We start from the raw sequence: 144,179 nt of genomic DNA on the forward strand, positions 1-144,179 counted from the left end.
AACGGACGTCCACGCACGCAGGTCGCCGCTTTTTGTTGATACTGCCTCACGCAAGACTTTAAATAACTGTACCATGAAAAATTAGTATGATAAGCATTAGTGTATTGTTTATGTAAATTTAGTCACATTTAAGATAGTTTGATAGAGCGCTATTCTAGACTTGTGTTTTTTTTAGAAAAAAACACGGAGGGAGTACTAATAGTGATTGATGGATTCATAATTATAACTTTTACATTTTCAGTTTTGTGCTTGAGTCCTTGAACCTAGTGTTTAGTATTAAGGATATGTTTGATACCGATGGCTAATTGTTTGTCGCTAAAAAATAGCTATAGATGAGATTAAAAAAATAGCTATAGATGGTCCACTATATGACATTGACCTTTTTTGTTCCCCGACTCCACACTTTGTCCAATTTCTTTTTTTTAAAATGAGTTTTAACTCAGCTTTTAAGAAAGCAGGTGATACAACCATCCGCTGGGGTTACCAGCACCAATACAAACCAAAGCACCATAGAAGGCACTGACCAGAGTACAAACGATACTGAATTGAAAGATGGAAGCTAAACAATTAAAGTTCAAATACATCAGTAGGCATCTCCGCATTAGGCTTGAAAGACTTCCAGTTCATAACAGCGTCCTTCACTTATACAAAGCGCTTCCTGTCTCCTTCCTTAAGCATGATGCTCCATTTCTATATCAGGGAGAGTGCGACATATATGACATCAGTAAGCATTTCACTTTGTCCAATTTCATAATATAAGGACGAAAAAAGCCATTGGGAGAGAAGCATAGCACGAGGCGCCAGAATAGCCGCTTGGGAGGTTCTAGCATGGGCAAAAATTGCCATAAGATATTTAGAATACAACAAATCCACCATGCCCTGCTGCTGCAAAAAAAGCTTAAGGTGCTGCACAAGACCTTAGGAGCAAAATAATAATTTTAGTTGGCTGTTAACGGGCCTGATTGAAAGTCAACTTTTTCCAAACTAAAATAGGTTCTCTAGCATTAAAAGATGGCAAGAATCGGAAAATACCATCAAAAGAGCTCTGTTACCTAAAATATCATCGAAAGATGGAAACGTTATCTGAGATTAGCATTCCGTCACGTTATGTCGAGGTAACGGCGTCCATCTCCACCACCCGTTGGGAGCCTGGGACGCTCCTTCTTCCTCCTCCATCCATCTACTGCTCACCGTCCGGACTGCTTGCAGATAACCAACATGTGAGAGACTGCATGGCGCTTGCTTACCATCACCATTAGCTAGCTAGCTACGAGCAGAGCAGAGTAGCGGCGATGCTGCTAGTGGTGCTGTGCGCGACCATGCTGTCGCGGTCCAGGAGCGGTGCCGCCGCCGTGCAGCCATGCGGCGCCGGCGACCTCGCCGCGCTGCACGGGTTCTGCGTCAGACAATGGGTGCTGTGTCTGGAACGGAGTGATGTTCGGCAAGGCCGAGGCGGCGGTCGCCATCGTCGGGCTGGCGCTGCCCAACTGGACGCTGCGGGGGCAAGTGGCCATGTCGCTCGCCAGCCTCGCCGCGCTCCGGGTGCTCAACCTCTCCGGCAACACGATCCGTGGCGCGCTCGAGGTGCTCGACGTCAGCGCCAACGTGCTCGCCGACGGGCTGGCTAGAGTCCCGGAACGGCGGTGATCGACCTCCTGGGCCTTCTGGTGCTCCGCGTGTTCAACTTCTTGTCTCCGGCGGTGCGCGTCCTGTGGCTCTCGATGAACAGGCTCTCCGGCGTGTTCCCTCTCGGGTTCGAGCAACATCGGTCGCTCGCCGATCTCTCCCTCAATCCAGTCCCTGTCGGCCGCCACCGCCGCGAGCATGAGCAACAGCCGCTCACACGACGACGGCGACTTCGACGAGCTATTTTCCCTGCGAATCACCGGCCTCGGCACGAACTCTGACGAGCTGAGGCAAACCGAGGTGTGGGCGCGTGGCTGGCGCGGTTCGCGAGCAGGTGCCCCAACCTAAGATTCAAGTTCGAAGGCATCGTGGATGGTCTAGACTCCAGACAGTGGCTGCCATGAACGCATCAAGGTCGACAGCGACACGACCGTGGTCGTCAACCTGGTGTTCTCGGCAGCACAGAGATCGATGACGAGCACAAGAGAAAAAGCGTCCAGCGCGTTGGCTCGCATCCACTCCAATCAGCAAGCTCTTGGTAGAAAGACGGCGCCGGCGCCGGCGGCAATGCCACGTCGAGAGGACGCTCAAGCTTGCTTCCACGGTTCCGCCGTTCAAGGCCAGCCTCCGGTACTTCACCGCGGTGTTCAACTCGCTGCGAGTGCCTCCCCGCCGACAGCGCCTAGAGGCTTGCCATCCAGAGGAACCACCTAGGCTTGGAGATCAGTGACGCCATGGCTTCTTTTTTGTTTTTATCTTTTCAAGTTGCGCGGATGCGGATGGACCTAACGACGTTACTTCCGAACGTGACGGAATGCTATTGCCAGGTAACGTTCCCATCTTCTGATGGTATTTTATGTAACGGAGCTTTTTCGATGGTATTTTTTTATTCTTGTAATTTTTTAATGCTATAGAACCAATTTTCTCAACTAAAATATGAGCAAGTTCAAGATATTTGGCATATAATTGGTCTGGTGTCAAAATTTTGACAATACCTTCCAAAAATATGGCAAGACATGCTTCTCTCGTTGGCAGCAAACCAAGTACGAACATTGCTTATCTTACTAAAATATTGATTTGCCCTAATTTGTATATAGGAAGGGCTAGCGCCCGGCCGTCCGGCCACAGGACATGTCTGGACGCTGCTCCAGAACCCGCGCCGCGCTCATCCGTAGCCTCGTGCCTCTTTCCCTAAAAAAAGCATCGTGCCTCGCTAGCCGATGTGGCCTATCCGCATCCGCAGACCAACACTGGCCCCTGCCCCTCAACCGCCGCCCTACGCCCAACTTGAGCACCTGGGAAGGGAAGGACCCACGTGCCGGTGCCGAAGGCGGAGGAGACACCAAGACGAGGCAACATGAGGCGAGAAGGAAGATGCAACACCCGACCTACTTTTGAAATATTCAGGTACAACACTTGCAACATATGTCTTAAGACTGATAAAACACTTGAAACATGCGTCTGAAACACTTGCAAAAACACCGAAAAACACTTGAAACCATTGTAAACATACGCAACATCCAGATAAAACACTTACAACATATGCACGAAATATATGCAATATCTAGATAAGCACACTTGCAACATATATCTGAAAAAACATATAAAATATTGGGAACAAAAGCTTACAACATATGTGTACAACCATTGCAACATACGCAACATCCCGATTTACTTTTGCAATATCCATATAAAACACTCGCAACATACCTATAAAATATCTGAAACACTTGAAAACATATGTTTTGCAACATAGGGGAGGCTAGGGCTGGTCGAATCCAGCCGTTGGGGTCGGAGCCGACGACGAGCGGCAACGCGAGCACCACCAGCACCAGCGTCACGCGAGCACCACCACTACCAGTACCACCAGCACCGGCCTTGGCTCGCCCGTGCGAGTAGCGCGCGCGACGGATGGAGCGAGCACCACCAGCATCAGCGTCAGCTGACCGGTAGAGAGGAAGGATGGTGGCAGGCGGGTGGCCACCGCGACGGAGCAGTCAAGGCACGAGGTGGCGGTGCTCGGAGTCTGGGCCCCCATCAGTGGAGGGTGGGGTTTTCGTTCCCAAGAGTAGACTGAACGATTTTTTCCAATAAAAAACACGAGCATAATAGAACACACTTGTTGGGCTGTTTAGGCCAGCATCACGGCCCAGGGCAACATCAACGTCCGGAAGATCGGATGTCCGCCCTTGAGCATTTCCGTATGCGTATACTCACATTTTGGTTTGTCCTAGAATTGGTATGGTAAATATTTGGTCTTCAACCAAACAGACTCTAGTAAAACGAATGGTAGTGTCAACTGTCAAATTGGACATAAAAAATAAAACCAGTATGTTTATCTTTCATGGTCATATAAAGAATCGAGTTATCTTTAGACTTTATGTGTCAAATAAGAAACCTTCTAATTATCGACGGAGGAAACAGACGGGTGCCTTCAAAGTCCAACCCATGCGTAATACATGGCAATAGACGGAGGGAGGAACTTTACTGTCAATATACTGTATAGATCAACTGCAATACACGGACAAACGGCATGCTCGCGTGCCCGGCAAACCGGAGGAGACCGAGCCCATACGTGTGCATGATGACCCCGCGACACCTCTCCACTGGCTTCGCGTCGCGACTCACGAGCCACGACACACGGGTGGCGAGACGAACGCATGCAGTGACGACGCAGCCTTTTTCGGCTCGTCGCTGTGCGCCGGCTGACCAAACGCTGAAACCTGAAATGCATTGGCAGGGCAGGGCAGCTCGCGCGAACCGTCCGCCGCCGTCGTTTTTGCCCGCTCTGTCCACCCGCGCCAGCGCCTGTCCAAGCGCATCTCTGATCTCCCCGATCGCTTGCATTGCTGGCTTGTGGCCTTGTACAGTCGTACACTTGTACTAGTAGTATCTTATACGACTGAAAAAATGCATGCTGATTGGATGCTCGCTAGTCCAATACGCTGGCTGGATCATTTCCGTATTTGTTTTTTGCAAAGCATGCACCGGCTACGTATATACGACTGCTACATCACATAGAGCCAAACATTGGGGGCACATGCATGATGCCATTGTCCCGCTGCTTGACTTGTTGACAGGCCTGCACTGCAGCTGCGAGAACGCTTTCGCATCCTGGACGCCGGCGACGTCAGCGCGTGCATCAACATCACCACCGCCCGGCCGGCTGCAGGAGCAGGTCGGGGACTCGTATAATTAAACAGAACGGCACCATCGATCGGCTCCCCAGACCCAGAGGTGCTGTGCTGTGCTGTGCAGGATCGGAGGAGATGGGGAAGGAGGCAGCAGCGGCGGAGTCGTCGTCGACGGTGGTGCTGGCCGTCAACGGCAAGCGGTACGAGGCGGCCGGCGTGGCCCCGTCGACGTCGCTGCTGGAGTTCCTCCGCACCCAGACGCCCGTCACAGGCCCCAAGCTCGGCTGCGGCGAAGGTACGTTACGTCAGATCAGAGCGCCATTGTTGAGCTCTCGGCTCTACTCTCTACACTACTAGGTAGCTCTATGTTTCGTTTTGTCAAAAAAAAAAAAAAAAGTAGCTCTATGTTTCGTTCTTGGATTTTTGCCAACTTCCAAGCACACATGGTAGCTAGTTTTCCTTGGAGTCTCCTATTATGTATTTGCATGCATGTGTATTCTCTTCGCCAACTTTAGATTGCAGATCGAGAGGATGCCAATGCCTTTTCGTTCCCTGATGGCTGATGCATGGGCGCTGGCGCTATCTTTCGTCCATTCCATCCATTGGATATATAGCACTTCGATTTTCTTGTGTACCTCCGCCTTTTTTTTTGGCTTACCATCTCACGGATCGGACATCCCAAGAAGCTAAGGCCTTATTTAGTTTCCCCCTAAAGTTTAGTCTCTATCCCATTGGATGTTGGACACATGCATAGAGTATTAAATATAGACTAAAAAATAACTAATTGCACATATTACAACTAATTTGCAAGACGAATTTTTTAAACCTAATTAGTCTACGATACAATGCGGTGCTACAGCAAAGCTACAGTGAATTCTGTCAATAGAAAATCTGCGGCCACCAATTCTGACAATAGAAGATGCCATCCAAAGAAACTTGAATCCCAGGTATTTTTGTGCCCACAGGTAAAACTTGAATCCCAGTACTACTTCTACATGGAAACTCAAGCAGCACTAGCAATTCCTGATGAAGATAACTGCATAACAATCTATTCCTCGACACAAATGCCCGAGCTCACACAAAGTTTGATAGCAAGGTGCCTTGGCATTCCATTTCACAATGTCCGAGTCATCAGCAGAAGTGTAGGAGGCGGCTTTGGTGAAAAGGCAACGAAAGCAACGCGTGTAAGTCCTGCCTATAACTAGAGCTTTGATTCACTCAATATTTTGTATTTTCAGCTGCCACTGTATTGCCAATTGAACTTCATGATTTGACCAAAAAACAGTTGAGATGCAAATGTGTTAGAGATGACCATGAATTTTTTCCTCTTTGTCAGACAGCATGTGCATGTGCCCTTGCTGCCTTCAAGCTGCGGCGTCCAGTTAGGATGTACCTCGATCGCAAGACCGACATGATAATGGCTGGAGGGAGACATCCAACGAAGGCGAAGTACTCTGTTGGGTTCAAGTCAGATGGCAAGATCACAGCCTTGCACCTTGATCTTGGAATCAATGCTGGAATATCAGCAGATTTTAGTCCAATAATGCCACGTGCTATCATAGGAGCTCTCAAAAAGTACAACTAGGGCACTCTTGAATTTGACACCTGGTTTAGATTGAGGTTAGGAATCAGTATTTGGCACTGTAGCATTTTCGTTTGTATTTGATAATTATTGTCCAATCATGGCATAACTAGGCCCTCAAAAGATTCGTCTCGTAATTTACAATCGAACTGTGTAATTAGTTATTTTTTTATCTACATTTAATACTCCATGCATGTGTCCAAAGATTTAATGTGATGGAGAGAGTGAAAAAACTTACAATCTAAACAAGGCCGTCTACGAGACAAATGTCTCATCAAAGTCAGCAATGCGAGCTCCTGGAGATGTGCAGGGCTCTTTCATCGCTGAAGCCATCATCGAGAATGTTGCCTCGGTGCTCGCACTAGACACTAACACTCGGCCTGTTCACTGGTTAGTTTCTGAGCTGGTTTGGGCTGGCTGGTGCTGGTTTTATGTGAGAGAAAAACACTATTGGTTGGCTGGTTTGGGCTGGTTAAAACCAACAAACGAACATGGTGACTGTCAGGAGGAAGAACCTTCATGATTTTGAAAGCCTTCAAGTTTTCTTTGGAGAAAGTGCCGGTGAAGCTTCTACATACAGCCTGGTTTCCATGTTTGATAAGCTGGCCTTGGCCTTGTTTAGATCAATTCCAAATTCCAAGTTTTTTCACTCTCTCTCCATCACATCAATTTTTAGCCGCTTGCATGGAGCATTAAATATAAGTAAAAAAAATAACTAATTACACAGTTTAGTTAGAAATCACGAGATGAATCTTTTGAGCTTAGTTGGTCCACGATTGGACAATATTTACCAAATAAGACGAAAGCGCTACTATTCATCGGGTTGCAATTTTTTGCAATCTAAACATGGCCCTTGTCTCCTGTGCTGCAATGATTGAGCACTTTAATAGCAGCAATAAATGGAAGAAACGCGGCATTTCTTGTGTGCCAGCCACTTATGAGGTTAATCTTCGACCAACTCCAGGCAAGGTATCGATCATGAATGATGGTTCCATCGCCGTTGAGGTTGGAGGAATTGAGATAGGCCAAGGATTGTGGACTAAGGTCAAGCAGATGACAGCGTTCGGATTGGGACAGCTGTGCCCTGATGGTGGCGAATGCCTTCTGGACAAGGTTCGGGTTATCCAGGAAGACACATTAAGCCTGATCCAAGGAGGTTGGACTGCTGGGAGCACCACTTCTGAAACTAGCTGTGAAGCGGTTCGACAATCATGTGCTGTACTCGTTGAGAGGCTGAAGCCTATCAAGGAGAGTCTCGAAGCTAAGTCCAACACCGTGGAATGGAGTGCCTTGATTGCTCGGGTGAGGATAACACTTAATTCTAACTTTGTTGCTAACATGTCCCTTAATTTGATTGAAAGAGGTACCAAGAATTACAGTTACTCAAATCCTTTGCCTCCCTTCATTCCATCATTAATCAATCAGTAGCAATGCCAAATAAGTCTAAGGGACTGGAACTCAATATCAAGCAGTTTAAATTGTAATGACATTTGTTCCTCATCTACAGGCAAGCATGGCGAGTGTGAACTTATCAGCACAGGCATACTGGACTCCTGATCCATCTTTCACAAACTACATGAACTATGGGGCTGGCACCAGCGAGGTATCCTGACAATGCAACTGCAATTACCAAAGCCAATTGTTGGAGGTTGCAGCTCCAGTTCTTCGAAAGCTGACATTTCATTGGAAATTTGCAAATGAACATCGCAGGTGGAAGTTCTAAACTCTAAGTGTACATCTAGCGGGTAAAGAACATCTGTTGGTGTACCTTGGTAGCTAGTTTGCCCGCAGCGACCGGAGATGAAGTGCAGTCGCAGTCCCTACGGCGACGCGAGGTACAGCGTCCCGGGGGTGGCACTGCAAAGGCAACGGCGGAGTCGGTGGGACTTCTCGTTGCTGGCAGCACCCTTCTTTAGATCGGATTAGTGTTTCTCTGTAGGTGGTTACGGCGGCTTAGGCGAACCTCGTCATTCGAGCCATGGTCCCCACACCTCTCTTTATAGAGTTGTGCAACAGGGGCCCATCAACCATATTAGGGTTGGACGCCCCCAATCAGAGCGCAGATCCAAGGACCCAATAGGTCGTTGGGCCTATTGGTGGAGATCAACTAGCATTCTCTCCATTGATCTCACTACCATCTTTCAATTTCATATCATTTGCTTTTGTTCATTCCATTACAGATTAGCGCATAGATCATGTTTTATCGTCACGGTCAATTGCCGATAGATTTAACAACTACAACACACCACTCTGTTCTGAAATAGATACTTAACTTTGGGCCTTCTTTTGTCCAGAAATTATAGGCTTTTCCTTAAACCCATACTAGCTACATGTTCTCTGAACACGTTGGGTGGTAAGCCTTTTGTAAGCGGATCCGCGAGCATCTTTTCGGTACTTATATGCTCAAGACTTATGACATGATCCCGAACTTTATCTTTCACAACATAATACTTTATGTCAATGTGTTTGGCAGCACCACTTGACTTATTGTTGTGAGCATACTGTACTGTCGGATTATTATCGCAGTGTAACTTAAGTGGTCTATAGATGTCGTCAACCACCTTCAAACCGGGTATGAACTTCTTTAGCCAGTTCACCTGCGTCGTTGCCTCATAACACGCTACAAACTTGGCATATATTGTGGATGATGTAGTGACGGTTTGCTTTGAGCTTTTCCATGAAATAGCTCCCCCTGTGAGAGTGAATACATATCCAGACATAGATTTTCTATCATCTCTCGCATAATCAGAATCTGAATATCCCACTATATAGAGTGAAACGGATCTTCTATACGTCATCATGAGGCTTTTTGTTCCTTGTAAATAACGCAAAACTTTCTTTACTAATTTCTAGTGTTCTGTTCCAGGATTGCTCTAGAATCTGTCAAGTAACCTAGTAACAAATGCCAAGTCAGGGCGCGTACATACTTGAGCATATTGCAAGCTTCCGACAGCTAAAGCATATGGAACCGCTTTCATTTGATCGATCTCATATTGGTTCCTGGGGCATTGAAAATCCCCATATCTGTCCCCTTAACTATAGGAGCAGGTGAGGGACTATATTTGTGCATACTGAATTTCTTTAAGATCTTTTTCTATATATGCCTTTTGTGACAGTACTAATACCCCTTTACTTCTATCTCAGTGAATCTCGATCCCTAAAACGAACGAAGCTTCACCAAGATCTTTCATATCAAATTTTGATGACAAAAACTTCTTTGTCTCCAGTAGTAGACTGACATCACTACTAGCAAGTAAGATATCATCCACATACAGGATAAGAAAGATAAACTTCCCATTCTTAAACTTTGCATAGATACAATTGTCCTCTATATTCTCTTTAAACCTAAAATTCCTTATTGTCTGATCAAACTTCAAGTACCACTGTCTTGAAGCTTGTTTTAATCCATAAAAGGATTTCTTTAGGCGGTATCCTATTTGTTCTTTTCCTTACATGACAAAACCTTTCGGTTGTGCCATGTAAACATTTTCCTCTAAGTCCCTATTGAGAAATGCCGTCTTTACATCCATCTGATGTAATTCTAAATCGTAATGTGCCACTAATGCCATTATGATTCTGAAGGAATCTTTACATGAGACTGGAGAAAAGGTCTCATTGTAATCAATCACTTGTCTTTACGTAAAGCCTTTTGCCACAAGTCGCGCTTTATATCTCTCTATATTCCCTTGAGAGTCAAGTTTTGTTTTGTAGATCCATTTACAACCTACTGTTTTGGCTCCTTTAGGAATTATTTCTAAGTCCCAAACTTTATTGGCATTCATAGATTTCATTTCATCTTCTATGGCCTCAAGCCACTTTGATAAATAATCACTTCTCATGGCTTCTTCAAATAAGGTGGGATCATCCTCCATTTGAAATTCATCAGTGTTGCATACTTCATAGTCAGCAGGAATAGCTGATTTTCTAACTCTTTGAGACCTTTTAGGGGCCTCAACATTTGGCACATCTTCTATTTGAGGCTGTTGTTGCTCCCCCTTATGTGTGGCAATAGGTTCTACAGGATCCTGAAGAACAGGTTCCTCATCGTCATTCATTGTTGCTACAGACAGAATAACAACAGGTGCTTGCATCATAGTATCTTGCACTATTGGTGCAGCGACAGCAGGTAGTGAGAAAAATGGCTCATGAATCATCGGAGTGGGCGCATACACCCGCTTCTCTTCAAGGTTAATTTCTCGAGCTACCATGCTTCCCCTCATTATTTCATCCTCTAGAAAGACAGCGTGTCTTATTTTCACAAACTTTGTATGTCTATCCGGACAGTAGAAACAAAAATCTTTTGACTTTTCTGGGTAGCCAATGAAATGGCAACTTACTGTTTTGGGATCTAGCTTTCCAATGTTTAGGTTAAATACTTTAGCCTCAACAGGACTCCCCCACACACGTAAGTGGTTTAGTTAGGGTACTCTTCTTGTACACAACTCATACGGTGTTTTGGGCACCGACTTACTTGGTACTCTATTGAGAATATGAATGACGGTTTTTAATACCTTCATCCACAGGCTCAACGGTAAGGTGGAGTAACTTATCATACTATGCACCATGTCCATCAGGATACGATTGCGTCTTTTAGCTACTTCATTCTACTGAGGTTCGCCCGGTGTAGAATACTAAGCTATTATGCCATTCTCCTGTAAGAACCTTCCAAAAGGTCTAGGAACTTGGCCATATGGGGTATGCCGACCGTAGTACTCCCCATGGTCGGACCTGACTATCTTAATCTTAAAATTGTGTTGGTTTTCAACTTCTGCCTTAAATATTTTAAATTTATCCAATGCTTCTGTTATTTCTTTGATTGGATAAATGTAGCCATAATGGAAATAATCATCTATGAATGTTATGAACGAATCATAACCTCCACACTCTTTACAGGAAACGGATCATAGATGTCTATGTGAATAATCTATAAAATTCCTACGCTTTGTTTGACATCTTTCTTAATTTTTTTACATATTTTTCTTTTATGCATTCTCTGCATTGTTCTAAATCTAAAAACTCTAATGGAGAAAGAATATCATTCTTAACTAGTCTTTCTATTTTTCTCCTTGAAATATGGCATAAACGATAGTGCCATAATTTCGACGACGCATCGTGAGCTCTCTTTCATTTTCTATTTACATCCACAGACGAGGATACATTCTCATTGTCGTACGCAACGTTCCCATCATCGTATATATAATTCACATCATCACGTAGTGATAACAAATAATATATGCTCTCTTATGCCACTATTTTCAGAGTACCTCTCTATCACTAGCTGCTTTATCAGCTAGGTAGCATATATCTTTGAAGAGTCAATGAACTGACTCTTTATTCTATTGAGGTACTCAGTGACCATGTCACGCTCTGGGATTAAGCCCACAATTGTAGGCTCAATCATGTTCTTTATCATAGCCAAATATTTTTTATTGGCAGTGATCCACTTCCTATGCTCAAAGTCATAGGACATCTTTTGCGATTCAAAATTCCTCTCTTTAGTTGCCCAAGCGGTATCAGCCTCGTTTGTCTCCCTCACCGGTGCCACAGGCTCAGTGAGACACGGTGAAGTGACTATCCAGTCCACCTCAGTCAAGATGAAGGCCAGGTCAATCTTTTTCTTCCACTCCTTATAGTTGTCACCTTTGAGAGTGGGAATCTCTAACAATTGAATGTCTTGATTCCAACGTTGGTCAAAATTAAAACATACAACTATTCTTATATGCTAATTCTACATCACCGTCAGACAGAAATAGAATTAATGCATAAAATCATTAAAATTACGATATTGTTATTAACAACGTTGGTCAGAAAATAACAACATCATAATTATGTCAAAATCACTAAGTCTACATCACCGTTGGGCAGAAATAGAATTAATGCATAAAATCATTAAAATTACGATATTGTTATTAACAACGTTGGTCAGAAAATAACAACATCATAATCACGTCAAAATCACTAATTCTACATCACCATTGGGCAGAAATAGAATTAATGCATAAAATCATTAAAATTACGATATTGTTATTAACAACGTTGGTTAGAAAATAACAACATCATAATCATGTCAAAATCTCCTTTTCTCCAATTAAATATCACGTTGGTTCAAAATAACTAGAGAATAAACAATTTCTTTAGCAGCGAAAAAACTAATTCAATTTAATGAATTTTGCCCACAGGAAAAATCTCTTTTCTATTTTCTTTAAGCCATTAATCAATTTCCAGGAAATAAACATTTACTGGAAAAAGAAAAAAGGAAAACTGATTCATTTCTTTCACTGTTTTCGGCTCAACAGGCAAAACGGCCCATGACCCATGGCCACGCGCGCGCTCTCCCTCACGCTCCCCCGCGCCCAGGCCGCAACCTGGGCCTGGGCCGCGAAAGTGGCCCAGCGCTCGCGCCCGCCTGAGCCGAAAGCCGGCCCGGCCGTTCGCAGCCGCTCGATCAAGATCGATGGTCGTCCGCGCATCTCGGGAGATCAAAAGCGCGCTGCGGCCGGTGCCCCGAAACCCTAATTCCATTTTGCATTCTCTGCTTCTCTCTTTTCGCTCTCTCTTCGCCGCTCTCATCTTCCCTCTCAGCATAGCCACAGCGAGCGACCGAGAGCGAGACACGACGCGGGGATGGCGGCTCTGCCGTGGCACCCCTCGCCGGCGCACGCGTGCGACTAGAGCCGCACGCGGCACCATCGTGCGGCGGCGCTTCTCCCACCCCAGCGGCTGAGGTTGTCTTCCCGCGCGATGTCCACGCGACTGCCGACGGTGGAGACGAAGCGGGAGGACCCCAGGTAGGAGCCCCTACCCCTTTGTCCGTTCACTCTCTTCCCCTTTCTCGTCGTGAGTTAGGGTTTCATTAGGTAAGCTGCCTTGCTAGCTCTTCCCATTTCCCCTTCTTTTCTTTTGGATCTTCTTTTTTTTCTTCTCGGAGCTTTGCCGATTGGGGATTAGGGTTAGGGTTGCGTACTGTTCTTCTTCCCCAAGCTTTTTGCGCGGGTTAGGGTTAGTGTTTGACTCACTGGAGTCACTATTCATCTTCCCCAGTGAGTTCTTCGTGGGTTTGAGCTCGGATTCGAGTTCTTCTTGAAGCCGAGTCCTTCTTCTTCTTACTCCTTTCCTTCAACCCTATTAGGGTTGGGGTTCGGCGACCCTCTTTTAGATCCGAAAACCGAATCTCTCACCTTGGCTCTGTTCTTTTCTTGTCGCACGCCGACGAAGACGGTGGTGCGACATCTTTCCCCGCTCGGTGGTGGTGGTGACCGGGAGTTGAGTGACGTCCGCCATCCCCCGGTCTCTTTTCATTTTCTTTTACCCGGTTAGGGTTAGGGTTTCAATCCGAACCGGATCGAACCCACTGTTACTCTTCGATTTCTTTTCAATTCTCTACCCCATACTAGATCTACACACTGGCAACCTTGGCTCTGATACAATTGTTAGAAAGTTCTAAACTCTAGGTGTAGATCTAGCGGGTAAAGAACATCTGTTGGTGTACCTTGGTAGCTAGTTTGCCCGCAGCGACCAGAGATGAAGTGCAGTCGCAGTCCCTACGGCGACGCGAGGTATAGCGTCCCGGTGGTGGCACTGCAGAGGCAACGGCGGAGTCGGTGGGGCTTCCTGTGGCTAGCAGCACCCTTCTTTAGATCGAATTAATGTTTCTCTGTAGGTGGTTACGGCGGCTCAGGTCAACCTCGTCATTCGAGCCCTGGTCCCCACACCTCTCTTTATAGTATTGTGCGACAAGACCCACCAACCATATTAAGGTTGGACGCCCCCGATCAGGACACAGATCTAGGGTCTATTGGTGGAAATCAACTGACAGACAGGAGCGACCACAATTCTGCGAAGTGACCTTGTGTACGACCTCGGGCAAAGCCTAAACCCTGCTGTGGACTTGGGCCAGGTTAGCTACAAAATTATTACAGCTCACGCAGACCATTGTATCAACGAAAATGTGCTCCTCCTCTAAACACTGCTCATCATTCAATCAGATCGAAGGCTGCTTTTTCTAAGGAATAGGGTTCTTCACGAACGAGGACTACAAGACGAACTCCGACGGCTTGGTCATCCACGACGGCACATTGACGTACAAGATCCCCACGGTGGATAATATCCCAAAGAGTTCAATGTTCAGATGTTTAATAGCGCCCGTGTCCGTATCCTGTCTTCAAAAGGCAAGCATCTCTTTTTTTTTTTTTTTTAGCCCCGTTCGTTTGTCTTAAAAATAGCTTGTTCGGCTTCTTTTTTTCAGCCGGAACAGTGTTTTTCTCTCACAACAATTCAGCCGGAACAGTGTTTTCAGCCAGTTTCAGCCAAGTTTCAGACCAGTGAACGGGGCCAGGCAATCATCCAGACCTTCTCAGTTTATGATAACCGCTTATGAAAAGAAAAAGAAAAAAACTTGACATACCGCGGACTTGTTTGCAGCTTCGGGCGAGCCGCCGCTTCTTCTCGCGGCCTCGGTGCACTGCGCGATGAGGGAGGCCATCAGGGCGGCGAGGAAGGAGTTCTCGGTCAGCACCGGCCCCGCGAACTCCGCCGTCACGTTCCAGATGGACGTGCCGGCGACGATGCCCGTCGTCAAGGAGCTCTGCGGCCTGGACGTCGTGGAGAGGTACCTCGAGAGCGTGTCTGCCGCCGGTGCCGGCCCAAACGCGACGAAAGCATAGATCCAGCAGGCCTCAGGCTGCAGTCGGCGCACTGCCAGTGCCAGGGATGATGAGTAGTGCTCTGAGGTACAGTACAGAAGAGATCGAATTGGGGAGCTCAGGAGCTGCGAGGAGCGATGAACAGTATATAGAGTGAACAATAAACTATGCCGTTCTAATAAACATGTGTTGGACGCGCGTGTGTGGATTGTGGATGAAATCGTGTGCTTCGACAGGATTTTGAAGAAATTTTGCAACGCATGGTTCGTGGGTGCATACCTTCCTCCTGGCCCCTGGGTAAGTGGGCATCAGATCAGACCATCTAGGCTAGGCCTCGCCGATCGCCGCTGCGCTTGCGGCAGGCTACCGCATCGGCCTGACGCCATCGCCGGTCACTCCTTGCTGGACTATCGGGTGGCAGGCGACTGTGACAACCGCGAGCCTAATCGGCGCGGCGGCGCGGCGGCGGGAGGGAAATGCTCTGTTCCTGATTTTGCGAGACCGCTGAGCGTGCCCGTCACGGACGGGACGGGACGGGCCCTGAGCCGTTGGGCTGCTGCCGCCGGCCCACCGGGCTGCTTTGCAGTAAGATTTGGTCTCTCTCTTGCTTAAAGCATTGACAAATTCTTTTATTATGGAAAAAAAGTCAACTATACTCTTGCCACTTGTTTTTATCGAACCACACTACGGATGCGGAGTTGCGGACGTTCGGTTGTGAGAGTTTTTTTTTTTTTTACTGGAGAGAGTCAATCAAGAACATAAAACGACGATCGGTGATTCACCTGTTTGGACTAGCCTTCTGTACCTGATTGCGTCGTGGCTAATGACATGCATCTTAGTTCTAGAAGATGGCTCGAAGACAATTTTGAGAGGTCTTTGGGGAAAAATGTACAAAAACAAAAAATATTTCAATTCCAAATTCTAATAAATCTAGAAACGGGAGAAAGTGCTAAGTTATCAGTTAAGTTTGTTTATAACACTAGCAACCATTGATGTCGATTATTTTTAACCGCGGGTATCACAATCGTTGTTAATTAATATACAAATGTCCTAGTATTTTATACCCCTATATGCGTCTACATTTCATCTTTGGACTTCGAGAGTCGCGCCATAATCTACGGCGTTGAGATAACACGTCCCGACACCATAGCATATAGTGCCGAGCTTTAAGACCGTGATGGCGTGACTAAACTATGTGGCGGTGACGTGGCCGAGCTCGGCGCCACCGCGCCATACATCTCGGAGCCGCGTATCTAACGCCGGGGAGCAGGAGGAGGGCCACGTCAACCCGTGAGGTGAGGCAGAGTGCGATGGCGAAACGAGGGCAAAAACTAGGACCAGCCTCGTCACTCCACCCCCACCCTCCGCACCAGGGCGCTGGCCACGTGACGGTGGTCCGCAGAGAGCTACAAGCCCTACGCTCGCTGTAAGCGGGTGGCTAGCAAGTAATAATTACATGTTCCCTTATGCTAAAATTTAATTTATACTGATACGAATACGCTAAAATATTATGAGAGAAAAATAATATTCTATAATTAAAAAGTAGCTCGAGTGAACAGGGCTCGCTGCACTGCGGTGCCCGAAAACAACTGCTTTCCCATCCCCAATTAATCATTGAGGCTGCAAATGTGTCTCTGACGCGCGCGCAGCGACAAAACGTGAAGGTCAGCATCTCATTTCTCACAAGAGAAAATGAGGGTCAAGAAGGTCCGTCCGTTGTATAAATCCTACTCGTACGCAGCAGTATACGGGATATCTGTTGCCTGCCTGAGCCCCGTAGCTGTGTGTGAGTGCCGCTCGGCGCATGCATTGCAATGCATGATGGCTGGCGCGCGCTAGCTGCCGATGCACGTCGACGTCGGCAGGGCGGAGGTATGGAGTGGAGCGCTGCCCGGCCGCCAACCGACACGTGGCAGAGTACGGCAGGGGCCCCGCGAAAGCAACCGCCACGTGATGCCCAGCAGGCCGGTGTCCGAGGAGACGCTCTCGCTCTCGCGTCGCTTCCCCATCCCTCATAAATGCCTATGCTGCTGCTGCAGCAGCGACGCACGCTACCTCGCCGCCCGCCCGCCTCCCTTGCGAAGTTTCCAACCGACACATCGCTTCGCATGCGGTTGGCACCGCGGAGGACCCGACCCCGGGTCGGAGCCCCGATGAAGCAACAGCGCCATGCATCACGGCCGTGGGCCGGCAACACCCACACCGTCTGCATGCGGCTCCTCTCTCCCTGCGCGCGGCGCCGTGTCAGTGTCAGTTTCCCGTGCAGCGCAGTGCAGTGGTTCAGCCTTGTTTAGTTTTCTCCTCTAAATATTTAGACACATACATACAACATTAAACATAGACTAAAAAATAACTAATTGCACAGTTTAAGACTAATTTACGAGACGAATCTTTTAAACCTAATTAGTTTATGATTTGATATTGTGGTGTTACAGTAACATATGTGCTAATACCGGATTAATTCAGCTTAATAAATTTGTCTCGCGAATTACTGACGGATTCTGTAATTTGTTTTTTTATTAGTATCCGAACACCTCATATAATACCTTCATATGACATATGATATGACAGCCTAAAATTTTACACTCTAGATTAATCTAAAGCAGGGAACGAAGGATCAGGGCGCGCCAGCCGCCAGCGATTACTTAACCTGACCATGCCGAGCTGGCGCCGGGGAGCTGCTTGCCGGGGGATCAGTTAACTAATCGGGCTCGTGGATTTTGATGGGGGCGTCACGTGGGCGGGGGGCGGAACTGCGTAAGCAAGCACGAGTGGGCACGTGCCGCGGGGATTCCGTGGACCCACCCCACCCGTCCGCGCCTCGGGATCCTCGTCGCCCTCACGTGATTCGATGCCGCTGCCGTGCCGCACCACGGGCACGCACTCGCAGCATGCTCCCCCACAAACAGAGACGCTGTTTGGCTCTTGCTGCGGCGTCGCTCCGTGCTTCCATGCCACTGTGGCTCTTGTATATATTCAGTATGTTCGGGGGTTAGTTTCAGTCAGAGCTTATTAGTTATGGTATAATTTTTTTTCTCACAACAAACCAGCATCAGACAGGATTATCAGTCCAGAAACCAACCAGCGAATTCAGACGGCTACTCGGCGCCCAGCCAGTCACAAAATGCACCAGATGCCTCCTAAAGAGATTGCAGCATGGTTGTTTTTCTTTCTTTACAACGAAATTGTGTGATTAATGAAGTTTATGTTGCGAAAATAGTGGACTTCATTCCTTTAGGGCACAAATTGTAAGGGCATGTACAACGGGTCTTTTCACCCCGTCTCTGTGACGGAGATTTTGCAAGAAACACCCTAGCGAAGCCTGGAGACGAAGGCCGCGTCGCCTCGCGAGACGACGGGGGACGCTCGTGCTCGGAGGTCTAGTCGACGGCTTCAGCACCGTTGTACGCCTCGCCTCCGCCACTCGACGACGCGCGGATCGATGCTGTGCACGCGAGGATCTGGTGACTCGCACGAGATGGATTTGTGGCACCAAATCGCGCGAGGTAATGGTTGTGTTAGCTATCTTCCTCCTGTACTTGTGTATCAAATGATTGTAAATAGTACTGACAAATGTTTTCAGTGTCTTTGTGTTAGCTATCTTGTTGTACTATGTGTTTCTTAGCTATTTTGGTTATTTGCTGCAAGGATAAAGATTGGAGCTTATGATGTATCAGTATGGACTCTTAGCTTACCTGCCATTTGAATGAATGTGGGTGTATGTGAATTTGTAAGCTTCAGTTCTAAAATTGTTGCCCCCTTCTTTAGAATGAACTCAATTGTTATCAACATAATGCAAACATGTGTTATCCATCGCAGAGGTGCTCCCACCTGAAGTGCGTACAAGCGACAACCCTAATTATAATCATGTTGCTCTTATTTATCCTTGATACGTAATCTAACAAATAGCCATGCAGTGGTATACAAAAATTTATTTATAGTTGATCCTAGCTAAATGCAATGCATTAAACAGCTTAGAGACGAACCCCTGTCTGTGGCTTGTATGATCTGTCTTTATACCTGTCTGTATGATAGATTCGAGGCGCTTAGAGATGAACTATCGTCTGTGGGTTGTACATGCCCTAATAAGGCCAGTCTCAACGAGAGTTTTATGAGAGTTTCATGTATATTAAATAAGCTGATGTGGCATAATTTAAATAAAAAGAGTGGGATGAAATGAGTTTCATAGGGATAAAACTTGTTTACACCATTTCCAATACCAAAGAGTCTTAGAAATAGAGCCATAAAACTCTCATTGAGACTCGCCTAATAGAGCTGATCATCACATCGATGCACTTTCAGCACTTGCAAAGGTAGCATCAGACATAGCAGTTGTTTCTTGAAGTACTGCCTGCACAGTGTACTCCATACAGCTTTCTTCCTATTTTGTTATGTACATGTAGGTGAAACTTTGTTCATCTCCGGAAGTCAGTACCATATATATACAAATATACCATGCATGCATGTGTTGTACCATGAATCCATGATAGGTGTCAACTTTGTACAATGGGATGTCGCATAAGCAACATTAACGAGACAAATGCCCATGCACAAGCTGTCCCCACATGTCAGCTGTTTATACTACTAGAAACACAACCTATGTCGACAGGGAAGTATAATAGCTGACGGGCAGTTGGGGAAACCGTGAATGGCCAATAGTTAACCTGTTATCGACGGTTACAAGCTTTCCCGTCGGTCTTTGTATTGAATAGCCGACGGTACAAACTATTCTCGAGCGTTAGATGTCGGCCAGTCGGGCACTGCACTAGAAGGTCGAGAGGACAAATTAATTGCCAACGGTGTTAGTAACACCGTCGGTCTTTGTATTGAATAGCCAACGGTATAAACTATTCCCGAGCGTTAGATGTCGACTAGTCGGACACTGCACTAGAAGACCGAGAGGGAAAATTAATTGCCAACGGTCTTAGTGAAACCGTCGGTCTTTGTATTGAATAGCCAACGGTACAAACTATTTCCGAGTGTTAGATGTCAACCAGTCGGGCACTGAACTAGAAAAGGTCGATAGGACAAATTAATTGTCAACGGTCTTAGTGAAACCGTCGGTCTTTGTATTGAATAGCCAAAGGTACAAACTATTCCCGAGCGTTAGATATTGACCAGTCAGGCCCTGCACTAGTAGACCGAGAGGACAAATTAATTGCCAATTGTCTTAGTGAAACCGGCGGCAAATTGTTGTAATCCCCAACAGTCAGGTAAGGACGCTTGGCTATTGGGTGAACTATTACCGTTTTTTGACTGCTGGCCTATGTATAGAATGACTAATAATTTAATTATTTCCCAGTATAAGCACACGGTAATTACTTGGAGGGGCTAATGTAACGCTCAAGTATTATAGGAACCGATTTGGATTCTTGTAACATGTTTTTTTTAATGAGTAAAATGCACCCTGCGTCCTCAAACTTTTGGGGCATTCCCATCTCGGTCCTCCAACTAAAAAGCGACCATCTAGGTTTTTAATCAACTACCTTCGCACACCAACAATCCAAAGCCTGTCACGCTAGCACCAGCATTTGACGTGGCCATGCCACAGTGGCACCTGGATGCTATGGCCGTGCCACAGTGGCAGGTGGTGGGCCTGCAGCGCATTTGTCGCGGTCCAGGCACGGGACGACCATCGCCGACGCGCCCGCCGCGGTCGCGGCGCTCCTTCACGGGCTCTCCGTGAACCACAGTCGCGTCGTCGTCATGTACGACATCATCAATGCCCTCGCCACCGAGGAGGGAGACGTGGTCGCCGCCGAGAGCAAGGAGATAGACGGCGTCACGGAGAAACCGCAGGAGAAGCCGGAGAGGAGGAGGACGTGGCCACCGCCAACTACTGTATTTGTTTCGTTCCTTATTTGCATGTGCAGGAGTGGCTACTCCATCTCAAGGACGGGATCCATGGCATCGCGTCGCTGATGGCGCCCATGGTCGGCGCCTTCTTCCTGCTGCTCAACTCGAGCGACTTCTTCCTGTACCCGAGCACGGCCGTGATCCGCACGTGCACATGCGCCATACGTCGGTGGCCGTCTCCACGATGAGCGAGCTGTTCGGGACCAAGAACTTCGACGTCCTATTGCCAACCGCTTCCATGCCTGCGACAAACTCAGCATTCAAGATCGACGGAGCACCATTGCCACTACTGCTTCTGCTGCTGCTCTGCGCCGCCTCGCTCCGTTGCTCGCCGGCCTTCGGATGCGCGCTGTCCGCTAGGACGCTTTGGGCTGGCGGGGTCTCTGTCGCGGCCGAGGCAGACGTGGTGGCGTCGGTGGGAAAGAACGACAACAACGATGACCTGTTGAATGGGGAGTGGACGCGGGCCGAAGGCGTTGGCGGCGGCTACTCGCTCTACAGCTCCGCGGAGATCTGGCGCCGGGGACGGAGGCGCACCCTGCGATCATGAAGTAGTTCTCGAACAGGAGCTGCATCACCGCGCCGCACTTGAAGTATAGCGACAGCTCCGGCACCGCCGCCACCACTGCGTCCGCCACGGGCGGGAACAACGTTGGGTCGAGGTACGTGAACGTGGTGCCGGAGTAGGACAACTTGGGGAGGCGGAGCTGCGTGGGCACGGACGGCGTGCCGCGGCCGAAGCCCGTGGGGCCCGACGGCAGCTGGTGCACGAACATGAGGCTGCACCCGAGGACGAAGCCGGGGATGGCCCGGCCTAGGCATTATGTCTGGCGACAGCGCCAGCGCCGCCTGGAGCGCGAGGCCGGCGTCGCGGCCGTGGTGCTGGTTCGGGAGCCACGGAGATGGACGACGCCCGGGGCCTGGTTCGACGTGGAGGGCCGCCGTGGCGAGGAACACGAACGCCTGGAGGAGGATGAGGAGACGCCCCGCTGTAGGCCCACCACCTGCCTCTGTGGCGTGGCCACATCATCCAAGTGCCACCGTGGCATGGCCACATCAGATGCTGGTGTTGACATGGCGGGTTTTGGACGGTTGGTGTGCGACGGCAGTAGATTAGGGACCTAGGTGGCCGCTTTTTTTAGTTCGAGGACCTAGATGGGAACGCCCCAAAAGTTTAAAGACCCGACGTGTATTTTACTCTTTTTTAATCTACTACTTCCTAAAAAAAAATCGTCCACAGTGGCATAGCCAATCTTCTCCGGTAAAAAAAATCATACACCGCACGCACAACTGTACAATTGGACTGGACTCCACCGCAAAAACAGGAAAGTACCCGACCGCAGAAAACTCCGGCTAAAAAACTGCGTCTCGAGGAATCCAAGCCGGACTATCCAAGGCCAAAACAAATCCTGGTAAAAAAAAGGAAAAAAACGCAGAGATCAAATACGCTATTTCTGGAAATTACTCGATGAACAAAATCAAGTATGCTCCTATTAGTTAAGATTAGATATTTCGGACTATTAAAAAATAATAGAGATAAATTAGGAGTCTGCTATGATTCTGTATTCGGCTTATGTATATAGGCCTTATATATATGTTGGTTCAATTAAAAAGTGAATTGTAAATCCAATTTCCCTTACCCCATCTACCGTTTGCCTCGCTGGCTCCGCCGGCCACGACGTCAAAGCGCTTCTGAAATAAAATGGAGGCATCTATGTAAATCTTTTTGTAGCAGTCGTTATCAGTGATGGAAGCCTGCGGCGTGCATGTGCCATGCGTCAGCATTACCGCCGAGATGAAGCGGGTGGCTAAGGTAACTCCAAGGAGTATTTAACTACTGGTGCTTGTCGTGATAGAATCTATCATGGTAGATATTTGTAAAAAAAAAAAAAATAGGACCCTAGTGTAACGCACGGGCATTTTTCTAGTATTTCACATATGACTCATTGCCTATGTTAACTATATATTTCAAAAATTTCACGGTTGAGATTTAGGAGCCCATGTTCTTTTTTTATTATAGTTTTCTTCAAAGTAAACTAGTTTGAAATTTCAAGCAATATTTGGTATATTGAAGTTTATATAGGGATAGGTTATTATACTCCCTCCGTTATTTTTTTAAATGTCACATTAGGTTTGTCCGAAGTCAAACATTGCTGAAAGCATCTAGGCCCCTAGTTAGATTTCGGTGATTAATGGCAATATAAGATTACTATGACTAACGTGTGTTTTGCAGAAGCAATTAAGTTAGATCATGGTAATAGAGATCGATTGGGCAATCGAGATGGTCATGCCCCTACGATGGAAATCGTTTCGGTTTTCAAAGGATGGACGACAAGGTTAAGGATGACTAGTTCTAAGTGTCGATTGGAGTTGGAGTGACACTTAGAGTAGTTTAGGACTTTGTTTTTTCTTTGGCCGTACTATTAAGGGGGGTATGGACGGGTAGCTTGACCTAGATGAGTCTAGTGAGTTAGGTGTGGTGCACACTTGTTTAAACTAGCTCTAGGTAGCTCCTACGAATGCCTAAGATCCATTGGAGCAAACTTCATTCACATATGATCGAGAGTTGGAAGTGAATGGAAGGTCAAATGCTGACCGGACGCTGGCTCCGGTGCGACCGGACGCTGGCCGCAGGGTCTGGTCAGTTCATTTGATCAAGAGACTGTGTTCGGTGCGACCGGACGCTGAAGAGGTCAGCTGACCGAACGCTGAAGTCCAGCGTCCGGTCGACTCCAGTAAGGTTCCAGAGAAGGGAATCTATGACCGGACCCTGGGGGTTCAGCGTCCGGTCGAGTACAGTAAGGTTCCAGTAAGGGTTTAATGCGACCAGACATGTCTAGTCAGTGGTGACCGGACCCTGCCAGCGTCCGGTCAACACATTTTCACTGGTTCACGGTTTGAACTGACCGGAGCGTCCGGTTAACCCGCAGAAGCTCATAACGGTTCGTTTTTCAAGCTGTCTTATAAATAGAAGCTCCACTCGTGTGTGGAGTTACTTTTGCTCATTCCAACAGCTAAGAAACACGTTTGTGAGTGCCAAGAAGAGCAAGGTCCTAGTGAGGTGATTGAGATTTGAGAATCCAAGAGAGTAGCCTCATTAGTGAATCAAGAGTAGCAAAGTGTGCATCCATCTTCTCATTAGGCTTCGTGTGGTCAAGTGAGAGTTCATGCTTGTTACTCTTGGTGATCGCCATCACCTAGACGGTTTGGTGGTGATTGGGAGCTTGGTGATCACCCGGTGGAGCTTGTGGGTGACCCAACTCAAGTTGTGAGCGGCTTTGGGTGATTCGCTGCGACGGAGTGTCGAAGAATCAACCCATAGAGAGCACTTGATCCTTGCACAGATCAAGGAGGAGCTACACCCTTGCGCGGGTGCTCCAACGAGGACTAGTGGGGAGTGGCGACTCTCTGATACCTCGGCAAAACATCGCCGCGTTTCTCTCTCTCTATTTACTTTGAGCATTTACTTTGAGTATTTACTTTGAGCAATTCAACACTTGTCTTTATATTCATAGAATTGCCATGCTAGAGTAAGTTTAGAACATAGGTTGCAAGTCCGTTGTGCGTTAGTTTGATAGAAACAATTTTCTAGGCACAAGGGGTTAATTGGGCTATCCGTAGGATTTGATTATTGTAAGAAAATTTAGAATTAGCCCAATTCACCACCCTCTTGGGCGTCTTGATCCTTTCAATTGGTATCAAAGCCTCATGCTCACGTTTTTAAGCTTAACCGCTTAGAGCAAGATGTCTCACGGGGATGGACCTCCTCCTATCTTTGAGGGAGATGACTTTCCATATTAGAAAATCCGCATGGAGGCGTACTTAGAAGCTCTAGATGTTGGTATTCTTAGAGCCGCCTCTCAAGGCTTCCCAAAATCTCGGGATGCTACTAACCTACAAGGCGATGAGGTTAACTATGAAAAATGGAATGCAAAGGCTCGAAATACCATCTTTAGAGGTCTTTGCAAAGATGTGTTCAATCGTGTAAGGAACCACAAAGACGCCCATGCACTATGGTCGAACGTTTGTGCGCTCCATGAGGGAACCAAGAGTGAGTATGAGGAACGCTATCATCTTGTGATTAAAAAGCTAAATTCTTTTGAGATGCTTACCAAAGAAAGTGATAATAAGATATATTCTCGTTTAAATGTTCTTGTAGAGGAAGTAAATGGGCTTGGACTTACTCAAATGTCACCATCCGACGTTATGAGAAAGATCTTGAGTGTCCTCCCCATTGACAAATATGGGCACATTGTGACCATGCTACATCAAGGTGATCTTTCCGCCGCTACACCGACACAAATCTTGGGAAAGATCAATGCTCATAAGATGTACATACACATCACGCCACAAGATGGCTCATCCTCTACAAAGAAGAAAGAGAAGGACTTAGCATTCAAAGCTAGTCAAGATAAGGGCAAAGCAAGACTTAAGTATGAGAGCTCAAGTGATGAAGAAGATGATGAAGAAAGTCTTGCTCTCATGGTGAAGAAGACCGCCAAGATGCTAAAGAAGCTAAACAAGAGTGACATCAAATTTGACGGCAAGAAGAAGAAGTTCTTCACTAGCTCAAGAAGAAAGCCAATCTCCAAGATAGATTGCTACAATTGTGGCGAACTTGGCCATCTAGCTCATCAATGCACAAAGCCCAAGAAAGACAAGTTCAAGAACAAGAACAAAGGCAAGAAAGATGACTCAAGCAATGAAGATGAAGATGAGAAGAAAAAGAATAAGCCATACAAGAAGAGAGATGGCAAAAAGAGAGACTTCTACAAGAAGAAGAAGAGTGGAAAGGTCTACATTGTTGGTGATTGGCTCACGGACATTGATTCATCAAGTGGATCATCCGATGATGATAGTGACAATGAGAAGGTGGCCGCCATTGCTATTGATCTTGCATCTTCACCGCCACCATCGCCATCATCCTCTACACACCTATGCCTTATGGCCAAGGGTGAACGCAAGGTAACTAAGAGTGATGATAGTTGTGATGATGAGCAAGCTAGTGATGATGATAGCGATAGCGATGATGATGATTCACCTACATATGATGTTCTTGTCAAAATACTAAGAAAATACACTAAGATCATTAGAAAGAGTAGAGCTACAAATGAAAAGCTTGATGCTAAAAATGATTCACTCTTAGCTAAGTGTGATACATTAGAAAAGGCTAATGATGAGCTTAGAGAAACTAATGATGCTATATCATCCAAACTCAAGGAGCTCAAATCTTCTAAGAAAAAGCTTAAGGATAAACATGATAAACTTGAGTGGGTGCATAATGAGCTCATCACTAGTCACAACAAGCTAAAAGATGAGTATACAACTCTTAAGATCAATCATGATACTCTTGTTATTGCTCAAGAATTCTTACCAAATAAGCCACATGATGCTACTAACCATGTTGTCAAGATTGATATAGCTACTTCATGTGATGATTTAATTGATGAGAGCATTAAGCATGGATCTAGTAGTAAAGGCAAGCAAGTGGTTGAGTGCAATGACTATGATGAGTATGTCAAGCTCATGAATGATAATGAGAAGCTCATGAAAGATCTTGAAGAGATGAAAAGCCACAACATCATTATGCTAGAAACTCTTGATCATGACAAAGAGTTGATCTTTGAGAATGAGAAGCTCAAAGAAGAAAACAAGAAGCTTAAGGAAGAGAAGAAAGATGATGCTCTAAAGGAAGAAAATAAGAAGCTCAAGTTGGAGAAAGAGCATCTCAAGATTGGGTTGAGCAAGTTTGCTAGAGGCAAGCACCTCCAAAGTGAGCTACTTATGAACACCATCATAAAGATGGATAGAAGTGGCATTGGATATGTGGCAAGTATAGAGAAGAAGAAGGCTCAAGTTCAACAACAACAATCAAAGCCAAAGCCAAAGCTAAAGAGATGTTTTGAGTGTGGACAAGAAGGCCACTTTGCTCATGAGTGTCAAACTCCACCGCCACAACCCTTGCCCAAGCATGATAGACCCTTTGCTTTCAATGCTCACTATATGCTTAGAAAAGATTCTAGTGGAAAGATAAAAGTCATGTTCTTAGGACCCCCTAACAAGAGTAGGCCTAAAAAGATTTGGGTGGCTAAGTCACTTGTTGAGAAGGTGAAGGGACCTCAACAAGTTTGGATTCCTAAAGCTTGAATCTCTTATGTGTAGGTGAACTACAAGACCGGTGGAAGTCATTGGGTTATTGACAGTGGTTGCACTCAACATATGACCGGTGATCCTCGTATGTTCACCTCACTAGATGAAGAGGTAGATGGACAAGAGAAAATAACATTTGGAGATAATTCAAAGGGTAAGGTTAAAGGATTGGGCAAAGTGGCAATATCAAATGATTATTCCATCTCCAATGTGCTCTATGTTGCTTCATTGAGCTTCAACTTGCTATCCGTTGGACAGTAGCGTGATCTTGGCTTCCAATGCTTGTTCACTGAGAAAAAGGTTGTTGTATCCAAGGTAGATGACAATCAAGTGATATTCAATGGATTTAGATACAACTTATATCTAGTGGACTTTACCTCTAAAGATACAAATTTGAAGACTTGCCTATTCATCAAAACAACACTTGGGTGGCTATGGCATAGAAGACTTGCTCATGTTGGGATGAGCTCACTCAAGAAGCTTATGAAGAATGATTTGGTGAGAGGGTTGAAGGATGTGAAGTTTGAGAAGGACAAGCTTTGTAGTGCATGTCAAGCCGGCAAGCAAGTTACAAATACTCATCCAACCAAAGCTTTCATGTCAACCACAAGAGTGCTAGAACTCCTACACATGGATTTATTTGGACCAACAACATACAAGAGTTTGGGAGGAAATCTCTATTGTCTTGTGATTGTGGATGACTATTCAAGGTATACATGGGTATTCTTCCTTCATGACAAATCCGAAGTTGCATCTTGCTTCAAGAAGTTTGCCAAGAGAGCTCAAAATAAATTTGAAGTGGAGCTCAAAAAGATTAGAAGTGACAATGGGAAAGAATTTGACAACACAAACATTGAAGCCTATTGTGATGAAGTTGGGATCAAGCATGAAGTCTCCGCAACTTATACTCCTCAACAAAATAGTGTAGTTGAGAGGAAGAACCGGACTTTGATCATTCTTGCAAGGACAATGCTAGATGAGTACAACACCCCCGAAGCTCTATGGGTGGAAGCAATCAACACCGCATGCTATGCATCAAACCGCCTATTCCTTCAAAAGTTCCTTAGCAAGACACCTTATGAGTTGCTCAATGGAAAGAAGCCGGATATCTCCTTCTTTAGGGTGTTTGGTTGCAAATGCTATATCTACAAGAAGCGGCAACACCTAGGGAAGTTCCAAAGACATTGTGATATTGGTTTTCTTGTTGGCTACTCATCAAAGTCCAAAGCATATAGAGTATTTAATCATGCCACTGGCTTGGTTGAAGGAACATATGATGTAGAATTTGATGAATCTAACGGCTCTCAAGGAGCACATAAGAATCTTGATGATGTAGGTGATGAATCATTGAGGGAGGTTATAAAGAATATTCTGGTGGGAGACATCAAGCCAAAAGATGATGTACAAATCATTGATCAACCTTCTTCATTAAGTGTACCATAAGATGGTGAAAAAGATAGGAGAGTAGAAAATGAAGATACTCATATCTCCCATGGGCAAATGGTGGTTCAAGCACAAGATGTTGATGCTCCACAACCTCCTCCTTAAGTGGTCAATAGAAGAAATACACCTCTCCTACAAAATCATCCACAAGATCTCATCATAGGGAGTTCATCAAAGGGTGTAATGACTCGATCTAAAAAACTTACTTCATTTATTGCTCATCACTCTTTTGTCTCTTGCTATGAGCCTACCAAGGTAGAAGAAGCTCTTAAAGATCCAGATTAGATCAATGCCATGCATGAAGAGTTGAACAACTTTACTCGCAATAAAGTTTTGACTCTTGAAGAGCGACCAAAAGGTGCAAGAGTCATTAGAATAAAGTGGATGTTCCGCAACAAGCAAGATGATCAAGGTGTTGTTGTGAGGAACAAGGCAAGACTAGTTACAAAGGGGTTCTCTCAAGTTGAAGGTTTGGATTTTAGAGAGACCTTTGCACCGGTTGCAAGATTAGAAGCCATCCGTATCCTTCTTGCATATGCATCACATCATGAAATGAAACTATATCAAATGGACGTGAAAAGTGCATTTTTAAATGGCTTTATTAATGAACTAGTCTATGTTGATCAACCTCCTGGGTTTGAAGACCCTAGATATCCTAATTATGTTTATAGATTGTCCAAGGCACTATATGGGCTTAAGCAAGCCCCAAGAGCTTGGTATGAGCGCCTTCAGGACTTCCTTATTGAGAAGGGCTTCACCATTGGGAAGGTCGACACCACACTATTCACCAAGAAGCTTGATGGGCATATCTTCATTTGTCAAGTATATGTTGATGATATCATCTTTGGATCATCAAATGAAGACTCATGCAAAGAATTTGGTGAATTGATGTCGAAGGAGTTTGAGATGTCAATGATTGGTGAGCTTACATTCTTTCTTGGTTTTCAAGTCAAGCAAATAAAAGAAGGCATCTTCATCTCTCAAGAGAAATACATAAAAGATCTTCTCAAGAGATTCAAGATGGATGAATGTAAGCCAATCAAGACACCAATGCCTACCAATGGACATCTTGACCTAGATGACGGAGGTAACCCGGTTGATCAAACTCTCTACCGTTCTATGATTGGTAGCTTGTTATATTTAACCGCATCTAGGCCCGACATCATGTTTAGTGTGTGTATGTGTGCAAGATTTCAAGCTAACCCTAAGGAAACATATTTAATTGCCGTAAAAGAATCCTTAGGTATCTTAAGCACACACCAAGCATTAGCCTTTAGTATCCCAAAGGAGCTATATTCGAATTAATTGGCTATTCCGATTCAGATTACGCCGGATGCAAAGTTGATAGAAAGAGCATATTCGGAGCGTGCCATTTGCTTGGTAGATCACTTGTGTCTTGGTCCTCCAAGAAACAAAATAGTGTGGCTTTGTCCACCGCCGAAGCGGAATATATTGCCGCGGGTGCTTGTTGTGCACAAATTTTATACATAAAACAAACTTTGCTAGACTGTGGTGTAGTTCTAGAAAAGGTACCTCTTTTGTGCGATAATGAAAGTGCGGTAAAACTTGCAAATAATCCGGTTCAACATTCTCACACCAAGCACATAGATATCCTCCATCACTTTCTAAGAGATCATGTTGCTAAAAATGATATATCACTAGAAGGTGTAAGAACTGAAGATCAATTAGCGGATATCTTCACTAAACCTCTAGATGAGGCTACATTTTGTAGATTGCGGAATGAGCTCAATGTACTTGATTTTAGCAACTTCACTAAAAATTGAGCGTATGTTGTCCCTTGCATTCATTGTAATATACAACATGTTTAATTTTTGGCTATGCATATAGGGCTTGTTTAACATGATTAAGATAACCACCGAAAAGCATGTGAAGAAGCTTAATCTTGGATCAAACTTGACAAGCAACTAGATTTACTTACAAGTATTGCATTTGCATGAATGTTGTTTTGTCGTTTTGTTCCATTTACCCTCTTATTGCCTATTTTCTTAAAAAGAATTATAGTCTAAGGCAAAATATTTTGAAAAATATGAGGGTTTGAGAGATGTCACTCACATCAGTCCCAATTGGTGTTTATTTGGATCTTATTCAAGTTGGGACTTGATTGGGAACAGGCAGCGTGAAGGAACTTTGAAGTTTTGCTGGAAAAGGTGCACCGGACGCTGTGTTTGTGCGTCCGGTCAGGAAGGGATCCAGCGTCCAGTCATTCGAAGAAGGAACATGCTATACGGACCGGACCCTGCCTATGTCCGGTCATGAACCACCGGACGCGTCCGGTCCCAATTCCAGAGGAATTGGACCTCTCTGGAATCGACCGAACGCTGGGCGGTAGCGTCCGGTCGCTACCACCGGAGCGTCTGGTCAGTGGATCTCGCGCGGTTTCAGGACTCTTTTCCGTTTCCTTTCTTGTCGCGTTGGGGGACCTATTTAATCCAATCAGCTATACCTGCTAACCTATTCCGCCGTGACCTAGCCCCTGCTCGAGCCGTCATCGCCACCGTAGCTTTCCCATGCCAACGCCGCCATCCTGCTCCACGTGCCGCTAGTCAACTGTAGCCACGCGCCTCCTGCCTCCCGCGACCGTGTGCTTGGCTCCGTCAGCCAGCGAGCCCGCTCCAAGCACCTTGCCACGCTGCGTTCTCCGCTGTCGGCTTCCCAGGCACTGAGCGCCATTCAAGCCTGCTGTTCCCGTGCCCTAGCCCTTGCCTCCTCGTTGGTAAGGCCAATTCCTGTTTTCAATTTTCCTTGCTCGTGACCTAGATCCATTGCAATGCACTGATTTCAAATCACATTCAGGGCTTTTGATCAATCCTAACCCTAGTCGGTTCTGAGGTTCCCTGCACGACGTCTTTTCTTTTCCTGGATCGCTGATCGTCAGGTAGCATGCCCGTCGTCTCAATTTCGCACCTACATTGCTTGCTTCCTAGGTCTTTCGCATCTATTAGATATATTGTATTTATTCGTATATCCATCTATTCTATCATGTAGCGAGTCAGTGCCGTTGTGGTTCTTGTGGCAGTTGACAGTCAACTCGGAGCTAAGCTCGCGAGTAAGGATCAAGGCCAAGCCTCGGGAGTGTCAGTTTGACAGTTGATCTTCATCAGCGGCAGTTCATCCTCTTGTCAGATCAGATGGCTCGCACCAAGAACGTTGGTGGTGGTCCAGGAGATGATGATCGGAGGCCCCCGCCTCGCCAGCCTACAGGACCGAAAGGCAAGGCAACGAAGCAAGTGACATCCAAGAAGCGCAAGTACCCCGACGTAGAGACAGCGAGAGCAGCTGTAGTCACTGAGGCCGCAGAGCGTGCCGAGAGAGGCGGTGCCTGCAGTGGAGTTGTCATAGCAGATCATCTAGCACCAGATGCATAGGGCAGACTGAGGGAGATTAAGCGACTTCATGGTAGTCCACCTAGGACTGTCATGATGGCAGAAAGTCATTTGGCTATTGAGGAGCCTCAGCGTCAGGGGGAGTCTCAGCAGGAGCCACAGCAGCAGCCCCCACTAGTAGAGCCTCAGCCAGCTTAGGAGACTCAGGAGGGCCAGCAGGCCGCGGAGACCAAGCAGGCACCCTAGCTACGCCGCTCTAGTCATACCAGTGCTACAGTCAGCGAGGCCAGCTACACAGCGTAGGGGTTCACGCCCACCGCCCAGACCACATGGTCCGCCTCTAGTAGTACATCTTGAATTGAGGGCCGCCACAGCCAGACAGGTTCGCCAGCTGAGGTTTGTTGAGTTTGACGTGTGGTTTCCTCCTAGGAGGGATGAGAGAGTAGCAGAGGGGTTCTACACGCCACTGTAGGAGGATTTCTACAATGCTTATCTCAATAGTGGGGCTGTGTTCAGATCTTAGAGAGTCTGTAGTATAGAGTCTATTGTGGCAGCAGCCAAAGAGCATATCCGCCCCTACTTGTCATATTTGTTAGGGCTCGCAGATCTGATTGGCCGGACAGGAGTATATGTACCATCTTGGGTTCGACAGTTTTATGCTTCACTCTACGTTGATCCGCATCACAACTTCATTCACTTTGCATTCAATGGTAGAGACTACAGGGTGATGAGTTTCAGGGCCCGAGAGATACTGAGGCTATAGGATCAGCCTGTCAGATTGCATGAGTTATGCTATGGACAGTAGGAGCCTCCTAGGCGTCCTCATGGAGGGTTGGTGCCCCCTACAGATCTTGTACGACATTGCTTCAAGGAGCCCTTTGGTGAGGGGTCGAGGAGGAACCCCAGTGACCTGACTCCTATAGCGCGAGTGCTAGAGGCCATTATTAGGAGGACACTACTTCCTAGGTTGGGATACAGGGAGGGTCTGACTCGCTTACAGCTCTGGCTCCTTAATGCCCTGATGCAGCAGACCATGTTTGATATTTGGGACCTCCTTCTATCAGAGATGGAGGATACTATAGCTGAGGGCTTCAAGGGTCGCAGACAGCTTCCATATGCACATTGGATTACATTCCTGATGCTCCAGTTTGTGCAGGTTTGGACCCCTGAGATGGTTGCAGAGTACAAGGGTGCCACCACAGAGTTTCTAGCATATAACATGGCACAGAGGATCAGGCACAGCACTCCACAGGCACCCACTCAGCCCAGTCGTCATCTAGATGTTCCAGAGTCAGCAGCTCAGTAGGACGAGATCATTAGAGGTATAGCAGCTACAGAGGAGGAGTAGCTTGAGGCACAGCAGGGGATGACCGAGTCTAGTGATAGTTCAGATGATGACTATCAGCCGATTCCTCAGATGCCTCCATGCAGACATGATGCAGAGGCCGGCAGTTCCAACTCAGCTCCACTTGCACTGTAGACGGACCCCGCATTGATTGCCATTCTTGAGCGGATGCAGCAGGAGCAGGCATGATAGGCTCAGGAGACAGCTGCCAACTTTGCACAGTTTCAGGCTCGTCAGGACGAGTTCCAGCGGCAGCAGCAGCTCCTTCAGCAACAGTAGTTACTTATGCAGCAGCAGCTCATGGAATTTATGCAACATGTAGTGATAGCACTTGGGGCCCCACAGCCATAGCCTTCGCCCCAGCTTGCCTAGCTTGCCACCACTTCGACGACTCTAGCAGTATAGCCCAGTGGGCTTCAGAGTCAGGGACAACCTCTAGCTCCATTTGCTTCACCTACAGTTCAGGTGTCCCAGTGGTTGTCCTCACCAGTAGTAGCCCCGCAGTTCATGCCTTTTTAGACGGGCTTCACACCAGAGCAGTCATCCTCGCTTTTTGTGCCTGACACGTCAATCTCCAAGAGTCTTGGAGCATCCTTCAACGAGTTGACCGGCATGCCTACACCGCCTCATATGCATGCCGCTGGTCCTTCTACAGTAGCTCCAGTTGTTATGACTACTCAGAGGCTCCCCTTGTCTGTCGCCTCGTCAGATCCTACGACAGATGTCCTTGTAGCATCATAGGCAGCACCTGCCCCAGCTCAGACCTAGACCACTTTAGCGACACTTCCTGCCACAGAGGGTCAGTCAGTTTAGAGCTCAGGGTCAGATGATGATGGCACTCAGTTTCATCTTGCTCCACGTACTTCAGCGCCCGGCTCATCCGCTGCAGCCCCACTGACCAACCCCTAGGTTTTGGTGTTTGACGCCAAAGGAGGAGAGGGTTCGAGTATGTAGACTCAGGGGGAGCGAGATTTAGGGGGAGCTAGTTATCTAGTATTAGCTTATTATATACATTTGGAGTTTTATTTGTGTGATATACTATTACTATTATGCATTCGTGTGTTACTTTCATACATACTATTATATCTATGTGATAGTGCTATCTACGTGGTTGTGATATATGACATGTGTGCTCTCTATTTTGCATTATTTATATGTCATATCACTTGTGTTATGCTCATTTGCCCTTGCTTTCGCGTTTATACTTCGAAGCAAATGAGCTTTGTTACTTGTACTCTTGCTTAATTCATATCCTTTGAGTACATTGTGTTAGCTTGGGTCATATAAGCTTGACTAACACTTTTGTTCTTATCGACAAAAGCTTATATGAACCAAGCCCGTCAAAAACCTCACTCTTTCACATACTCGAGGTAGTATTGTCATCAATCACCAAAAAGGGGGAGATTGAAAGCATCTAGGCCCCTAGTTGGGTTTTGGTGATTAATGATAATACAAGATTACTATGACTAACATGTGTTTTGTAGAAGCAATTAAGTTAGGTCATGGTAATGGAGATCGATTGGGCAATCGAGATGGTCATGCCCCTATGATGGAAATTGTTTCGGTTTTCAAAGGATGGACGACAAGGTTAAGGATGACTAGTTCTAAGTGTTGATTGGAGTTGGAGTGACACTTAGAGTAGTTTAGGACTTTGTTTTTCCTTTGGTCGTACTATTAAGGGGGGTATGGATGGGTAGCTTGACCTAGATGAGTCTAGTGAGTTAGGTGTGGTGCACACTTGTTTAAACTAGCTCTAGGTAGCTCCTACGAATGCCTAAGATCCATTGGAGCAAACTTCATTCACATATGATCGAGAGTTGGAAGTAAATGGAGGGTCAAATGCTGACCGGACGCTGGCTCCGGTGCGACCGGACGCTGGCCGCAGGGTCCGGTCAGTTCTTTTGATCAAGAGACTATGTTCGGTGCGACCGGATACTGGAGAGGTCAACTAATCGGACGCTGAAGTCTAGCGTCCGGTCGACTCCAGTAAGGTTTCAGAGAAGGGAATCTGTGTGACCGGACCCTGGGGGTTCAGTGTCCGGTCGAGTACAGTAAGGTTCTAGTAAGAATTTAATGCGACCGGACACGTCCGGTCAGTGGTGACCGGACCCTGCCAGTGTCCGGTCAACACATTTTCACTGGTTCGCGGGTTGAACTGACCGGAGCGTCCGGTCAACCCGCAGAAGCTCATAACGGTTCGTTTTTCAGGCTGCCTTATAAATAGAAGCTCCACTCATGTGTGGAGTTACTTTTGCTCATTTCAACAGCTGAGAAACACGTTTGTAAGTGCCAAGAAGAGCAATGTCCTAGTAAGGTGATTGAGATTTGAGAATCCAAGAGAGTAGCCTCATTAGTGAATCAAGAGTAGCAAAGTGTGCATCCATCTTCTCATTAGGCTTCGCGTGGTCAAGTGAGAGTTCGTGCTTGTTACTCTTGGTGATCGCCATCACCTAGACGGTTTGGTGGTGATTGGGAGCTTGGTGATCACCCGGTGAAGCTTGTGGGTGACCCAACTCAAGTTGTGAGCGGCTTTGGGTGATTCGCCGCGACGGAGTGTCGAAGAATCAACCCGTAGAGAGCACTTGATCCTTGCGCGGATCAAGGGGGAGCTACACCCTTGCGCGGGGTGCTCCAACGAGGACTAGTGGGGAGTGGCGACTCTCCGATACCTCGGCAAAACATCGCCGTGTTTCTCTCTCTCTATTTACTTTGAGCATTTACTTTGAGTATTTACTTTGAGCAATTCAACACTTGGCTTTACATTCATAGAATTGCCATGCTAGAGTAAGTTTGGAACATAGGTTGCAAGTCCGTTGTGTGTTAGTTTAATAGAAACACTTTTCTAGGCACAAGGGGTTAATTGGACTATCCGTAGGATTTGATTATTGCAAGAAAATTTAGAATTAGCCCAATTCAACTCCCCTCTTGGGCATCTTGATTCTTTCAATTGCTATCTTTGATTATTCATTTCAAAAAAATTATTATAATTTTACAACCTATGAATTATATATTATGAAAGTATTTTTCATAGTGAATCTAAAAGAATAAATCCTATTATACCATGAACCTATATAATTTTTTTAAATAGATGTTCAAAGATATAAATATTTGAAAGACCTCTTATACTTTACACAACAAAACACTTTGATGATTCATTGTTCTTCTAAGAATAGCATTGAAAAACATAGATCATCCTCTCATGATGTTTATAACTATACCAAGTCCTTGGTGGTGCATAAAGCACAAGTGCAATTGTCAATGCACGATACAATTATTTCATTTATAATGTCCCTCTTCTACAGTGCCTTGTCTAACCTCATGGGTTGAGAACATGCACGTGCTTTATATGTAATATATAATATTAAACCATAACACTTGCTATAGGTCTACATTTTGATATCTGAATAAATTTAAACATAATTTTTAGTGACCTCATAATTGTAAAGTTCTAGTAAGTACGTTCCTGCAATCATTAGTTTGTTTCCAGTATTTTTCTTGGAAAAAAGAAATGACATGGAAGAACCTTACCTGAAAATAAGTGCAAAAAGTTCAAAAACCTTATTGTATTGGACACTCGAACCCAGCATGCATACTGTCTAAGCAAACCATTCTACCACTGGGCTACTGCTAGTATGTTTGACATTGTAAGAATATATTTATTTATTTCGAATCAAATGGAATATTATCCAGACCCCGAAATCAGGACGACGAAAAGGCGGCAGACTAGCGATATAGTTTTAGCGTGAAACGAAGCCTAATCTCCCGCGGCCGCACCTAAAAACGCCGCATATCCCGTAAATCTCTCCTCCACGTTCCCAAACGAACCGTCTCAGGTTTTATCGCCGCCCACTCCGATTGAATCGAAGGGTGATCATAGGGTGTGCAACTGGTTGCCAAGACCCTCCTGCAGGAGGGGCGAAGCACATCTCGTTCCGCTCGCCGACACTGAGCACCCGCGGATTAAATCAATCAGCATCTGTGCCGCCACACATCTGATCTTCTTCTTAAGGTACAATGCGAACCCCTTTGCTGTCCTCTTTTGTGCCTTATGCTCCATGGTCAAGAACCCTACTGTTGTTCTTTGGATATCAATGATAGCTCTTTTTATTAGGTTTTGTATTCAATCTGCAATCTACATTCATCTTTGTTTGACTATTGCTGCCTTGTTATTGGGGTTCAGTTAATTAATTGTGTTCTGAGATGGGCTGGACGGTTGATGCTACACTAATAAGATGGAAAGTGAATTACTTGTGTAGACTGAACTGAATAGGAAGGATAGAATCTGAGTGGAAGGAGTAGTTCTAATTATGCTATCTTGTTTGTGTATATTTTATAGTTGACAAGAGCAATGTCTAGACTGCTATCTTGTTAACATTCTGTTGTGTTCAATATTTAGTGTTCTGTGTGAAGCATGTCCTAATTTTTCTGAATATTAGTATGAACCATGGATTCTGAATATGTGGTACTTTAGATGTACAATATGATCATTAGCAATTAGGGAAATCTCAGGAGTTAGGTGATCATCCTTATATTGTAGTGTTTGTCTTGCATCATTGATAATTGATTTTCTATACTGGTTATTTCTGACTACATATTTTCTCTCTCGAATTTTTTTGCTGCTCCAATCATCTTCTCTTTTAGTGTGCTGGTGTGCTAAGGTGCAGGTGACTGGAGATTGGGCGGGTGACTAGTGTTGGCGTGAACGCAAACTCAGAGAACTTAAGGTCTCATTCTACTATTCATCTCTCTCCCTCCATCCCTCTCTGTGTGTAGCGGATTATTTTTCTTGTGGCACTACAATTATTTATGTGTGGGTGGAAAGCTGACTGCTTTGATACTATCTGAACCATGCATATATGAAAGTAACTTTATTTTTTTCCTAAAGTGTGAATTCTAATATTTAGGTAGTTACGTTCCATGGGTGAGGATCGTAGTTGGATGTACAATGAGCGGAAAGGTAGCTTGTTTAGTCTAGTTTGGAAAGCTGGTTTGGACACCTTTCTGGACCATGCCTTTTCATTACCTGAAGCTGCTAAAGGTGGGAGATCTAAGTGTCCATGTACTAAGTGTGATTGTCGCCACAAGAGGAAAAGGGGTAAAATGGAGATGCATTTATGCCGCAACGGTTTCCAGTTGGGGTATGAGAGATGGACTAGGCATGGGGAGTCTGATGTAAATGATCAAGCAGACAATGAATATGTAGGTAGCTCAGATAGGATGAGTGAAATGCTATTTGATGCTATTGGAGCCGAAGGTGTCCGTCAAAGTGAGGAGCCAACTCAAGCAGCAAAGGAGTTATATGAGCTGCTAGAGAAAGTAGATAAACCACTGCATGACAAGATGTCTCACTCCCGCCTATCCATTGTAGCACGACTTATGACCATAAAAACACAATATAATCTTTCTGAAGCCGGTTACAATGAAATAATGAATCTTTTACATGAAGTTATTGGAGATGAGGCTGCCAAGGATGTCCCTAAAAACTTTTATAGGTCTAAGAAGTTTGTGCATAGCCTAAGAATGCCTTATGTGAAGATTGATGCATGCCCCAATGGATGCATGATATATTACAAAACTAACAAAGATAAAGAAAATTGCTCTATCTGTGGTGAATCTCGGTATGAGGAGCCAACTAGAGGAAAGAAATCTAGGAAAGTACCAAAAAAAGTTTTGTGTTACCTTCCAATTACTCAAAGGCTACAACACCTGTACATGTCACAGAACACGGCAAAGCACATGGGATATCATGCACAACCCCGCAACAATGATAATGTTATGGCTCACCCTTCGGATGGAGAAGCTTGGATGGAATTTGACAAGTTGTATCCAAATTTTGCCAAAGAGGTTAGGAACGTGCGTCTTGGTTTGGTAACTGATGGTTTTACACTTTTTAGTGCTCATGCTGCCCCATACTCTTGTTGGCCTATCTTTGTTGTTCCGTATAACCTCCCTCCTGAAATGTGCACTAGAAAGAGCAACATCATCCTTGCACTCGTTATTCCTGGTCGTGAACACCCGGGGAAGAACTTCAACGTATACATGGAACCACTAGTTGATGAGCTCTTGGATTTATGGGAAAAAGGTTCTCTTACTTACGACTGTTATAGAAAGGAAACATCACCATGAAGGCAATTGTGTTGTGGACCATTCATGATTTTCCTGGATATGGCTTAGTAGCATGCTGGAGCACACATGGAAAGCTAGCTTGTCCAATTTGTGGGTCTGACATTAAGACATTTCATTTGAAGCATGGGCACAAACCTTGCTGGTTTGATTGCCATAGGAGATTTCTTCCGGCTAGCCATGCATTCCGCAAAAGTGTGAAGTGTTTTTGAAAGAAAACTAGAATTACAGATCCTCCACCAAAGCACCTAACTGGCGCTGAGATACTAGAACAGTTAAATAATCTAACTCTTGATAGCAAAGGTAACAATAAATATAAAGGGTTTGGGAAGTCGCACAATTGGACAGATATTAGTTGTTTGTGGCGATTGCCATACTGGAAAAAGTTGCTTCTCCGACATAACATTGATCTCATGCACAATGAGAAAAATATTGCAGAGGCACTATTAGGCACAACTCTAGATATCTCAGATAAAACTAAGGACAATATTAAAGCTCATCTTGACATGGCTATGCTTTGTGATCGCCCAACTTTTGATTTGATTAAGAAGCCCAATGGCACATGGACAAAATCGAGGGGAAAATATTGTGTTAGTAAGGATGATAGATTGGTTATCTTCAAGTGGTTCAAGCAACTAAAGTTCCCAGATCGCTTTGCTGCTAATTTAAGTAAATCTGTAAAGTTGAATAAGCTGAAATTTATTGGTATAAAAAGCCATGACTTACACATAATCATCGAGCGCCTACTGCCAGTTGCACTTAGAGGTTTCATCCCTGAGAAGGAATGGAAGGATATATCAGAACTGTGTTTTTTTTATCGACAAATATGTGCTAAAGAAATTGATCGGGAGAGAATGCGTGAACTTGAGAAGGAGATTCCAGTTCTTCTATGCAAGCTAGAGAAAATGTTCCCACCAGGGTTCTTTAATGTAATGCAACATCTAATTGTGCATCTTCCATATGAGGCAAGGGTTGGCGGACCTATGGCATTTCGATGGATGTACCAACATGAGAGGTAATTATTAATTATTAATTTTTCTAAATAAGTTAGTTCAGTTCGATTCAATTTTTTTTGTTATTATATCACTAAACATTGTAGTAATATTTTGCTAGGTATAGGCATGACCTGGGCCTGAAAGTGCAGAACAAAGCTAGAGTTGAGGGTTCTATTGTAGAGGCTGATATTGTGAAAGAGATAACTGACTTTTTTTCTAGATATTTTTGCTAACCATGTTCGTACTAGATGGAAAAAGGTTGATAGATACAACAATAGGGGAACACACGTGAAGAATGATGGCTGCACTTTAGATGTTTTCCAATATCAAGGCACCCTTCATGGTAGGGCATGCCTCGTGACCTCTCAGAACAAGAATTGAATGCAGCGAGGCTGTATATTTTGACCAATTGCTCTGCTGTTGATCGTTATCAAGAGTAAGTGATACAAATAACAATTTTTAAATGTTCTAGCAGAGGTTCTATAACTTGTATATATTTGTAGGGCATTTATGGAACAGAAGTGTGCTAATAACCCTAGGTTGTCAGTGGAGGTCCTTGACAAAATGATGATAGATGAATTTGTGGATTGGTTTAAGAAAACTATAAGGACATATTACCTTAGCCATATTTCATGAACACATGTATATATATATTCTAACAGACTAATTTATTTTTATAGTGTAGAAAGGATACCGATGCAGATGAAGACTTGTGGAATTTAGCCAATTGATGTAAATCTAGAGTACTATCATATAGCTCGTATGATGTTAATGGCTATAGGTTCAGGTCAGAGCGATATGAAAACTCCCATGCAAAGTTGACCACAGTGAACACAGGGGTTTGTTTGACATCATTCACCTCAGATGATCAACAACTTGACTATTATGGTGTAGTCGAGGACATTATCAAACTTTCTTTTAATGCTGGTAGAAAAATTGAAATGGTTCTCTTATAGTGCCGCTGGTTTGATTCAATTTTTGGTCTTAGATCTGAACCAAAATTAGATTTGGTGGACGTCAAGCCGTCTTCAAGGCCGGTGAATTTTGAACCCTTTGCCATGGCTCACCAAGCCACACTAGTATACTACTTGCAGTACCCATCTCTAAGGCGTGATTTGTGTGATTGGTCTATTGTTTACAAGATCCAACCAAGGACCTTAACCAACCTTGACACAGTAGATGCACATGAGCCACCTATTACAGATGTATTTTTCCAAGAAGATGAGCTGCAGGGAAGCTTCTCCATTGATGTTGATGGCTTGTTTGATGATGTAACTATGTCTTCAGAGGCCTTGGATGATGTCCTTGATCCCCAAGATATTGAAACTATAGAAAAGCAAAATAACACTAAGGATCCATTGGATGACATTTCTTATCATGGGAGTAGTAGTGACGAAGAGCAACAAATAGTTGAAGAAAATAGAGACTTGGAAGACATTGACGAGGATGAGGAAACCACGGATGATTCCTTAGAATTTGATTATGATGATTATTGAATCCTTATTTTTAATATGTACATTAGTATCTTATTATTTAGCTTCCATATTGAACTAGAAATATGTCTTCCCAATCTGAAATATGGTGCATCCTTGTTTGACTGATGATTTACTTCACTTATTTTACTTGTGTATCCCCTAATTTTATTGGTGCCTACTCGTTCTTTTTAATAAATATTTTATGCAACATACTTATTGCCATGTATGAAGCAGGATGAGTGGCTGCTTGAAGCACAGACCTGTGTCATCATCAAGGTCAGTGCATTCGACATCAGCTGCTGCAAGAGAAAATAATGGACTGGCTTCAGCAAGTCAGCAAGCTATTGAGAAAAAAAAACACTCGATCAAGGACTGATAGCGGTGAAAGACTTCCAGAAAGAGAAAGACCCACGATCAAGGCTATTGGAGAGTAAGTAACATTGTAGCTGCTTTAATTTGTATAATTATGTGTCCATATTATATCTATCGCTTGTGTATTAACATAGACTATTGTCTCAGTATTTTGTGTTCAAGTGTTCATTGTTCAGATTAATTTTTAGCAAGTACAGTTTGTCCATGATAGAGAACAATGCCATATCATTAGTGCACTAGCTTGCTTGTAGATAGTTGGATGCACCAGCATATTTATTTAAAGAGCTTGCAAAGACTAAATAAAGAATGTTGTATTTTTAACTTTCCACATTTCTGTAAGGTAGGAGTTTTCAGTCCTGACCGGTTCCATGATGTTTTGCTTATTTTAACATTTCACTTATGTATTTTATATCTTTTATCCCTATATGATGATGTCATTTGATTTAATATAAAATTATCAGGCACTGGGAAGTGCATCCTTATCAAAGTTCTCGCAAACCCCCAACAGTAATTGGCGCTCTAGTTCGCGAGATGTGTCCTGATTTTGTTGATACAATAAATGGGATGAAGCCAGTGCTAACATGGGAAGACTTCAAGAAGACTACCATAGCTGGGGTATCAACTGATAAGAGAGTATTGGAAGAGTTCTGGGTATGTGCTACATGTGCATAATAACTACAGCTTACTAACTAGCTTTGCTATTGTTTAAAAGTTATCTCAACGGCAACTTACTATAAATAATATGGCAGTGGCGTTTCAAGTGTCTTCCAGAAGTTAGAGCTGAGGCAGATGCTGTCTTGGAGTTAAAATTTAAAAATATGGTGCCTAAGATGTTGAGTGAAAAGAAGCGGGCTATCACAAAGAAACTATATAAGGATGGTAATGTGCCCCTAGAAGATGTAGATGAATATGGAAATCGTTGGCCATGACAGGAACGAGGAAGTCCAAAGGGCTATTAAGGAGAAGAAAGAATGCTATAGACGCTTGTACCATGACAGGAGTGTGGACAACATAGAGAAGTACAAGGTGGCAAAGAAGACTGCAAAGCGAGCTGTAAGTGTGGCAAAGGGTAGAGCGTACGAGGATCTTTACCAACATTTGAGTACGAAGGAAGGAGAGAAGGACATTTATAGGATGGCTAGGGTTCGTGAGAGAAAGACACGGGACTTCAACCAAGTTAAGTGCATTAAGGATGAAAGGGAGCATCTCTTGGTAAAGGAGGATGAGATCCGACATCGATGGCAAGAGTATTTTAACAAATTGTTCAATGGTGAGAATATGGACACAACCTTTCAGTTGGATGACTCTTTTGATGACACCAATAGGCACTTTGTGCGGAGAATCCAAGAATCTGAGGTCAGAGAAGCGTTGAAAAGGATAAAAGGAGGTAAGGCGATGGGACCGGATGGTATCCCAATCGAGGTGTGGAGATGCCTCGGGGACATAGCTGTAGTATGGTTAACCAAGCCGTTCAACTATATTTTTCGATCGAACAAGATGCCTGATGAGTGGAGGAGAAGTATATTGGTACCGATCTACAAGAATAAAGGGGATATTCAAAGTTGTACAAATTACCGGGGAATTAAGTTGATGAGCCATACTATGAAGCTATGGGAGAGAGTTATCGAGCATCGCTTAAGAGCAATAACGTGGGTCTCTATGAACCAATTTGGTTTCATGCCCGGAAGGTCAACCATGGAAGCCATTTTTTTAATAAGACAAGTTATGGAGCGGTATAGGGAGAAGAAGAAGGACCTACATATGGTTTTTATTGACTTGGAGAAGGCTTATGATAAAATACCAAGGAATATTATGTGGTGGGCTTTGGACAAACATAAAGTCCCAACGAAGTACGTCGGGCTCATTAAGAACATGTACAACAATGTTGTGACTAGAGTTCGAACAAGCGATGGAGACACGGATGACTTCCCGATTAGGATAGGACTACATCAAGGGTCAGCTTTGAGCCCTTATTTGTTTGCTTTAGTGATGGATGAGGTCACAAGGGACATACAAGGGGACATCCCTTGGTGTATGCTTTTCGCGGACGATGTAGTGCTAGTTGATGAAAGCCGGACAGGAGTGAATCAGAAACTGGAGTTATGGCGGGAGACTTTGGAGTCCAAAGGTTTTAGACTTAGTAGAACTAAAACTGAGTATATGAGATATGATTTCGGCACTACTACTCGGGAGGAGGAAGATGTTAGTTTGGAAGGTCAAGTAGTGCCTAGGAAGGATACCTTTCGATATTTATGATCAATGCTACAGAGGGACAGGGATATTGATGAAGATGTTAGCCATAGAATCAAAGCAGGGTGGATGAAGTGGCGGCAAGCGTCTGGTGTCCTATGTGACAAAAGGGTACCACAGAAGCTAAAAGGCAAGTTTTATAGGACGGCGATTAGACCTGTTATGTTGTATGGTGGAGAATGTTGGCCTACAAAAAGATGACATATTCAACAGCTAAGTGTCGCGGCAATGCGTATGTTGCGTTGGATTTGCGGTCATACAAGAAGGGATCGAGTTCGGAACGATGATATACGTGAGAGATTAGGGGTAGCACCAATTGAAGAAAAGCTTGTCTAACACCGGTTGAGATGGTTTGGACATGTGCAACGGAGACCTCCAGATGCACCGGTGCGTAGTGGAATCCTAAGTCAGGATAGTAACGTGAAGAGAGGCAGAGGAAGACCAAAGTTGACTTGGGTAGAGGCAATAAAAAGAGACTTGAAAGGATGGAATATACCCAAAGACTTAGCCTTAGATAGGAGTGCTTGGAAGACAGCTATTCACGTGCCTGAACCTTGATTGCTTCTGTTGGGTTTCAACTCTAGCCTACCCCAACTTGTTTGGGACTTAAAGGCTTTGTTGTTGTTGTTGTTGTTGTTGTTGTGGTGCCTAAGATGTTGAGTGAAAAGAAGCGGGCTATCACAAAGAAACTATATAAGGATGGTAATGTGCCCCCAGAAGATGTAGATGAATATGGAAATCGTTGGCCAACAAAAGAAGCACTTATATCTGTTAAACCAAGAGACTTTACAACCAATGAAGGTTGGGCTTTGCTATGTGAGCACTGGAGTACATCAAAATTTAGAAAGTCATCCTTAAAGGCAAAGCAAAATCGCCTAGCTGGAAATAATAACGTATACCATCGCGGTGGCTCAAGAAGCTTACCAGCAACACGCCAATGGCTGGTAAAGAACCCAAACCAAAAAGTTGTGACTTCATAAACTACTGATGTACAATGTTCAATACATGTCAAAGCAGACTTACACTTTAATTGCAGGCACTAAAAACTAGCGTTGACCCTAGAATTGGTGGCGCTTGGCTGCATAATCATGAATTGAATCCAGGGACAAATGATGGCAGGTTGTGCAACCAGAATGCTGCTATTAAATGGGTAAGTGTTGGATTATTTAGCTGATAGCTCTTGTAGTTGTCTTGTTACTGATGCTCAGCTTTTCTATGTTTTTTTTGGAAAAGGCACAATATGAGGAAGGAATGGAAAAAAAAGTATGGCACGAATTAGAAAATTGAGCATCCTGAATTAGATGCAAGTGTCATTTATGAGTGTGCAGGTAGAATGCCACATGGTAAGCTAGGAATTGGTGATGGAGCAATTAGTATTGCTGAGAAGGAAGCAATCAAGACAAGGAAAAGAAGTGCATAACCATATGTTTCTGCTAAAGAGAAGCGACTTGAAAGGGAAAATCTGTTGTTGCGAAAAGAATATAGCAACCTTGAACATGTTGTGCGGGTAATTATTGTTAGAATAAATATATGCGTACAAATAAATACCTATGGCTAACCATGAAGTTTTAACAGGCACTTGTTGCTAAACAAGGAATGGACTTTGATGCATTAGCTCAGGAAACTGCAACTAACTTGGTAAGTTTACCAGCTACCTCACATAGCACAAATTATTACAATGAACTCAAGCATCACTCTAGTTGATTCAGATTTGAATTTTATTTTCCCCACCTCAATTCATTACAAAACTGACCTTCAAAGTATAAACTAATATATGGATGACATGCAGCCTACTTCTGAATCTGAGGTTGCATTCGCTAGAGAGCATGAGAAAAATGTTCCTAATGCATCTGATCATGTAAGTATTAAGTGTGTTCCAAATGTATCCGTGCCATATCTAAAATTATTGCAAAATCTATCTTATATATATTCAAGCTAGTTCATATGCTTATAAAAATAATTTTATAACTTCTGTAGGATAACATTGGTGGAGCAGACTATAGTGGTGAGGAAAATATTAGTGGAGCAGACTATAGTGGTGAGGAAAATGAAGATGACATCTTTGATTATTATGATGAAGGATACCATTCCCAAGATGATGGCCAAAATTACGAGAATAATGGTGAAGACTTTTTCGATGATGATGCTTCCTGGTTATGAGAAGAGATTATATGCAACATATGCAGTGTGGCACTTTTAAGTAGTTTTTCTTATGCCTTGTGAACAGCATAGCAGTATCTTAGTCAAGTATTTTAATTTGAACATTAATTTATGTAATGTTGAAGAATGTTCTTAGAAACTTTCAGAATGTCTAGACCGTACCTTTCAATATTAAAGAGTTGGTTATGAAATGTCATGAATTGTGAATGTTCAACCTTTGTAATTGATCTTCCTGGTTACATATATTAATTATTTACGGCTATAAAAAATATCCCAAGCAATATCAGATGATGGATTATAATAAAACAACTTCATCTCTATATTGCCGATGGTTTAATAGTTTTAGCCGGTGGGAAACCAAAACCTTCACATATATATTCTACCGAGAGTATTTAATTCCAGACGGTTAATAAACACCGTTGCTAATATGTTTCCCTGATGGGTTAAAAAACTGTCATGCAACAAATCCCTGACCGGATATGTTTCCCGATGGGTTTAAAAAAACTATCAAGCAACAAATCCCCGTCTGGATATGTTTCCTAATGGGTTTAAAAAAAATTGTCAAGCAATAAATCCCCGACCGGGAAACCCTCGGCAATTCATGTCGGACCAAAGGCCGAATGACGTGTTTACCAACTAATTGTCGAGCGTCAGCCATACAATAACTGACTACCGGTCGGTAAAAGTGGGAATGCCCGACCATGGATGCCCGACGGGAGCTTCCCGACGGTATACGCTCGGCAATTGTGCTTCCTGACGGTACAAATTAATGGCCGACGGTTTAATAACCGTCGGCCATTCTTGCGCCTCTAGTAGGTGCTTGTCTCCCCGGCGTACACAATGTACGGATTGTCTGATTGAGTGGTAGGACGCAACGAGAAACAGCTAGGGTGCGTGGTCCTTCTAGGCGTACACAAAGTAAGTGAACGGAACGGAGGTGGTGCAGTACAGTTAGCAAGCCATCTCGTAAATTTCTCATGTCCATGACGACCATACAGCACTACCTCCGCCGCGTGGTCCTTCATGTGGTCGCAAAATGGCAACCATCCCATCCATTATGAGCCTGTATCAATGGTCCCTTGTGCGCAATATATATATGTGGCTTGGGATTCTAATTAGTTTGCTCACATAGCTAGCCCTCATCATACTGGACGAGAACATCATGTTTTCAGAAATTGGAGATATCAGCACGCACGGACAAAATCAGTCCTGTGATCGTACATGTTAGTTGAGATTGAAAAAGAGAGATCCGACATGTCGCCCGTGTATATATATGTGCTACCGCATATAATAATTGTCAAGACTCAATGGTGCTACTATATATACATATACCCTTCTTGTCGTCAGAGACCAGATGTTAGTTGTTGTGCTAATATAGCAGCCAGCGACAAAAACCTCGACCACATTAAATGAAAATTGTTGTTAATCTGGATAGTGCCAATTATTCCTTTGGTAATTAAGCCATGTACTCATGGCCTCATCCCCTCATGGGCAGGATGGGGGAGCCGAGGGCGAGGGGAGAGGATAGGAGGTGAGTGAGCCGTGTGAGAAACGGGGTGAGCACGTCGTACTGGCCGGCCGGGCAACGGTGAAAACTGAAAAAGTAAAGGGGGTCAGGGCCAGAGAACCCAGAGGCCCCGCCAGAGCGAGGGGCGCGCGGGCAGGAGCAGGAGCAGGAGCAGGAGCAGGAGCAGGTCAGGGCAGCTGGGCAGGGGTCCCCATACCCACAGGCGCCGATACTCCACGCTGCCTTGATGTCAAACCCTTTACCTGCGGGCGGTAACTACCACCGCAACCAGCCAATGCAATTCGGCATTTCCTCTTCCTCAGCAGCAGCTCCAGCTCCACCAGGCCCCCCTCGGCCCTCGTCGCCGTCGTTAAATTCCCTGCGCACTCTCACCTCATCATTGATTACTGCATGCATGGAGGTAGTAGTAGTGTCAGTGTGTTGTCACACAAGTGGGAAAGTGACTGATTACTCCTAGTATGTTGCAGTAACATTATTATTATCTTCATATCTTATATCTTATCCAAACTCTGAGCGTAAACGCCACTCCAGCGGCGACCTCCGTTCCCTGCGCACAACGTCCGTACCCATTGGTGGTTCACCTCCTAATAATCTCCACAAGCTAATTTATTATCTACTCGTCAGATCGGGAGCTGTCACTGACAAACGGTCCCTTGGCGATGGCTCGATCATGACAAGTTTCCACTTGTCGAAACCCAATAATTCTCCACAGTTTCTTTAAACCGAACTGTAATTAATTGGCTTGTTATATAGGTATAAATAAACATCATATATATACGTGTATTTTGAAAAAGGGATACAACTAACTGGAGTACGTACCTAACGGTGTGATCGATCATATCACACGGTGTGCCCGGCCGGCACACCGTTTATTTCTTCCTTGACGATCGATCGATCGATCCAAATATATATTGAGGCAGCCCACGCACTCGATCGAGATCATTATTATTAGTTAGTTTTTGCAGAGTTTGACTAGATGATTCCGTGAACTTGCTCTCACTACAGTCCACTAGCTACTCCATCTAGTCTAGTCTAGTTTTAGCAGCCGTAGCAGGTATGTGTGATATTGGAGTAGTCGTAGTACCAGTTATTTGAGCTGCTGCTGGTTACAGAGAAATCAAAACTCACGTACGTACGTATATCCACATGTAGCTAGTGTACGAGTAGGCTAAAAGTTTAACACAGGCTCTTTAACTAACTAACTTGCAGATACTTTAATCGTGAGAAATCTGAGCAGATCCTGGCTTCAGCTAAATGTTATTACTAGCTCGTAGTAGTACTTTCCTCCTCCTACATGACACATGAGAGGGAGACGGCCGGGAGGCCGGGGTGGGAGAGAGCTAGCTAGCGCGTACTAAAACGACAGCTTCGCATCATTAAGCTCACGTGTCAATATTCCGTGTGTCAGACGCACCATGTGTCAACATGTCTAGTACTGTCGGGCTTTGTCGCAGTACGTGATGCACATAGTAGAGAGTATGCGTGGAAGCTTTCTTTTCAAGTTTCAACCTGCAGCAAGCTAGCAAAAGCTGGCTACCCCACCCCAGTTAATTGGGCTAACCGTGTGTTACAGCGAGTAATAATCAATGAGCCCGATCAAGTCACCGTACGAGAAGGTACCACATGCCCGGCCGGCCTACCTCTGTCATCGTATAGTTGATCGCTAGGCTATGTTCGCTTTCAACTTATCAGAACGATTTATCAATTATAGAATAATATTTTTTTATAACAAATTAGTTTTAGCCGACTCAAGAAACCATCTACCAAAAAAACGGCGGTAAAATACTCTGTACTTCCGTCGAATGGAGCCGGGACGACGTATGGACAGAGGAAATTGACCGATTAACCATTCTCAGTGCATGCGTGGCAGACCTTTTCCCGGTTGCCCCTGCCTGCTGCGTATACGAATGCCCCTGCGAGGCGAGCAGCATTGATTTCCGCCAGGTCAGGATGCTCCGGCGTTCACTCCCATGGACAGTTGCACAGGCTACAGCTCATGGAGTCACGTGGTCGTGTGTGCACGCATTGCGGTTAAAGTAACCGATTCTTAGGTGCTGTTTAGTTCCACTTCATTTTGTCAAATTTTTTAAGATTTTTCGTTACATCGAATCTTTAAACGCATGCATGAAGCATTAAATATAAATAAAAAATAAAACTAATTACACAGTTTATATGAAATCCACGAGACGAATCTTTTAAGCCTAATTAAACTATGATTGGACACTAATTACCAAATAACAACGAAAAACGCTACAGTTGTGTTTTGTAAAAAATTTCGCATCTAAGCTGGGCCTTATTTCTTCCCCGTCTCTTTCTTCAGTTTTTTTTCTTCTTTTATTAAAAAAAGGAAAAAGTCTACTTCACCCCCACCTTTTATACTTGGTCTACTTCATCCCCCAACTATGAAACCGTCTGTTTTACCCCCATCAACTTTCCAAAACCGTCTATTTTACCCCCTGGGCGGTTTTCAGCGGCGGTTTGCTACAGCAACAGCGGGCTTGCTACAGTAACGGTGGGTTGCTACAGTGCCGTCCGTTTTGAATTTCCTTTTTTATTTATTTTCGGTGCATTTTTAAAAAATCATAGTAAATCATAGAAAAATCATAAAATAAAAAATCTAATTTTATTGGACTCCACATGAGTAGATCTACACAATGAATATATAATACAGTATGCTTTAGTACAAATTTTTTTTGTAGCTTTAGATTAATTGGAAAATACAATTTTATCTGTAATTAATTGGAATAATTCATAGCTGCAGCTTCTATGGTCCAATTGTGGTGAAATTTTTATGCTACGCTAATTATTGTATGCTTGAACTATAGTAAAAATTTCGTACTCATTGGACTATGTATAACTTAGTTATAGATAAATTCTAATTAATTAGAGACAAAATTGGATTTTCCAATTAATCTAAAGCGACAAAAAAAATTTGTACTAAAGCATACTGTATTATATATTCATTGTGTAGATCTACTCATGTGGAGTCCAATAAAATTAGATTTTTCATTTTATGATTTTTCTGTGATTTTTCAAAAATTCACCGAAAATAAATAAAAAAAAGAAAATTCAAAGCTAGCGACACCGCAGCAAACAGTCGTTTCCGTAGCAGGCCCGCTGTTACTGTAGCAAACCCACCGTACTGTAGCAGACCCGCTGTTGTTGTAGCAAAAACCGCCGTTGAAAACCCTCCCAGGGGTAAAATAGACGGTTTTAGAAAGTTGAGGGGGTAAAACAGGTTTCATAGTTGGGGGTGAAGTAGACCAAGTATGAAAGATGAGAGGTGAAGTAGTATGAAAGGTGAGAGGTGAAGTAGACTTTTTCCTTTAAAAAAATACTGGGGCTGCTGCTATACTGGTACTGGTACAGCCAGTAGCTAACGGAATTATGCTAGGGAGGGGAGAGAGTAGTGTAGTGTGTGAATGACTGCGTGTGGCGGTGGAGCTGATGAGCATGTGAATGTGGGTGGGCAGAGAGATAGTGGATGGATGCAGTGCATGCGACGGGGCACGTTGGGGCCTGCTGCTGCCGTGCTGGGCTGCAGCTTCCTCGCCCCTCCCCCTCTGCACTCTAATCTAATTCTATACACCCCCGTAATTGCACCTCCCTAACATGCTATCTTTACAGCTTTTGTCAAAACATAGTTTTATCATGCACACACATGCACTGGTAGCTCCACCTCTTTCTAGTCTCCTCCCATCACCTCACTTGGCAACAACCCCTTCCTTTGTTACTGGTGATGAAGTGACTGGAGCCCCCGACCCCCAGAGCGAGCCCAGCACTATTTCTTCCCCCTCTCATCGCTCCACTCCACACACTCTCCCTCACTCACACGCACGCACTCTCGTCACTGAGACTAGCACAAGGCCAGCAGGTACTAGCTCGTACTGGAACGAGCACGGTCACTTGCTCGTTTCAAGGAACTGATGCCCTGTGCTAATCAAGTAGCAGTACGTCGTACGGTTAGCTCTTAGGCAGCTAGCTAGCTCTTGTGTTGGCGATCGATGGCGTCGGAGTGGGAAATGGCCATGGGGGTGGATCTCGGCATGGGAATGGGCACATACCACCACAACGCCTCCAGCATCACCACGGCGCCGATGACCAGTCACCACAGCGGCGGCGCCTGCTACTCCACTTCGCACCACCACCATTACTACGGGATGCCGCCCATGGGCGACGCCATGAGCGTGGACGACCTCTCCACCGGCGCTGGCGCCCACGAGTTCTTCCCCACCGCGGCCACTGACAAGCAGGGACACCACTCGGGGGCCATGGTGGGTGAACCATCACCCACCGCCAACTCGTCGGATCACCAGACGTCGTCGCTCCTCTCCTTCGCCGATGAGTTCTACATACCCGTGAGTACATATCAAAATTAAATTAAATATATACATGAATGTGTTACCTACTGTACTTATTAGAGAGGTTTCGATGCATGAGATCGCTAAACAATTGCGGTATATATGATGATTCAGAGCGAGGAAGCTGCCGAGCTGGAGTGGCTATCCAAGTTCGTGGACGACTCCTACTCCGACATGCCGAATTACTCATCGGCCGCGCATGCCGCAGTGGCAGCAGCGGCTGCGGCTGCTAACACGGCAGGCAATGGAGAAGGCACCTCGGCCGGTCAAGACAGCTGCGTCACCGCGGCGCCTGGCCGCGGCGCGCGTAGCAAGCGGTCCGGCCGCGCGACCGCCGCGGCTTCCGAGGCGTGGCACTCCCTCGTGCCGCGCCCACCATCGCAGTCGTCTCCATTATCATCGTCCTGCTCGTCGTCTTCGGACTTTCCGTCGTCGTCGAACAAGCCGGCACGCCCGAACGGCGGCAACCGCGGCAACAAGAGCCCGGGCGGGGCCGCGACTGGGGACGAGGGCGGCGTGCGTCGGTGCACGCACTGCGCGTCTGAGAAGACGCCGCAGTGGCGGTCGGGGCCGCTGGGCCCCAAGACCCTGTGCAACGCGTGCGGCGTGCGGTTCAAGTCCGGGCGGTTGATGCCTGAGTACCGGCCGGCGGCCAGCCCCACCTTCGTGCTCACGCAGCACTCCAACTCGCACCGCAAGGTCGTGGAGCTGCGCCGCCAGAAGGAGCTCATCCTCATCCACGGAAGCCACCGTGACGCCGCGGCGGCGGCGGCGGCGGCTGCAGGATCCGGCGAGCCGAGGCCGGAGCTCATGTTCCGTGACTACGGCGTGTATTAGCTGCTCGGCAAGGCAAGGCAACCGGCACGGAGGAAGATCGCGTCCTGCATTGCATTGCATGCGGAGCTTAGATCCTTTTTGCGAAATTCTGCCGTTTCTTCCTTTCTTTCCCTGCGTATTGATTCCAGATATTTTCATTTTCCTTTTTGTTAATTAATTATTAAATTGTTGGTACCTATACCTCTTCCCTGCTTCTAATAAGTTCTATGAGAGAGATCAATGAATATAATTCTGTTGGTATAAATTGTGATCATTAATTTGTCAGTAACCATGCTCGTCCTAATATAAACCCGTCATGTATCGAGTACACGAATTGAACGGTCATGATTGTGATTTAGCAAGCATATTAGTTAGGCACGCGTTCCGTCCGTACTTGGTGTACGACCTGAGCGCGTGCCGTCTTCTTAGTTGAGTGACAGCAGAGAAGCTCAACAATTTTCAAAGAAAACGAAACCATGTAAATACTTTGAATGTTGATCAGTTTGTTCGTCATTCAATCTTTCACTACTCCATGCTTCTTTTTCCTTCCCTGTTTCAACGGAGGGAGGAAACGAGAGACAGACAGCCGAGAATGGTGGGTGTGGTCCAGCATATGGTGGCCTTTTTGTCAGGGGACGGACGGAAAGAGTGGGCAACGTTCCGGTCACGTGATAGTACGTGCCTCCCGGCCATTATTAGCATCAATCATGCAACCATCTCTCTTCAGACTTTTCTCGGTGTTTGTTTTCTCCGTGGGGCTACACTACACAAAAAGGCAGGCCGAGCAAAGCGGGCTCGGGGGCGACCTCCATGTGGTTTGTGTCCATGGAGTGTGTGTGCATGCGACCTCTGCCGACTTCCATGTGGCCGTGGTCTCCGGGTGCCCGCCGTTGTGCCGCGTTTGGTTGGCATAGTCTGCTGCGTACTAAACAATCATGTTCCGTGGCCCATTCCGCTTATCTCATATTCGATTTATTTAGCTTTTTTTTTAGCCGGAACCATGTTTTTCAGCCAATTTCAGCCAAAATTCTATCAGCCGAACGGGGCTCGTGTGAGCTCCTTATATTTATCGGCGTGGCGCCTGGACGTCCGCGTAGCCCATCCCAATTCACCATCGCTCCACCCCTCGTCTGGATTGCCCGCCCCACGTGCGCACTCCGCCCCTATATCTACGCCTGCCGGTCATTCCTCAGACCTGTTTCTCTCTCTCTGTACGGGCGACACTCGAGAGCCGGGACTCGGCGTGCCCCTCGACTAGAGCACCCGTCCGCCCGCCCCCTCGGCGCGCCGCGCGCACCGTCCTCCTTCCCCCTTGTCTCGTCCCTGGCCGAACAACATAAAACACTTGCGACATGAAAAAAAATTCAAATGCAACATACGTCTCGAAAACAGATGAAACACTTGGAACATGCACTTGCAACATGTGTATGGAACACATGAAACATCTAAAAAAATACACTCGCAACATGAAACCACTTTCTGCAACAAAAGACTGAAACAACTGAAAACATCTTGGAACATACTATTGCAACATATTATGTAAAATATATGCAACATTCAGATCAAAAACGATTGCAACAAACGTCTAAAAACAGATGAAACATTTTGAACAAACGCTTGCAACACGCATCTGAAACACTTGCAACATATGCAACATCCTCCGATCTACTTTTGCAACATCAAAATGGAACAATTTTAACATACATTTGAAACGTCTGAAACAATTGAAACATACATATGCAACATAAAGTGAGGGGAAGACCGGGGCCTATCGATTCTAGCCGCCGGGGTTGGAGCCGGCAACGAGCAGCGGCGCGCAAGCACCACTGCCACTAGTAGCGGGCTTGGCTCGGCCGAGCGGGCGCATTAGCAGCGGCGCGCGTGCACCACTGCCGCCACCACCACCGGTCTTGGCTGAGCCGGGCGTGCGGCGCACGACGGGCGGAGCGAGCACCACCAGCGAGCGCGTGTCGGATGGGGTGCACGACAACAACGAGGTAGAGTGGCATCCGCGTTCCGGACGAGATGGACGGAGTGGCAGCTGCAAGGCGATGTGGTGGAGAGGAGGGAGCGGAAGGGATAAGAAGTTTTTTTTCTTTTTTTAGAACGGTTGGGGGTGAGGGCGAGTGGATGGGCGATCATTGGGCTGCGTCGCGGCCCACCATCGGCACTGTCCGGACGGATGGACGCCCTATACCCAACATTGCCGTTTATTTATTTCAATCTAAATACCTTCATGTAATTCATTGTGGTATATTCTAAATTGTGAAGTGAGATTTCTAATCATACAAAACAATGGAAGCTGACGTGGTAAAAGCTTTAAGGCAGTTACATCTGATTGTGTTGCTTGCTGGGGATGATGAATATGCTAAGTACATAATACTTTGGGTCAATGCCTATCAACTTTTCTAACCAACTCGGATATTTGGGGGAGATTGAGAACGAATAGTTATTGGCTTTGGCAAATATGGACTGTCATATCTTACATCTTGCTGTAGGTAATTATCTTAGTTAGTTTCTGTATGATCTGCTCAAGGAACTTTTTTTTTTTTTTTGGGTTTGTAGCAGCAGAGGTGAGGTATCTGAATGCTAGCAATCGGGAACCTGGTGATCATTTTTTGACAAACCATGATGGTAAAAATGGTGTTGCTGAATCAGTTGCTAGTTCACTTTACCTTCCAAGAGTTGAAAATTTTAGTTTCTGTATGATTTGCTAAAGTCAGGCTTTGCGCGATATTTTTCCTGTTACATGATTAATGGTGAATTTGTACGCGGGCGCTTCAACTACTTTTGGCTTTAGAAACCAATTTGCTCTAACGTGCATTTGACAAGGCTTTTTTATTAGGTGTTGAAGTCAAAGCAAAAGCCCGAGACACTTTCTCGCTTCTCAACAAGGTTAATAATCAGAAAAGCGTCGACACGTTCTTTTACGTACGTGGAAACAAAGTTAAGTACAATCTTGTTATTAGTTGTAAGTGTTTTTTTTCCCAATCATCACGGATCACGATACAGATAATAACAACAGAGCCTACTACTCGTATCGACTATATGACCTCACCATGGCCGGTGGCCAAACGGGCAATGTGGTCCGACAAGACGCGGGCTCGCTTAAGCACGAGCATGCAGGCAACCATGCCGTGCCGTGCCTCCTCTTCGACATGCTATCTCACCGGGCCTAAGCCCCAGTCGTACCAGGGGCGAAGCTGTAGTACGCAGGGCCGCCCCGGACAGAAACACCTTCCTTCGCCTGGCTCGCGCGCGCATCGTAACTTCGTAAACACTCTAGCAGCACGGCATGCCAGGTCGCCGGTCTAAGGATGCTGCTGAAAAAAGTCAAATAAATGCATCCATGGCGACCCAGATATATAGGAAGGAGTCTACTTAACCCCCACCTTTTATACTTGGTCTACTTCACCCCCAAACTATGAAACCGTCTGTTTTACCCCCCTTAACTTTCTAAAACCGTCTATTTTACCCCTTTGGACGGTTTTTTGACAGCGGTTTTGCCACAGTAACAGCGGGTCTGCTACAGTGTCGGTGGGTTTGCTACAGTGTCCATTGTTTTGAATTTTCTTTTTTATTATTTATTTTTGGTTAATTTTTGAAAAATCATAGTAAATCATAGAAAAATCATAAAAATAAAAAATCTAATTTTATTGGACTCCACATGAGTAGATCTACACAGTGAATATATAATATGGTATGCTTTAGTACAATTTTTTTTGTAGCTTTAGATTAATTGGAAAATCCAATTTTGTCTGTAATTAATTAGAATTTATCTATAACTAAGTTATACATAGTCCAATGAGTACGAAATTTTTACTATAGTTCAAGCATACAATAATTAGCGTATCATAAAAATTTCACCACAATTGGACCATAGAAGCTGCAGCTATGAATTATTCCAATTAATTACAGACAAAATTAGATTTTTCAATTAATCTAAGGCTACAGTAAAAATTTTGTACTAAAGCATACCGTATTATATATTCACTATGTAGATCTACTCATGTGGAGTCCAACAAAATTAGATTTATCATTTTATGATTTTTCTATGATTTTCTATGATTTTTTAAAAATTCACCAAAAATAAATAAAAAAAAAGAAAATTCAAAACCACCGGCACTGTAGCAACCCACCGACAATGTAGCAAACCACCGTTACTGTAGCAACCGCTGTCAAAAACCGCCCAGAGGTAAAATAGACGGTTTTAGAAAGTTTAGGGGGTAAAACAGACGGTTTCATAGTTGGGGGTGAAGTCAATCAAGTATGAAAGGTAGGGGGTTAAATAGACTTTTTCCCAAATATATACTTACATTAATACATTATTACCGCCCGAAGACTTTTGGGAGTTGGTCAAAGACCGCATCGATCGCGAACGTGCATCACACCGGTCGCCCGCCCGCCTCGATCGTACTAGGCTGCTAGCTAGCTATAAACAAGAGCCCATGGACCAGGGTGGCGTGCTGCCGTGGCACGTCGAAACCAGCTCGATCCGGCCGTTGCAGACTTGCAGTGCAGTGCAGGAGGGAAGCGAGGTGGTCGTTTCGTTTAATTTGACCGTTGTGAGGCTGTGCAGATGGAGATGGGGAAGGCGGCGACCGCGGAGACGGTGGTGGTGGCTGTGAACGTGAAGCGGTACGAGGCCGCCGGCGTGGATCCGTCGACGACGCTGCTGGAGTTCCTGCACACGCGGACGCCCGTCAGGGGCCCCAAGCTCGGCTGGGGTGAAGGTATGTTGTAAGTGCATGAGTATTTCAGAGCTATGTTGCATACATGTTTAAAACGTTTCATCTGTTTCAGACATACGTTGCAAGCGTTTTGATCTGGATATTGCTTATTTTTCACACATATGTTGCAAGAGTATGTTCCAAATATTTTATCTGTTTCGGTCTTATGTTGTAGCAAGTGTTTTCATGTTGCAAGTGTTTTATCTTAATGTTCCATATGTTTCACACATATATTACAAGTGTATGTTATAAATATTTCATTTGTTTCAGACGCATATTGCATTCAAGTGTCATGTTGTTTGAAGAGTCACGAGGGCACGTTGAGTGATGGGCGCACGGTCCGGGCGCCGGGATGGGGCATGGCGAGCGGGGGGCCTGCGGATGGGGCGCGCGACGCGTCGGGGGCTAGGGGAAGGGACGCGCGACATGCCAAGGGCCTGCGGACGGGGCCTGCTCGTCCTCAACCGTTCACCCTAGCTCTCGGGTTCCGCCTGTGCGGAGAGAGGAGGAGGTCAGAGGAAGGAATGGCGGGCACAGCGACAAAGGGCAGGATGCGCGTGCAGGGTGGGGCAAATCTAGGTGGATGGGTGCGGGTTGTGCGGGCGTCCGTCCGGATGCACGCAGTATGTTTATCTTTCATGGATCATGGTCATATAAAAAATCGAGTTATCTTTAGACTTTAAGGTGTCAAATAAGAAACATTCTAATTATGATTTCGGGACGGAGGAAATAAACGGGTGCCTTCAAAGTCGAACTGAAAACGGCGCGTGCCCAGCAAACCGGAGACGAGCCCATGCGCGTGCAGAGGACCCGTTGGCTTCGCGTCGCGACTCACGAGCCACGACTGACGGGTGGCGAGACGCAGCCTTTTCCCCTCGTCGCTGCGCCGGCTGACCAAACGCTGAAACCTGAAATGCATTGGTTGGGCAGGGCAGCTCGCGCGAACCGTCCGCCGCCGACGTTTTTGCCCGCGCCATCCACCCGCGCCACTGCGCCAGCGCCCGTCCACGCCGCGCGCATCTCTGATCTTGCATCGCTGGCTTGTGGCCTTATACAGATGTACACTTGTACCAGTAGTATCTTATAAATTAGACTGCTTCGGAGTATTTCGGCTTAAGAAAAGATCTTCTCACGTAGATTAGAAACCCTCCGAACTATTTTACCCTTACACAGTGACACCGTAGCTCCGTAAAATAAGCCAGCCACAGATCCGAGGAAGTTTTTATCTCTGTCACTGTGGCCAAAGCAAAAAAAAAAAAAGAGTGAGCCTATCAGGGCTCGAAGTACTGAGTTGGACCGACCAACCAGCCAGCCGACCGTTCCCAACAGTAGTATCTTATACGAGTCGTATCTTATCCAATACGCTGGCTAGATCATGTCCGTATTTGTTTTTGCAAAGCATGGATCATTTCCGTATTTGTTTTTTTTTTGCAAAGTAAGCGCCGGCCATGTATATACTACTGTTACATCACATAGAGCCAAACACTAGGAGGCACATGCATGGTGCCATTGTTCCCCTCCTTGACTTGTTCATATAAATGTCCATGCAGCTCGAGGCCTGACACGAAGCCCGTAAATTTGGCCTAGCCCAAGCACGGGCCGCCCCGATGGTGTGCGGGCTCGGGCTAGCACGACCCGGTAGAGCAGGCCATGCCTGGGCCTTACCCCAGGCACGACGTGCCAACTCGGCCTGGCCCGGCCTTTAGGCCTCCCCACCTCCCTTCCCCACCTCTCAACGGCCCACTGGCCTAGTAGGCTTTCAGCCTCCGGCCTTCCCCCTAATATATAATCGAGCGGATGCGGCGCCCTCCCCCTCATCCTGAACCCTAATCCATTTCTATCCACTCCACCCACCGCGCCGCTCTCTCGTCTCGCCTCTTCGACTCCTCTGCTGGCGACTGGCGTCCGTCCTCCCTGACTCCGGTGACCTCGATCCGCCTGCCACCGACGAGCCGCTCCCTTCCCCTTGTCCCTCTCCCTTTCTCCCTTCTAGATCTCGGTGATTATATGAGTTCATGTCACTGTTTGTCCCTCCTTCGTCGCTCGCCATCCTTGCTAACCGGTGTGTCGTCTTCTCTAGGTGGCCCTCGTCTTCTCCAGCACCAGGCTCCGGTTACATAGGTAAAACCCTAACCTAACCCTCCTCTTCTTCTATTGATCTATTCTGATATGATCTTTTCATCCTCCTCCATCTCTTTGCGCATGTCGGTAGCCGATGCGTCGTCCTCTAGCTGTGGCATAGAGCGACCAAGGCGGCTGCTAATGACGATATCGTCTGGATGCTCACCGGCAACGATGACTTGATCGCGGTAGGCCTGTGTGGCAGAACCGTCCAAAATAACACGCTTACGGAGGTGCTTGTCTTCCACCAGACACTAAACACCCCAAAAGCAAGCTACAACGGGCGGTATCTGTTGGGCACACCCACAAGGAAGAACCCAAAAGATCCACATTTATCCTAAGGATCCAACAATAGGAATGAGTTAAAATACTTGTCCATTTCATATATCAAAGTTTCTTAAAAGTACATTATTAAAATACCAAATATTAGAGTGCGGAATGATAAACAACGGAATTTAATATAAACATCTAGCGATAAGAACGAGAATTCGTCTGAGCCCACCAGAAAAATCCTCCACACAAAGGTACTTCTCATGCATCACCTGCAACAGGGGTAAATAAACCCTGAGTACACAATGTACTTGCAAGGCTTACCCGACTAGTGAGAATAATTTCCCGACTCCAAGAAATATGAGAAACTTTATGGTTTGCTAGTTTATTTTAGCAGAAAGCAATACTAATAGTGAGTCCTTATTTATGTTTTTATTATCAACCGTATTAAGTTATCATCTAGTCAGTCTATATAAGCACCTGTTCTACTTTCAAGCAAGGGTTGAGCAATCAGTTTCATTTCTTCTCCTTTCAACTTTTAGTTCTTACTACGGTGCTAAACCACAGATAAGTCGCACCGGATTTCCCGATGATTCGTGAATCAATGTGCCCAGCTAGGTGCCCCGAAGACACATGCCCCGCTTGTACCCTAGGTACAAGCAGGACCAACCCATCACTCTCCTATCCTGGGTGTCCAGATCCTCATCCAAACTTAGACTTCAAGCCTCCACTCCTTAGTCCCGAACTCAGTGCGGTGTAAGGACTTCCACCATCTCCGCCTCCAATTAGTCGGTCCAGAAAGAGCCTGATCCATGACAAGAGAGCAACAAGCCTTCCCTATGCCTATATCCAACTATGTGCTCGAGACAATAGATCTGTGACTTGCCTAGAGCCATATGCAACGACCGGTCCTTAATCGACATAGACAGGAAAAAAGTGTAACTCAGCTATGCCCTGTTGGTCGCAGGACACAACCCTTTAACCCACCAAAACCCAACCATATCCCTGCTCGATCACCATTTTCCTTTCCACTATTTTATTATGAGTGATCATGTTTATCACCTATTGGCGAGTAACGGCAGGTTACTCACGTTATCGATATCCTGAGCATAGCAGCTACTTGACCTGTACTAGAAGGACTCATAGGTAGATATATTTATGCATGTAGTTTCCATAAAATGCCTGTAACGTAAATACACATCATAGATATATATCCAATTATTATTCAAAGTAAGGGTTATGCATCGGGGCTTGCCTTAGGCAGGCGCGGTGTCAGCAAAGTCAGCAACTGATGGATCCGTGACATCCTCCTGCACGAGGATCTCCTCCTCGTACTCTTCGATGACTTCGTCGTACTCCTGCTCGTCCACAGTCATGAACTCTACCAACTCGTTATCTACATGGATGAAATGATAATGCAACTCTTAGTAATACGACAATAATAATTCTTAAAACAAGAATACATCTACCAAGCTACTAAGCTAACTCTAATGACTAATACGCAAAGATACATATTATTCCTACTAAACAGGTATGAAATATTTCATGTATTATCTTAGCAACTAAAGACATCCTTATTGTTAATATCAATTTACTATATATATGATAAAACAAGGTACACTACCTACCATATTTATCAACCTATTCTAAGGCCACAAAAATTACAGTGAGCACATAATAATGGAAAAAGTCTACTTAACCCCCCACCTTTCATACTTGGTCTACTTCACTCCCTAAACTATAAAACCGTCTGTTTTATCCCCTGAACTTTCTAAAACTGTCTATTTTACCCCCTTGGGTGGTTTTTTGACAGCGGTTTTGCTACAGTAACATCGTGTCTGCTACAGTGTCGATGGTTTGCTACAGTACCGGTGGTTTTGAATTCCCTTTTTTATTTATTTTCGGTGAATTTTTGAAAAATCATAGTAAATCATAGAAAAATTATAAAATGAAAAATCTAATTTTATTGGACTCCACATGAGTAGATCTACACAGTAAATATATAATACGGTATGCTTTAGTACAATTTTTTTGTAGCTTTAGATTAATTGGAAAATCCAATTTTGTCAGTAATTAATTAGAATTTATCTATATCTAAGTTATACATAGTCCAATGAGTATAAAATTTTTACTATAGTTCTAACATACAATAATTAGCGTACCATAAAAATTTCACCATAATTGGACCATAGAAGCTACAACTATGAATTATTCTAATTAATTACAGACAAAATTAGATTTTCTAATTAATCTAAAGCTACAGTAAAAATTTTGTATTAAAGCATATAATATTATATATTTACTATGTAGATATACTCATGTGGAGTCCAACAAAATTAGATTTATCATTTTATGATTTTTCTATGATTTACTATGATTTTTCAAAAATTCACCAAAAATAAATAAATAAAAAAAAAATTCAAAACCACCGACACTGCAGCAAACCCACCGACATTGTAGCAAACCCACCGTTGCTGTAGTAAAACCGCTATTAAAAACCACATAGGGGTTAAAATAGACGATTTTAGAAAGTTCAGGGGGTAAAACAGATAGTTTCATAGTTGGGGGTGAAGTAGACCAAGTATGAAAGGTGGGGGGTTAAGTTGACTTTTTCCCATAATAATACAATAAACCTACTGTTAAAGAATTTTAGGGCTAGCACTTTCTACCAATGCATCAAAAAAATTCATTCTGTAAATAACCATAATAATAACAAGCAACCTAGAATTAATAAGTAACTCTAAAACATCGCAAAACCATACGAACTAATTACACTAACAGATAGATCATGAATTTAGGAATCTAACAAAATTTATTTCACAATAAATAAATAAATTCAAATGAGCTCTAGAGATGAAGAAAATGATATGGATGGGTGGAGCATGATTTTAGATGAATTTAGGAAAAAAGAATCAATGGAATCGGAGTTCGTACGAGGGAGATATTGATTTTGTCAGGTGGCCGCTAATTAATCCCATAAAATGTGATTAAGGAAAATGACTAGTGGCATTTGGCTTGCTGGTTCATACATGAAGGTTAAGGAATTAATGGGAGAGGAGACCATAGGTCAAGGAAATATTAGAGAATGAGATGATCAATTGCAGACTAGCTACCTTAGCTGATTATTGTAGCTCGAGAGAAATCGATAGACGTAGCTTTTACGGGTAAGAATAGAGAAACTTGATTTGAGAGAAGCAAGTGAGCAACGGAGCGAAATGGCTCGGTGGCTCGGCGTATTCTTTTAAAGGCAGGAGACGCGAAGGCGCGACAGCGATGCGTCGAAAGGTTAGTGGCTAACTAGCTTGCTTAAAGGTAACAAAGCACTGCTTGTGCACTACGTGCTGCTTGGGTGAACAGTGTTTTGCACGGTGAACAGTATTTTTCACGGTGAACAGTGTTTCTGCGGTGACCAGTGCATACGTGCATGGCGCGCACGGTGTGCAAGACACAGTGGACAGTGTTGACTTCGTGCTGCAGTAGATCACTGCTCCCAACATCCTTCAATAAATTACTCAGCAACTGACATAAAGATGACAAAAAATACCCTAAAGAAATGGCACAGGAGATGCTGCAAAATAAATTGAAAAACAAGAAGTACTTGCTCGTGATAGATGGTGAAGTCAGTGGTATTGAATGGAAGCACTTTTTGACTAGCATCCCAGTTGGCACTAGGGGTAGTAGAGTAGTGCATATCATACAAGGCAAACCAGAAGAGCAAGCGGTGTGCGCAGCGGACAGAGCTTGTGATTGAGATTAATGAGTAGCGTGTGCGATGCTGCTGCCGGTCGGTCATGTGCTGCCAACTTGACTTGCTTAACACGACAAAGTAAAAGCACTGCGTCTTGCTAAAGAATGTACTGAAGCGTGCTTCGTGGGCTTGCAAGTGTCGAGTGCGTGCATGGGAAATGAAGGAGGAGAAGAATAATAAGAGCTAGAGTTGGATCAAGATGAATGAAAGTGATTTGGGCTACGGAAGAATACTTGAACAAGGAATAAATTAGAGCTCAATTTGAGAACTAGTGCAATAAAATTTAATTTCTCACTTTACTACATGCAATAATACACAAACATGATGCTCATGACATGATTTTAGCAAAAACTGTACAATGTAACACCGAGGGTGTTACAAATCTACCCCCTAAAATAAAATCTTGACCCGAGATTTCATGTGCCTAGTGTGAGAAGAAGGTAGGAAATATATTTCGACGTAGCAACTAACTATCAGAACCAGCGACGAGGTCGGGGTAATGCTTCAATAGGTAACTCTCTTGTTCCCACGTTGCCTCATCCTCTGAGTGGTTTTGCCATTGCACTTTGTAGAACTTTACCATACTATTCATCATCACTCTTTCTTTCTCGTCCAGGATTTTGACAGGATGCTCAACATAAGACAAATCAGGCTAGAGTGGAAGCCCTTCAATTTCTACGGCTTCTTCAGGAACCCACAGGCATTTCTTTAATTGTGAGACGTGAAACACATTATGTAATGTAGATAAAATATCAGGTAGCTAAAGACGATAAGCAACGGGACCACACTGCTCCAGAACCTTGTACGGACCCACATACCGAGGGGCTAGCTTGCCATGGACACCAAATCGATGCACCCCTCTCATAGAAAATACTTTGAGATACACATAATCCCCAGCTGCAAACTCCAAAGGCCTTCTTTGCTTGTCTATATAAGCCTTTTGTCGGCTTTGAGCTGCCTTCAAGTGGCTTCGAATAATGCTTACTTTCTCTTGAGCCTTTTTTATGAAATAAGGCCCAAAGTACCCACAGTCTCCCACTTCAACCCAATTCAGTGGCGTTCTACACTTCTACCCGTATAGAGCTTCAAATGGTGCCATGCGGATGCTCTCTTGGTAGCTGTTATTATATGAAAATTTAGCTAACTTCAAGCACTTATCCCACTTCTTAGGAAAAAAAATGGCACAAGCCCTCAACATATCCTCGAGCACCTGGTTCACCCTTTCAGTTTGACCATCAGTTTATGGGTGATATGCTGAGCTTCTAAGAAGATGAGTACCCAGACATTGCTGTAGTTGCTCCCAGAAATGAGAGACAAAGACTGACCCTCTATCAGAGACGATAGTAAGGGAAACTCCGTGTAGGGTCACAATCTAATCGAAATATATCTTAGCATACTTTTTGGCTGTATATCTAGTGTCCACCGAGATAAAATGAGCAGACTTGGTGAGACGGTCTACAATGACCCAAATAGAATCAAAGCTCGTGGATGTGTGGGTTAAACCCATAATGAAATCCAAGGAAATATCCCCCCATTTCTAAACAAGGATAGGCAAGGGCTGCAAATATCCCGGAGTACGCATATGATCTGTCTTAACTCTACCACAAGTGTCGCACTCCGTGACGTGTCGGGTGATGTCCTACTTCATGTTGGACCACCAGTACAAGTGGCATAGATCATGATACATCTTGTTGCTGCTAGGATGGATAGACTATTTTGAATGATGGGCTTCATTCAAAATCTTCCTTTTTAGCTCCTCATTGGATGGAACCACCAGTCTATCCTTGTATCTCACTACTCCATGATCATCAACTCTAAAGTGAGGGCCACGCCCTTCGACTATCAATCTTCTAATGTGGGGAATTTCTTCGAGGTCTTGCCTTTGCTCTAGAATAATCTGCTCAAGCAACTCTAAGGTCAAGGCAATGTGAGCCAACACTTATGCATGGTTGAGCGACAAAGTTGTTTCCTCAACCTAATGTGACTTTTGGCTCAAAGCATCGGCCACTACATTGGCCTTTTCTAGGTGATAATGGACTTCCAAGTTATAATCCTTTACCAATTCTATCCATCTCCTCTACCTCATGTTCAGCTCAGACTGAGTAAAAATATACTTAAGGCTCTTGTGATCTATAAAGATATGCACTTTATTGTCCAACAGATAGTGCCTCCAAATCTTTAGAGCGTGGACCACAGCGGCCAGCTCTAAGTCATGGGTGGGGTAATTCACCTCGTGCTTTTTCAGTTGGCGTGAAGCATAAGCTATCACACACCCATCTTACATAAGCAAACACCCCAGCCCTGTCTTCGAGGCATGACAATATACATCAAAGGGTCGGTCAATATCCGGTTGGGCCAACACAGGGGCAGTGGTCAGAAATATCTTCAGAGCTTGAAAGGCTTCTTCACAGGATGGGCTACAATCAAACCTAGCTTCTTTTTAGAGCAGCTTGGTCATTGGCTGGGCTATCTTAGAGAAATCTAGAATAAAACACTGATAGCACCCCACAAGACCAAGGAACTGACGAATCTAGTGCATAGATCTAGGAGACTTCCAATCCAACACATCTTGCACCTTGCTGGGATCTACTAAAACACCGTCAGGTGTCAACACATGCCCCAAAAACTATACTCAATCTAACCAAAATTCATACTTGCTGAATTTAGCATAAAGCTTATGTTCCTTTACTCGAGACAGTACTATCCGAAGGTGTTAGGCATGCTATTCATCATTTTTGGAATAAATTAGTATATCATCAATGAATACTACAACAAACTTGTCCAGCTCTAGCATAAAGACTGAATTCATCAGATATATAAAGAAGGTAGGAGCATTGGTGAGACCAAAGGACATCACTAGGTACTCATACAACCCATACCTAGTAGAAAAAGTTGTCTTTGGTATATCATGTGATCTAATCTTGATCTGATGATAGCCTGATCGGAGGTCAATCTTCAAGAACACCTTGGCACCAGCTAGCTGATCGAACAAAGTATCTATGCAAGGCAAAGGATACTTGTTCTTAACTATTACAGCATTAAGAGGGCGGTAATCCACACACATCCACAGAGTACCATCTTTTTTCTTCACGAATATGGCTGGGCAACCCCATGCTGAAGCACTAGGATGGATGAAACATTTTTCCATTAACTCTTCCAGCTGCTTCTTCATCTCAACCAGTTCCCTTGGAGCCATGTGATATAGGCGTTGGTAGATCGAAGCAGTACCAGGCTCTAGCTCAATGGAGAATTCTACCTCTCGGTCTGGTGGCAACCTAGGAAGATCTTTAGGGAAAACATCTGGGAACTCACATACCACAAGGATAGAGGTAAGATCAGGAGAGGCTTTAGCATGGGCAATAACAGGTAAGACTGAATCTGAGGGTACAATAAGAGACATCCTATCCTAAGAAGAAGGAGCCATAATTCGACACTTCTCCATTTCATATCTAAGACTACCCCATACACCCGTAACCAGTTCATTCCAAGAATAGCATCAATGCCTTGCCTAGGCATTACCATGAACTATAGGCAGTAAGTGTGGGTGGCTAATACCAAGCTTACTATGTTTGTTCGGGTATTGATGAACATTTGCGAACCCATAGTATGGATTCTATAGGCATATGGTATAGCCATAGGTGGTAAGTTGTGCCAGTCTACAAATCCCATGCTTATAAAGGAATGTGATGCACCAGAATTGAACAACACATAGGTTGGATGAGAATTGATGGTAAACATACCAGCCATCATCGGTTCCTGCTGTAATATCTGCTCAGCATTCATGAAATTCACCTATCCAGACCAGCTGGGCACCTTCCTCTTGATCATGGTCCGTTTGACCAGCCTGGAGTTCGTCAATGGTTGAGTAGACTAAGCTAGCTGGTTCTAGGGACACTCCTGGGCATAGTGGCCATCTTTGTCGCACTTGAAGCAAGCACCATGCTTGTTTCCAAATCCCAGGCAAGGTGGGACATGTTGTCCCTAAGGCTACTGGGGTTGCACCTGCTGAGTGGGTGTATGATACTATGTGGAAGAAGTCTGCTGGGGCTGCCGAAATGAAGACCCGCTTGATAATTGATAGAGCCCCCACCAGATAACCTATACCTTTTGAGTATAAGGGTGGCTAGAAGACCCCGTAGCCACTCGCTTCCTCTTCCACTCTACCTGGGAATCCTACTGCAAGCCCTCCATGGCGATGGCAGCGTTCATCAGTGCCCCGAAGGTCTGATAGTTCGCCGTGTACAGCTTCTCCTATAGGATATAAGAGAGGCCATGAAAGAAGCGGTCCTTCTTCTTCTCGTCAGTGTCCACATGAATGCTAGCATACTAGGACAAGTGATTAAACTTATTAACATAATCCATCACTATCATACTCCACTGGCGCAGTTCTAGAAACTCGGTCAGCTTCTGATTGAGGATGCCAGCAAGAATATAGAACTCCCTGAAAGCCTCAGTAAACTCCTGCTAGGTCGCTGGATGATCTGGCTGCTGCATGGCATGGAAGGTATCCCAGCATGCGATCGCTGACCCTAATAGTTGCTGCGCTGCGAAGTGCACCTTCTGCTCATCGGCCATGTTGAGCAATAGAAACTTCTGCTCTAGAATGCGAAGCCAGTGCTCCGCATCCAGGGCCTCAGCTGACGGTGTAAAAGTGGGCGGGTGGGTCTTGAGGAAATCCTAGTAAGAGGAGGGTCCCTCAGGACGATGGGCACCACCCTCGTTCCCATTATTGCCCCCATGGCCTCCACGGGCGAAGCCCGCGATAGCTGGCGCCATGATTTCCATGGCACGGGCTGACTCTTAGCGAGCAGCCAACAACTCCACCATCATCTCTACGTGAGTCATCGGAGGCGGCGGTGGCAGAGGAGGAGGAGCCAGCAGTGGAGCCCCATGGCTCTCCCTGTTGGGCTCATGGGCCTGGCCACTCTCGCCTTGGCACTCGCCAAGACCGTGAGCCACCCCAACACAGGTGCTCCCACGTCCAGATCTTAGATTCATCTGTAAGAGGTAGGAAACATCTATTTAGAACAACCTTCCCAATCAGAAGCAGGGGATAGAGAAATGACAACACATTTAATTAAAGCATTCTTTTAATTAATCATATCACTTTACTAATCCAATTATACATGTAGGGGGAATTTTTAGTTTAAGCAAAATGCTAATATCATGATGCATGCTTCGGCCTATACGTTCACTCAAGCCAGAATATAGCGACATTCGTAAAATTTTCGGCACATCGCACACTCACTTTCCGTATACTAAGTGATTTCTTACGCAATGTAAGTGAGTGTACCTTTAGAAATTAATTAGATAAAACCAGTGCTGCTATCCTAGATAGACCATATTGCTAGGGCTGATACTTATTTACATAATGTAGTTGCATCCTACTTTTCGCAAAGGTTTTGTTGGTCAAATTTTTAAGTTTTAAAAAAGTGATGAAACTCGTAACCATTATTGGCTCTGGTACCAACTGTGGCAGAACCACCCAAAATAACACGCTTACGGAGGTGCTCGTCTTCCACCAGAGACTAAGCACCCCGAAAGCAAGCTACAACGAGCGGTATCCGTCGGGCACACCCCAAGAGAGAACTCGAAAGATCCACATTTTTCCCAACGATCCAATAATGAGAATGAGTTACCATACTTGTCCATTTCATACATTAGAGTTTCTTAAAAGTATATTATTACAATACCAAATATTAGAGTGCGGAATGATAAACAGTGGAATTTAAAATAAACATCTAGCAATAAGAATGAGGATCCGTCTGAGCCCACCAGAAGAATCCTCCACACAAAGGTACTTCTCATGCATCACCTACAACATGGGTAAATAAACCCTGAGTACACAATGTACTCGCAAGACTTACTCGACTAGTGGGAATAATTTCCTGACTCCAAGGAATATAAGAAGCTTTATGTTTTGCTGGTTTATTTTAGCAGGAAGCAATACTAATAGTGAGTCTTTATTTATGTTTTTATTATCAGCCGTATTAAGTTATCATCTAGCTAGTCTATATAAGCACCTGTTCTACTTTCAAGCAAGGGTTGAGCAATAAGTTCCATTTCTTCTCTTTTCAACTTTCAGTTCTTACTATGGTGCTAAACCATAGATAAGCCACACCGGATTTCCTAGTGATTCGTGAATCAATGTGCCCGGCTGGGTGCTCCAAAGACACACGCTCCGCTTGTATCCTAGGCACAAGCAGGACCAACCTATCACTCTATTGTCCTAGGTGTCCAGATCCCCACCCAAACTTAGACTTCAAGCCTCCACTCCTGAGTCCTGGACTCAGTGCGGTGCAAGGACCTCCACCATCTTCGCCTCCAATCAGTCGGTCCAGAAAGAGCCTGATCCATGACAAGAGAGCAACAAGCCTTCCCTACGCCCATACCCAAGTATGTGCTCGAGACAATAGATCTGTGACTTGCCTAGAGCCATATGCAACGACCGGTCCTTAATCGACACAGACAGGAAAAAAGTGTAACCGAGCTATGCCCTGTTGGTCGCAGGACACAACCCTTTACACCCACCAAAACCCAACCATATCCCTGCTTGATCACCATTTTCCTTTCCACCATTTTATCATGAGTGATCATGTTTATCACCTATTGGCGAGTAACGAGAGGTTACTCACGTTATCGATATCCTGAGCATAGCAGCTACTCGACCTGTACTAGTAGGTCTCATAGGTAGATATATTTATGCATGTAGTTTCTATAAAATGCCTATAACATAAATACACATCATAGATATATATCCAATTATTATTCAAAGTAAGGGTTATGCACCGAGGCTTGCCTTGGGCAGGCGCGGTGTCAGCAAAGTCAGCAACTGATGGCTCTGGGACATCCTCCTGCATGAGGATCTCCTCCTCGTACTCTTCGACGACTTCGTTGTACTCCTGCTCACCCGCAGTCATGAACTCTACCAACTCGTTATCTACATGCATGAAATAATGATGCAACGCTTAGTAATACGGCAACAGCAACTCTTAAAACAAGAATACATCTACCAAGCTACTAAGCTAACTCTAATGACTAATACGCAAAGTTACTTATTATTCCCACTAAACAGGTATGAAACATTTCATGTATTATCTTAGCAACTAAAGGCATCCTTATTGTTAATATCAATTTACTATATATGTGATAAAACAAGGTGCACTAGCTACCATATTTATCAACCTATTCTAAGGCCACAAAAATTACAATGAGCACATAATAATACAATAAACCTACTATTAAAGAATTTTAGGGCTAGCACTTTCTACCAATGCATCACAAAAATTCATTCTCTAAATAACCATAATAATAACAAGTAACCTAGAATTAATAAGTAACCCTAAAACATCACAAAACCGTACGAACTAATTACTCTAACAAATAGATCATGAATTTAGAAATCTAATAGAATTTATTTCATAATAAATAAATAAATTCAAATGAGCTCTAGAGATGAAGAAAATGATATGGATGGGTAGAGCGTGATTTTAGATGAATTTAGGAAAAAAAGAATAAATGGAATCGGAGTTCGTACGAGGGAGATATTGATTTTACCAGGTGGCCGCTAATTAATCTCGTAAAAGGTGATTAAGGAAAATGACTAGTGGCATTTGACTAGCTGGTTCATACATGAAGGTCAAGGAATTAATGGGGGAGGAGACCATAGGTCAAGGAAATATTAGAGAATGAGAAGATCAATTGTAGACTAGCTACCTCGGCTGATTATTATAGCTCGGAAGAAATTGATAGACGCAACTTTCATGGGCAAGAACAGAGAAACTTGATTTGAGAGAAGCAAGTGAGCAGCGGAGCGAAATGGAAGCACTTTTTGACTAGCATCCCAGTTGGCACTAGGGGTAGTAGAGTAGTGCATATCACACAAGGCAAACCAGAAGAGCAAGCGGTGTGCGCAGCGGGCAGAGCTTGTGATTGAGATTAATGAGTAGCATGTGCGATGCTGCTGTCGGTCGATCATGTGCTGCCAACTTGACTTGCTTGACACGACAAAGTAAAAGCACTGCATCTTGCCAAAGAATGTACTGAAGCGTGCTTCACGGGCTTGCGAGTGCTGAGTGCGTGCATGGGAAATTAAGGAGGAGAAGAATAATAAGAGCTGCAGTTGGATCATGATGAATGAAAGTGATTTGGGCTACTTAAGAATACTTGGATAAGGAATAAATTAGAGCTCAATTTGAGAATTAGTGCAATAAAATTTAATTTCTCACTTTACCACATGCAATAATACATAAACATGATGCTCATGATATGGTTTTAGCAAAAACTGTACAATATAACACCGAGGGTGTTACAGCCTAGCCCCTGTGGACGATGACAGCATCAGAGAGGACGCTACTGTGCTATTTGGTATCGATGTCAGTAGCGGCTCTACTGCTCTGACTCTGATCGATCTAGACGGTGACGGTGGTGAAGGGGCGACGATGATTGGGAATGCGTGGACAAGGAATAAATTAGAGCTCAATTTGAGAATTAGTGCAATAAAATTTAATTTCTCACTTTACCATATGCAATAATACATAAACATGATGCTCATGACATGGTTTTAGCAAAAACTATACAATGTAACACCGAGGGTGTTACAGCCTAGCCCCTGAGGATGAAGACGACATCAGAGAGGACATTGCTGTGTTGTTTGGTATCGATGTTGGTAGCGGCTCTGCTGCGCTGACTCTGATCGATCTAGACGGCGACAGTGGTGAAGGGGCGACGATGATTGGGAACGCGCTGGGCTCCAACTCCAATAGCTCTGCTCCATCTGTTGCTGGTAACTCTAATGTTGGTAAGCGTAAATCACCTATGTGGGCTGATTTTGATGAGATATATGAGACTGTGAATGGTAGGAAGATTTGCACTAAAGCTTTCTGAAAATGTGTAAGCAAACCTTGTCTGCTAGATCTGATGCTAGTACTAGCCACTTAAAGAGGCACCAAAAATCTTATAGGTAGAAAATTGATCAACGTGTTAGGGTTCATTCTAGGCTTGCTTATAATCCTTATGATTTTGTGCATAACTGGGACTATAAACCTGATGTTGCTAGATCTGAGTTGTGTTGCTTGCTTGCTAGGCTTGATCTGCCATTAGGTATTGGTGGGATTGAGGCCTAGGAAGAGTATATTGTTCGTGCTCATAACACTAGGTTTGTTAAGTTATCTAAAGAGACCACCACTAGAGATCTTAGCATGCTGTTTACTAAACATCGTAATATTCTTAAGAACTCTGTGTTGTCTGCTGTTTCCTCTGTTGGTCTGACATCAGACATTTGGTCTGATAATGCAAAGGAGGACTACACTAGTGTTGTGGCTAATTATGTGAGTGCTGATTGGGAATTATAGCAAAAGATAATTGGTCTTCGGTTGATTGAGGTGAAACATATCGGTGAAAATATTGTTGAAAGAGTTGCTTGTGTGGTTCAGGAGTTTAATTTGATTGATAAGGTTTTTTTCTGTAACTATAGACAATGTTTCTTCTAATGCTAAGGCTATGGAAACTTTGACACCTATGTTTGCTGGTTATTTGGGTTCTGATCCTACACCTGATCCTTCAAATCCTAATAAGCATAAGTATAGTCTTGTGCATTAACGTTGTGCTTGTCATATCATTAATCTGATTATAAAATCTGGTTTAAAGCGGTTCAAATCTTTCACAAAGGATTTTAGAACTGCTATTAGCTTCTTAAATTCTTCTAATCAAAGAATTGTTATGTTTAAAAACTACTGCACTACTCAGGGTGTTAAACCTAGAAAGTTTGGCTTAGATATGGATGTTAGATATAATGCTACATACCTTATGCTTAAGCACTTGCTTCCATATAAGAATATTTTTTTCAGTGTTCATTAATGCCAATTATGGGTCAACATTGTTAACTGCAAGGCATTGGTATATTGCTGAAAAGATATTGGAGTTCCTAGAAAAATTTTACGAATCCACTTTTGTTCTTTCTGGTGTTTACTATCCAACTAGTCCACTTAGGCTCCGTCCGCTTCACTGAAAAAATAAGCCGAAACACTATTTCGGCTGATTCGTTGTGAAAGAAAAACACTGTTCCGGCTGAAAAAACAAGCTGAAAAAGACGGATTATAAGAGAAGCGAACATGGCCTTATTCTGCACCATCTGCTAGACATTGCTTCTCATTTACATGCAAGTGAAAATGATCAAAATCTAATAGCTGTTGTATATCCTATAAAGCTTAAATTCTTTAAATACTGACAGGATATACCTATGTTATATTCATTTGTATTCATTCTTGATCCAAGAGTTAAGTTGAGAGATTTATTTAATATTCTTTAAATACTTAAAGAGAACACTGGTTGTGACTACAATTCTTATTATGCTGATGTGAAAACTAAAATTTACAAGTTATTTTAAAAAATATGAGAGAAAGTTTGGTGCAGCTAGGTCTCAAAGGGCTACACAACCTGCAAGCCATACAGATAAGAAAAAATAGGCATGGGGAAGAATCTTTGAAGGCCCTAGATCATCTGATGTTGTTGATCCTTCGCCTGCCTCTGCCCCCACTCCATCTCTATCTGCTTCCTACTGCTGCTTGTGAGGTCTCAGCTTATTTGGATAGTGACAATGCATATGAGGATGACTTTGATTTATTTCTCTAGTGACATGACCACAAACTAACATTTCCAGTGCTTTCTATAATGGCTAGAGATATTATGTCTGTTTCTATTTCTATTGTCTCTTCAGAATCATGTTTAAGTTTGATAGGAAGGATAATTAAAGAGCGACGACGATGCTTGTTGTCTAAAACTGTGGAGATGCTGGCTTGCATAAAGGATTGGGAGTTAAGAAAAAAAAAAGTTTGCAGCATGCTCTTGACAACCAAGAGTTGGAAGACTCCTTCGACAATCTCTATCTTGATGAAGATGCATCTAGGGCTGGTTCTGTTGGCACATTTGGAGCTAGCAAATCTGCATCTGTGGCTTCTGCTGGTACTTAGTGCCTGTGTGAGACTTGAGAGTTGTGAGTGTGAGACTTGAGAGTGATCTCTTATATGTATCGGAGACATTTGAACAATGATTTAAGACTTAATTAAGAGCTGTGCTGCACTCTTTTTTCCTTTCTAGGGTTTTTCACAAGGGTGAGTTTTATCTAGAAAAGTTTTTAGTGAGGCAACATTGCGCAAACAGTTCATTTATCTTTTAAATTCTCCTATAGCTCTATGTTAAGTGTTTAACAGTTCATATATTGTTGTTTTGTTTGAGTTGTGACTCGTGATTTGTGAATGAATGAGAGAATTCAATCTCTGTAACTTTTGTATGACAACAACTATGAAATTTGATAAGTGTTTGAAAAGTGCATTTTTAGTTGTTTTGAGGTCCTCGGGCTGTGGGCTAGCATGGCCCGTAGTTTTGTCCGGGCTCAACGGATTGGCACGGTGTGAATTTCAAACTATAGGACCGTGCTTGGGCCGAAAGCTAGGCACAAGGCACGACTCGGGAGACACGGTGTGCCGTACCGGTCCGACACCCTACGGGCCGTCCCGCCTGATGGCCATCTATATACTTGTTGACTGGCCTGCACTGTAGCTGCTGCTGTAAGGACGCTTTCACATCCTGGCCGCCGGGGACGTCAGCGTGTGCATCAACATCACCGCCGGGACGGTTGCCGGAACAGTATTTTTCTCTCACAACAAATCAGTCAGAACAGTGTTTTGACTTGTTTTTTCAACGAAGCGAATGGGGCCAAAATGTTTAAAAAAACTCGTATAAATAAAGAGGAGGGCACCATCAATCGGCTCCCCAGACCTAGAGGTGTTGTGCTGTGCAGGAGGAGATGGGGAAGGAGGCAGCCACAGCGGAGTCGTCGTCGACGGTGGTGCTGGCCGTCAACGACAAGTGGTACGAGGCGGCCGACGTGGCCCCATCGATGTTGCTGCTTGAGTTCCTGCGCACCCAAACGCCCGTCAGGGGCCCCAAGCTCGGCTGCAGCGAAGGTATGTACGTCGGTACGACGTGGTCCTTCATTGCCGGGGCGAATTTTTTTAATTTTAACACTTTTTGTAAACTAATTTTAAATCTAACATCATTTTTTTCAAAACTAACACTTTTGGCCGCACCTATTGCCATGACGCGGCGAAATGCCTGTGCCGCGCCATGCATGGTGGCGTGGCGGGTGGCTGACGTGGCGACAATCGGAAATGCTGACCGGTGATGTGGCAGGGCTTGCCGCGCCACCGATCTTGGCATGGCTCTGTCGTGCCCTGATCGGTGGCACGGCAGAGCCAAACAAAAGGCCCACCTGCCCGAGCAGCAAGCCCGCCTGCCCGCGCCTGGCCTCTGCGCCAGCGCTAGCCCGCTTGCCTTGTCTTCGCCGTACCCTCTCATAGCGTTCATGTCCCCCTTGAGTCACTTCTTCTTCCTCCTATCCTTCCCTACCTTCATTAGATCCGGATACGACACGTAGTCATAACTATTATAAGGTGGCCACTGTGTCGGGTCAAGGTATGGCTCGAAGCTCATCTCCCAAATACTAACGGCGTTCGAACGGAGATACAAGGGTGACATATATGGCAGATCCTCATAGTTGTATCCGCGTACCTTGCAGGCCGTGATTATATGAGAGCAAGGGGCATGCATGATCTGAGGGACGTTGCAACTGCACTTTACCTTTTTAAGATCAACTCGGTAGTTTCATCCACCATAACGTTCGTCGCCCAAGCTTGTGCCATCCTTGTCCCGTACACTAAAGATATGGCGGCAGGGTCCATACGGCTCGGCAGTGTACTGCTTGGCCAATTCCTCGGCCTCCTTCAAATGTCTAGCTTCAGCCTTTCTAAAACGCCCCTGCTCAGCTATATTCCTCTACGCAAGTTCCCACCTCTTAACAAAATATTCGTTGCACTTATGAAAGGAGAACTCAACAGTTCCAGACACAGGCAACGATCGAACTCCGGTGAATACACGGTTGAAGGACTTCGAGGAGTTAGTGGTCATGATGTCATACCTGAAACCCCCTCGTCATATGCTAACGCCCACCGAGTATTCTGTTCCATCTGCGCCTCTAACCAGGCATTTCCTGCTTCATTTATCATCTTGTCTAGTTCTCTCTTTGTCTCCTTGAGCTGGTGCTCTGTACGTACACAACATAGAGCCTTTACCTTGTCACATACCTTCTGCTTCCGCTGACGCTAACAGAAATTAGCGGCAAAGTGTCTCATGCACCATCTATGCACTAGAGATGGGAACCCATCTATATGCTCAGCTGCAGCATTAAGAAACCCTGGGTGACGGTCCAAGATCAAACATATAGTGCGAGATGAGGGAGGCGGACGTGGGCAGGCGGGCTTGCTGGCGCGGCAGCGGGCGCAGACAGGCGAGCTTGCTGCTCGGGCAGGTGGGCCTTTTATTTGGCTCTACCGCGCCAAGATCGGTGGCGCGGCAAGCCCTGCCACGTCACCGGTCAGCATTTCCGATCGTCGCCACGTCAGCCACCCGCCACGCCACCTTGCATGGCGCGACACATGCATTTCGCCGCGCCATGGCAATAGGCGTGGCCAAAAGTGTTAGTTAAAAAAACAGTGTTAGATTTAAAATTAATTTACAAAAAGTGTTAAAATTAAAAAAAATCACCGGGGCAGATCTTGTGTACGCGTGCTTCGTTTCTTACTGCCTGTATTTTCGTAAAATAAATAAATACAATCACCTGGGGAAAAAACGAAGAAAGACCCACCGTTTCCGTTTGTCCCTAAAATGGATGTATGTAAAGAAATCAACGAGATATATCTAGTTGCAAAAAAAGAGAGTTATATCTAAAAGAAGTTTTGTATATTTTTTAGAATTCTAAGAAGTTTTGTATATAAACTCTTTTCTCTTGCTCTTCTCAAGTTAAGATTAAAAAAAAAGTTATATCTAATTAAAGCCTTGCATCTGTTCAGATTTCAGAAAAACATGAAACAACCAAGGCGTTTTATGATACCTTTCTATTGGGGTAAATTTTACAAACTACACTACGATCATAGGAACTATATATAACAAAACTACACTTTTAGTTCTTTTTTACGATAAAGTATATTTTTCAATCTCGAGCATGTACGAAGCACAGATTTGAACACAAATTAAACTACGGTGCCCGACACCTTACAAAACCAAACACATAGGGCGCTTCACCAAAGCTCCAAGCTAGCTTAGAACGTCGCAGAGCCAAATCAGATTCCAAAAGGAGAAGAGAGGAAGCAAAACAGTGGTTTTAAATAGTGTTGAGTTACTTCTGCAAGCTGCGGTGGCTTAGACATGCATGTGAGATCACATGGCCAAAAAAAGCAGCTCACCTCTAGACCCATGAAACTACTGCATTAGATGAGTAGTGTTGGCTTTAGTTTGTCCATGCCTAGCTGGAACACTACTTTTTTTTAGAAGCCAACATCACTAGCGCTATGCATTGGCCCTGAGCACCTCGAGCAGTCTATCAATACCATTCCTCATCCCTATAAAACTATCATATTAGACGAGATGAGTTTTTTTCCTTGCTCCATCAGCCCCCAAATAGCTCTCTCTTTTTACGGTGGCCACCAATCTCTCTCTCATTTCCCTTAAAGAAAGGGGAAGTTGCATCTCCTCCAATATGCTAGGGTCCACCTAGCTGTCACTCAACTCCCCCTCTATTGTAGTCGTCACTGGTACATGCACTCGAATTCTTTGTTGCGGATGATACTATGGAAGAGGCCGAGCTAGCGAAGGTCGATGAACACAGGCCGGTGCGCTACGGTCTTCCTTGGGAAGTTCTGTTCGCCGAGGTAGAGGTGTCGAGGGAGGCGCAACGGAGGATGTCATCGGGGAGCGGCATGTCGAATGGCCACTGGCCGTTGACGAGGGTGAGGTCTACACCAAGTGTCGAAGAGCGTACTCATGCGTGTAGAAGGATATGCAGGTAACACACAGGCCGCAGATGGGCATGGGGTGTGCGTCCACGCACACAACGGAGACGTCAATCGTCGAAGGTGTCCGGGGCAGGGACGAAGCTACATATGCACATGTAGGTGCATATGCCCCGTCCCTCAAAATACCAATTTAGTGAGAAAGTCTAATTTTGTTACAATATATGATGCATCTTCTATGACCGAATGCACATCCCTTTAATTTATTTTATCTCTGCCACTAGTTCGTGGGGGGGGGGGGGGGGGGGGGGTGTTTGAAGCGATTGTTGTGGGAGTCAGGCTCTACCTCGGGGACTGGAACGTAGAGGGCAAGCAGGAGGGACACGATGAAGAGGGCGATGTAGGGAGGCGAGCGAGCGAACAATAGTGGTGATATGAACTCTGGTAGAGGCCAGAGGCGATGTGGCATGAGGATCTGAATGTGCGAGGGGAAGAAGAGAAAGAAGAAAGACAATTGATTTTTTTAGGAAAGATAATTGGTGATATTTTGAAAAATCTCCCCAAATAATTCTAAAAATAATTTTGGACTTCATATCAGTTTATTAAGAGAGTTGTACTGGAAAGCTCCTAGAGCAACCTCATTCTACCCATGTTTCAAGTTAACTTAGGTAGCATTTGGTTATCATGTTTGGTTTCTGGGACTGGACACGTCCATTTTCTGTTTTGTTGAGGAGGGACTCACCAACCCATTTTCTATTTGGCTTAGGGACACTAAAAAGTAGATGAGACAATGACATACGAGACCCAACTATCAGATTTTTTCTCTTCTTTTCTTTTCCTTCTTCCTCTCCTTATCTTCTCCTCTAGTCGCCCCACCGCCGCCACCGGTTGTGCCTTCGTTGTCCGCAGCTCCGCCGGGCGAGCCATCACCATCGCTCGAGGCTCGGCCCTCCACCCGCCACCCCCACATTGCTTCCCAAGGCCATCTGCCTCCTGCGCTGCTGCTCAGACATGCGTCATCGCCCGATGCCGTCCGCTGCACCACTCACAGCCCTTGGTCGGTATGGGCCGACATGCTTGCGGCCGGCAGCCAGTGCTCGTAGCCCGCACGACCCTCTTCTTCCTCGTTGATGCCAATCCACACCGACGCGTCTGTGCTCACATCCCCGTGCGTGCCCACGCTCTCGTCCCACCTGGAATGACTCTGTCGGCTAGTTTTTGGATAGAGTCGCCCCGCATGTAAGAGAATATTCACTAGTGGGATATCCTTGATTCTGTCTTATCTCTGAACCAAACAACACTAGAGAATTAGGTCCGTCTCGTTCCGTTCTATCTTGTCCCTCCAACCAAACACTGCCTTAGAGTATCTCCAACCATCTTTCCAAAGTTTATTATCTAAATCATCACTTGGTGAGTCATTTGAGTAAAAATCGTTTTCTATATCTTTATATCCCTAACAGTTTTTCTATATCTCGTGGACATTTTTGAGAATCATTCTTCTCTTTATCTTTGGCTAATGAAAAATCAGAAATAAAAGATATCTATATTTGGAGATTCAATTAAAAGGTGTCAGAGGATATTTTTTCGTCAAATTACAAATCGCTTTCTAAATCCGTTCAGCCTTTTTTGTTAAAAAAAAACTTAGCTGTCCAGTGTGGCGCCGTTTCCCACGTCAGCATCCTGGGGCTCAAAGGCCGCGACGCCCACCCGAGTATCCGACGTCATCCCACTTTCGCCTCTGTTGCTGTCGCCGCCCCGTTCTCCCATAGTTTGCTTGTCGCTCGCCCTTTCGCTCGCTCGAGAAGCATCCGTGCCGCCGCCGGGCTCCCCCTCTCCGAACGCCGCCACTGGGCTCCTCCTTCCTGTGCGCCGCCACTGAGCTCTGCTTGTGCTGGATCTCTGAATCCATGCCGACTCCGCGCTCCTTTGCCACCACCGGTCTCCTCTCCATGCGTGGCCGCTGACTCCTCTCCGCGACGCAGGCGAGATCCCCGGACTCCGCCACCAGGCTTCTCGTTCCACGACAGCGGCCGTCCCCCTCCTCGCCCCCACCCCACCTCCTCCCAAACGGTACGCTTCGACTTCCTTCGCTTCGCAAGCTAGCTTTTGAAGGAAACGACCTTCGAATCGAGGCGTGCACAGTTTAAGATGTCCCAAACAGGGCCCAAGTCAGCCCGAAACCTAGGTGGAATGGGGACAGGGGAGGGGGAAGGGGTTTAACGTGTTTTGTTTTTGTAAAGTTGACAGGTTCGAGTGTGTGCTTTTGTAGTTCAGTAGTTGGATGTCTAATTGCATAATCCAATGCAAGTTGGAGGTTGAAAATGTGCGTTACCCCTCTTTTAATATAATCATCACCTATCCTCCCCCACAAAATGAAACATCTGTGCTCATTTCATACGACAAAACTACATTTTTTATGGCTTAAATAAAAGTGTGAAAATGTGTTGTTTTATCATACTCATACAGAATACAAAAAAGGTAGTTTTGTAACAAGGAATGTAAATATATAAGTGTAGTTACGCAGAATTAATTGATCACAGTGTACTTCCATGATAAAGTATGTGAATATAAGTGTAGTTTTGTAAAACTAAAACTTGAAAGTAATAGGTTTAGGCGTTTAGCCACCCAGATTCACATTCTCTTAAACTTGAATGCAACTCGAATTTAGATATAGATTATTTATTTTATGGTTGGTCGGGTTATTTTAACGATGCACACCTATCGCTCCCCTCTTGGCCCTACTCTTGGACTTACAATTTTATACTGTGGCAGGTGGCTGTAGTGCATGCGTCATCCTTGTATCCAGGTATGACCCGGCCACTGACGAGGTAACCGAGTACTCGGCGAGCTCCTGCCTGACGCTGCTCCAGAGCGTGGACCGTTGCTCGGTGACCACCAGTGAGGGCATCGGCTACACTAAGGATGGCTACCACCCAGTTCAGCAGCGCCTGGCTGGCTTCCACGCCTCTCAGTGTGGCTTCTGCACGCCCAGCATGTGCATGTCCATCTTCTCCGCTCTCGTCAAGGCCGACAAGGCAGCCGGCCGCCACGACCCTCCTACAGGCTTCTTCAAGCTGACCGTCTCTAGGGGTATAACCCCTGATACCTACGGGACCGTACTTGGCCGAGTCGCTAGGTGAGGCCTAGCCCACAAGACCGCGCATGAGTCGCGCCCCTAGTCGAGGCCTAGCTTACAAGACACCGCCGCGTGAAGCATGACACAGGTCGGCGTGCCTCGCAAGATTGCATGAAGATTCATCGGTGATCTAGGAAACCTGCTCGGATACGATAGATCCCGTAATATCTGTAACTTCCAACCGATCTGTAACCCTATTCCTCGGGCTATATAAGACAGGTAGGGACCCCCATATTTTCATCGAATCATACGCAATACAATCCACGAAGACACAAGATGTAGGGTATTACGTCAAGCCGATGGTCCGAACCTGTTTAATCGCTATCTCTTAAATTCTGTGTCACCGTCCTATTTTCTCACGTGCATCTCCATTGATTTATTTAAACCCGTGGACATACGTCCTCGATACACTGCCGGCCTTATTTCGTCTACAGCCTCCGACGACGAGAGGTCTGTCTCGGGCAACCTGTGCCGATGCACCGGATACAGGCCCATCATCGACGCCTGCAAGAGCTTCGCGGCTGACGTCGACCTCGAGGACCTGGGCCTCAACTGTTTCTGGAAGAAAGGCCATGAGCCTGCAGAATTCAGCAAACTACCGGGCTACAACAGAGGCAGCGTCTGCACCTTCCCCGAGTTCCTCAAATCAGAGATCAAGTCTTCTCTAGAGCAGGCGAATGGTGCTCTAGTTGCAGTCTCCAACGATGGCTGGTACCATCCTAAGAGCATCCAAGAGCTTTACAATCTGTTTGATTCCAATTGGTATGATGAAAATTCTGTGAAGATCGTGGCTTCAAACACTGGGTCTGGAGTGTACAAGTATCAAGACCTATATGAAAAGTACATTGACATCAAAGGAATCCCAGAGCTTTCAGTCATCAACAGAAGCAGCAAGGGGGTTGAGCTTGGATCAGTTGTGTCCATCTCTAAAGCCATTGAGGTGTTGTCAGATGGAAACCGTCTCTTCAAAAAGATTGCAGACCACCTGAACAAAGTAGCTTCACCATTCATTCGGAACACTGCAACCATAGGGGGAAACATAATCACGGCACAGAGGTTGCCTTTTGCATCAGACATATCAACCGTACTACTAGCTACAGGTTCGACGGTCACCATCCAGGTGGCTTCCAAAAGGCTATGCCTCACTTTGGAGGAGTTCTTGGAGCAGCCTCCATGTGATTCTAGAACTCTGCTGATAAGCATATTCATCCCATATTGGGGTTCAGATGGAGATGGTATCACCTTTGAGACGTTCCGAGCAGCACCTCGCCCATTTGGCAATGCCGTCTCATATGTCAATTCTGCTTTCTTAGCAAAGACTTCAGAGGATGCAGCATCAGGTGACAATCTCATTGAGGACATGTGCTTAGCATTTGGCGCTTACGGAGTTGATCATGCCCTCAGAGCCAGGAAGGTTGAGGATTTTCTAATGGGGAAAGCAGTGAGCTCGTTTGTTATACTTGAAGCCGTTCGACTGCTTAAAGAGTCTATTTCACCATCAGAAGGGACAACACATCCTGAATACAGGATCAGTTTGGCTGTCAGTTTCTTGTTCACCTTCTTGTCTCCCCTAGTGAAGGCTGATACTCCCAATGGGCCATATACAAATGGCAGCTCTAAGTATTCATTTCAGGATCAAGCTAAGGTTGACATCAATGATTTACCAATACGTTCAAGACAAGAAATGGTTTTCACTGACGACAAATACAAACCAGTTGGCAAGCCGATCACGAAAGACGGGGTAGAGCTACAAGCTTCTGGTATACACCTTTATTCCAAGAGACTTTTATGGTCCATCAAAATTTACCAAGCGATGCCTACCAATTTTTGGTATCTGAGGTACCATTTGATGGATCCTAAAAAGGCTCTTATTCTAATGTCCAAATCCAATTGATCTATCAACTTACATTTGATTTCTTAATATGCTTGTTGTAAAGTCTATCATCCTCATAGCACAAAATTACACTCAGATGGTCCTTTTTATTTACTCTTGCTACAATAGTTTGGTTAGAGTTGAACCATCAAATAAGATCCATCCTTGTGTATTTTGTTCTCACATTTACTATAGTTTCCCTTGAAAACCGCTCTAACCATATCCTGTTTTACTTACACAGGGGAGGCTGTGTACGTTGATGATATCCTGCCCCCAAGGATTGCCTCTATGGAGCATTTATCTATAGCACACACCCTCATGCTCATGTAAAGAGTATCAACTTCAAATCATCTTTGGCTTCAAAGAAGGTCGTCACAGTTATCACTGCAAAGGATATTCCAAGCGGTGGGAAAAATGTTGGAAGCTGCTTCATGATGCTAGGAGACGAAGCACTTTTGCTGATCCAGTTACTGAATTTGCTGGTCAGAAAATTGGTGTCGTGGTAATGTTTCTTGAGTGTTCTTCATAAAAATCAGTAACGTGTTTTTTTAAAAGGAAATCTCATAGTTTCATGTTGCTCTTCTATTTCTCAGATTGCAGAAACACAGAGGTACGACTATATGGCAGCAAAGCAAGCTGTTATTGATTTCAGCACAGAAAATCTTCGGCCACCAATTCTGTCAATAGAAGATGCCATCAAACATAACAGCCTCTTCCAGACTCCTCAATTTTTTGCACATAAGCTACAGCCAGTTGGTGATTACAACCAAGGGATGTCTGAAGCTGACCATAAGATTTTATCAGCAGAGGTACCAAGTACTTTGTTTTGTTCATGACGATATAAACCTGTTTTTCAGCCAGGCTAAACACTCACACCTAGTCTTTTTTGTTGTTGTTTCCACAGGTAAAACTTGAGTCCCAGTACTATTTCTACATGGAAACACAAGTGGCACTAGCTATTCCTCGTCACAATCTCCTGAGCTCACACAAAGTGTGATTGCAAGGTGCCTTGACATTCCTTTCCATAATGTCCGTGTGATCAAGAGTCAGGAGGAGGCTTTGGCGGAAAGGGAACGAACTAATCTACTGTTACCTGGTGTGAACACAACAAGGGAAGATGGCGTTGAAAAGGCCCTCTGCTATGATACTATAGCCGCTGCGGGTGCAGACACCGCATGGCTCACCTGCAGCACTGTAGCCATGCAGTGGCCGGCGCAGAGTGAGTCCTGTATGTTATCTAGTTACTATTACAGCATGTGGGTTGTACTAGGACTAGATAGATAGAGTTGTATAAATAGACTGCCACGACAACTCAGTAAAGAGAGTTCAGATTTGCCATCACACAGACAGGGCTTCGGCCAACGCTGGTGTCTTGTATTGTGCGTGCTTGCTCTGTTCTCCCTTCTTCTTCTGGTCATAGTGCGTGGAACGGACAACGCTTACTCGTGGTCGGCACGGCTAGTGGGTGCTCGACAACACTGGCGGGTGCTCCATAAAATCGGCTGAGTGGTTTACTCGTCTGAGCCGGTGATCCTGTGGCCAACAAGGAATGCATGTTGTGAGTCTTAACTGTAAGTCTGAGTTCAGTTCGTTTTGCTTTCATTTTCAGTTAAGTTCAGTTAGCGTTCTGTTAGCATAGAGCTCGGCTTTGGATTCTTTCCTCCCGAGCGCGTCTTTGTACCGATTCTGTAGGATCGTGGCGTGGACTGGGCGTGTGGGATGACACATGCAGTAGTGCGGTTCATGGCCACGAATGTCGGTTGGTGCGAGCAAAGCCCGGCCACCATTTTCTTTCCGTTGAAGTCTTCTCTGTAGTTAGATACAAATAATAGAGGAGCATAAACAGAAAAGCTGCTGCAGTTTGCACAGCACCAAAAATACCCTGTGTTCATCGTGCTTGTATTCTCAGTACGTGAGGTTGAGAGTTTCTTGGCCGGAACATTTCCGGCTGACATTTGGCATCAGAGCCGAGATCACGCCGCCGGCGCCATGTCCGAGTCTCCGTCGAAGAAGAAGGAGGTTACTCCATCGCGTTCGCCGCGCCGCCGCCGAGGCCGCTCGCACACTCGCCGCTCTCGCGCCCGCAGCGGGTCGCGCGTCCTGGAGCGCATTGTGGAGCGTCCGTCCGCGAGCGTCGCGTGGCCGATGCTCACGCGATCCAACTACCCCGAGTGGGCGTTGGTCATGGAGGTCAACTTCCAGACGCTCCGAGTATGGGACGTCGTCGTCGACGCCATCGACGACGATCCTGACGAGGACGACTACCACGACGATCGGGTGGCCATGGCGGGCATCCTGCGGTCCGTACCGCAGGAACTCTGGAACGCACTCGCCGTCCGGCGCACGGCGAAGGAGGCATGGGACGCCATCAAGGTCCTCCGGGTCGGCGACGAGCGTGCGCGCGACGCCACCGCGCAGCAGCTCCGCCGCGACTTCGGCAACCTCGCCTTCAAGGATGGGGAAACCGTCAGCGACTTTGGCGTGCGGATCACCACTCTCGCCACGAACCTGCGCACCCTCGGCGACAACATCTCCGAATCCGAGGTAGTTAAGAAACTGCTGCAGGTAGTGCCGGAGAAGCTGTCCCAAGCCGCCGTCTCCATCGAGATGTTCTGCAACCTCCGCACCATCTCGATCGAGGACGTAATCGGGCGCCTTTGGGTGTTCGAGGACCGCGGCAAGCAGAAGTCCGTCACGGACGCCATGGGGCGTCTCCTTCTCACCGAGGAAGACTGGGAGGCGCGCCGAGACCAGGACAGCTCCGGGCGCAGTGCGGCGTCGAGCTCCAGCGGCAAGAAGCGCGGCGGCCGTGGTCGTGGCCGCGGACGCGGCAAGAGCGACGGCTCCGCACCGCGTGATGGCACGAAAGGGCAGCCGGCCGGCGGAAGGAAGCCCAACCGGGATCAATGTGTACGCTGCGGTAAGACTGGCCACTGGGCCAAAGATTGCAGAAGCAAGCCCAAGGAGGAGGCCCATATGGCGCAAGCTGACGAGGACGACGAGCCGACTCTGCTGATGGCTCACGCCTCTGTCTCCTCCAACGCGTCGCTCGCACAGACTGGCGGAGTCCGATCCACTTCTTCCCCGCCGCTACGCGTCATTGAGGCAAAGGTGCTCGCGAAGCTTGATGGCTCAACCGAGCGCGACGACGGCGTCTGGTACCTGGACAGTGGAGCGACGAACCACATGTCGGGCTGCAGGGACGCGTTCGTCGACATCGACACCTCTGTCCGCGGCACCGTCAAATTCGGCGATGGCTCCGAGGTGGCGATCGAGGGGTCCGGCACCGTCCTCTTCGAAGGCAAGACTGGTGAGCACCTGCCACTCACGGGGGTGTATTTCATCCCCAGGCTTACAACCAACATCATCAGCTATGGTCAACTCGAGGAAGGCGGCTGCGAGATCCACTCCAAGAACGGGCTTCTCCGAATCCGCGACAACAAGGGACGGCTGATCATGCGCATCCACCGTTCGACCAACCGCCTGTACCTCCTGCGCGTCAAGATCGCCCGGCCGCTCTGCCTGGCCGCGCGCACATCCGACAGCGCGTGGCTGTGGCATGAACATTACGGGCATCTGCACTTCGATGCCCTCCGGAAGTTGGAGCAGCGCGGCATGGTGCACGGACTGCCTCCCGTCGACCACGTGCACCAGCTCTGCGCGGACTGCGTCACCACCAAACTGAAGCGCAGCCCGTTCCCATCGCAGGCGAAGCGACGGGCTGAAGGCGTCCTCGACTTGGTCCATGGAGATCTGTGTGGCCCAATCTCGCCGCAAACACCCGGGGGTAAGCGCTACATACTCCTGCTGGTTGATGACAAGAGCAGGTACATGTGGTGTGTGCTGCTTGCCGCGAAGAGCGACACGCTCGCCGCGGTTCGCAAGTTCCAGGCACAGGTGGAGGTGGAGTCCGGCCGTCGGCTGCGTGTTCTACGCACTGACAACGGCGGTGAATTCACCTCCGTCGCGTTCGAGGAGTACTACGCCGAGCGTGGAGTCCAGAGGCAGCGCACGGCGCCCTACACCCCTCAGCATAACGGGGTAGTGGAGCGCCAAAATCAGTCCGTGATCACGATGGCGAGAAGCTTGCTGAAGAGCCAGAACATGCCGGCATCGTTCTGGGGCGAGGCAGTGGCGACTGCCGTGTTCCTGCTGAACCGTGCCCCCACCAAAGCTGTTGACGGCATGACACCGTTCGAGGCTTGGCACGGACGGCGTCCCGGCGTACACTTCCTGCGGACCTTCGGCTGCGTGGCCTACATCAAGTCGACGAAGCCACGTCTAAGCAAGTTGGAGGACCACGGAGTGCCTGTGGTGTTCATCGGGTACGAACCCGGGGCGAAGGCATGGCGCTTCTACGATCCTGCCTCTCGGCGTGCGATCGTGTCCAGAGACGCTGTCTTCGACGAGGCTGCAGCATGGAGCTGGGGTGACTCGGATCCGTCCAGGGTCAATGGCTTTGACTTCGTCATCGAGCCACAAGAGCAGGAGGAAGATGCTGGCGGGTGGGTCCAGTCACCGGTGTCGCCGGACGCACCAGGGTTCTTTGAAGAGCCTGGCGCGGACGCGCACCAGGAGCCATCTGCCGTGCCAGCGTCATCTCCAGCCACACCTGCGCCGGCAGCAGCTCCAGAGGTGGAGTTCGTGTCGCCTCCTCCAGACGCTGATGAGTACCTGGACGCCGACAACGACGACTTCGAGCCTCGTTTCCGCTCCATGGACAGTGTCCTTGGACCGGCAACCCCGCCAGGGCTGGCTGTGCGACAGCTTGTCCTAGCTGCACGCACAGTTGCAGCTGAGCTCCACCTTCAGATCGAGAACGAGCCAGGCACATTTGCAGAGGCTCAGAAGGAAGCACCGTGGAGGCGTGCCATGCTGGAGGAAATGGCGTCTATTGAAGACAACCAAACCTGGCAGCTAGTACCGCTTCCTCCTGGTCATCGTCCGATCGGGTTGAAGTGGGTATATAAGCTGAAGAAGAACAGCGCCGGCGAGGTTGTCAAGCACAAAGCCCGCCTTGTTGCGAAAGGATATGTTCAGCAGCAGGGCGTGGACTTTGAAGAGGTGTTCGCGCCTGTGGCACGGATAGAATCTGTGCGTCTGCTGCTTGCTCTGGCCGCTCAGGAGGGGTGGTCAGTGCATCACATGGACGTGAAGTCCGCGTTCTTGAATGGCATGCTGACGGAGGAAGTCTACGTCAAGCAGCCTCCTGGCTTTGCCGTCGCCGGAGAGGAGAACAAGGTGCTGCGCCTCCACAAGGCGCTCTATGGACTTCGGCAGGCTCCGCGCGCATGGAATGCAAAGCTCGACGAGACGTTGGTGGCCCTCGGTTTTGAGCACAGCGTGTCGGAACATGCAGTGTATGCCCGTGGCATGGGCTCGTCGCGTCTGCTAGTGGGCGTGTACGTCGACGACCTCGTCATCACCGGGGACAACGCCGACGAGATTGCCAAGTTCAAGAAGCAGATGAGTTCCAGGTTCAAAATGAGCGATCTTGGTCTGCTTTCTTTCTACTTAGGCATTGAAGTGCAGCAGGGAGCAGGGGGCATCAAGCTCTCACAGGCAGCGTATGCACGGAAGATACTGGAGCGTGCAGGGATGGCAGGTTGTAACCCCTGTCACACCCCGATGGAGCCACGGCTGAAGTTGTCTAAGAACAGCACGGCTCCGATGGTGAATGCCACTGAGTACCGTGGGATTGTTGGATGCCTGCGATACTTAGTGCACACACGGCCTGATATAGCTTTCGCCGTGGGTTATGTCAGCAGATTCATGGAGACTCCAACAACTGAGCACCTCAATGCAGTGAAGAAAATTCTGCGCTACATCTCAGGTACACTGGATTATGGCTGTTATTACAGACGTACTGGAGCAGATGTGAAGCTGCTCGGTTACAGTGATGCTGACATGGGAGGAGACATTGATTCAAGGAAGAGCACCACAGGTGTTTTGTTCTTTCTTGGATCGTGCCCAGTAACTTGGCAGTCCCAGAAGCAGAAAGTTGTCGCCCTCTCCTCCTGTGAAGCAGAGTATATAGCAGGGACGACGGCAGCTTGTCAAGGAATTTGGTTGGCGCAGCTTCTGTCAGAATTGAAGAGTGAAGAGCGTGCTGCCTTCCTGTTGAAGATGGACAGTCAATCTGCCATTGCTCTCAGTAAGAATCCTGTCTACCATGATCGAAGTAAGCATATAGATGTTCGATATCATTTTATCCGCGAATGCATTGGTGATGGGAGGATGGATGTTGAGCACGTCCACACTGAAGAGCAGCTCGCCGACATACTGACCAAGCCGCTAGCACGAGATCGTTTCTGTGAGCTACATGTTCAGCTTGGTGTCGTCAACGTCGGCAAGGAACTTCAGACTTAGGGGGTGAAATGTGAGTCTTAACTGTAAGTCTGAGTTCAGTTCGTTTTGCTTTCATTTTCAGTTAAGTTCAGTTAGCGTTCTGTTAGCATAGAGCTCGGCTTTGGATTCTTTCCTCCCGAGCGCGTCTTTGTACCGATTCTGTAGGATCGTGGCGTGGACTGGGCGTGTGGGATGGCACATGCAGTAGTGCGGTTCATGGCCACGAATGTCGGTTGGTGCGAGCAAAGCCCGGCCACCATTTTCTTTCCGTTGAAGTCTTCTCTGTAGTTAGATACAAATAATAGAGGAGCATAAACAGAAAAGCTGCTGCAGTTTGCACAGCACCAAAAATACCCTGTGTTCATCGTGCTTGTATTCTCAGTACGTGAGGTTGAGAGTTTCTTGGCCGGAACATTTCCGGCTGACACATGTAAGTGCAGACCGCTAACTAGAGCATTTATTTACTTTTTAAACACTTCCAATATTAATTACCAATGTATTCTCAACTGAAGTTTGTGATCTTTGTCAGATCGCATGTGCGTGTGCCGTTGCCGCATTCAAGCTCCACGTCCTGTTAGGATGTACCTGGATCGCAAGACAGACATGATAATGGCTGGAGGGCGGCATCCAATGAAGGCGCAGTACTCTGTCGGGTTCAAGTCAAACGGCAAGATCACAGCCTTGCACCTGGATCTTGGGATCGGCCTGTTCGGGAGACCGTAAACGATCGTGGATTATTTACTGCTGGCTAGTTTGGTGTGAGAGAAAAACACGGTTCCTGGCTGAAAATTTACGATCGTTTACGAGCAAGTGAACAGGCTAATGCTGAAATATCCCTGGATTTGAGTCCAGTGTTGTCGTTGGCCATCATAGGGGCTCTCAAAAAGTACAACTGGGGCGCTCTTGAATTCGATACCAAGACCTGCAAGACAAACGTGTCCTCGAAGTCTGCATTGCGAGCTTCTGGTGATGTGCAAGGCTCTTTCATCGCTGAAGCTATCATGGAGCATGTTGCCTCAGCGCTCTCGGTAGACACCAACACCGTCTGGAGGAAGAACCTCCATGACTATGAGAGCCTCGTGTTGTTCTACGGAGAAAGTGCAGGTGAAGCTTCCACGTACAGCCTGGTGTCCATGTTCGATAAGTTGGCCTTGTCTCCAGACTACCAGCTCATTGCTGCAACGATTGAGCAGTTCAACAGGAGCAACAGGTGGAAGAAACGAGACATTTCTTGTGTGCCAATCACGTACGAGGTGGACAGTATGTTCAGTTGGCTAGTTCGTATCGTTGCTGGTTCGTTTATGTGAGAGAGAAGTACTGCTGGCTGGTTCATGTGAATAGTACTGGACTTATGATGCAACTTTCACTAGCTACTTAACTATGGAGCTGCCATCAATGAGATACACCTTTTCCAAATTACTATACTAGCAGTGCAAATTACTATACTAGTCGCGTTCAAAAAAATAGCAGTGCAGATGCAACTGCCAAGCCAAATTGTTGGAGGCTGCAGCTTCGATTCTTCTCAAAGCTGACATGTATGTGACTGGAACTCTGCCAATGAACATCACAGGTGGAAGTTAATGTCCTGACAGGAGCAACCACAATTCTACGGAGTGACCTGGTGTACGACTGTGGGCAGAGCTTGAATCCTGCCGTCGACTTGGGCCAGGTAGGTTATCGCCAAAGGTGAAGAAAAACTGTTTCTGCAGACCATTCCATCAACATAAACGTGCTGCTCCTCTGAACACTTTTCACGATCGACCCAGATCGAAGGCTCATTCGTCCAAGGAGTGGGCTTCGTCACCAACGAGGAGTACACGACGAACTCAGACGGCTTGGTCATCCACGATGGCACATGGACATACAAGATCCCCACAGTGGACACCATCCCAAAGCAGTTCAACGTCGAGATGTTCAACAGCGCTCCTTATCAGAAGCGCGTCCTGTCTTCAAAAGGTGAGTGCCTCTCTTTCTCTCTCTCTCTCTGCACAATGTTTGGTCCTCGTTCCAAATCCTAGCAGACTTTCTCAGCTTTCTTGGTAACTGAAAGCACCGCACTGGCTGCTGCCCGAAACTGAAACCCTGACATGGTGTGCTGTGGATTGAACCATTTTTTCTGTTGCAGGGGCGGGCGAGCCACCGCTGGTTCTTGCATGCTCGGTGCACTGCGCCATGAGGGAGGCCATCAGGGCCGCCAGGAAGGAGTTCTCGGTGTGCAGTGGCCCCGCGAACTCCGCCGTCACGTTCCAGATGGACGTGCCGGCGACGATGCCCGTCGTCAACGAGCTCTGCGGCCTGGACGTCGTGGAGAGCGTGTCCGCTGCCGGCCCAACCACAGCCAAAGCATAGGTCCAGAAGGCATGCATCAGGCAGCCCCCGGCGCACTGCATGCCAACGCGAGAGACAATGCCATCACATTGCCAAGCTCGTCCAGCTCGTTCGTGTTGGGCAGGACGAGTGTGTATGTTGGAAATCTTGTGATTTTGACTGGTTTCTGAAGAAATTCTGTATTGAATTTTTGCTGATACGTGGACGTAGCCGTTCCTTTGATTGAAATTACTCGATTCTTTAGTACAAAGCGTCACACTCGCACCTCTGTATGACGTGGGATTGTGGGTGCGGAGAATCTGATTTCTCAAAGCTGTACGTGGCGTGTGGCCAATCATATAAATATTTGTGTAAGAATAATTGTCCTCAGTTTCCATTCATTAGCAAGTGGTTTTATAATTCCAGGATACATCCATACATTACGACTCTTCATATGCTAAGAGCTGTTCACATTCTAGATGACTCTTCGTACGCTAAGCTTGTCATATTTCTAATAATTTGCATCTCGTCCAGATCGGCGACTCAGTCTGGGCGTTTGGTTTTAACCGACAATTCGGTTCGGTTAATTCGGTTATTTAAAACTTCGGTTTTCAGACTTCAGCCCCCGATCGGTTCTCCAGAAAACAGGAAACCGCAGAATTCAGTTTCGATTTTTTCTATTCAGTTTTCGGTTTTAACCGAAATAACCGAAACTCTAGAAAACAAGCTTACAAGCAGCAAGCTTGCATAAATTCAAGCACTCCAGAAAACAAGCTTACAAGCCTCAAGTGATATATTAGTACAGTGTATGAATTCAACAAATCATCGAGCTTACATAAATTCAATAAATCAACAAGCTTACAAGCTTACAAGCCTCAAGACAATACAAAATAGAATTACATAGATTCAAGAGTTCTTCATTATTCAAATAGAGAAGTAGCCGCAGGCTAGCAGCAGCATCATATGCCAGGATCCATTCCATACACCAAGACACCAAGTGGGGAGACAAGTACCGGACAGAATCACATTTGAAGTACTGCAAGCATCATATGACTGGAGCATCAGCAGTCCACAGTCCTGCAGCCATCAAGTGATCTCAGTTAGTGAATGTGAATCTCAGCAGTCCAAGAAATATTAAACAGATGAATGTACTTATGTACAAAACCTGCAATATAAATTTACCTTTTACCAGGTGATCAGGACTAAGTAGCTGTAGTAGCTTCCTTAGAAATGGACAGGCCACCAAGTTCTAAAATAAATAAAGAATAGATGATCTAAGTTAGTACAGTGTATGAATCATGAAGCACATTAGAAGCAACTAATAATTTAATATGTTACCTTCCTCAAGCAAAAACATTTGTTCGCTGTCCTCTTCAACACTAACATAGTTTCCTCCACGAAGCCAATCATTTGCACAAACGAGGCGCTCAACCATTTTTGGGGTTAGTGAGGTCCTAAAGTCATCAAGAGTTCGGCCACCAGCAGTGAAGGCTGACTCAGAGGCAACTGAGGTGATAGGAATCGCCAACAGATCACGGGCCATTCTAGATAATATTGGGAATCTTGTTGAATTAGCCTTCCACCACTTTAGAATGTCAAATCCTTTTGTGTCCGGCTCATTATCTTCTGATAGATACTTGTCTACCTCAGATTTGATAGTTCCACCCTCACTGTTAATCTGCTCAGTAATTACTGACATCCACCTACTCACTCTTGTGCTGGTTTCAGCTGATTCAGATTCAGTAGGTTGTGGTGCCTTATCTTTTGGGGCATACATTTCCTTGTACTCTTCAAACAAAGCACGAAAATAAGTGTTCACTGTATCCCACAGCTTTTCTCCTATTGTATCCCCAAACATTACCTTAATTCCTATTCTAATGCATTTTGAAAGTTTGTATGTAGGATCAATAGCAACACAGAAGAAAACAATGAAGTTGAGCAGCTGATCCCCCTTATCTTTCTCTCCTCTCTTCTCTCTGTCTCCCAATCTCTCACCATACTTATCTCCCCAATACTTGTAGTACTTCACTAACATTCTCATACCCATTTTCTTACACAGGTTGTCTTCACTATGACACCATTCTCTCAGCAGAAGTAATACATCAGCAATCTCATGAAAATAAGTGTGAGATGTTGGACGACTTTGTATAGAAACACGGAGAGTGAGGTCATAAAAGTGTTCAAGAAACTCAGCCATCTTCCTAGCCTTATCCCAATCTGTTTTTATTGGTACCCCTGGACCATTCTCTCCTTCTAATTCTAATTTGTAGTATGGGTCTTCATCACTATATCTTTCAAATGCTTTTTGGTACTTCTGTGCAGCATTTAACATAAGGTAGGTTGAGTTCCATCTAGTGCAAATATCTAAGTTAAGAAATGCTTTGCTCTGTACCTTGGCTAACTCAGCACATTTCTTAAATTTTACCAACCTAGATGTTCCACACCTGATAAACTTAACAGCAGCACGGACACGCTGAATTGATATATCAATTTCCTTCAACCCATCACCTACTATTAGGTTGATAATGTGAGCAGCACATCGCATATGCAGGTACTCTCCTTCAGCAAAACAACCTTTTGACTCATTCAAGATCCGCCTCACATACTTAATTGCGTTATTGTTTGCACTAGCATTGTCTACTGTTATTATGAAAACCTTGTCAATGCCCCACTCAGCCAAACAATTCTCTAATGATTTCCCAATGTCCTCCCCTCTATAGCCCTTAACCAAGAAAAAACCAATAATTTTCTTCCTTAGGTTCCAGTCATTGTCAATAAAATGGGCTGTAACACATATGTAGTTTTGGCTATTCTTTGCAGTCCATGTGTCAGTTGTGAGGCAAACTCTTTCACAATTTTCCTTAAAAATTTTCTTAAGCTTTTCTTTCTCATCTTCATATACTTTAACACAAGCTCTAGTGATTGTTCTTCTAGATGGCAGAATAAACCGTGGACATGCTTCTGCCATTAATTTCCTAAGACCAGAACGTTCAGATAACATAAATGGTTGTCCATCTTCAATTATCATCTCAGCAAAAATCCTTCTAAGTTTATCAGGATCAAATTTCCAAGTGGTTACAATACCCATACTACTAGTGCCAGCACATGGTGTCAGTTGCAAAGTTGCTTGCTTATCAACTACTGGTTTGTTTGGATTCTTTTTGCAAATCTTCAGATGAGCTTTCAAGGATGACGTACCATTTGTTCTTGAGCCACAATGAAACAGCTTTTGACACCACTTGCACTTGGCTCTCTCTTCCCCATTATCAAGTTTGACCTTGCTGAAACTATCCCATACATCAGATCTTAGAGCCATGGGTTTCCTTTTCCTGGATTCTTCATCCGCTTTCTCTCCATCCTTGCTCTCCTGCTGCTCCTTGCTTGCATCTACCACTCCAGTCGTTGACGCTCCAGCTTCAGTTTCTTAAGTTTGAGTCTGATTAATCTCACAAGCAACAGTTTCATCTGTGTCCCCCATCTAGAAACGAAATGTTTCAAATCAGGAATTAACAACAGCAAGGAGAAGACCAGAAGAAGAATTGAAGCTCGATCTAAACTTACATTGGAGGACTGCTTCGTCCGCGCCGCCGTTGTCTTGGTCGAAGAACTTCACGAGGGTGTTGCCGGGCGCCTGGCCGCCTGCCGCGCCTCCTCCCTGGTCCCTATGAGGCTGCGACTGCGCTCTCAGCCTTCCGCCTCCTGCCTCCCTTCTCCTCGCCGGCTCGCCGTGACCTGCTCCAGTCACCCGCCGGCCGCCACTCGACGATTTAGGGTTAGGGAAGGGAATGGCGAGCGTCCGAGAGAGCGGGATGAGCGGCTGCGGCGCTGCCTCTCTGCGTGCTGAGCTGCGGGATGGCCGGATGGGGGTTTCCTTTGCGTCTTGATGGGCCGTCGAACTATGGGCCGTGAGGGACTGAGGGCATGACCGCGTGAGGCGACGGTCGACGACTCGACGGAGGTGTTTCCAGTTTTCTGGTCTGCAGCATGCACTTCGGTTTGTTCGGTTCAGTAGGAGTAGAAAACTGAAGCCGAAGCCGAACACCGAACAGTGCAAAACCATAAACCGAACCGACAACAAAAAACCAAACAAACCGATATTTCGGTTCGGTGCGGTTCGGTTCGGTTCGGTTTGTGGTTTGCGGGTAAAAAGTGCCCAGGCTGGTCGGCGACAGATATGATTATGGAGTTTTTTTTTCTCTACTACCAGCCAGTAAATTCTGGATTTTGGATGGAATAATAATCTGACAGGATTTATTTTTCACCGGTGTTTGGTTTCCTCTTCTAAAGTTTAGTCCCTGTCACATCAGATGTTTAAACATTGATTTGGAGTATTAAACAGGAGCGAAGCCGGAGATTTTAGTCGCCGGGATCAACGTATAAGACTCATGCTTATATATCACATTTCTCTTCTATGAAATTCAGTGTTGTAATGGAACTTGCAGGAAGTCGTCGGGGTCATCTAACCCCAATAACTAGCTGTAGATTCGTCCCTGATATTAAACATAGACTAATTATAAAATTAATTGCACAGATTGAGATTAATTTGTGAGACGACTATTAGTCCTAGTTAGTTCATGATTTGATAATGTGGTGCTACAGTAACCATATTCTAATGATGGATTAATTATGTTTAATAGATTCGTCTCGTGAATTAGTCTCGGTTTTTGTAATTAGTTTTATAATTAGTATCCAAACACCGGATCTAATACACAATGTGACACCCGGTGTGATCGAATTTGTGCAGAAACAGTAGTAGTTTTATGATTAGAGCTGACTGCCGAGTGCCACCGGCCCACAACTCCACTGGCGTACTGAGTCTATGTACTGCGATCTAGCTATAGACCCAAGATGTACTGGTATCTACCCCTTGTAGTTAGGCCGGAAAACTCGTAACTTGCTACTTCGCTCAACTCGTTTGTTAGTGGCTAGGCTCGAGCTCGGCTCGTTTGAATTTTTAAACAAGCTGAGCCATCACTTTAGCTCGGTTAATTAACAAGCCAGCTCAATCCAGCCAGTGAGCTGCTCGCGAGCTAAAACGAGCAAGGTAAATCAGATGATAGCAACTTGAATCAGCCCAAATATGGCATGGCCCATTGACCAAATATGATAAAATCCTAGCCCCCAACTCCCACGCTCCCACCCCTAAGCTCTAGACTTCCCCCATCCGCCGTTCAGCTCAGGCGTAGCCGTAAACACATGCATGCTCGGCTGTTCTCCTCCTCAGCCACTGCACGTGGCACACGCGTAAGTCGCCCGGCACCTACTGCTCGCTAGGCCTTGCAATCGCAGCTTTGCTTACTCCTGTGCAAGCCAATGCACAGCAGCAAGCATTAGCTTTTGTTTTTTTTTCTTGATTTTCCTAAACCAACACCAAATCATCCGTCTTTTTATTTATTTTGCTTTATCTAAATCAGTACTCATCTCTATCTTTTGTTGGATGGATAACCTCAACAGGCAGAAACAAATTTAAGTTAGCTCACGAGCCAAACGAGCCAGCTCAACCGGCCAAACGAGCCGAGCCGAACTGAACTTATAGAGCCGAGCTAGCTTGATAAAGCCGAGCTATAACAAGCTGAGGTGGCTCGATATCAACCATACTTGTAGTCACAATGGCATGTACAATTTTTCACTTTGCTTGTCGTACGTTTTTTTTTGGCTCAGTTTCCTTTATAAACTTAGCTGATTTTCTTCTGCTAAGCAGAACCCTTTTCGCCGTCCTTTCTTTGTGAAAAAAGAAAAACTACTGTCACTGCGCTGGATAGATAGACGAGGTCAAGACTATGGGAGCGTGGAGATCCCATTGGTCGCGGACGTGCAGCGTCATATCGCTCTCGCTCTCGCTCTCGCAGGCACCGTACCTGCCGGCGTCGTCAGCGCGTGCGTCACCAGCGGCGCCTCTCGGAGACTCCCAGTATAAGCAAAGGCATACACTGCCACGAGAGCAGAGGCGGCAGAGCACAGCAGCAGCTCCGTCGTGCACTAGGACTCGATGCAGCGGAGGCCAGAGGAGGTGGCGGCGGCGACGGCGAAGGCGGCGGCGACGGTGGTGCTGGCCGTGAACGGCAAGCGGTACGAGGCGGCCGGCGTGGACCCGTCGACGACGCTGCTGGAGTTCCTGCGCACCCACACGCCCGTCAGAGGCCCCAAGCTCGGCTGCGGCGAAGGTACGAGTACGTTGTACGAGCGGGCAAATGACCACCAGGTTGATACATTTACATAGATATGAAAAACCTGAGACGACGTATAATCTAGAGCGGAGTAGCATCTCTTTTTTTTTTTTTTTTTTTTTTTTTTACTTTCTATTCTTTTGAAGCATGTCAAGTCTAAAGCAAGGTAATGATAACGCATAGCGGGTTCGTAGTTGATTGGTATTGAGTTAGCGAATCGTAGATCCAAAGATCATGTTTGGTAGGGCACTTTTGGCTATAGCTCCTCCGGATAAGTCTAAACCAGAACCATAATCGGAGTTAAAGCTAAATATACCAACTTCACCCGCTCCTAGTTCATCTCAAAAAAAAAAAAAAAAAGAGAAAACGACTCCTTAGTTATAGTGTTGAATATTCCCTAGAACCTAGAGCTGTTTTGCGAGAAGCCTTCCCAACGCAAATGAGGTTCTAAGTTCCAATGTATCTATAATCACATATAAATTTATGTCTATATATCATGAATAATGAATATATATATATATATATAGAAGCTTTTAATTGCACTTAAATAACTGATGTCTCACATACTTTAATTAAGAAAAAAAATATGGTGTTTCACACGCACATTAATTCACCACATATCAGAGTGTACAAAAAAAAATATTAGAGAGGCATAAAATAGTTATAGAACCATGATTCGTTATCATTCCTAGAAGCAGTAACCTCATCAGTCTCATGGTAGTTAAAATAGGTTAGGGTTATTTGATGCATACCATAGCATGCTGTTATGATTGCTATGAAGAATTGCGGACCGCTATAGCGGTCCGCTACCTCAAATAGTAACCGTTAAGTTATAACATGCTAAATCTAGTCCACTAGACCGTGGATGTGGATTTTATGTCATTTTATTTTCCGGAAGGCTGTAAAGGTTTTACCACAAAATATATATTGAAAAAAGAAAAAAAAATAAGTGTTTATTTTTTTAGGAACTGTACCTAAAAGCCTACATCTTGGGGGTGAACATATCACCCCAAACAACTTCAGTAAACAAGGCTAGCAACGCCCCTGGCCCCCTGTCACGGACCAGGCATGTAGATCAGTGTAACCTAAATCATCATCAGCGTGCTCCGTTTTGCCCCCTTCCTTCATTGTAAGGGATGGCGCTGTCTCGTTCGTTTCAATCAAGTTTCCATGGGTTTCAGGTACAGCTCCGGTGTCCAGTTTCCTTGCTCCTCTCGCCATTTTGGCATGTCACCATCTCACTGACATGCCAACAACCTAACCGAAGCAGTATACTGTATATAGGAACTGAAAGGCGAAGGAGATATTTAATTTCGACGGAAAAAATGGCACAAGTGCTACCTTTTTTCATCAAGCGTGCTAGATGTTTTTTTCTTGCACAAAACCCTTTCCTGGTTTATTCGACGAAGAAAGGACTTGTTCAAAGACTGGTGTGTACAAGTCAGCCACCGCCCGGCGGCTCACATTCAGCCACATCACTAGGCCATTTGTAAAGCTTATGAAATGAAAAAAAAATAGTATGAAAAACAGCTGCAGACTAAAACGAGGAAATCAACCGACATGGTATATTGACTTTTTTTTGCGAGGAAAAGAGAGGTATTTTTATTACTCAGTAGAGTAACTCTTCTTATGTGGAACACCTTCCACTCAGCGCACTACTTGCCTGGATTGCTTCATCATCAACAATAAAGTGTAGCTTAGATCGTTCTCGCCCTTGGCGTTGAAGCATCTGGCACACAGTACTGCAGTCACCTTCAATCACCACGGGTAGCCCCCCACCCCACATTCAGCAGCAAGGCGAACACCTTCTCTAACCGCCATAGCTTCCACTTCTTCGGCGTCCCTAGCATTCCTCACAAAGCACCAAGAAGTAAGAAAGGCCTTTCCAGCAGCATCCCACATCACAACACCCAAGGCCCCTTCATTCGTTTTGTCGTTAAAGGCTCATCAACATTCACCTTGATCCATCCCTCGTCTGGGTTTCTCCAGTGGCATGGCATCCACTATCCACACCTTTCGTTTCTTGCCCCCTGCAAACAAAGAATCAATTACCGGTTGTTTACCATGGAGGTCTGCCACATCTCTGTTATGTCTGATCATACACAGCTCCTTCCAGTAGCGTGAGAGGAAGTGTATCGATCCTTCAAACGAGAGTTTCTCTTAGTCATGTGTGACATGATATACTGACTGGGACGCCCGTATCCACAAACCCGTCTACTTGCTATAGCCGTGCTTGGAAAAAATCTTCAGCTAGTCTCTTTTCAAAACAAAAAAATAAGTAGGAAACATTATCTGTTGACACCTAAAATAAATTCCAGACACATACGAAAATATCCAAGGTATAAAAGCAGTTGGAAAGAAAAACTACCGCATGTGACTAGGACACGTGAACATATATCACTAATCCACCTTTGCTAGTTTCATTTTCATCTAACCTGTGTGCCACGATGCCCCACCAATACGGAGCCAGCATCATTATTCAGAAAAGGAATGAAGAAACCTCTCCAAATAGATAAAATGTAAGAAAGCAAATTGTGCTTCATGTTTAAAAATTAACAGGCGCATGAAGCAAAGATTTTCATACACAGATAGATAGATTAGTCTTGGAAACTCTTCTTATTTTTCTTTTCTTTTGAAAGAAGCAACGGTGTGCAATTTGCACAGCACAATTGCGCTAACCTCTTGCACTTTTTAAATGGAAAATAGCATCATTCTTTGCATTTTTATCTAAAATGAAATGATAAGATAGTCCTTCTGTAGTCCTATATATGTGTTCAGTGAAAAATAAAGAGCCTCCATCCCAAAATAATTGCACACCTCATTTTTCAAAGAGTCAAACTTTTGACTAAATATATACAAAAAAAGTTATTAGTATTTATGATGTGCAATAAGTATAATTTGATTAAGCACCACAAAATTCCTCACAATAAAACATATTTTTATAATAAACATATAAGAGATACAAATGTTGATAACAGATGTGCAGCTATTTATGAGACAGAGAGTAACCTGTACCTGTTGTGTGTTCACAATTTCCTAATGCGGCAGGTGGCTGCGGTGCGTGCGTGGTCCTCGTCTCCCAGTACAACTCGGCCACTGACGAGGTGACCGAGTTCTCAGCGAGCTCCTGCCTGACACTGCTCCGTAGCATTGACCGCTGCTCGGTGACCACGAGCGAGGGCATTGGCAACACCAAGGATGGTTACCACGCAGTGCAGCAGCGTCTCTCGGGCTTCCACGCCTCCCAGTGCGGCTTCTGCACGCCGGGCATCTGTATGTCTATCTTCTCCGCGCTGGTCAAGGCCGACAAGGTGGCCAGCCGTCCTACCCCACCCACGGGCTTCTCCAAGCTCACCACCTCGGAGGCTGAAAAGGCCGTGTCTGGCAACCTGTGCCGGTGCACCGGATACAGGCCCGTCGTCGACGCCTGCAAGAGCTTCGCGGCAGACGTGGACCTTGAGGATCTGGGTCTCAACTGCTTCTGGAGGAAGGGCAATGAACCTGCTACTGTCAGCAAACTACCTGGCTACAATAGTGGCGCAGTCTGCACCTTCCCGGAGTTCCTCAAGTCTGAGATCATGTCCTCCAGGGAGAATGCAAATGGTGCTGCAGTGGCAGTCTCCAGTGACGACTGGTACCACCCTGAAAGCATTGAAGAGCTCCACAGGTTGTTTGATTCCAACTGGTTTGATGAAAATTCTGTGAAGATTGTAGCTTCAAACACTGGGTCTGGAGTGTACAAGGATCAGGACCTCTATGACAAGTACATCGACATTAAAGGAATCCCAGAGCTATCAGTCATCATCAGCAGCAGCAAGGGAATTGAGCTTGGATCAGTTGTGTCCATCTCTAAAGCGATTGAGGTGTTGTCAGATGGAAATCTGGTCTTCAGAAAAATTGCCGATCACCTAAGCAAAGTGGCTTCACCATTTGTTCGGAACACAGCAACCATAGGTGGCAACATAATCATGGCACAGAGGTTGTCATTTGAGTCAGACATAGCAACTGTACTACTAGCTGCAGGTACAACAGTCACAATCCAGGTGGCTTCCAAAAGGCTGTGCCTTACTTTGGAGGACTTCTTGCAGCAGTCTCCATGTGATTCTAGGACCCTGCTGATGAGCATATTTATCCCAAATTGGGATTCAGATGGCATCACCTTTGAGACATTCCGAGCAGCGCCTCGGCCATTTGGCAATGCCGTCTCATATGTCAATTCTGCTTTCTTGGCAAGGACTTCAGCTGATGCAGCTTCAGGGGAGAATCTCATGGAGGATATATGCTTGGTGTTCGGCGCTTATGGAATTGATCATGCCATCAGAGCTAGCAAGGTAGAGGCTTTTCTGAAGGGTAAACCGGTGAGCTCTTCTGTTATACTTAAAGCAGTTCAGTTGCTTAAAGAGACTGTTTCACCATCAGAAGGCACAACACATCCTGAGTATAGGATCAGTTTGGCTGTCAGTTTCTTGTTCACCTTCTTATCTTCCTTAACCAAAAGCGTGAATGAACCAGCAAAGGTTAACGTCATCAATGGATCATATACTAATGGAACTGGAGATACTAGCAGTGGGTACTCACTGAAGGAGCATCTTAAGGTTGATAGAAATTATTTGCCAATACACTCAAGACAAGAAATGGTTTTCGGTGATGAATACAAGCCAGTCGGCAAGCCGATCAAGAAAGTCGGGGCAGAGCTCCAAGCTTCTGGTATATATTTTTTCTCCAATGTACAACGTTGCCATAAGTTTGATTTCGATAGCTTAAGCTTCAGTTTATAACTTTTCTTCAGCATATTCTAAAAAATATAGTGATCCTTCCGTTCATTTTAGTCAAATAGTTTTGTCAGTATTGAACCATATGATAAGCTACAACCATATACATATTTCTCTCACATTATTGGTTACTGTATGCACTGAACTATATTTATGTTTCTTACACAGGGGAGGCTGTGTACGTCGATGATATCCCTGTTCCCAAGGGTTGCCTGTATGGAGCATTTATCTACAGCACACGCCCTCATGCTCATGTGAAGGGCATCAACTTCAAATCATCTTTGGCTTCACAAAAGGTCATCACAGTCATCACTGCAAAGGATATTCCCAGAGGCGGACAAAATATTGGATCCAGTTACCCGATGCTGGGAGAAGAAGCACTTTTTGCAGATCAAGTTGTTGAATTTGCTGGTCAAAATATTGGCGTCGTGGTAAGGTTTCTTAACTGACCTTTATAAGATTAAATGAACCAGTAATAAGTTAGTGTATACCCAGAATCTTCAAAATTCTAGCAACCTTACCACGCCATGTTGCTTTTCAATCACTCAGATTGCTGAAACACAGTGGTATGCTTATATGGCTGCAAAGCAAGCTGTTGTTGAGTATAGCACAGAAAATTTGCAGCCACCAATTCTGACTATAGAAGATGCCATCCAACAGAACAGCTACTTCCAGATTCCCACATTTTTATCTCCTAAGCCAGTTGGTGATTACGACCAAGGGGTTTCTGAGGCTGATCACACTTTGTCAGCAGAGGTACATAGTACTTCCTTTTATTCCAAAGGCCAAAAGGGGGCATACTCTGAGACCTAAAAGTGTCCAGCAAGGGCAACACTCACACCAAGTACTTTTTGTTTCCACAGGTAAAGCTTGAATCCCAGTACCATTTTTACATGGAGACACAAGTGGCACTAGCTATTCCTGATGAAGACAACTGCATAACCATCTATTCCTCGGCGCAATTTGTTGAGATCACACAAGATTTAGTTGCAAGGTGCCTTGGCATTCCATTTCACAATGTCCGTGTGATCACCAGAAGAGTAGGCGGAGGCTTTGGTGGAAAAGCAATGAAAGCAATACACGTAAGTCCTGATTAACTAGAGCTTTGCTTTGTTAAACATCGTCTATGTACAATTAATAATGTATTGTCTACTGAAGTGCATGATCTGAACAGAAGACTGTTTGAGATGCAAATGTGTTAAAAGATAACCAAGAGTTTCCTCCTTGTCAGATTGCATGTGCATGTGCCGTTGCCGCATTCAAGCTACAGCGTCCAGTTAAGATGTACCTTGATCGCAAGACGGACATGATAATAGTAGGTGGGCGACACCCTATGAAAGCGAAGTACTCTGTTGGGTTCAAATCAGATGGCAGGATCACAGCCCTACACCTAGACCTTGGTCTCAATGCTGGAACAGCACCGGATCTTAGTGCAATATTGCCAACTAATATCATAAGCAGTTTCATAAAGTACAACTGGGGGGCTCTTGCATTTAACATCAAGCTCTGCAAGACGAATGTCTCGTCAAAGACAACAATGCGGGCTCCTGGAGATGTGCAGGGATCATTTATTGCAGAAGCCATCATTGAGCATGTTGCATCGGTGCTCTCAGTTGATACTAACACCATTAGGAGGAAGAACCTTCATGACTTCAAGAGCCTTGCAGTGTTCTACGGAGAAAGTGTGGGTGAAGCTTCCACATACACCCTGGCCACCATGTTTGATAAGCTGGCCTTGTCTCCAGACTATCAGCACAGAGCTACAATGGTTGAGCACTTCAATAACAGCAACAAGTGGAAGAAACGTGGCATTTCTTGTGTACCTATCACATTTGAGGTGCGGCTTCGGGCTGCTCCAGGCAAGGTGTCTATCATGAATGACGGTTCAATTGCTGTTGAGGTTGGAGGGGTTGAGATAGGCCAGGGCTTGTGGACGAAAGTGAAGCAGATGACAGCATTCGGGCTGGGACAGCTGTGCGCTGATGGTGGGGAATGCCTCCTTGACAAGGTGCGGGTTATCCAGGTCGACACGTTGAGCGTGATCCAGGGAGGGTTCACCGGTGGGAGCACCACTTCTGAAAATAGTTGCGAAGCAGTTCGGCAATCGTGCCTTATACTTGTTGAAAGGCTGAAGCCTGTAAAGGAGAGTTTGGAGGCTAAGGGTGGCACAGTGGAGTGGAGTGCCTTGATTGCTGAGGTGAAAATACCCTTATGTTATGACTTTATCTGTTGTCGCATACCAATTAACCTGATTGAAACAGATACCAAGAATCACATGTAGTTATTCAAATCTTTTGCCTCCCTCATTTCCATCATCAATGTACTGCAATCAGTAGCGGTAGCAAATAAGTGTGAGGAACTCATGATTGGACAGTTCCTATTGTTCGTGCCATTTGTTTGTCGTTTGCAGGCAAGTATGGCAAGTGCGAACTTATCGGCGCATGCATACTGGAACCCTGATCCAACTTCCAGTAGTTACTTGAACTATGGAGCTGGCATTAGTGAGGTACCCCTGATCCAAATTGCTATAATGACACTGTAAATGCAATTAACAAGCCAAATTGTTGGAGGCTGCAGTTTCAGTTCTTCTCGAAGCTGAGACATGATTGGAAATTTTATCACAGGTGGAAGTTGATGTACTGACAGGAGCAACCACGATCCTACGGAGCGACCTTGTTCATGACTGCGGTCAGAGCCTGAACCCTGCAGTAGACCTGGGCCAGGTTAGCCTCAAACAAAACCTGATGTTGTAGACCGTTGCCAATGGAAATACGCCTGCTCTGAACACTGCTATTGATTCACTCAGGTGGAAGGCGCATTCATCCAAGGAGTGGGCTTCTTCACAGATGAGGAGTACAAGACGAACGCCGATGGCATGGTCATCCATGACGGCACATGGACGTACAAGATCCCCACGGTCGACACCATCCCGAAGCAGTTCAACGTCGAGCTGATCAACAGCGCCCCCGACAAGAAGCGTGTCCTTTCATCCAAAGGTGAAACTACTCTCACAATGTGTCATCCCCTCGTACATTCTTGGTCGTTGCAGACTTTTCTGAACTTCCTGAGAACTGACAAAATACTGCAACTTGAGCTCACCAACAAGGCAACAGTGGCTGCCTGCGACCCTGACATACTCTGGATTTGATCTTTGCAGCGTCAGGCGAGGCACCGCTTCTTCTCGCGTCCTCGGTGCACTGTGCGATGAGGGAGGCCATCAGGGCCGCCAGGAAGGAGTTCTCTGTCTGCACTGGGCCCGCGAACTCCGCCGTGACGTTCCAGATGGACGTGCCGGCGACGATGCCCGTCGTCAAGGAGCTCTGCGGCCTCGACGTCGTGGAGCGTTACCTCCAGAGCGTGTCAGCCGGCACATCCAGCGCAACTGCATAGATCCTGAAGACTGCAAACACCTCGGCCGTGCAGGAGGCTGATAGCCAGTGTAAAATAATGGCGTGTTTAGCCTGGTGTGAAGTGTGTTGATGTGATATATATCTAGAAGAGCACTGTAAAATAACAATGGCGAGCAGCGAGCATGACGAATGTTTGTAGGAAATCAGTTGATTTTGACTGGCTTTTGGAGAAATTTTGCAACGAATCCATCGTCGGTGCGTACCTGTACCTGGGTGGATAGATGGGGATCGGCTCGAACCAGTTCGGAGCCTAGCCAGCTGCCAGATAGGCGTCATGCCTCGCCGGCGGCCAGTGGCCCCTGCGCCTCCTCGAGCGCCATTGGCTGGCTTGGTGCCGGTTGGGGAGGGCGGAGATGGCGACCTGATCGAACTGGCGGCGGGGGAGTGGAATCAGTGAATCACCTCCGCTTGAATCACGGGACCTAGCAGGCCTGCCAGTCGGCAAGGGCCCCAGTGATACTTGGATTCGTCGCAGCCGCAACGGGCGTATTCCACCTCCGCCGGCGCCACCAGCGTCAGGTTGCCGGCGGTCGGCGGCCCCTTCCTTCTTTGCTCTGGTCTCCCCCATTTCTCGACAGGGTTAATCAGATGCGTTGAGTTTTGATCTCACGGACGTCGTGCACGTGCCGGTCGTGTTCCACTCACTGCTCTACGCAGACACCGACAAAACTGAATCCCGTCGCTATACACGGCAAAGCAATCGGGCATCGACCGCATCGTAGAGCCAGCATGTCCGGCGCTAGCGCTGTGTCCGGACGTCGCTTTCCTTCTCAAAACCATCCGCCCCTCCCCCACAGAACAGAATGCAATGGTATCCACCGGAGCACGAAACACTTTAAGTGCAACATTATAAATATATAAAAAAACTATGTAGTGTAATATCGAGATATAAATACTGCAACATCGTAAAAATATATAGCGTAGCATTAAAAACCATGCACTGCAACATCGGAAAATATGTACCACAACAACGAGAAATGTGTACTGCAACATTGAAACAATATGCACTGCAACATCGAAAAACATATACTGCAATATCGAAAAACATATACTGCAACTTCAGAAAAAATATATATTGCAATATCGAAAATTATATGCTGCAACATAAAAAATTATGTACTATAACATCGAAAAGCAGTAGTACTGCAACATCGCAATAACATCTGTTGCAATGACCCAAAAATCTCATTGCAACATTCGACAATCATCTGTTGCAACATCCCAAAAAACCTATTACAACACGGGAGGAACAAAAAAAAGCATGTTAAGAGCCCCTGATCCATCACCTTTGAGCTCACCGGAGGGAGGAGAGAATAGGACCCCAGAGCTTGTCAAAACCCTAACCACCGCCGCGTCCCTCAGATCCAAGGATGAGGAGGGCTCTAGAGAAGGAGGAGGAGGAGAAGCGCTCAGATCCAGAGGAGAAGAGGGAGGAGGAGGAGGAGGGTGGTTTAGATCCAGAGAAGGACCAACCGACCTTATTGGAGCCGTTGTGGTCTTCCTCGTCTCCGGTGGGGGAGGGAGGGAGAGAGCTCGGATGACGAGATGGTAGCGAGCTGTCGCGTGGGCGTGGCATTCGTCCTAGAGGCGCAAGTAGGCCCGGAGAGCGCCGTGGCGGTGCAGCAGCGAGTAGGCATGGGGGAGAGTACGGGTGGAGTGGGCGTGGGGGAGCGGAGGGACCGGGGGGGGGGGGGGTCACGGGCAGAGTGGGCATGGGGGAGCAGAGGGAGCGGTGGGGAGGGGTCACAGGATCGAAATGGGACGCGTGAGTTGAGGACGGACGTCCTAATAGAATTATTATTGCAAAGCAATTGCTGAATTGATCTTCTAGAATCCATACATACACCGTACTCATATTATTTATGCTTTCCTAATAATTTACTAGTATATAGCTACGATAATGCTGTGGGTAGGGCGTCCGTTTTTGGACGCGCGTTGGTGGGCCTCAACGCCCGAACGGCCCAACAGCCAACACTGTCATCCGCATGGAAATAGAAATAAAAAAATCATCGCTCTCCCCTTCTTCTCGAATCATCGTTGTTTCTCCATCCATACTCGAACCAACTCTCTGCACCCGCATCGCCGTGGCTTGCTCCACCGTGCCCGAGCGCCGCCGCCCACTTTCCTGTCTCCCCACCGCCACCCACCACTTGCCGCCGAGTTCTTCGAGCCAACGTGGCGTGGTCCACGACGACTGCTCCGACACGACGTTCTTCACAACACCCAGCCGCTTGCTTGTTACCATCCTCCCTCTCCATTGCACCCGAGCACCGCCTGATGGCTACCATAGTTCTCCACCAGGTAGGCCATGGCTGCTGGCGACGCCATGTTTTGTTTCGGGTGTGTTTCAGAAGTTGTTTCCAAGTGTTTCATCTGTATGTTGCAATGGCTATATACGTATGTTGTAAATATATGTTTTAAGTGTTTTAGTTGTCTCATATGTATGTTTCGCACGTTTCATCTATATGTTTCATGCGTTTCATCTTGATGTTGCTAAAAGCATCTAGGCCCCTAGTTTGGTTTCGGTGATTAACGACGACACAAGATTACTACGACTAATGTGTGTTTTGCAGAGGCAACTTGAGTTAGGTCATGGTAATGGTGATTGATTGGGCAATTATGGTTTTCATGCCCCTGTCGATGGAAATCATTTTGGTTTTTAAAGGATGGACGACAAGGTTAAGGACGGACTAGTTCTAAGTATCGTTTAATGTTGGAGAGACACCTAGATTAGTTTAGGATTTTGTTTTTCCCTTGACCGTACTATTAAGGGGGTATGAACTAGTAGCTTGACCTAGGTGAGTCTAATGGTTTAGGTGTGGTGCACACTTGTCAAACTTAGCACTCGGTAGCTCAAGGATAGCCCATAGATCAGTTGAAGTCAATGCTGTTCACAAAGTTGGTAGAATTTGAGGTGAATGGAGACCTAGATGATGACCGGACGCTGGACCGGACGCACAGGTGTCATGTTCGGTCAGCGTTAGCTCACACAGCTAGGGCTTGCTCATCGACCAGACGCTGGCTCCTAGTCAGGATTAGATGTGCAGGTGTGCACAACTATAGAGCAAGCAGCACTCACGAAGGATCGGACGTCGTGACCTAACACACTAGAGGCCGTGTTCGGTCAACAACAATAAGCATCGAGAGAAGGAAATTGCTGACCGAACGCGTCAGATGAGTGGTGATCGAACGCTGGTCAGAGTCCGGTCTCTGATGACTATGCTAGCATCATGTGGCCGTTGGCTACTTACCAGACAAGTCCGGTCACTTTGACCTGAGCGTCCGGTTACCCTGAAATGTGCTGAGTTGGACACCTAATGGGTATGTTTTGAAGTGGAGAGTATAAATACTTCCCCCACTCGTCCAACTTAGGTCTCTTGCCCATTTGTTCAGCTAAGAAACACCTTTGGAGTGCAAAGGAGAGCAAGAGCCTAGTGGAGTGATTGAGATTTGTTAATCCAAGATTAAGGACCTTATTAGTGCATAGGGAGTAGTAAGTGTGCATCCACATTTCTCATTAGGCTTGTCTTGGTCAAGTGAGAGTTTGTGCTTGTTACTCTTATTGATCGCCATCACCTAGACGGCTTGGTGGTGATTGGAAACTTGGTAATGATCTGACGGAGCTTGTGGATGACCCAAGTCATGGTGTGAGTGGTTGTGGGCGATTCACCACGACGGAGTGTCAAAAAATTAGCCCATAGAGAGCACTTGATCCTTGCATAGATCAAGGGGGAGCTACACCCTTGCACGGGTGCTCCAATAAGGACTAGTGGGAAGTGACGACTCTTCGATACCTTAGAAAAACATCATCGTGTTCCTTTCCCTCTCTTTATTTTGAGCATTTACATTTGAGCAATTTAATTTATGCCTTTACATTCTTAGAATTACTATGCTAGAGTAGGATTGGAACCTAGGATGCAAAACCCTTTGGGCGATAGAACAATAGAAACATTTCTAGGCACAAGGAAGTGAAAATGGGCTAAGTGTAGGGCTTAATTATTGAAAGAAATTTAGAATTAACCCAATCCACCCCTGATGTGAATGGGTATCCCAATCTTCCATTAGGTGATGCTAATTATCGTTTTGGTGGAGTACAACACACCGATCCAGCTTTATATCCAAAGACTCAAACCCTGCAATCTTAGCACTATGACTCCTCAAGTTATCAACCATGTCACCAAGCCGGTTGACCTTACCAAGATGGCTAATCCCTACCTATGAAATGAAGAACACAAGCAAGAACTCAAAAGAATGCAGCTCAAGATTTGGGACAAACTGCAGATGAATGATTAAGCACACGAGTTAGGGTTTCAGAAATCGATAGACGACGACTATCAATGACAGAATAATCTAAGCAAAACCCAAAACCTAACGATGGTGGTGGTGTATCATTATAATGGTCTTAGGGTCGTTGGCTACCCTAGACGTGCCCCCCTAATGGGCTCAAAGACGATACACGGCCCATTGGACCAAATACGGTAATGCAACACCCTGACAGATTTTGGATGCTGACTTGTTTTGATGATTCCAATTGATTCTAAAGGTATTTTGATGTGGGACTACTTCTATTGGTTTCCTTATGAAATTATCTTTCCATCCATATGTGGATCGTCAAAAATAGAGCCTAGATGCATCCTAGGTGACCAGTTTATGGCAGACTGGTCCTGGAGGCCGAGGCAGACTCGAATTCATGTTGGACCGGCCCTCCGGCTTGTGTTGGACATCCTTGCTAGTCATCTTTGCCTATATATATTCATCCAAGTTCCTCATGACCCTCTCCAATGTTTCTAAGAAATATAACATCATTAGGTAGTTGTCTATTCTTAAAAGTATGAAAAGAATCACTTAAGAACGAGCTCACCTCTAAATTTAGCTGGCGCATTTGAGTTCGGGTCATTGGACCTTGCTTATTGTTTGGAGGATCTTGCTTATTGTTTGGAGGATTAGCGGGTGCATTCGAAGGACGGAAGGAGTAATGTCCTTATCATCCTCCCCCTCTTGAAACAGAGTCATCCTCCACTCAAATTCATCTTCTCCCAAGTAAGGCTTCAAATTTGAAATGTTAAAAGTGGGACTAACCCTGAACTCGGGTGGCAACTTAAGTTTGTATGCATTATCATTTATTTTCTCAATTATCTTATAAGGACCAGCAGCTCTTGGCATTAATTTAGACTTACACAGCTCTAGAAATCTTTCTTTTCTCAAATGTAACCAAAACCAAATCATCCGGTTCAAGTTTTACTTCTTTTCTACCTTCAATACCAGCAATTCTATACTTCTCATTCATCTTTTCAATATTTGCTTTTGTTGTTTCATGTCACTTTTGAATAAACTCAGCATGCTCTCTAGCATCATTATGTTGTTCTCTTAGTGGTAGGTAGAGGCAAAAGATCAATAGGAGCACAGGGGTTAAAGCCATACACTACCTAGAAGGGACTTACCTTGGTTGTAGAGTGTTCTGCCCTGTTATATACAAACTTCACGTGCAGCAAACACTCTTCCCACATCTTCAAATTGTGCTTCAAAATTGCTCTCAATATGGTGGATAATGTGTGATTCACTACCTCAGTTTGTCCATCAGTTTGGGGATGACAAGTTGTAAAAAACAACAGCTTTGTCCCCAATTTATTCCACAAAGTGCGCTAAAAGTGACTCAAGAATTTTGCATCACGATCTGAAATAATAGTAGAAGGCATACCATGCAAGCACATGATTTCTTGAAAGAATAGGTCAGCAATATGAACAACATCATCGCTTTTATGACAAGAAATAAAATGTGCCATCATAGAAAAATGATCAACTACCACAAAAATACTATCCTTACCCCTCTTAGTCCTTGGCAATCCCAAAACAAAATCCATAGAAATCTCAGCCCAAGGAATAGAAGGGACGGAAAGAGGCATGTATAAACTATGTGGGTTCAACCATGACTTAGCTTTTTGATATGTGGCACACCGAGCCACAAATCGCTGTACATCTCACCTTATTCATGGCCAAAAGAAGTGTGTGGCCAGCACCTCCTCTGTCTTCTTGGCACCAAAATGGCCCATCAATCCGCCTCCATGTGCCTCCTGCAACAACAAAAGACGAATGGAACCGACTGGAATGCATAGGTTGTTAGCACGAAACAAAAAACCATCATGTATCATAAATTTATTCCATGTTTGTCCCTCTTTATAATTTTCTAAGACATCTTTAAATTCATCATCATTTACATATTGCTCTTTAATTGTTTCAAGTCCAAAAATACGACAATCAAGTTGGGACATCATAGTATATCATCTAGACAAAGCATCAACAATAACATTATCCTTTTCTTTCTTGTGTTTAATAATATAAGGAAAAGATTCAATAAATTCAGCCCACTTAGCATGTCTATGGTTCAATTTATTTTGCGTTCTAATATGTTTTAACAATTCATGATCAGAGTGAATAACAAACTCGTTAGGCCAAAGATAATGTTGCCACGTTTTTAATGTTCGAACAATAGCATATAATTCTTTATCATACGTGGAATAATTAAGAACAGGTCCACTCAATTTCTCATTAAAGTAAGCAATGGGTTTACCATCTTGCATCAAAACGCCACTAATGCCAACTCCACTAGCATCACATTCAAGTTTAAAAGTCTTACCAAAATCAGGGAGTAGCAATAATGGCGTGTGGATAAGCTTGTCCTTCAAAAGAGCAAAGGACGCCTCTTGTTCCTCTCCCTAATGGAATGCTACACCCTTCTTTGTTAACTCATTCAGTGGGGCTACAGTGGTGCTGAAATCCTTCACAAAATGGCTGTAAAATCCTACAAGTCCATGAAAGCTCTGCACTTGTGTCACCGTTGTGGGCGTTGGCCAGCTCCGTATAGCCTGCACCTTGGCGTCATCTACCTCAATTCCCTGTGAGGTCACAACATAGCCAAGAAACGATACTCGTTCGGTGCAAAAAGTGCACTTCTCGAGGTTACCAAATAAATACGCAGCCCGCAAAGCACAAAAAACAGCACGTAGGTGATCAAGATGTTCAGTTAAAGACTTACTGTAGATCAAGATATCATCAAAATAAACCACCACAAATTTGCCAATGAAAGAACGTAAAACCTTGTTCATTAATCGCATGAAAGTGCTTGGTGCATTAGTTAAACCAAAAGGCATTACTAGCCACTCATACAAACTGAACTTGGTTTTAAAAGCAATTTTCCATTCATCGACTAATTTCATTCTTATTTGGTGGTATCCAGTCCTCAAGTCTACCTTTGAAAAAATTATAGAACCACTTAACTCATCAAGCATGTCATCTAACCAAGGAATAGGATGATGGTACCTTATCGTGATATTGTTAATGCCTCTACAATCTACGCACATGTGTCAATTGCCATTTTTTGAAACCAAAATAACTAGAACAACATAAGGACTAAGGCTCTCACGTACATACCCATGGTCTAAAAGGTCTTGGACTTGGCGCTGAATCTTCTTAGTCTTCTCGGGGTTGGCTCTGTAGGTAGCTCGGTTTGGCAAGCTCGCTCTAGGAATCAAGTCAATCTGATGCTCAATCCCTCAAATGGGTGGAAGTCCTAGAGGTATCTCAGTGGCACGTCACAATATTCCTGCAAAAGGTTAGTGACAGAGGACGACAAAGTGCTAGAAATATCATCCATGGAAAATAAAGCATCTTTGCAAATCAAAGCATAGCACACATCTTTAATCTCTGCTAGATCAGATTTATTAGCAAGCATCACAAGATTTTTTAATTTAATTACTGACTATTTTGCAGAGTTAGCATCAACTTATGTATTTGCACTAGCAAGTCTCTCTTTATCAGCTTGTACAATTTAAGCAGGGGTCATGGGTTGCAAAATAATTTTTGGCCCTTATGCATAAGTGTATATGTGTTATTTCTACCATGGTGGATAGCATCATTATCAAATTCCCATGGGTCAAAAGTGAACAAGCTTGCATAGGTACCACATCACAATTCGCAAAATCAGAATAGGGATCAAAGGAAAAATGCACCCGGACTATTTGTGTTACCTTGGTCTTACCGGAGTTGTTGAGCCATTGAATATGATACGGATGCTTATGAGGACGCGTGGTCAATTCAAGCTTCTTGACCAAATCAGAACTCACCAAGTTGTTGCAACTGCCTCCATCGATGATGACCCATGCACATCTTTAATCATAAATAAAATCTAGAACAAATTACGGCGTTGCAGCCTCTCTGCCTCCTCTGTCGATAGAATATCATTGGCAGTCCACCAAGGGGTATCCTGCGATGGTAGATTTATTGGTGCGGATGCGCATAATCAGGAACCAGATGGTGACACAAGGCGCATAGACAGCGATTTAGACAGGTTCGGGTCGTCTGATCGATGTAATACCCTACGTCCTGTGTCTTTGATGTATTGTATTGATCTAGACGACCAAGTAGCTTGATGTAGCCTATGCGCTAGGGGACCCCTGCCTCTCCTTATATAGTCTAGAGAGACAGGGTTATAAGTAAAGTATCCTATTTGGTACTATACAATGTCTTACGGTACACGTCGAGCAGTGTCGTGCATGCCTTGATCTTGTGGGTCAGGCCACCTCTGATGGTGCGGCCCATATCTTAGGGGGCATACCCCCACAGCTAGTCCTCGAGCCTAATAATAGGTGACACAGTCACGTGGTGCCAGGGTCATAAAGTAGAAGACCAGCCGAGCAGGTAGCCAGTCCTCGGGCGTAGCCTCGAGATGAGAACAAGCACATTCACTGTAAGGTGAAGTGTGCCCACTTAGTCCCCGAGCCTACTGGAAGATGAAGAATGAATCTTGTAGCAGGGTCAAAGAAGTCTGAAAGCTTGCCGACGTCATCTGACATGCGCGTATCAAGACCCTAGACGTGCTGCCCAAGATCAGCACCCTGATCTGAACAACATGGAGCAGCTTGATAGCATACCGACGAGACATAGCAAGATCCGAGCACCGAGGAGTCCCCAACGTAGCCGACGATGTCCAACCACCTAGGGAGTTCCCGGCGTAGCTAGCGATGACTGAGAATCAAGGAGCGAGGAGTCCCCGGCGTAGGCGGTGATGACCGAGCATCGAGGAGCAAGGAGCGAGGAGTCCCTAGCATAGGTGGCGATGACCGAGCACCGAGGAGCAAGGAGTCCCAGGCGTCGCTGGCGATGACCAAGCACCAAGGAGTCCTCGGTGAAGCTGGTGATGTCCGAGCACTGAGTGAGGAGTCCCCAGCGTCGCTAGCGATGACCGAGCACCGAGGAGTCCTCAACGTAGGCAGCGATGTCTGAGCACCGAGGAATGAGGAGCGAGGAGTCCCCGACATAGGCAGCGATGACCGAGCACCAAGGAGCGAGGAGTCCCCGTCATCGGCGGCGATGTTTGAGCACCGAGGAGCGAGGAGCGAGGAGTCCCCAGTGTAGGCAGCGATGACCGAGCACCAAGGAGTGAGGAGTCCCTGGTGTCAGTGGTGATGTCTGAGCACCGAGGAGCAAGGAGTCCCCGGCGTCGCTGGCGATGACCGAGCACCAAGGAGCGAGGAGTCCCCAGCATCACTGGCGATGACCGAGCATCGAGGAGCGAGGAATCCCCGGCATCGCTGGTGATGACCGAGCACCAAGGAGCGAGGAGTCCTCAACATAGGCAGCGATGTCCAAGCACCGAGGAGTCCTTGACGTAGGCGGTGATGTTCGAGCACCGAGGAGTGAGGAGTCCCCAGCGTCGCTGGTGATGACCGAGCACCGAGGAGCGAGGAGCGAGGAGTCCCCGGCGTAGGCGGCGATGACCGAGCATCGAGGAGCGAGGAGTCCCTGACGTCGCTGGTGATGACCGAGCACCGAGGAGCGAGGAGTCCCTGGCGTCGCTGGCGATGACCGAGCACCGAGGAGCAAGGAGTCCCCGATGTTGGCGGCGATGTCCAAGCACCAAGGTGCGAGGAGTCCCCGGCGTCGCTGGCGATGATCGAGCACCGAGGAGTCCCCGGCGTAGGCAGCGACGTCCGAGCACCGATGTAGCTGACGACGTCCGTGTGGTGAAGTGTGCCCACTTAGTCCTCGAGCACGAAGAATTTGAGCACTGAGGAGTAACCAGCATTGCTGGCGATGAAGCATGAGCAGCGAACAGTCGGATCAACTGGTTGGCGATGGAGTCCATGAACCAAGCGGTCTGACCAGTTGATCGGTGGAGAAGTCCGAACACCAGGTGGTTCGATCACCTGGACGATGATCCTGCAATACAAACATGTAGAACGGATAGTACATGATGTAAAAATAAATGAACTCTAGAGAAAAATCAGCAATGGTGATGAAACGACGTATGCAGTTTGGCGATCAGTTGGCGTGAAAATATATTTATGTTTAATATAAATCGCCCAAATAGTTAGTGTATAACTGAGTCTCCAGCTCTAGCTAGCCCATAGTCCATAACGTCGAGTGCGGAGCCTGTGCACGTGTAGGAGGAACAGGCGTGACCAAGGAGCCGCTACCGACCACCCATAACATAGAGCACGAAGCCCGTAGCACGTGTAGGGAGGAGCCAAAGATAGGGCTGTCTCTAAAGGCGTCCGAGCATCAACAGGATTGTTTAGGGATTCGGAAAATCATTTTGGAGAGCAAATATGGAGAAAACAGCTCGGAGAAACATTATGGAGATATACAAAGATTAGAGAATATTTAGAAGAATATTAAAGCGTGACTTAGCTTTGGACGGAGCGTCTGATCGGTGACATATGGCGTTGTCTGGTCGGCATTGACAGCGAACACCTAGTGGGCGGTGAGTTGTTGGTGAAGACAACTTCGAAGGTGGTTCCGAGATTGGATCTGCTGTCGTAGGGCCTGGTGTAGCAGCAATGAATCATCATCGTGGACCGGCATAGATCTCCACAAGATTGATGACAAGAACGCATTTGTTGATTTGAGGTCCATCTGGCTCACCATGGATCAAGCGCACACCCCCTACCTGGTGCGCCAACTATCGACAGTTAATCATCGACAGTCCACCGAGGGGTATCCCGCAATGGTAGATTTGTCGGTGGGGATGCGCATAATCAGGAACCAGATGGTGACACAAGGCGTAGAGACAGCGATTTAGACAGGTTTGGACCGTCTAATCGACGTAATATCCTACGTCCTATGTCTTTGATGTATTGTATTGATCTAGACGACCAAGTAGCTTGATGTAGACTATCTGCTAGGGGACCCCTGCCTCTCCTTATATAGTCTGGAGAGACAGGGTTACAAGTAAAGTATCCTATTAGGTACTATACAATGTCTTACGGTGCACGCTGAGCAGCGTCGTGCATGCCTTGATCTTGTGGGCCGGGCCACCTCCGATGGTGTGGCCCATGTCTTGGGGGCCATACCCCCACATCCCCCATCTATGTAGTAAGGACTAGCTGCACAATAAAAATCCACCGGTTGCCTGCATCTTTGGAGCTCATAGAACTCCCATTTGATCTTCATTTGAAGCAGGTTCATCTTCAATGTATACCCACTTGCTAGGACATTCCCTTGCCACATGTCCAAGTCCCTAGCAGCGATGGCACTGAATGACTGAAGAGCATCCGATGGAAGCCATAGACGAGGCACTCTTAGCCAGTTCCTTCAAATGAGTCTTACCAACGGCCGAAGGCGAAGTCACGGGTGGTGCTGAATGGGTGCTCGCTGGTGTAGTAGACCATGTGCTTACTGATGGTGTTGAAGGAGATGCACCCGGTGACTTGGTGGGCGGTGACATGATCGCCTTGGACCTGAAGGAGATACCATAGTTGCTCCTGCTCCTTTGCGGCGACTGCGATCGTCCCTGCAATTCTTTTTCTGCAAGCATGGTAAGCTGAAATAACTGGTTGGTAGTGTTAAAATCTTTATAATCAACAATATACTAAATTTCATGTCTCAAACCACCATAAAATGACACACTTTATCCTCTAGATCCTCCTCTATCCCACAACGAATCATGCCCACGGACATATCTCCCTGTTCTAAGCGCTGTAATTTTTTACGCAAATCTTGTTTATAAGAAATAGGAACAAATCTATCACGCATCCCATGTTTTAAGTCTTCCCATGAAGAAGGTTTTTGTTGCAAAGAAGCCCACCAGATTATAGTAAAATCTTTAAATTCACTAGTGGCTTGTCTAACCTTATGGCGATCAGGTACAAGATGGGAAGCAAATTTTTGTTCTATTGTCATCTCCTAATCTAGGTATTCCTCAGCATCATATTTCCCATGGAAAGGTGGAATGATAAATTTAATTTTAGCATAAGGATCATCGTTACCTTGATTGTGCTGGTTCTTATTACCTCCCATACCTATTTTATTCTTGAGGTGTCATCTTCTACGCAAGCGGTTTGTGTTGGTCTTAATGTGGTCTGGCAAACCATCAAAACCATAAACAACATCCTCCTCCAATTCTTGAAAATCATCATCATCATCCTCCTCATCTTTATTATCATCGAGCTTGGGAGGATTGGTCTCGAGCTATTGAATCCTCCCTGTTAGGACGGAAACTCGCTTGTTCACACTCTCAACAGAATGATGTAGACCTCTAATTTCTTCCGTTAATGTGCCCATCTGTTGTAGCATGAGATCCTTTAGTTCTTGAAACCGACTAGACAAAATAGGTATGTCGTCTAGCATGGTTAGATATAAACAAAAACCCTATGAACTATTTTGGTTCAGTTGGTGCAATCACACCCTCACACACATCTTACCAAGTTCTTACCAACGCAAGCAGAGGATGGCAACCGGTGGCTTGGTTGTGATACCTATGAGGAAGTGACACTGCAATTGCAAGGTATTTTTCTATACTGATCTGAAGGATATGTGGAGCTTGGAAGTCACACAAATAGGAAAAATATGTATATGTGGCACACAGGTCAGTAACAGATAGTAATGTTGAATTATAGTCTCAAATACTTATTCTCGTTGCTGGTCTAACGTGTTCCAAGTACCAGGTGTGTGTGTGACAACAAGTATGTAGAAACAAGTATGATAGATTGGAAGAGCAACATGAACAAAGCACAAGATAGCACACGCTAACACAACTCAATTAGGCCTTCACTATGTGCTCCTCTAGATATTGTTCCTCTTTTGCCCCTCTCTTGTTTCTCTTTTTTTTGGGTTGTCATTGTTTTTTTGGGAAACTTTGACTTCTTATTTTTATTTTTTTATTTTTTCTTTGCTTAGGAGCACACAAAAAGTAAGCATAGAAAATTTGAGCTTAAACAAGTGAAAGACGTGGCCTGTGGAAAATTCAGAAGATATGCTCAAAACTGACAAAAAGCTTCTAAGCTCAAAAAGACAATCTTGTGACCAGTTTTTGGGAAAAATAAATTCACCAAACCTAGCAAAATAGGGACAAATGATTCCAAAATTTTTTGCTGATCGATTTTTGATATAAAGAACGTCTCAATCGGAGTTTGTATGTAAAAGTTACGACCGGTTTAAGAATTGACTCCGAAATAGAGGACAAAACAGAAACAATGCGCGCAAAATTGGTCACGACAGCTAGGGTTTGATGGAAACAAAGGGGGAAACACACGAACTAGACTCTAACACGACCTAACCAGCAACAAGATCTTGACCAGGACACAAACTCAACACGATGGACTTTGAAACTAAAATATGGAAAGGCTATGGCATGTAAGGTTCTAGGACAAGAAAAACGAGTATGGCACTAGACTATGGGATGAATGTGAAACACTCAAAACTAGGGGATAGATGTGAACCTAACGGTATACCTTAGCTCTGAATACCACTTGATAGGAATAGAGATCCCAATATTCTATCAGGTGATGATAACTATCATTTTGGTGGGGCACAACACACCGATCCAGCTTTAAATCCAAAGATCCAAACCCTGCAATCTTAGCACCATGTCTCCTCAGGTTATCAACTGTGTCACCAAGCTAGTTGACCTCACCAAGAAGGCTAATCCCTGCCTATGAAACAAAGAACATAAGCAAGTACTTGAAAGAACGCAGCTCAAGATTTGGGACAAACTGCAGATGAATGATTAAGCACATGAGTTAGGGCTCCACAAACCGATAGATGGTGACTATCAATGTTAGAATGATCTAAGCAAAATCCAAAACCTAACAATGATGGTGACATATCATTATAATGGTCTTAGGGTCATCACCTACCTTGGATGCGCCCCTCTAACGGGCTCAAAGACGATACATGGCCTATTGGACCAAATACGGTAACACAACACCCTGATAGATTTAGGATGCTGAATTGCTTTGATGATTATTGTTGATTCTAAAGGGATTTTGACATGGAACCACTTTCATTGGTTTACTTATGAAATTATCTTTCTATCCATATGTGGCTCATCGAAAACAGAGTCTAGACGTGTCCTAGGTGACCAGTTTATGGCAGACTGATCCTAGAGGCCGAGGCAGACTCAAATTCATGTTGGACAAGCCCTCTGGCTTGTGTTGGATGTCCTTGCTGATCATCTTTGCCTCCATCCCTTCCTCCAAGTTCCACATGACCCTCTCCAATGTTCCTAAGAAATATAACATCATTAGGTAGTAGTCTATTTTCAAAAGTATGAAAAAGATCGCTTAAGAACAAGCTCACCTCTAAATTTAGCTGGCGCATTCGAGCTTGGGTCATTGGACCTTGCTTATTGTTTAGAGGATCAGCGGGTGCATCTAAAGGAGTGATGTCCTCATCAACCCCTCCTCTTGGGTATTTTGATCCTTTCAATTGGTATTAGAGTCTCGTGCTCCTTGAATTTGGCTTAACCGCCTTGAGCAAGATGTCTCATGGGGATGGACCCCTCCCATCTTTGAGGGAGATGACTTTCCTTATTGGAAAATTCACATGGAGGCATACCTAGAGGCTTTATATGTTGGAGTGCTTAGAGCCACCTCATAAGGTTTCCTAACACCTAGGGATCACGCTAACCTTTAAGGTGATGAGATTCACTACGAGAAGTGGAATGCAAAGGCTAAAAACACTCTTTTTAGAGGTCTTTGCAAGGATGTCTTTAACCGTGTGCAGAACCATAAAGACGCCAATTAACTATTGTCGGACATTTGTGCACTCTATGAGGGAACCAAGAGTGAGCATGAGGAATGCTATCACCTCGTTATGAAGAAGCTTAATTCATTTGAAATGCTTCCTAGTAAAAGTGCTAATGAAATGTATTCACGCTTGAATGTTCTTATAGAGGAGGTCAATGGGCTTGGACTCACTCAAATGCAACCATCCGATGTTGTGAGAAAGATCTTGAGTGTCCTCCCTATTAACAAGTATGGGCATATTGTGACGGTACTTCATCAAGGTGATCTTTCCACCGCTATGTCAACTCAAATATTGGGGAAGATCAATATGCATGAGATGTACATGCACATCACTCCTCAAGATGGCTCTTCTTCCACCAAGAAGAAAGATTTGGCTTTCAAGGCTAGTCAAGACAAAAGGGCAAAGCAAAAATTGATCATGATAGCTCAAGTGATGAGGAGATTGATGATGCAAGCCTTGCTCTCATGGTGAGAAGAACCACCAAGATGCTCAAGAAGCTTAACAAGAATGGTGTCAAGTTTGATGGCAAGAAGAAGAAATTTTTCACTAGTAGTAGAAGGAAGCCCATCTCCAAAATGGATTGCTACAATTGTGGAGATCTTGGTCATCTAGCTCATCAATACCCTAAATCCAAGAAAGACAAGTACAAGAAGAAGTATAAGGGCAAGAAAGATGATTCAAGTGATGATGATGATGAGAAAAAGAAAAACAAGCCATATAAGAAGAAGGATGGCAAGAAGAAGGAATTTCATAAGAAGAAGAATGACAAGGCCTATATTGTTGGTGATTGGCTCACGGACATTGAATCATCAAGCGGCTCATCTGATAATGAAAGTGAAAATGAGAAGGAGAAGGTGGCCGCTTTTGTGATTGGTTCTTCACTACCTTCATCGACACCGCCATCATCATCTTATACACACCTATGCCTCATGGCCAAGGGTGAACAAAAGGTATAAAATGATGATGACAATGCTAGTAATGATGAGAATGGTAGTGATAGTGATGAAGAATTTGAATCGTCTTCTTATGATGATCTTGTCAAATTGTTAAACCAATACACTAAAATAATTAGAAAGACAAGAGCTAAAAATAAGAAGCTAAAACTTATGAATGACTCACTCTTAGCAAAGTATGACATAGCCAAAAAAGCTAATGATGAGCTTCGAGAAGAGAACAAAAGTGTGTCATCCAAACTCAAGGAACTCAAAACCTCTAAAAGGGATGTTAGAGAAAAACATGATAAACTTGAGGGGATACACAATGAGCTCACCACTAGTTACAACTTGCTAAAAGAATACACTAATCTCAAGGTTAATCATGATAATCTTGTTCTTTCTCATGAGTTATTTCCAAATGAGCCACATGATGCTACTAACAATGTTGTTAAGATTGATATAGCCACTTCATGTGATGACTTGATTGTTGAGAGCATTGAGCAAGGTTCTAGTAGCAAAGGCAAGAAAGTGGTTGAGTCCAACAACTATGATGATTATGTCAAGCTCAAAAATGAAAATGAAAAGCTCAAGAAGGATCTTGAAAAACTATCGACCAAAAACATAATTGTGATAGAGAATCTTGACAATGATCATAATATGGCTCTTGAGAATGAGATGCTTAGAGAAGAGAACAAGAGACTCAAGATGGATAAGAATCATGATGAACTTAGATAAGAAAACAAGAAACTCAAGTTGGAGAAAGAACATCTCAAGATCGGTTTGAGCAAGTTCACAAGAAACCAATATATCAAAAGTGAGCTACTTATGAACACCGTGATGAAGATGGATAGAAGTGGTATTGGGTTCTTGGCAAATCAAGAGAAGAAAGCTCAAGCTCAACATCAACAACAATACAAGTCAAAGCCTAAGCCAAAGAGATGCTTTGAGTGTGGACAAGAAGGTCACTTTGCTCATGAGTGTGAAACTCCACCACCACAATCCTTGCCCAAGCATATTAGACCCTTTGCCTTCATTGCTCACTACATACTTAGAAAAGATTCTAGTGGAAAGATGAAAGTCATGTTCTTAGGTCCACCCAACAAGAATAGGCCTAAGCAAATTTGGGTTGCTAAGTCACTAGTTGAGAAAGTCAAGGGCCCTCATCAAGTTTGTGTCCCAAAACAACAAGCTTAATCTCTTGTGTATGTAGGTGAACTACAAGAATGTTGGAAGTCATTGGGTTATTGATAGTGGTTGCACTCAATATATGACCGATGATCCTCGTATATTCACCTCACTAGATGAAGAAGTAGATGGTCAAGAAAGGATTACATTTGGTGACAATTCAAAGGGCAAAGTACAAGGATTGGGTAAGGTTGCAATATCAAATGATCACTCAATATTAAATGTGCTATATGTTGCTTCATTGAGCTTTAACTTGCTATCCATAGGTCAATTGTGTGATCTTGGCTTTGAATGTTTGTTCACCAAGAAGAAAGTGGTTGTGTCAAAGAGAGATGATGATCAAGTTATATTCAAGGGCTTTAGATATAATGACCTATATCTAGTGGATTTCACCTCCGAAGATGCAAACTTAAAGACATGCTTATTCACCAAAACATTACTTGGGTGGCTTTGGCATAGAACACTTGCACATGTTGGGATGAACTCACTCAAAAAGCTAATGAAGAATGAATTAGTGAGAGATTTGAAGGATGTGAAATTTGAGAAGGACAAGCTTTGTAGTGCATGTCAAGCCGGTAAATAAGTTGCAAACACTCATCCAACCAAAGCTTACATGTCAACAATGAGAGTACTAGAGTTTCTCCATATGGATCTATTTGGACCAACAATTTATAAGAGTTTGGGAGGCAACCTCTATTATCTTATGATAGTCGATGACTACTCTAGATACACTTGGGTGTTCTTCCTTCATGACAAGACCGAAGTGGCCACATGTTTCAAGAAGTTTGCCAAGAGAGCACAAAATGAATTTGAAGTGAAGCTCAAGAAGATAAGAAGCGACAATGGGAAAGAATTTGACCACACAAACATTAAAGCATATTGTGATGAAGTTGGGATCAAGCATGAGGTCTCCGCAACCTACACTCCTCAGCAAAATGGTGTAGTAGAAAGAAAGAACTAGACACAAATCATCATTGCCAGAACAATGCTTGATGAGTACAATACACCTCAAGATCTATGGGTGGAAAAAATCAACACCGCATGCTATGCATCCAACCGCATATTTCTACAAAAGTTTCTTGGCACGACCCCTTATGAGTTGCTCAATGGGAAGAAGCCAGATGTCTCATTTTTTTTGGGTGTTTGGTTGTAAATACTACATCTACAAGAAGCGACAACACCTAGGGAAGTTCCAAAGATATTATGATATTAGTTTTTTTGTTGGTTACTTATCAAAGTTCAAAGTATATCGAGTATTTAATCATGCCACTTGCTTGGTTGAAGAAACATATGATGTGGAATTTAATTAATCTAACGGCTCCTAAAGAGCACATGAGAACCTTGATGGTATAGGTGATGAACCATTGAGGGAGGCCATGAAGAACATTCCAGTTGGAGACATTAACCCCAAAGATGATGAAGATGATGTACAAGTGATTGATCCACCCTCTTCATCAAATATGCTACAAGATGATGATAAAGATGGGAGAGTAGAAAATGAAGATACTCATATCTCCCATGACCAAATGGTTGCACAAGCCCAAGATGTTGATGCTCCACAACCTCCTCAAGTGGTTGATAGAAGAATATCACCCCTACTACAAGCACATCCATAAGATCTCATCATAGGGAGTCCTTCAAAGGGTGTAATGATTCACTCTCAAAAACTTGCTTCATTTATTGAACATCACTCATTTGTTTCTTGTATCAAGCCTAAGAATGTAGAAGAAGCTCTTCAAGATCCAGATTGGATAAATGCCATGCACGGAGAATTGAACAACTTCACCCGCAATGAAGTTTGGATACTTGAAGAGCGACCACAAGATGCAAAGAGTCATTGGAACAAAGTGGGTGTTCTGCAACAAGCAAGATGATCAAGGCATCATTGTGAGGAACAAGACAAGGCTAGTTGCAAAGGGGTTCTCTCAAGTTGAAGGGTTTGATTTTCGAGAGACCTTTGCACCGATTGCAAGACTTGAAGCCATTCATATCCTTCTTGCATATGCATCTCATCATGAAATGAAATTATATCAAATGGATATTAAAAGTGCATTTTTAAATGGCTTCATAAATAAACTAGTCTATGTTGATCAACTTCTTGGGTTCGAAGACCCTAGATATCCTAATCATGTTTATAGGTTGTCCAAGATGCTATATGGGCTAAAGCAAGCCCTAAGAGCTTGATATGAGCGCCTTTGGGATTTCTTCATTGAGAAGGGCTTCACCATTGGGAAGGTCGACACCACACTATTCACCAAGAAGCTTGATGGAAAGATCTTCATTTGTCAAGTATATGTTGATGATATCATATTTGGCTCATCAAATGAAGACTATTGCAAAGAGTTTGGTGAATTGATGTCGAAGGAGTTCGAGATATCTATGATTGGAGAGCTTACATTCTTTCTTGGTTTTCAAGTCAAGCAAATGAGAGAATGGATCTTCATCTCTCAAGAAAAATATACCAAAGATCTTCTCAAGAGGTTTAAAATGGATGAATGTAAGTCAATCAAAACACCAATGCCATCTAATGGACATCTCAACTTAGATGAGAGAGGTAAATCGGTTGATCAAACTCTCTACCGTTCTATGATTGGTAGCTTATTATACTTGACCGCATCTAGGCCCGATATTATATTTAGTGTGTGTATGTGTGCTAGATTTCAAGCTAATCCTAAGGAGGCTCACATGGTTGCCATTAAAAGAATCCTTAGGTACCTTAAGCGCACACCAAGCATTGGTCTTTGGTATCCCAAAGGAGCTAGATTCCAACTAGTTGGCTATTCCAATTCAGATTATGTCGGTTGCAAAATTGATAAAAAGCACATCTAGAGGGTGACATTTGCTTGGTACATCACTAGTGTCTTGGACCTCTAAGAAGCAAAATAGTGTGGCCTTGTCCACCACCGAGGCGGAGTACATTGCCGCGGGTGCTTGTTGTGCACAAATTTTTTACATGAAGTAAACTCTTCTAGATTATGGTGTAGTTCTAGAAAGAGTACCTCTCTTGTGTGACAATGAGAGCATGGTAAAACTTGCTAATAACCTAGTTCAACACTCTTGCACCAAGCACATGGATATCTGTCATCACTTTTTTAGAGATAATGTTGCTAAAAATGATATATTACTAGAAGGTGTAAGGACCAAGGATTAATTGGTGGATATCTTTATAAAACCGCTAGATGAGGCTACGTTTTGTCGGTTGAGGAATGAGCTCAATGTGCTTGATCTAAATAACTTCACAAAAAATGAGCTTATGTTGTCTCTTGCATTGCATTGTAATATAAAACATGTTTAATTTTTAGCAATGCGCTTAGGGCTTGTCTAACATGGTTAAGATAATCATCAAAAAACATGTGAAGAAGCTTAACCTTGGATCAAACTTGACAAGCAACTAAATTTTCTTTCAAGTATTGCATTGCATATGCATGTGTGTTGCTTTATCGTTTCTTTTTTGTTATCTTTTGGGCATTCGCTGTGTTCATCAACAAATAGGGAGAGCATTTGAAGCTCCTATTGGTTATAAACCCTATTGAATTGCCACATGTTTTTCTTCGACTGTCTTGTTGCTTATTTTTTTTAGAAAGAACTATAGCCGAAGGCAAATTATTCTAATTTTTTTAGGATTTGAGAGAGGTCTCTCATATATATCCCAATTGGTGTTCATTTTGGTCTTATCAAAGTTTGGGACTTGATTGGGAGAAAGCGCCATGAAGAAAGGAGGAACTGCTGCAAAACAAGGACCAAACGTTGGATCGGACTCACTGCGTGTTGCATCCAGTCGCGTTCGGTTGTTTAGCGCTCATGTGAACTGACGCATGAACAATATCTCTTCTATGTCTGGTCCATAACTTGGTGCTGCGTCCGATCGTTAAGTGCTTCTCGGAAACTGACTAGACTCAGCTGGTGTGTCTGGTCGTGAGTGATCGAACATGTCCAGTCACGTCAAGAGCATTTCTAGAGCTCTCTGTTCCTATTCGGACTCAGGAGATGCAGCGTCTGGTCATATGCAAAGGCGCGTCCGGTCACAACGATGCTCGCGTGATCTATTTCAAACTCTAAAAGTCACATGGGGGCCGCACCAACTGCTCCATTTGGCAACCGCCGGCCCCCGCATCCCTAATCTGTCATCGTGCCTCTCTCTCGCCAACATGCCCATACCTCCCTTGCCTACACCCATGCCTCTTGCACCTTGCCACCACTAGCCACAGTGTCTCCCTTACCTACACTCACGCCCACCACGCCTCCCTTGCCGTGCCACCACGGTCGTAGCGTCTTCCTCGCCGCGCCTGTGCCTACACCATTGTCGATCGTCACTCCACCAAGCCTGCGCAACTAGGGTTTCCTTGGTGGGCACCTCTGCTATCATGCATGTGTTCGACAAATTGCCACAAATGACTCCCTTTGCCGATTTGCTTATCTCTTTTGTCAATTCTCGCTGTAGTGACGCACTGGCCCTCGTAACTACTTATCTTTATTGATTTGCAGATGATTCGTCGTTAGTTGAAAGGTAGCAAAGCCCTTTTTCATTCAAATTCTTATCCAACTTGCTTTGCTTCACTTAGGTATTCTCATCTCTAGCAATACATTGCTTATATATTCCTTACTATATCCATCGCTGCAGCAGTGTCAGTGGTTGAGGTGATTTTGTTAGTGGAAGTTTAGCAGTGACAGATAAACTCAGGGCCAAGCCCGCGAGTAAGGATTGAGGCCAAGCCACAATAAGTGTCAGTTGGGCAGTGATTCTCAGTGCTAGGGGGAGTCCGTGGTAGTTGTCTTTTGTTAGTGGCAGTGGTCCATTGCTAGTCAGTTGAGTTCTCTGCAGTGTTAGTTATGGCTCATTGCAAGAATGTCAGGGGTGGCCCCAACAATGATGAGAGGCATCTGCCTCGCTTGATAGAGCAGGAAAAGGGAAAGGGGCCAAAGAAGACAATTACAAAGAAGAAGTACAAGCATGGTGACACAGAGGCAGAGAGAGCAGCAGTAGTGGCCGCTGCCGCAGAGCATGCTAAGAGAGGTGGTAGAGGTAGTGGTATTCGCATTAGCGATCAGTTGTCACCAGCTCAGATGGTCTTAGTCGAGGAGCTTGAGGCTAGGCATGGTAGTCCATGTGGTACTATCATGCTTGGAGGTCAGCATGTATCTCTAGAGGATGCACCAAAGGGCACTCATGTTGAGGAGATTGAGCCCTAGGAGAAGACAGAACAGCACCAGGAGGAGGTAGAGTAGCAGCAAGAGCAGCCACTATGACGCTTAGGTCGTACTCATGCTCAGGTGACACCTAGGCCAGAGAGGCAGAGGCATGGTTCTCGGCCACCTCCTAGACCATGAGGCCTACCGATAGTAGAGCACTTGGACTTGAGGGTTGCCATAGCTCGGTAGGTGCAGCAGCTTCACTTTGTGGAGGTTGAGCAGTGGTTCTCACCTTAGTGTGACGAGAGGGATTCTACACTATGCTCTAGGAGGATTTCTATAATACATATCTAAACAGGTGTAGCCTTCAGATCTCAGAGGGTGTGTCGGTTAGAGGCTATAGTGGTAGCTAGAGGAGAGCAGGTTTGTCCCCACCTCACTTTCCTGCCTCGATTGGTAGATCTCTTGGGGTAGACTGGCAGGTACATTGCTAATTGGGTTAGAGAGTTCTACCCCTCTCTATGGATTGACCCCGATCATAGGTTCATTCACTTCACCTTCAGAGGACGTGACTATAGGTTGTATAGTGACAAGGTCTGAGAGATACTAAGGATTTTGGAGTCAGCCACCAAGATTCACTAGATTTGCTATGGATAGACTCAACCACTGAGACATCCTCATGATGGAGCAGTGCCACCCATTGACCTAGTCAAGGCCTGCTTTCGAGAGCCATTCAGTGAGGGTTTGAGACAGACTCCCGGTGCCCTTACACCTATGGCTCATCTTTTAGATGCCATTATGAGGAGGACCTTGCTTCCAAGAGGTGGCTACCATGAGGGTTTGACTCGTATTCAGCTGTGGCTAGTCCACCACCTGATCTCTCAGACGTCATTTGATATTTGGGACTTGCTACTTTTAGAGATGGAGGACATTCTTGCAAGGGGATTCAAGGGCCACCATCAGCTACCATATGCCCATTAGATCTATTTTCTTATACTCCAGGCCTATTCACATATACCTCCTAAGGTAGTGTCGAGTTCATAAAACCAGGGTCCCTCGCAGACCGGCTTCCCAATAGAGGCTCGGCCTAGCAGGCAATGTTGCAAACAACGCACAACTCATGGGCCAGCCCAAGTACCTAAACAATAGGCTAGAAGGGTGATCCAATCATCGACCGAAAGGCCTAGCCAAGGAGGAACGGCGCCCGCTTCCGACTCTGGCCCACATATCTAATTGGAGCACTCACTTCGATCTCCAGCCCACCTCCGGATGGCCTCTCCGACCGAAAGGCTTGGCCAAAGCCCTACTTCCAACTCTGACCCACGTCTCTGATAGGGGGTGCGCCAAACCCCTACTCACTGCTCTTCTCTGACTAGCGCAATCAGAGCTGACTGAACCCAACCGACTGAGGACGCCTGCTCGGTAAGGACTAGGAAACGGATGGAGAAAGTAAGACAGAGTGCACAAGTCAAACTGCAATACCGGGGTCCATACCCTGTACACCTATGGAAATAGTACTCTATGACCTCCTTGGCATGTTAGAACCCAAGCAGTGTTGTAGGCACCGACATTTTCCCCTATAGTATTGTGGGCGCCATTAACTCCCATACGGTAAGGCTCCCCCACATGCCTTTGGGCATCGATAGTGTTGTGGGCGCCGGCATTTACTGTACCAGACAAACATGGTAAAACCCCTTGCATGTCTCCAGGTATCAATAGTGTGGCAGGCGCCGATGTCTATCATACCTAAAGAAGACAACACAACCTCCCACGTGCATCTAACATTCAATAGTATTGTGGGCGGCTATCATCATCCTATACCCGTCGGCATGGGCAACAAGGCTCAGTATCTCTTCCTCTCACTTGTAAGGCCACTCCCTTCATCTATAAAAGGGGATATGCTCTCTCCCAATAGACAAATTCATCAGATCGATCAAGTTCACTAGTATACAACCACAAAACCACCAGGTTCGAACCACAAGCATACGCTTGAACACTTAGCTCATAGCGGGGCTCCCATCACTCTCGGCCCTTTTGATCGGAGTCCAATCGAACCTCTTGTACCCCCCATCTTTCTCCTTCTCATTTGTAACCCCACTACAAACTTCGAGCACCTAGGCTTAGGAATAAAGTCACCAACTGACTCAAACTGGACGTAGGGAACGTTGCCTAAACTAGTATAAACTCTGTGTCATTGAGTGCTAGGCCACCTCCGATCACAACGTACAACAAAACTACAAATAATTACTTGTTGGTCACTTTCTGCACCAATAGTTGGCACCGTCTGTGGGGAAGATGTTGCACGTTCAACACTTTTTAGTCATCAGATGGCCCACTATTCTACCACCTTTGCCATGGTGGGCTCAAGCGATACTACTCGCTTTGGCTCACTGGAGTTTCATTTACTCCCACCTATTGGGATGTGGGTTCCACACATCTTCGAGCCATCCTAGGCCTTCCACTTTGGAAGACTGGACTTCGTCGCCGATCGGCTCGGCATACTACACCTCCGTGAGGAGGCACTTGTTCCAGCGCCCATCGGAGGGGCTCCCTCCATCGGCTCCAGGACGCGCGATGACTTGAATGATGAGGCATCTGCACTTCACTCCGAGCAAACTCTCTGCTCAAACCCCACTGTGAGTAATATGCATACTATTATTTACTCCCTATTTACTGTTGAAAGGTCCTTGTTTGGTTTTGGTAATTGAGTGACAACTTAGGTGGACTAATTGTGTTTATGTGAGATACACAGGTGATTAGTCCACAGGTTCATATGTGTGAGCAACATATGCCATGAAGGTGAAAATGGCTTGGAGATGTTGCAAAGCTCACACATGTGATGATGAAGGAGCTTATTGCACATGAGACATGACATTGAGTCATGTGATCAAGGTGGAGAAGATCAAGATAAGACTTGGCTTGATGGACCGGTTGCAAGCGTGAAGGGCAAGTCGAAGGCTTTGGAGTGATGGACCGCGTGGCGGTGAAGCTTGAGCAAGACTTGGCGCCGATGGACGATGGCAACGGTGAAGAGCAAGTAGAGTCAAGATCGATGAACCAATATGATCATGTGATGATATGAAGTGGATCATATCATTGTTGATCGTGTTGGTGCATGTGTTGCATCGACATTGAAGGAGATGGAATGGAATGCACAAGGCAAAGGTATAACCTAGGGCATTTCATTTCACCGGTCATAGGTGTGTAGAGAAGTTTATGACCGGGTTTAGGATAGATGGCCATACTATCAAGAGGGGCAAACTTGTTTGCATATCGGTCATCTAGTGCCACTCAAGTGATCTAACTTTGCATTATCGCTAGGATCGAGTGGCGTGGCAAGTTGAGTGGCTAACATCCTTTGGGAAATGGTTGTGAAAATGCTAACACACATACACATGGTGGTGTACACTTGGTGGTGTTGGCACATTTACAAAGGAGGTGGTGTTTGCAGGGTTGAGATGGGTTCAGCGCTTTCGGGAAAATGGAATGCCTACTTTCTATTGCGCGGGATGCAAATTCTTGTGGTTAGCACACTAGAGCAAGGGTGAAGAGAATGGAGGAGATGCCAGCATCGGTCAAGTGACTGGACGCTGGATCAAAATGCACCGGACGCTGTCTGCCTGCGTCCGATCGCGCTGACGAACGATGACGCAGAAGCTGGAGTGTCACCGGACGCTGGCTGCGCCCGATCAAGTGTGTCCGGACGCGTCCGGTCGAGCTCAGGAGCTTACTGGAAACGATCGGACGCTGAGGGTCCAGCGTCCAGTCAGTTGAAGCTAGAGCGTCTAGTCAGGTCAAGTGACCGTTGGAATCGGGACATGTGGTCGTCTGTGGGAGACCGGACGCTGAGGTCTAGCGTCCAGTCAACACGACCAGAGCGTCCGGTCGGCCCGACCGTTGCCCAGTGAAGGGGTAACGGCTAGTTTAGCCCTTGGGGCTATAAATAGAAGTGGCCTTCGGCCATGGCTGGTGCTGAGCACCTCAAGGGACTTAGTGTCTATGCTTGTGAGTGCTTGGGAGCCCTCCATCACACATATACTTGATAGTGATCATTCGATTGTGTGAGTGAGCGATTCTAGTGCGATTGCATCGTGAGGTTGCATCGAGTGGCACTAGGTGATCGAGTTGCAAGCCAGTGGTGCTTATTACTCTTGGAGGTTGCCACCTCCTAGACGGCTTGGTGGTGGTCTCCGTCGAAGCGTGCAAGAAGCTTGTGCGGCGCTCCGGAGAAGTGCTTGTGAGGGGCATTGTGCTCGCCCCGCGGGAGCCGCGAAGAGCAACTCTAGTAAAGCATGTCATTGAGCTACCCTCACTCAAGGGGTAGGTTCTTGCGGCGCCTGATGTGCGGGCTTAGCGGGTGATGCTAATTAGCCACCGAACCACCAAGTGAGCGGTCGACACAACGGGGACTAGCGTGTTGGCAAACACGTGAACCTCAGGAGAAAAATCATCATGTCAACCTTATTCTTCCTGTTGGTTTGCATCCCCATTACACAAGCTTGCAATTACTTTTATACATATTAAGCTTGTGTAGTTGCTCTTGTAATTAGATAGCTTGTGTAGCTTGCTAATTACCTTCTTGCTTGTGTAGCATAGAAGTAGCTCCATTGCATGGCTGATTTGGTTTTAGTAACCTTGTTAGTCACATTGCTTAGTTTGTGTAGCTAAGTATTTGTGCTCTCTAATTAGGCATTGGTTGCCTTGTTATTGAGCATTACTAGTGAGCTTAGTTAGCTTTGTGCTTTTGCTTACTAGCATGTGTAGGAGCTCCCTTGTTGCTTAAAGTACTAGTGGCATAGGTTTGTGTAACCTTGCTCCTAGAATTGTTTAGGAGAGCTCTAACTAGCCCGGCACCTTTGTTGCATAATTGTTATCTTTGCAAGGTGCTAGCAAACATATATAGTGGGGTATAGTCTTGGCTAGACCGATAGTTTTAATTCTGCATTTGTATCGGTTAGCCGACGCGATTAAGTTTTAGAAATGACTATTCACCCCCCTCTAGTCACCATCTCGACCCTTCAACTGTCTCCCACTGATTATCCAGAGGGACCATATTGACCGCACCGCGAACATTGTACAATCTATTTCCCTATGGCCTCGCATTCCCCGCGAACACGTGTGCTCGGGGGCTCCAAAGGACGTTGTCGCCTTCCCCTCTCACATCCAAATTCGTGAGAATGGCGAGCTATGCTCCTACCACTTTCCATGAACTCCCAAATGATGAGGGCAAGAGCGACGGCTTCAACATCAGTGACGTGGCACCTCGCCACCGTCCATCCTAGGAGTACGCTATGGCGGACGCTCTAGGATAGCCGCCGGTGGTTGCGGAGTCTGCACAAACTCACACTCCTCTGGATCCACGTGTGGGGGCCCTTGTGTTTGCGCAAGTGCACACCGAGGAACTATGACAACAGTGGCAGAACCTACCGCCGACACACTCGGTGCAGCACGTTGCACCCCATGTGCATAACCCGATGGGTGGTGCCTAGGGTCACGCCCGCCAGGTCCAAGATGACATCATGAATGCTAGGAACAATCTCCCATAGTTCACTTGGGCTAGCCAGAACATCACTGCTGTAGCAATGCTTCTGCACGACGTTCTTGAGCCCATCGACCCCCAGGAGCGAGTGGTCTACCGAAACCTCTAGGTGCTGGTAGAAGTCGTCGCCGTTCAACAGGCAGAAAGCTCCGCATCGCGACTTCAACATGCGCCCTCTCTCCCCACTGGGGGAGTAGGGATGCGCCAGATGGGTCGCTCCATTCACTCACCACTACAGCCACCAAGTGTGGCTCGGGAGGCAGCGGCCACGCCATGGTCCAACCTAGCGCCTGCTCTACACCGACCGTTGGTACACGAATGGCCCAGTCTGCACCAAGACACTCGTAGCATGATGAACAACCAACATCAGGCCTGACATGATGATGACGTCCACTAGGCGGTGATGAGGGTAGGCGACATGGCTCTTAGCCAAACCATTGAGGGGAGTGGTGAAACGCACCCCAGGCATGGTCATCGGCCAGACAATCAGAGTCCCAGCCCTAAGGGCCTAGGACCTTAGGCCTTTGACTGGCATATCCAGAGAGCACCATTCCCACAACACTTTCAACCACCCACCAACATCACCAAGTACACCAGGGAGACAAACCCCGATATTTGGCTCAAAGATTTCTGGCTCGCCTATCAAGCCAGAGGGGTGGATGATGACTATTTCATCATTCAATATCTCCCCATCTGCATGGGGGAACAAGTTTGGGTTTGGCTTGAATTCCTCCTGCACGATAACATCCGCGACTGGGCAGACCTTAAGAGGGTCTTCATCGGAAATTTCTAGGGGATGTACGTCCACCCTAGAAACTCCTAGGACCTCAAGAGCTGCCAGCAGGAGCCCAATGAGTCCCTGTGGGATTCCATCCACATGTTCTCCCAATGATACAACTCCCTCCCTGATGTCATCGACATGGATGTCATCAGCGCATTCCTCTCTGGGATGACCTATGAGTCCCTGATCCACAAGCTTGGTTGCCTGAAGCTCCATACCACCCATGACCTGCTCGATGTTGCCACTAACCATGCCTTTAGCGAGGAGCCGGTCGGAGCAGTCTTCAACAGAGGCCAGGACAAAGGCAAGACCAAGCGTATAGACCAAGACGAGGGCTCCTCCACATAGAGGGGCAAGAAGAATGAAAAGGATCAGCGCCGATCGGACAACACCGCATCGGACAACACCGCATCGGACAGCACGGGCAAGCAGCCCCAGCAGGGACTACCTGACCACTTCAACAAGCTCATGGATAGCCCATGCACCAACTATGCCTACCCCATCAAACACTTCTGCAAGGACTGCAAGCTCCTCAAACATTTCCTACGACATACCGGTGGGCCAAAAGAACGAGACGCCAGCCAAGAAAGAAGGCACAGTGGGCAAGGATGAAGATGGTTTCCTCGACCCTAAGGAATGCATCATGATCTTTGGCAGATCTGACACTATCTGGTCCAAGCACCAGCACAAGGTGCGCTATAGGGAGGCATGCGCTGCCGAGACGGCTGTCCCCTCCTTCCTCAGTTGGTCAGAATCTTCGATCACCTTCGATTAGAGGGATCATCCCTCCCATGTCGCGAGACCAGGATGTTACCCGCTCATCATCGACCTCATCATTCACAAGAAGTGCCTCACCAAGGTGTTGATGGACGGAGGCAGTGGCCTCAACATCCTCTACGTTGACACCCTCGACGCCATGCGCATCCCCTGGTCAGAACTCTGCCTAGCGGGCTCTCCCTTCCACAGGGTGATCCCAAGTGCGCAAAAATACCCGCTCGGATAGATCAACCTGCCTGTCATGTTTGGCAACCGAGTCAACTTCCGCTCAGAGGTCCTCACCTTTAAAGTGATGGACTTTCTAGGGTCCTACCATGCCATCTTGGGGTGGCCATGCTACACCAAATTCATGGCAATCCCAAACTACACTTACCTCAAGCTGAAGATGCTGGGACCGAACGATGTCATCACCATGAGCAGTGCCTTCTTGCATGCCTTCATGTGTGACCGCAAGCATTTCAAGCTCGCCACCATGATCGTCAACTCATCTGAGCTCCCATGGCTTGGGGAATCATTGATCCCGGTAGTCCTAGACTACAACAAACCAACCTCTTCGACGGCCTTCTATAGACTCGAGGAAACCAAGGCAGTGGGTATTGACCCCACTGACCCAACCAAGATGGTGTGAATCGGGACCTAGCTCCTCGCCAAATAGGAATGCAAGCTCATCGAGTTCCTATGCGCAAATTGCGATATCTTTGCATGGTAGCCTTCTGACATGCCGGGCATACCTCGGGAGGTCACCGAGCATGCACTATGCCTCATCCCGGGCTCAAAGCCCGCTAAGCAATGCCTGCGCCATTTCGACAATGAAAGGCGTAGGGCCATAGGCAAAGAAATCACCAAACTCCTGGCAGCTAGATTTATCAGAGAGGGTTTCCACTCTGACTGGCTTGCCAATCCCGTTCTTGTTAAAAAGAAGACCGAGAAATGGAGAATGTGCATTGATTATACTGGCCTCAACAAAGCATGTCCAAAGGATCACTTTCCTTTGCCGCGCATAGACCAGATAGTTGACTCCACCTCAGGTTGTGAGATTCTCTCTTTTTTGGATGCCTACTCGGGCTATCACCAAATTGCGATGAAAGAGTCCGATCAACTCGTAACCTTATTCATCACCCTGTATGGTTCATACTGCTACGTAACCATTCCTTTCGACCTAAAAAATGCTGGTGCCACCTACCAAAGGTGCATGCAACAATGTTTCATTGACCAAATCGACCCGCTCGATCAGCCTAATCAAGCTGAGCGGCCAAGACCAACGATCGTTGTCTATGTTGATGACATAGTGGTCAAAATGACTCAAGCTTGCGACCTGGTCGCAAACTTGGCCGCAACATTCGTGAAACTCTGAAGGGTCAACATCAGATTGAATCATGAGAAATATGTTTTTGGGGTCCCAAAGGGGAAGCTGCTAGGATACATTGTGTCTGAGCACGACATCGAGGCCAACCTCAAAAAAATCATGGCCATTTCCAACATGGGCCCCATATGCAATGTCAAGGGCATGCAAAGGCTTACCGGTTGTCTGGCCGCTCTAAGCTGGTTCATCTATCGGCTTAGCGAACAAGGGATGCCACTCTACAAGCTCCTCAAAAAGATGAACGCCTTTGTCTGGACTGAGGAAGCTCAGTAGGCTCTGGGGAGCCTCAAAGCATCCCTGACGTCAGCCCCAATCCTCATCACTCCTGAACAAGGAGAACCCATCCTCCTCTATGTCACGGCCAGCAACCATGTGGTAAGCGCCGCCCTGGTTGTCGAAAGGGAGGAACCAAGACACCACCTTAAGGTCCAGCAGCCCATATACTTCATTGGGGAGGTACTCGCTGACCCCAAGGTCCGGTATCCCTAGGTGTAGAAGCTCCTATACGCCGTCCTGATGGCAATCCGGAAGCTCCTGCACTACTTCACCGACCACGAAGTCACGGTCGTCACTTCATACCCACTCTGAGACATTGTCCACAATCACAATGCCGTAGGATAGATCTCCATGTGGGCACTCAAACTCATGGGCCACGACATTAGGTATATCACCTGTACCGCCATTAAGTCTCAAGCTCTCATGGATTTTGTTGTCGAATGGACAGAGGTACAGCTACTGACCCCAGACGTCACCCACAAGTACTGGACAATATACTTCGATGGGTCCATCATGGCACCCTGATCGGGGGCTAGAGTGGTTCTGATCTCCCCAGATGGGAGTAGGATCCGCTATGCCATCCGCCTCCACTTTTCAGCCTCAAATAATGACGCAGAGTACAAGGCCCTCATCAACGAACTATGCATCGCCATCGAACTTGGTGCTACATGACTCTACGTTCATGGCGACTCAGAGCTAGTCGTCGATCAGGTCATGAAGGAGTCCTTCTGCAAAAGCCCCTCATGGTGGCATACTACCAAGAGGTGTGCAAGCTCGAGGACAAATTCTAGGGAATGAAGCTACATCACGTCCCCCGAAAGGATAATGATGCCACTGATTTTCTCGCAAAATTGGCCGCCAGGCGGGATCTGTTCCCAAGCGCGGTCTTCATCAAAGATCTCCACAAGCCATCTGCCCACGTCCTAGAAGGTCTGATCCAGACATACTCTGATGCCAAGCTGGAGCCTAGGGGCTCTAACCCCAGTGCCTATATGACGACATCACCCACTAACGTTGCTATATTGGCACTCAATCAAACCAACTGGTGAGCGCCGCTACTTGCCTACCTCCTCGAGGAGGTTCCCCCACTCAAAAGGACTGAAGCCCAATGGACCGCTTGATGCGCCAAGACCTACATCGTGCTCGGTGATGAACTCTACAAATGGAGTCCATTGGGTACTCATGAAGTGCATCCCCACCAACCAAGGGAAGTAGCTCCTCCTCGAGGTCCATGCTAGGATCTACGGATATCACATGGCCCCAAAGTCGCTGGCTGGAAAAGCCTTTTGCCAAGGTTTTTACTAGCCCACCACACTACGAGATGCAGAGGAGGTCATCTGTAGGTGTGAAGGATGCCAATTCTATGCTTGGCAAACTCATTTGTTGGCACTAGAACTTCAAACCATCCCCATCACCTAGCCATTCATAGTCTGGGGCCTTGATATAGTAGGACCCCTCAAAAAGGGCCTAGGTGGCTTGACTCACCTACTCATAGCAGTCGACAAGTTCACCAAGTGGATAGAGGCCAAGCCCATCACCAACATCTGCTTGAAAGAGGCGGTCAAATTCTTCCTCAACATCATCTATCGGTTCGGCGTTCCTAACTGTATCATCACTGACCATAGGACTAACTTCACCAAAAAGAAGTTCCTAAACTTCAGTGATGGATATGGTATTAGGATCGACTGGGCCTTAGTCGGACATCCACGTACTAATGGTCAGGTCGAGTGTGCTAATGGCATGGTCCTCCAAGGACTTAAGCCATGCATCTTCGATTGACTCAACAAGTACACCGAGCGATGGGTTGCAGAGGTCCCAATGATCCTCTGGAGCCTGAGAACAACCCCAAACTAATCCATAGGGTTCACACCCTTCTTCCTAGCCTACAGAGCTAAGGCAGTGCTACCCTCCGACCTCGACCATGACGCCTCAAGAGTGAAGGCTTTCGACCACGACCGAGCCATGAAGGCTCAGCAAGACGCAGTTGACCTGCTCGAAGAGGCCCATGAGACGACCATCATCCACTCCACTCGCTACTAGCAACCTCTCTGCAAGTACCACGAAAGGAAGATCAGGGGAGGACACTCGAAGTCAGTGATCTCGTACTCTAGAGGACCCAATCAACGAAGGAAAAACACAAACTCTCTCCACCATGGGAAGGACCCTATACGGTGACCAAAGTGATCCGATGGGGCACCTACCGACTGGAGGATGACAACGGCAACGTTCTCACCAACACTTGAAACATTGAACAGCTACGTCATTTTTCCCCTAAATTTGGTCTTATCACTTTTAAGTCAACACTTGCTCCTGGAACACTTTCAGCCTAGGTCGCTCAGGGGCTCCATGAGGGTACAATACTAAATACTACCTCTCTTTTTTACTATCACATGGTAACAACTTTGTCCCCGAACGGAAGCTAGTTCCATTCCTTTGATTACCCTACATGACTCTATTCTTACTACTAACCGAACGCACCCCGCCACGACCTACGGTTATGAGCAGCCGAGCCCCGCGGGCCATGCCTAGGTTCTTAACAGCTATAGCCTATGGAACTAATGGGTAGGTGTGAAAAATAAAGGATAAAAACAAAAGTTATGCTAGGATAAAAAACAAGGAATGGATATTGGTTCTATCACAAGAACATAACTTATGGATTCATTGATACAAAAACTGTTCACACGGGGGCTCATCCATGAACTCAACTATTTCATTTTCTAACTACTTCTAATCTAAATACTACTATGGCCGCTCGATGACATCGCCCAACACCAAAGGAGAGGCCACGGCACATGCCGCTAGACATAACCACCGCCATAGGGGCCCCACCCGGTTTTGCTCCCTCGACTTCGGTGAGTGCAACGGGTACCTCAAGGGACTCGCCTGATTCCGCTCCCTCGACTTCGGCGAGCACAATGGGTACCTCAAGGGCGTCGCACCCATAGATGTTCAGTAAAGATCATTGAGCGCCAGACGTTCTCATGTAGTCAAGGCAGCTCCTGGTCAGGGACGCTGCCACCAAGGTATGGCCACCATGGCTGGAAGAGATCTCATCAAACTTTATGAACTGGCTAACCTGAGTGGCTGTAGGCATGGAACCCTCCACCAACATGATCCTGGGCAACTTCCCCTCTGACAAGGCCCACTCGGTGAAGATCCATCGGGAAAAATCCACACATGGCTCCATCTCGAAGAAGGTCACACAGATGAATCCAGCGCACCTCCTCCTTCGGTGGAAGCCACCCCTTCTTAGGCAAAGACAGTCAGCACTACCTCTAGCAGCCTCTAGCTCAACATCGCGCTCTGGATTCATGAAAGGATCTGTAAGTCCTCCCCCTCGCTTACCCTCTCTCTCACTTAGGAACTGTCGTGGCATACATGCACTCTTAGTGAGGAGGAAGAAGGAAAGGCAATAGTTGGAGAACAGACAAAGGACTATGATAAAAAGCCCTCTCCCTCCCCCTATTTAAGGAGAAAACACAATAGCTAAAGAGGGGCAAAAGATCAGAGCAAAAAACTCTCTCCCTTCCCCCATTCAATGCAGATGGGAAACGATGGGACACACCCTGATCGATGGGACGCACACTGACCGACAGAACGATGCCTGGTCAGATGGAATGGCGCCTGGTAAGACAGGACGTGGCTTGGGTATGGCCCACCACTACCACAAGCTAGGTGTAAAACCAAAGCGTCACCATACGTAGGCGGCTCTCCACCTCCCTAGGTGGGACATGGAAAAACCTAAACGACAGGATCTTCGCTAGGAGAAACCATTGAGCTTCCTAAGTCGATCGAATGGCTCAAGAAAACACTAAGAGACAGGTAAGGAGCGAAGGGATGCCCCATATAGGCCATGCCAAACTCCATCACAAATGATGAGCACGAGTCCCGGTCGGACATTTCCAATTGAAGCTCTTTAAACCCCGTCACTTGAGTCATCAAGGTAACACTGCCGACACCCATGGGCCGCTATTTCTTTATAATCATTTCATACATCCATACACGCATTCATTCCATACACCCATGCCCCCGGATGATTCAGGCCCTAAACCGCTCGGGGGCTTAGGAACTAAGGCATCGCACATGCGGCGAAATGCATCACAGCGCTCCATGTTGCATCATAAAGCGGTAGTTGCCCCATTCAACATGAGCAACGACCGACCGGTGTTCGAAGGCTGGCCCACGAAGGGCTTGAGGCCACCCCACGTCAAACAGAGCTAGGGGAGAAAACATAGATGAGCCCCGTGCGGCCCTTGCCCAGTCTGCCCCAAAGCAGACAGGGTCATCTCAACCTTCTCATTCGATCCTAAACCTCTTGCCAAGCCCATAGAATCTCCATCGAGGGGAGGACAGTAGGCCACCTGGGTTGGTCTCTAGAACGATCCAGGCATCTACCGGGTTGTAGGTAAAGGAGCAGTGGAATGTCACAAGAGGGCTATGCCAACCCCATCATGAATGATGGACCCAGATTCTACTCAATCATACCCATTAGCGAACTCACCGAACGCGTCACTCGAGCCTGAGCGATCGAGGCAAGCAACAAAGCTCAGCCCCTCTAGTTGTGAGAAACCGAGGATGGGGTAATGCACACAACTCAAACCGACCCCTACCAAAGCCCAATGGGGCTTAGGGGCTCAAGACACCCAAAAAACACCTAGGTCTGTGACCCCAAACTCGCCCCATCCCTCGGCTATGCCTCAACTGCACACCAAAACACCTGGGTCTGCGACCCCAAACTCGCCCCATCCCTCGGCTACGCCTCAACTACACACCAAAAATGCCTGGGTCTGCAAACTCGAACTCGCCCCATCAAGATCCACGAACTCTGGCTCGCTTGATCCCTAAACTAACTAACTAACTGCCTTGGCTGCGTGGGCTGCACTGAGGCCAGGATCCATGACTCTGACTCACCTGATCCCACGATGTGCACCGACGCTAGGACCTACGAGCTCTGCCTCACCCAAATCCCAAAACTAACCGCCTCGACTACGCAACGATGTCTTGTTTGATGACTCTGTCTTGAAAACACGTAGACACGCCCACTAACAAACCCCCCAGATGATTCTACCCGAACCCCCACGGGTGCGCTCATGCGCACCTGCTGATGAAATGAAAACCTCCCCCGCTGGCAACACGAAAACCCCCCTGAACAATTCTACCCGAATCGCCCAGGGAATACACCCACGGGTGCACTCGCGTGCACCCGCCGTCAAGACAAAAATCCCCAGATAATTCTACCCAAATTGCTCGGGGGCTTGGGGCTCCTGTCGGGTTCATAAACCCAGGGTCCCTCACGGACCGGCTTCCCAATAGAGGCTCGGCCCAGCAAATAACATTGCAAACAATGCACAACTCATGGGCCAGCCCAAGTACCTAAACAATAGGCCAGAAGGGTGATCCAATCACCGATTGGAAGACCTGGCTGAGGAGGAACGGTGCCCACTTCCGACTCCGACCCACATCTCTAACCAGAGCACTCGCTTCGATCTCTAGCCCACCTCCGGATGGCCTCTCCGATCGGAAGGCCTAGCCAAAGCCCTACTTCCAACTCTGACCCACATCTCCGACGGGGGGTGCACCAAACCCCTGCTCACTGCTCTTCTCAGACTGGCATGATTAGAGCTGACTGGACCCAACCGACCGGGGATGCCTGCTCAGTAAGGACCAGGAAACAGATGGAGAAAGTAAGGCAGGGCGCACAAGTCAAACCGCAATACCGGGGTCCATACCCTATACACCTATAGAAACAGTACTCTACGACCTCCCTAGCACGTCAGAACCCAAATAGTGTTGTAGGCGCCAACATTTTCCTCTACAGTATTGTGGGCGCCATTAACTCCCATACAGTAAGGCTCCCCCCACATGCCTCTAGGCATCGACAGTATTATGGGCACTGACATTTACCATACCAGGCAAATATGGTAAAACCCCTTGCATGCCTCTAGGTATCAACAGTGTGGTAGGCGCCGACGTTTGCCATACCCAAAGAAAACAACACAACCTCCCACATGCATCAGACATTCAACAGTATTGTGGGCACCTACCATCATCATGTACCCATCGGTGTGGGCAATAAGGCTCAGTAGCTCTCCCTCTCACTTGTAAGGCTAACTCTTCATCTATAAAAGGGGATGCGCTCTCTCCCAATAGACAGATTCATCAGATCGATAAAGTTCACTAGTACACAACCACAGAACCACCAGGTTCAAACCATAAGCACACGCTTGAACACTTAGCTC

General features: G+C 45.9%; 2 protein-coding genes and 4 pseudogenes across 2 annotated transcripts; 5 read left to right on the top strand and 1 right to left on the bottom strand.

Moving 5' to 3' along the window:
• The first annotated feature begins 1,824 nt into the window (after positions 1-1,824).
• LOC136536064 (indole-3-acetaldehyde oxidase-like) lies at positions 1,825-15,045 on the top strand (annotated as a pseudogene).
• A 23,789-nt stretch (positions 15,046-38,834) lies between these two features.
• LOC136537872 (uncharacterized) lies at positions 38,835-41,736 on the top strand (annotated as a pseudogene).
• Positions 41,737-51,828: 10,092 nt separating this feature from the next.
• LOC136537873 (GATA transcription factor 4-like) lies at positions 51,829-53,461 on the top strand. The gene is made up of 2 exons (XM_066529847.1): positions 51,829-52,383; positions 52,501-53,461. The coding sequence occupies exons 1-2, from the start codon at positions 52,030-52,032 to the stop codon at positions 53,221-53,223; spliced, it is 1,077 nt and encodes a 358-aa protein (XP_066385944.1). The 5' UTR covers positions 51,829-52,029; the 3' UTR covers positions 53,224-53,461.
• Positions 53,462-57,781: 4,320 nt separating this feature from the next.
• Positions 57,782-92,623, top strand: LOC136536065 (indole-3-acetaldehyde oxidase-like; annotated as a pseudogene).
• Positions 92,624-93,783: 1,160 nt separating this feature from the next.
• On the bottom strand, positions 93,784-96,059 carry LOC136536066 (zinc finger BED domain-containing protein RICESLEEPER 2-like; annotated as a pseudogene).
• A 2,376-nt stretch (positions 96,060-98,435) lies between these two features.
• Positions 98,436-107,115, top strand: LOC136516599 (indole-3-acetaldehyde oxidase-like). Its single transcript, XM_066510041.1, has 10 exons — positions 98,436-98,745; positions 101,797-103,455; positions 103,689-103,951; positions 104,070-104,276; positions 104,384-104,602; positions 104,752-105,717; positions 105,931-106,026; positions 106,145-106,243; positions 106,327-106,516; positions 106,678-107,115. Exons 1-10 carry the CDS (start codon positions 98,571-98,573, stop codon positions 106,908-106,910), a joined length of 4,107 nt encoding a protein of 1,368 aa, XP_066366138.1. The 5' UTR covers positions 98,436-98,570; the 3' UTR covers positions 106,911-107,115.
• Positions 107,116-144,179: the final 37,064 nt, after the last annotated feature.

The sequence above is a fragment of the Miscanthus floridulus genome, chromosome 2 (genome assembly GCF_019320115.1).
Source record: "Miscanthus floridulus cultivar M001 chromosome 2, ASM1932011v1, whole genome shotgun sequence".
Lineage (NCBI taxonomy): Eukaryota > Viridiplantae > Streptophyta > Magnoliopsida > Poales > Poaceae > Miscanthus > Miscanthus floridulus.

Excerpts from the sequence above, each read along its gene's own strand:
- LOC136537873 (XM_066529847.1), top strand. The coding sequence starts at position 52,030 with ATGGCGTCGGAGTGGGAAATGGCCATGGGGGTGGATCTCGGCATGGGA. Across the intron at positions 52,384-52,500 it reads CCGATGAGTTCTACATACCC|AGCGAGGAAGCTGCCGAGCT; the intron begins GTGAGTACATAT and ends ATGATGATTCAG.
- LOC136516599 (XM_066510041.1), top strand. The coding sequence starts at position 98,571 with ATGCAGCGGAGGCCAGAGGAGGTGGCGGCGGCGACGGCGAAGGCGGCG. Across the intron at positions 105,718-105,930 it reads GGAGTGCCTTGATTGCTGAG|GCAAGTATGGCAAGTGCGAA; the intron begins GTGAAAATACCC and ends TGTCGTTTGCAG. Across the intron at positions 106,517-106,677 it reads GCGTGTCCTTTCATCCAAAG|CGTCAGGCGAGGCACCGCTT; the intron begins GTGAAACTACTC and ends TGATCTTTGCAG.